Below are 144,179 nucleotides of genomic sequence, written 5' to 3'. Positions count from 1 at the left end.
AAAAAACAACAACTCATAGCCATAGTACACATCCCTCTTCCATGTGTGTAAGAGGGAAACATCAAACATCAAAGAACACAGAGGACATTAAAGACATTAGTGCAGCAGATACAACCAGACACTTCTACAGACAGCTATGAATAAAAAGTAAAAGAAACATATACACTGTGGTGGCCTCTGCGGTGTTCCACGCCATCGCCCGCTGGGGTGGAGGGAGCATGGCCAGAGACAGGAGCAGACCCAACAAAGCAACCAAGACAGCCGACTCCACTCTCGGCCAGTGTCCAGTCTGCATGGATGAGCGAGGATAAGAGGGTTAGTGCGTCTGCCTCATAATACGAAGGTCCTGAGTAGTCCTGGGTTCAATCCCGGGCTCGGGATCTTTCTGTTTGGAGTTTGCATGTCCCCCCTGTGACTGCGTGGGTTCCCTCCGGGTACTTCGGCTTCCTCCCACCTCCAAAGACATGCACCTGGGGATAGGTTGATTGCAACACTAAATTGGCCCTAGTGTGTGAATGTGAGTGTAAATGTTGTCTGTCTATCTGTGTTGGCCCTGCGATGAGGTGGCGACTTGTCCAGGGTGTACGCCGCCTACCGCCCAATTGTAGCTGAGATAGGCACCAACGCCCCCCGCGATCCCAAAGGGAATGAGCGGTAGAAAAATGGATGGATGGAATTCTGGCATGTTTGCTGTGATGCTTTTATTTTATGTTGATCAATATGCATTGTTCTAATCAAATAAGGCTATTCAATTCAATTAAATTAATCACCTTTCCTGCCATACGACGGCCCATAATGTGTGTGTTTAAAGACCTACTGAAACCCACTACTATCGACCACGCAGTCTGATAGTTTATATATCAATGATGAAATATTAACATTGCAACACATGCTAATACGGCCTTTTTAGTTTACTAAATTGCAATTTTAAATTTCCCGCGAGTTTGTTGTTGAAAACGTCGCGGAATGATGACGCGTGCGCGTCACGTCCCGGGTTGCAGGGGACATATTAGCGCAGCACCATTTGCGGCTAAAAGTCGTCTCTTTTCATCGCGCAATTAAGCAGTATTCTGGACATCTGTGTTGCTGAATCTTTTGCAATTTGTTCAACAAATAATGGAGAAGTCAAAGTAGAAAGATGGAGGTAGGAAGCTTTAGCCTTTAGCCACACAAACACATGGTGTTTTCTTGTTTAAAATTCCCGTAGGTGAAGCTTTACTATGGATCAGAGCGGTCAAGCGAACATGGTTCCCGACCACTTGTCAACCGGCAGTGTTCGGTGTGAATATTGTGGTAAAAAGTCGCCTTTTAACGGAGATCAGCTGAGCTTGCGCTGTCCATGCAGCTGCCGTCGACTTCCCTCAGAGACTGGCCTCAAGACACCCGTGGACACACCCCTCTGACTATCAGGTACTATTTAATCTCACAAAAAAACACTAGCAACACAATAGAAAGATAAGGGATTTCCCAGAATTATCCTAGTAAATGTGTCTAAAAACATCTGAATCCGTCTCAATGCAATCGCCTTGTTTTTTTTTTCAACTTTATTTTTATTCATTTATTTTTTTCTAGTCCTTTGCTATCAATATCATCATCCACAAATCTTTTATCCTCGCTCAAATTAATGGGGAAATTGTCGTTTTCTCGGTCCGAATAGCTCTTGCTGCTGGAGGCTCCCATTATAAACAATGTGAGGACGTGAGGAGCCCTCACCCTTGTGACATCATCGTCTGCAACTTCCGGTAAAGGTGTTGTAAGCACATTACCAATGGAGCGCAATTTGTAAAATGCGCAACCGCATTTTGCAAATTTAATGTCAAATCAAATCAAATCAAATCACATCAAATCAAATCAAATGTTTATTGGATTCATCACTATACAGTGTACATCCACGACATAACTACCGACTAAACTACTACCACAACTTGGTTTACTATTTATAAAATATAATAATGTAGGGGGCTTCACGGTGGCAGAGGGGTTAGTGCGTCTGCCTCACAATACGAAGGTCCTGCAGTCTTGGGTTCAAATCCAGGCTCGGGATCTTTCTGTGTGGAGTTTGCATGTTCTTCCCGTGAATGCGTGGGTTCCCTCCGGGTACTCCGGCTTCCTCCCACTTCCAAAGACATGCACCTGGGGATAGGTTGATTGGCAACACTAAATAATTGGCCCCAGTGTGTGAATGTGAGTGTGAATGTTGTCTGTCTATCTGTGTTGGCCCTGTGATGAGGTGGCGACTTGTCCGGGGTGTACCCCGCCTTCCGCCCGATTGTAGCTGAGATAGGCGCCAGCGCCCCCCGCAACCCCAAAAGGGAATAAGCGGTAGAAAATGGATGGATGGAATAATAATGTAGGGTTACCTGGAACTTGACATAGGCCACCCAGCCTGAATCCACACTTGGTAGTAGTTTAGTCAGTAGTTTAGTCGTGGATGTACACTGTATAGTAATGAATCCAATAAACATTTCATTTGATTTGACATTAAATTGCGCGCCATTGGTATTGTGCTTACAACAAAGGCAAGGCTTTTTTATTAGCGAACAAAAGTTGCGAACTTTATCGTGGATGTTCTCTACTAAATCCTTTCAGCAAAAATATGGCAATATCGCGAAATGATCAAGTACGACACATAGAATGGACCTGCTATCCCCGTTTAAATAAGAACATCTCATTTCAGTCGGCCTTTAAAGTGTTTGAAAAATACCTGTGTACTATTATTGTTAATACAAGTGTGAATATAAAAAATGATAATACTAATAATGATTTGCACTGTACCGTAGCTACATGTATGACATTTGCATTAAAACGCGTGGAAACAAGTTTAGTATCTAGAAAATGATGACACTTCACGGCGCCTGCCAATAGATGGCGATGTTGACCGGTTCAAGATGGTAGTATTTTGTAAACGTCCATGGTGGTGGAGCCTTCACCGGAAGTGACGTCACTATGGAGAACTTTCATGCCTCAGCTCCTTAAGAAGGTCTGTCGCACTCTAGACATGGCTGGAACGAAGACCATTTTTTTAACCCTATTATTATTTCACTTTTTCTCCACCAAACTTCTTCAAGCCCTGTCACAAAGCCAAGATCCGGTAAGCGACTTTTATTTGCCTTTTAATCTTTGAAAATGACCCACCCCAGCCGTGTTACTCGTAAGTTTGGTCGCCAATTAGCACCGAGGTAGAGTTACAAATGTGTGCTTTGTTAATAAGCAGATAAAACGTAAAATGTTATCTGGATTTAGGAAATTAAGAAAAAAATATTTGGTTACTGTTACTACATAACTGCCACATAAACAATCTGAAGACTGAACTAAATACGTTCAATATGTTGGTTTGTGGATGTTCGATACACAAATTTAATCAAATACAATTGCTTGGTTGCCATCACGTGACAAAAGGCACTTCCGGATTTCAGGAGACGGTCAAATGTCCAGTTAAACTGCCTGCATCAGTGCTCATGGGCGTATATTAAAGGCCTACTGAAATGAGATGTTCTTATTTAAACGGCGATAGCAGGTCCATTCTATGTGTCATTCTTGATCATTTGATATTGCCATATTTTTGCTGAAAGGATTTAGTAGAGAACATCGACGATAAAGTTCGCAACTTTTGGTGCTGATAAAAAAGCCTTTTTTTTTTTTTTATGTTTTTAAATTTCAACATTAACAAACCAATGAGTAAAAACAATCAAAATAGTTCAAGTATAGTATAAAACATGACAAAACATTATAAGAACAGTACAAAACAGCGCCAGGGGGTTGTGAAGTGAAGTGAAGTGAAGTGAATTATATTCATATAGCGCTTTTTCTCTAGTGACTCAAAGCGCTTTACATAGTGAAACCCAATATCTAAGTTACATTTAAACCAGTGTGGGTGGCACTGGGAGCAGGTGGGTAAAGTGTCTTGCCCAAGGACACAACGACAGTGACTAGGATGGCGGAAGCGGGAATCGAACCTGCAACCCTCAAGTTGCTGGCACGGCCACTCTACCAACCGAGCTGAACAAAACAAATATTATATATAATAACCAAAATGCAAAGCCATAGGCTCATTCAGATTCATTAAATAACTTAATTCAGTGGTTCTTAACCTTGTTGGAGGCACCGAACCCCACCAGTTTCATATGCGCATTCACCGAACCCTTCTTTAGTAAAAAAATTAAATGTTTTTTTTTTCAAATTCAAGACAAAGTTGTATGTTTTTGGTAACACTTTAGTATAGGGGAACATATTCTAAGTAACAAAGACTTAATATAGAGTTATTTGGACACTAGGGGAACATATTCTAAGTCAGTGGTTCTCAAATGGGGGTACGCGTACCCCTGGGGGTACTTGAAGGTATGCCAAGGGGTACGTGAGATTTTTTTTTTTAATATTCTAAAATAGCAACAATTCAAACATCATTTATAAATATATTTATTGAATAATACTCCAACAAAATATTAGTGTAAGTTCATAAACTGTGTAAAGAAATGCAACAATGGAATATTCAGTGTTGATAGCTAGATTTTCTGTGGACATGTTCCATAAATATTGATGTTAAAGATTTATTTTTTTGTGAATACATTTTTAGAATTAAGTTCATGAATCCAGATGGATCTCTATTACAATCTCTTTCTATGTGTAGAAATCTTTATTTATAATTGAATTACTTGTTTCTTTTTTAACAAGTTTTTAGTTGTTTTTATATCTTTTTTTCCAGATAGTTCTAGAAAGACCACTACAAATGAGCAATATTTTGCACTGGCATACACTTTAATAAATCAGAAACTGATGACATAGTTCTCTATTTTACTTATTTATCTCTTTTTTTTCAACCAAAAATGCTTTGCTCTGATTAGGGGGTACTTTAATTAAAAAAATGCTCACAGGGGGTACATCACTGAAAAAAGGTTGAGAACCACTGTTCTAAGTAATAGAATATGTTAGTTATTTGGTTAGGGTTAGGGTCAGGGTTAGAGGGTTAGGGTTATAATAAGGCTGCCGAATAAGGCATTAATTAGTACTTAATGACTAGTTAAGAACCAATATGTTACTAATTTGCATGTTAATAAGCAACTAATTAATGGTGAATATGTTCCCCATACTAAAGTGTTACCATAATTTTTTTACTGGTGCACAAAATCAACCCTGCATGAACATCACCTTGTTCAAACAACAAAACTAAGACAGTGCATAAACTCACAACAAATTACACACCTGCAAATCAGTCAGCTGTTGCCGTATCTGTAATATGCCAACAGGGAGAGGTTTGTATTTACACGAAGAGTCGGATGTGTTTTATCTCCGCCGAACCCCTGAGGTCGACTCACCGAACCCCTAGGGTTCGATCGAACCCTGGTTAAGAACCACTGACTTAAATTTAGAACACAGCATCAACATTTTCACTGCTTTTTGGTTGTTAGAGGTAGAGAGCATTTTAAAGTAAAGTTCAAAATCTTTTTTAAAGGCACAAAAGACAGGTCGGGGATTGAGAAACTTACATTTATGGATATAAAACTTAGCCAATAAAAGGTAGAAAAGGTAGAATTATTTTGCACATTTTTGTTCATACAGTGTAAAACCAAAAGTCACATCTTTAAATCAAAGCACAAATTTGTCATGAATATTGTCCAGGATGAAGCGACAGATGCCCTGCCATAATGTTTTCACAAGTCCAAAACAAGTGGTTAACAGTCTCTGGATGAATGTTACAAAAGGTGCAGGTATCAATATCCTTCTTGTATCTAACCATCACCGTCTTTACAGGGTAATAACGATGAATGATTTTAAAAGATATCTCTTTAACTTTGTTGGTAAGTAAATACCTGTTAGGAAGGGACCACGTTTTGACCCAACAGATGTCATTTACAACATTATTCCAGAGGGCAATTACATAATAAAGCCTTCCCTTTACCGGAAGTCGCAGATGATGACGTCACAAGGGTGAGGGCTCCTCACGTCCTCACATTGTTTTTAATGGGAGCCTCCAGCAGCAAGAGCTATTCGGACAGAGAAAACGACAATTTCCCCATTAATTTGAGCGAGGATAAAAGATTTGTGGATGATGATATTAATAGCGAAGGACTAGAAAAAAAATATATAAAAAAAAAAAGGCGATTGTATTGGGACGGATTCAGATGTTTTTAGACACATTTACTAGGATAATTCTGGTAAATCCCTAATCTTTTTATGGTGTTGCTAGTGTTTTAGTGAGATTAAATAGTACCTGATAGTCGGAGGGGTTTGTTCATGGGTGTCTTGATGCCAGTCTCTGATGGAGGTTGACGGCAGCTGCATGGACGGTGCAAGCTCAGCTGATATCCGGTAAGAGGCGACTTTTTACCACAATTTTCTCAACGAAACCTGCCGGTTGACAAGTGGTCGGGAACCATGTTTGCTTGATAGCTCTGATCCATAGTAAAGCTACACCTCCGGGAATTTTAAACAAGGAATCACCGTGTGTTTGTGTGGCTAAAGGCTAAAGCTTCCCAACTCTATCTTTCTACTTAGACTTCTCCATTATTAATTGAACAAATTACAAAAGATTCAGCAACACAAATGTCCAGAATACTGTTAAATTGCGCGATGAAAAGAGACTACTTTTAGCCGCAAATAGTGCTGAGCTAATATTTCCTGACAGTCCGTGACTTGACGCGCACGCGTCATCATTCCGCGACGTTTTCAACAAGGAAACTCGCGGGAAATTTAAAATTGCAATTTAGTAAACTAAACCGGCCGTATTGGCATGTGTTGCAATGTTAATATTTCATCATTGATATATAAACTATCAGACTACGTGGTCGGTAGTAGTGGGTTTCAGTAGGCCTTTAAAATGTGATGTAGATTTACACTCTCATAAAAAAAATATATTTGAAAGATTTAAACCCTTCATCATCACAAATATGTAACTGCTTGGCTCAACCTGGACACTCACAAAGATTTAAAGTAGAAACGATTGGATGGACGTAATATTTTTACATCTGAAGGTGCCCACAAATAAGCATTAATTCGTGAAAGACATTGTTGGACTTATTTGTGCATTGCTCAGTAAGATATTTGAATGACATAACAAGTGCTGTGCTCCTGTGATTGAGGAGAAAAAGGATATGTTTGTTTGTTGTTGATTTCCTGTGACAAATATTAGTCTCATCTAGAATTTTTGCCTGTAGTTTTTATATTCTGAAGATCAGTTCTGAAGTTTTGTCTCATTATTTAGCTATAGATGTCCCTGTAGTTCACCAATGTTTGCTAGCGATAATAAGATTCAGTATAGAGGGGTTCGGATTTTTCTACATGGATCACAATGTATTACTATTGGCCATATTAGAAGGCTTCGTTTGTGTCACGCCCCACTGTGCTTGATCATTCGACTATTGATTCTAATTATGCCGACGACGTGTGCAATTGTCAACTGCCGCAATCAAGATAGGAGAGATATTACTAGCTTTTATCGCAATCCTAAGCATATTTCTGGACAAATGAAAGTGTTAAGAGCGAAGGAGAGCATGAATTGCAAGAATTAACCAAGATGTGACATGCTGTAACGACATTGTGTGTGTTTTTGGATCATTTGATTTCAGGTAATTAAGAAAACTTTGTTAGTAAAAAGAAATCTGAAATAAACAACAGCCCCACTTTGCATTAACTGGATGTGCTTGATCGAAGAACTTTGATAGTAGAAAATAGTACTCACTTCTCTCATCCGGACTTTAGCCTTCACACATAAAAAAGGGAAGTGACATGAGAACATGATTCTCCCAATTCTGCTTTACAGTCACATTGTGCTGAGATTACAATATATTGGTTATCCGTTATTATCCAGGGTGTCAAACTTTGGTCGGCTTATTTCTGAGAGTGCATTACTGGCTTGACGACATGATGTCCACTGGGTTTGTAGAAATAAATACAAACGTCACAAACCCATCCAATAACAAAGCAGTAATAGCTTTCTAGACTTATAATTTTGAAAGTCCTTGAAGGTGTACAATGGGCTGGGTTGTAAAATTGAGTTTTTCACAAAGTCCGGGTATGAGACATTTGGGAAGATGACGTGCTCTTTGCTGCACTCAAATTTGCCGTTCTTTCACAGATTCTTGCATCCAATTACATCTTTTTGCTTCTTATAATGACTCAAAGTAATTCTCTCTTGTGTCACAGCCGGTGCAATGTTATTTTTCACTGTATAGTTTAGAAATATTACGCGTAGCGCTATCGTGAATGGTGACGCTCGTCTTTCAATATGGCTTCTGGCAGTAAATCGGAAGCCCTCTATATGCTGTTGAGCCTATGAGAGATGTATTCATCTTGTATGACGGATATTTTCTTGATGCTAACAAATACCACCATAGACGCTATAATGTGGTCATCAGTGTTGAATTAAGCACTTGGCTTTCCAGGACAACAACAGAAACTAAGCTTTCACTTTCTGTTGTGAAAATTGTGAAGGAAAATACAGTGGATTGGACTAACAATTACAATATTTATTACAAGGACTTAACATAATGTTAGTTTATTTGCACAACCAGGTCTTCGTACTTATATTTAGGCGTTATGTGGCAACCACAAAAGAACACAAACCGATGCGATCTCTTGTCCTTTCTTTACGTTCAGTTCTGCTCTCCAACACTACTAACATAATGGAGAATGAACTGGATTGCATCAAAGAAAGTTTCTCAAACAAATCAAATATTAAAACAAAACATTTTACAAAGCGATTGCTGCAGACACAGGCATGGTGCAACTGTATTACACAAGATGATGACCCCTGTGGGAAGTCAGCCCCCTGTCTTGTCCAAATCTCTCTAAACAAACAAGAAATGTATCCCAATGGTTTGTGCTACATCTGTGCTTGTCTTTTCTACAAACATTTTTGTTTGTGCCGTTAACATTTTTTAAGTCATTAATGTGTTGTTTAGGTTAATAATATGTAATTAATACGTTATTAACCAGGACTAGACCTTAACTATGTCAAAATCTTCCCTGACTTGTCACAATCATTAGTGCTACGTTTGTGCTGGAAACCTTTTTGTTTGTGCCACTATGGTTTTTAGGTCATTGTTTTATTTTTGTTGTATTATTAACATGTAATTAATATGTTATTAATTATGACCCGACCCTATATATGTCAAAATCCCCCAAAGTGTTCATTGGTTTGTGCAATGTTTGTTCTGGTATGTGCTGCAGAAATATTTGGTCTAACTGTTAATATTTTTTAAAGTTTTTAACGTTTTGTGATTCACCTGTGTCAACTTAAAAACTAACGGCACAAAGTAAAATTTCTGTAGCACAGACGATTGGGACAATTATGGTGAGAAGGCGACAAGGTGGGGCAGGGGACTACGTCACACCAATTTTTTATTCCCTCCGACGTCTTAATCAAGGCTCAAGTTGTTCGTTTTTCTCACACAAACATTTATTTCAGCCACACCTTCTTCTCGTTAATAACAATGCCAAAATAATGCTGTCAGATCTAATAAATAAGAAAAACAGAAATTACAATTAGTCTGACATGAAATAAAATGAAACACATTGATTTCATATACATTATCCGAAAGCATCATACCTCATTGACTTCACAAACTCAGAGAGAATACATTTTATTTTGAAGCCGGGACTATTAACCTATTTCATCAAATGTTTGCTGTCTCATGCTGCTGCCCTTATTCCGTCACATATTAATTGTCCCCCCAACAATGTGACCAAACCAAAACAAAAAATATGTTACCCTACAATTTACATGGGTTTGTAACAGAAATAAAGTTAACATACTTGCATGAAATCACCAAAGAAAATAAATTTTTAATCACATTATGTGTAAATATGAAAGTATATTTATACATTGTATTTATTTCCTCTAACCAACTATGAAATTATATAACATATACTGTATACAATGTGATTCTGTCAGCAGCTACATCAATGATGACTGTGATATTTTTAAGAGCCCTTTTCTTTCACTTTCGTTTTTTCCTTGACTTTATCATGAATGAATGAATGAATGAATGAAATAAGTTTATTTCGGTCATATAATCAATCAAATCAATCAACCATTTTGTGTGATCAGTTTTACAGTACAGGTTATACGTAAACAATCAGACACATTTACACACAAAAGAAAAGAAAAAGGAGGACCAAAAAAGAAATAGGCTGAAGCCAAAGCTTATATTTGCCTATCCTATACCTTCACTGAAAATAAGATTGCCTGGAACATCAACGTTAAAAAAAAAAATCAATGGAATGAAAGTAATTGTTACTATATTTGATCATTTTCAATTATTTCACCTTTCAAGGTTTTCTTAAACCTTACCAAAGAAGTGCATGTCTTCAGCTCATCACTGAGCTTGTTCCACCATTTAACTCCAAAAACTGTAATACATTTGTATTTTATATTCGTTCTCGCTTTACCTATTTCAAAAATCAATATCCCCCGTAAATAATAGTTTTCTCCTCTTGAAATAGCCTAAGAATACAAGCTGGAAGGCTGTTGTTCTTTACTCGAAACATAATTTCCATTGGTTTTGTAAACACAATGTCTGAAAATTTTAATACATTTGAACTTATAAATAATGGATTGGTATGTTCATAGTAGCACGCTTTGTGTATTGTTCTAATGACCCTTTTTTGAAGTTTTATTATTGGGTCTACGTTTTATAAACATTTCCCCAAATTTCAACACAATACGTTAAATATGGAAAAAAATAAAAGAATAATACAACATATGCAGGCATTTCTTATTCAGCATGTGTCTTACTTTATAAAGAATAGCAAAAGATTTGGATATTTTTCCCTTTATATATTCAATATGCGGTTTCCAACACAGTTTATGATCAATTATTATTCCCAAGAATTTTTTTTCATATACTCTATCAATTTCCACTTGATTTAATTTTAATTTTGCTACACAATTTGTCCTTGCACCACTAAACACCATAAATCTCGTTATATGCAAATATAATGACAATAAAGTTAATTCTATTCTATTCTATTATATTCTAAATTTAGTTTTGTTATCATTTAATGATAAATTATTATCATTATCTTTATGACCCACTTCTTTCGGGACTCTATAAAAGCTCTTTCCTATCTCTCTTTTTGAATGATTGGAACAGCAATACAGCATTTTTTGCTCAAAATCTGAACTCACTCTCACTTGTTTTAATGCTACGCTTAATCTGGTTGACCCATCATGTGAATTGAAGTGAAGTGAATTATATTTATATAGCGCTTTTCTCTAGTGACTCAAAGCGCTTTTACATAGTGAAACCCAATATCTAAGTTACATTTAAACCAGTGTGGGTGGCACTGGGAGCAGGTGGGTATAGTGTCTTGCCTAAGGACACAACGGCAGTGACTAGGGAATCGAACCTGCAACCCTTTAAGTTGCTGGCACGGCCACTCTACCAACCGAGCAAAGAAGTAAAACGGATGAGACGTCATGCAACCCAGCAAAAACAATTTTTGTCGACATATTACATAGTGCACAGTTAAACGCTTCAGTATTTGGGGATCCATCCATTTTATACGGCTTGTCCCTTTCGTGGTTGCGCAGGGTACTGGAGCCTCTCTCAGCTGCATTCCAGCGGAAGGCGGTGTACACCCTGGACAAGTCGCCACGTCATCGCAGGGCCAACACAGATAGACAACATGGATGTTAATCAAAATTGTACATACATTACTTGTATACTTCCCAAGCATCACAATTCTAGTTTTAGACATTCTTTTTACTTTTGTTTCATTCAATAAAAGAATGAAATTCACCAGTATCAATAAAAAGTCGCATACATTTCTATACAGTAATTAATACAGTGCCAATAGGGAATTACACGCAACAACTCCAAAAGCTTTAAAGACAAAAATAATCCAACAACAAACACCATTAAACATGAATGCAACTAATAAAAATCGCTTCAATTACAGAAGCTATCCATCCATCCATCCATCATCTTCCGCTTATCCGAGGTCGGGTCGCGGGGGCAACAGCCTAAGCAGGGAAACCCAGACTTCCCTCTCCCCAGCCACTTCGTCTAGCTCTTCCCGGGGGATCCCGAGGCGTTCCCAGGCCAGCCGGGAGACATAGTCTTCCCAACGTGTCCTGGGTCTTCCCCGTGGCCTCCTACCGGTTGGACGTGCCCTACACACCTCCCTAGGGAGGCGTTCGGGTGGCATCCTGACCAGATGCCCGAACCACCTCATCTGGCTCCTCTCGATGTGGAGGAGCAGCGGCTTTACTTTGAGTTCCTCCCGGATGGCAGAGCTTCTCACTCTATCTCTAAGGGAGAGCCCCGCCACACGGCGGAGGAAACTCATTTCGGCCGCTTGTACCCGTGATCTTATCCTTTCGGTCATGACCCAAAGCTCATGACCATAGGTGAGGATGGGAACGTAGATCGACCGGTATATTGAGAGCTTTGCCTTCCGGCTCAGCTCCTTCTTCACCACAACAGATCGGTACAACGTCCGCATTACTGAAGACGCCGCACCGATCCGCCTGTCGATCTCACGATCCACTCTTCCCTCACTCGTGAAAAAGACTCCTAGGTATTTGAACTCCTCCACTTGGGGCAGGGTCTCCTCCCCAACCCGGAGATGGCATTCCACCCTTTTCCGGGCGAGAACCATGGACTCGGACTTGGAGGTGCTGATTCTCATTCCAGAACAGAAGCTACATGAACAAGAACAATATTGAACAACAAAGTTGTGAGTGTGCTGCAGTTACTGCTATTAGCACTATGGCAACAAAACCTTGTCATCATTTACCAACTAGACATGCAGCACCGTTGATAATAATAATAATTATATACGCCGCCTTCCGCCTGGATGCAGCTGAGATCCAGCACCCCCGCTACCCCAAAAAGGAACAAGTGGTAGAAAATGGATTGATGGATGGATATGCGCATTCTATTACATTAAATACTACCACAATGTTAAGCTAGAACCACAGAAAAACAAATGCTTTTTGTGTCTCTTTTGTTATTCTACACTTAGAGATGGTGTTTAAAACCGGTTCTCCCGATTATTCGATAAGAAAAGAACCGATTCCATGGATTCAAATCCCTTTTTGAGAACCGGTTCCCGTTATCAAAGCCACTATACCGTATTTTCGCGACCATAAGTTGCACTGTATTAAAAGGCGCTGTATCATTTAGAAGTGCTATTTATGTATTTAACTTATAAGGTGCGGCGTATTTTTGGACGCAGGCATGGTTAAACATACGTTAGCTTAAAACGTACGCTAGCGTGCATGGACGCTAGGGGTGTAACGGTACATGTATTTGTATTGAACCGTTTCGGTACGGGGGTTTCGGTTTGGCACGCGGGCGTACCAAACGAGTTTGTAAGTCATCACAAGCTGCTATGCTTTCTGCCTCGGTCTCAGCATCAAGCATTTGTACCGCCCACACAACCATCTGATTGGTTACATACAAAGCCAATCAGCAGTGCGTATTCAGAGCGATGTAACAGCCATTTAGCAGTGCGTATTCAGAGTGCATGGAGTCACTGCTTCAGCGTCGAGCAGATAGGTGTTTAGCAGGGGAGCAGCGGACTCTCCCCTAATGATAATAAACACTTCCAAGTCAACTACTTTCTAAACATCACTTTGAGCCCATTGACTTTCTAGGATCTTAAACTGCAGCTCAGCTCGCTCGCAGTTCTGGCTTGAGGTGAAGGCTAGTTAGCTTTTAGTGTAACGTTAGCTCATTTTGCTATGTGCGTGCGTGTGTGTGTGTGTTAGGGGCAGCAAAGCCCTGTCTGTCTGTTATTTCATTGAACTCCATGGTGTACTGTGATGAATAGTCTCCTATTGTTGTTGTACTATTTTTTCAGCTATAGTTACGTTAATCATTAGTAATGTAGCAGCTTAGTTTTGAATGGCAGGGTCCCTGCTACCACATGTTATTACAAATATAACATTTACATAATAGAAGTCAACTACAGGCTTCCCAAATGCTGTAATAAATTAAGCATGATGAGTTGACTTGAAACTGTTTAATGTTGCACTTTTTATATGTAGAAGAAAGGTTTTGTCATTTTATTTAATTAAAGCAACAACTTGAGGCAGTATAATGTGGATTAACGTGGGCAGAATTATTATATTGTTCCCAATGTTAAAAGGATAAAGCCATTGTTTACAAATTTGGTAAATAAATAACCAAAAAATGTATATTTTGGTGTTTTCTTACTGTACCGAAAATGAACCGAACCGTGACCTCTAAACCGAGGTACGTACCGACCCGAAATTTTTGTTTACCGTTACACCACTAATGGACGCTGTTTTAAAAAGGCAGCAGGAGCAAAGCTGAATTGGGTTGTACTTTTATTGAAGTATTTATCAATATACTCACATTATTTTTTGATCAATCCTCATCCACAAATCCGTCAAAGTCCTCATCTTCTGTGTCCGAAATGAACAGCTGGGCAAATTCTCCATCAAACACGCTAGATTACCTCCCCTCAATTTCAAAGTCTGTCTCATTGACCATTAGCATAGCAAGCTAGCACATCAGTAAAAGCCGACTTTTCTTTCCCCCTACCGTGCTGGTCACCTTCTTCTCCAGTGTGCTTCACCGGTATGTTGAAAGTGAGCGGCACCTCGTCCATGTTGGTGTTTGTCGGCAATTTTTAAATTTATAACGCACATACTGCACTATATGCTCACGGGGGGCGTGTCTTTAGGGTCCCCTCTCACCTGAAACCTTCACCCTTTATTTAACGTCCGCATGCTGTTGTCAGTCACACCCGCCTTTCCTCCATATAAACAGCGTGCCGGCCCAGTCATACAACATCTATGGCTTTTGGAACTCAGTGCACCACAACAACTTATCTGGATTCAATAAGAGATTCGATAAGGAATCGGTTCGATAAGAGGCTTCAATAATGCACTCGAACTCGATCATTTCTTAACGAACATCATCCCTATCTATACTACAGTAGTGCGAAAACCAGTGTTTATACTGTTATATACTGCACTATGGTGTACTGCTGTTTTTTAATATTGTTACTTTTGTGAGTGAATTTTATGAAAAGTGTGGAAAGTGAACAAATATGTTGGCGATGTTGATGAATTGTGTGTCTTGATATTAAAGGTAATTATTATTATCCATTATCAATAGTGCTACATCTATTGGTATTTTTATTTGTCGATGTACAGTGCAATAATGTTCATTGTCATTTCTATGTTAGGGAATAAGCGGTAGAAAATGGATGTTAGTAGTATTCACTTCACTGACTGCTTATTTGCTATCGTTTTTCATATCATATTTGTGCATATCATATTGGCTGATGTTGTTTCATTGTTGTTGTCTCTCTGTCTTATCCCCCTCTTGTCACCGCAATTTCCCCCTCAAAATTCCTCCCTTTCTATCCCCTCCTGCTCCGGTCCAGCTGCGGAAAACATTATATACATAAAATGAAGTCAAATACAATTAAGTAAAGAACTATCTTGCACTTCTCCTTTGAAAAGTAAATCTGTACAGCAGATATGGGCATCTACATCAACAATATGATTTGCCTGAATGGCTGGAAAGGACAAAAAAAGATATATTAATTATTAATTTCTTTAAAAAGTAGTGAAAAAACTGGTAACAAATCATAAATATAATATTTTGTGAACAAATGGTAGATTTTATTCTTAGGGCTTATCGTCCGGGCCTAAGTTAACAACTATTTGAAATGATAAACTGCCTCTTACATTTTGATTACTACTCACCTACACTGGTGGTTTGGTAGCACCTTTAGCGGTAACGTTCACTGGTAATTCTGAATGTGTATAAGTACTGTACTATTATGATCAGTGATGTAATTGCATGTGATTTGATGTCAGTCATTTTATGTGGCTGTATGTGTAGCTTAGTACATGTGTACAGCATGGTGTGGTATGACTTGACCACAAAAACCTTTTGGACAAGGATGTTTAGTTGAGGGTTGCATCTGGCCTTATGACAGCACTGTGTTTGTATGTATAAGTGTACATGTGTATGTTGTTCGAGTGTTAATAATGAAATTGTGTTATTTAGGAAACTTCATATTGCTTCTAAATCAGTGCTTCTTAACCTTGAAGGAGGTACCGAAACCCACCTGTTTCATACGCGCACTCACCGAACCCTTCTTTAGGGAAAAATACAATTTAAATGTTTTTTTTCAAATTCAAGACAGAGTTACCGTATTTTTCGGACTATAAGTCGAGGTTTTTTTCATAGTTTGGCCGTGGGTGCGACTTATACTCCAGAGCGACTTATAGTCGGAAAAATACGGTATATGTTTTTGGTAACACTTTAGTATGGGGAACATATTCTAAATAACAAATAATTGATTTAGAGTTTTTTGGACACTAGGGGAACATATTCTAAGTAGGGCTGCACTAATTTGATAGTCGTTTAATCTGTCGATTATTACTTCGATTAATCGATTAATAATCGGATAAAAGAGACAAACTACATTTCTATCCTTTCCGGTATTTTGTTGAAAAACAGCATACTGGCACCATACTTATTTTGATTATTGTTTCTCAGCTGTTTGTAAATGTTGCAGTGTATTAAAAAAAAAATATATATATATTTTTTAGATAAATAAAAAAAAAGTAGTCTCCGCGCATGCGCATAGCATAGATCCAACGAATCGATGACTAAATTAATCACCAACTATTTTTATAATCGATTTTAATCAATTTAATCGATTAGTTTTTGCAGCCCTAATTCTAAGTAACAAAGACTTAATTTGGAGTTATTTGGTTAGGGTTAGGGTTAGAGGGTTAGGGCCAGGGTTAGAAAGTTAGGGTTATAATAAGGCCATGCCAAATAAGGCATTAATACGTACTTAATAATGACTAGTTAAGAGCCAATATGTTACTAATTTGCACGTTAATAAGCAAGTAACAAATGGTGAATATGTTCCCCATGCTAAAGTGTTACCATGTTTTTTTACTGGTGCACAAAATGAACCGTGCATGAACATCACCTTGTTCAAAGAACAAAACCAACACAGCGCATAAACTCACAACAAATTACTTCTGCTGTTGCCGTATCCGTAATACGCCGATAGGGAGAAGTTTTCATTTACACAATGAGTCGGTTGTGTTTTGACCTCCGCCGAACCCCTGAGCCCGACTCACCGAACCTCTAGGGTTCGATCGAACCCAGGTTAAGAACCACTGTTGTAAATATTTTCTCTACTACAATTTTTTTTTTTTTTCATTTAGGGGCACTTGTGTTCGTAGTGAAAAAGCTAAGTTTACGGCTCTGATAGGTAGGACCCTAGGCTTCACAACATCAGCAGGAGATTTGAAAGCAACAAAACTTGAAACCGATTTTTGAACTTTGTTCGATCTATTAAAGATTGCAATGTGATTTTCATTTTATTAGACAGGAAAACATGGATACCCGGCACAACTCAATTTCAAAGAGAAGTATTTCACGCAGAGTCTTGACCACTTCAACTTCAACGCTATGGGGAATGGGACATTTCTTCAACGATACCTAATCACTGGTAAATCTTGCGACGACTGACACTTTCGAATTTGAAACAAGAATGTGCTTATTGTTTTCACTCTTTCTTTCTTTCATTGCAGATTCATACTGGAAGACTGGATATGGTCCCATCTTTTTCTACACTGGCAATGAAGGAGATGTCTGGGATTTTGCCCTCAATACAGGCTTTCTCATTGAATTGGCTGCTCAACAGGAAGCCTTGGTCATATTTGCCGAACATGTAAGAAACGTGGTATAATTATGACACCAGCACTGAGAAATGAAGTCTTATCATATAGCTGAGAGCAACACAAAGGTTCCTTCATCGGCAAAGTAACGTTTGAGCAAAATACTGAACACCTGAGTCATCAGGAGCAATATGTTTACATCAACACAATAAATAGGTATTACATCCTTGCAGCCCTAAACAAGATTGGCTTAGGTGGTTTGAGTGGCCAACGTGAAGGTAGCTGGTGTGTTTCTCAGTCCCTTGTGCCCAGTGTTAGGCAAACTTTAGAGCTGTGAATCTTTGGGTACCACATGATTTGATTCTTAGGGTTAAAAATTAGATTCCAATTTTATTCTCTATTTATAATGATTCTCAATTTAAAATCGATACTTTTTAATAACATTGGGTGCCGGTTCAATGATAAACAACATTCCTCCATAAAATAAACAGCTGTGATAAAAATTTCTATATAACTTAAAAGTAATACAAATCTACCCAAACATTTAAGACAGTCAAATACAAATATGGCAACAAGAGATGTATCCCCCACTTCTCTTTTCTAAAGAAAGCAATTATTTACAGCAGATGTGGCCATCTACATCAACAATATCATTTACCTGAGTGGATGGACATGACAGATTTAAAAAAAAAAAAAAAAAAAATCGATTTAATTTTTTTTTTTTTATCGAATAAGAACCATTACAATAACAACCATGATTAATTCCAAAATGTATTATTTATGCCACCCCTGGCAAATTACCTTCAAAATTAATTTGCCAGTAATTTGATTATAATTTCTTGTTACTTCACCAAAAAAATAATCAAATTACTACCAAAATTACTTAAATAAATGTAACTAAATACAAGGTAAAATAATGAATATGTTACTTTAAAGGGGAACTTTATTTGTTTATAATTATGCATATCACAATCCTTATATAGGACAAAAATACATGTTTTTCTTTTTTAATGCATTCTAAATACCAAATATATGCGATCAAAAGTCAACTTAAAATTGAGCCTTTGGGAGCTGCTCTATTCTGCCTATAAATCCCTAAAAAGTACATCCAAACACCTCCATTATGTTTATGCTGTGAGTATATATACTTAACAAAAATATAAATGCAGCGCTTTTGTTTTTGCTCCCATTTTTCATGAGTTGAATTCAAAGATGTAGAACATATATATATATATATATATATATATATATATATATATATATATATATATATATATATATGGATACAGCCCAATTAACCTAATTCGACCCCTGAGTCAAAATGTTTGGAGACCCCTGCAATAAACCGTTATTACTCTCAAAGTCATTAAGTTCAAAATTACTGTAAAACTCATTAAGTTCAAATTTTCTCCATTTCACAGAGGTACTACGGCAAGTCTCTCCCTTTCGGCAATGATTCCTTCAACCTTGAAAAGATTGGCCTGTTGACAGTGGAACAGGCAATTGCTGATTACGCCATCATGATCAGTGTGTTGAAACATCAGCTGGGAGCCACAGATTGTCCTGTCATTGTGTTTGGTGGAAGGTAAGATACATGATACTTCATTGATATTAGGTAGAGTTGTGTTGCGCTGCTTGTCATGCCACCCAGATGCTTCCCATCACAGCTCATTACCTGCCCCTGTCATTCAGTCTTGTTTCGAGTTTGTTGCCATTCATGTCACGTCCTAGCGTTCAACCTATGTGTTCTTGTCTACCTTTTTCTGACCTTTGACTTAGCCTATTGCCTCACGCTTTGGTACCTCTGCCTTTGTTTGGGCTGCTTTCGCACGTATTTAACTTTTTTTGGAATAAACCTACCTGTATCTGATCTGTCAACTCTGCCTTTGAGTCCTTCCACCAACGAGCCTTAACACTGCGGAAATTAAACTTTAATAACAAAAGGTCTTTCTGTTTCTGTCTGCATGGCGGACATTTCCAAGAAGATTCAGTTATGTTTGTAAACATTTTGTGTCTTACCCCATTCCTTAAAAGTCTAATAGCACTGAAATGTATTTTGCAAGCGACGTGACAACTTTAACAATTTTCACAATACATAATCTTGCAAGCACAACAGTACACCAGCAAATACGTAGACTTGTGGATTTTATTTTTAGTAGATGAGCCTTCATAAGATGAGTCTCATGTAAAGCTGAATGAATATTGATAAATACAACATGCCCTGGGCTTCGCAGTGGAAGAGGGGTAAGTGCGTCTGCCTCACAATACGAAGGTCCTGAGTAGTCAGGGTTCAATCCCGGGCTCGGGATCTTTCTGTGTGGAGTTTGCATGTCCTCCCTGTGAATGCGTGGGTTCCCTCTGGGTACTCCGGCTTCCTCCCACCTCCAAAGACATGCACCTGGGGATAGGTTGATTGACAACACTAAATTGGCCCTAGTGTGTGAATGTGAGTGTGAATGTTGTCTGTCTATCTGTGTTGGCCCTGCGATGAGGTGGCGACTTGTCCAGGGTGTACGCCGCCTTCCGCCCGATTGTAGCTGAGATAGGCACCAGCGCCCCCCACGACCCCAAAGGGAATTAGCGGTAGAAAATGGATGGATGGATGGATGGACAACATGCCCTTCAAAAATGTACTATGTCAATAAAATCATCAACCATTGTCACCAATTGTAACTAAATCTACTGTAAAATTCCGCCAAATGTAATTGAACTTTCATTGCAAATTCCATGTGTTGCAAAGTTGATCGACTCTCCAAAGTCAAAACCAACATGCATCTGTTACATTCTATCCCAACAGTTATGGCGGAATGCTGTCCGTCTATATGAGAATAAAGTACCCAAACATTGTAGCGGGAGCTCTCGCTGCCAGTGCTCCCATACTGTCAGTTGCTGGGCTGAGTGATCCTGGGCAGTTCTTTCGAGATGTCACAAATGTAAGTTGGATGAATGTACACTGTGTTTTTTTTTTCTAATAATGTGCACGATTATGCATGTATTGATTTTTTTGTCATTATGTTCATTAATGGGTTAGCTGGAGTCCCACTTTTGGGAAGTGACGGATACACTGTACACTCTAGACTGGTACCCAGCCAACCCCGGGCTAGCTGTCACATGGTTTGCACTCAAAGAGGATGTGGTTTATTTGGTGATCATCTGAACCCGATCTGCAACTTGCGGCCCAATTTATATACATGTGGCTCTTCTGCCTTGTTGTTGTGGCTCCCTGAGATTTGTTTTAACCCTGGAGTGAGTAAAGTTAGCAGTTTTAAAAAGACTTCTATAATTTCAGATTGTCTGTTAGGCCATGAATGCGCACTGTCTAATTTCTGAAGCGCAAGAAAGGCAAGTAAAAGAGACTGAAAGCCTGTGTGGTCAGTTCAGCTTCTCGAGCTTGTAACCCTTTGGGTAAGCTAACCATGAATATTTGCCAAAAAAGAAAATTAAAAATATGTTAATTTCAGATTCGCTTTTCCTGTAAAATAAAATGTGAAAAATATAAAAATGTTATAATTTATAAGCTGTGTAGCGTTTTGCGGCTGGCTCTACACTATTTTTCTTTAGTGGGCAATGCGGAAAAATGTATCTTTTAATAGTAAAGGTTACAGGCCCCTGATCTAAACCATGCTGCGTCCAGGGTCGTAAGTAGCTTTTGACAAATACCAAGGTCAAAAATTGGTTGTCTAAGAGGAACTTTGAAAGACTGAAACCATGGGTATCTCTGCACCATATAAATTATACTACCTTGGGCAACATAATGAATTTCCAGAATAACACTAGTTGTAATTGAGCTATAACTATCCAACATCTTTGATAATCAGAATGATTTTGTAACAGTCCACCTTTGTATTAATATCCTGAAGTTTAGCATATTAAACAATTTTAACATAATCAAAACATAAATTTAAAAAACATACTAAATGTTCAACCACGACCAGGGTTCAAACGCAAGATCTTCTGATTTGTGCTGCAAGTACTAATGACGGCCGCCACGGAGCCAGCGGAAGTCCATCCATCCATTTTCTACCCATGTTCCTTTCGAGGTCGCGGGAAGTGCTGGAGCCTATCTCAGCTGCATTTGAGCGGTAGGTGGGGTACACCCTGGACAAGTCGCCACCTCATGATGGAGGACATTTTGCTTTTACATCAATTTAATTCAGGTGAAAGCAACATTAGTTACATTTGTATAACTTAATGTTAACATGTTGACAGCAATGTTTAAAGTAAAGGTGGACTTATTTGCGTTAAGTTGTTAACGTTTTAGTGGGCTTTGCACGACCAAAAATCATGTAGTGAGAGAGAATGTTCTACCGATGGTGATGTACAGCACACACAATGTCCTACAAAAAGTACATTTACAGTCAGTCATATCATCTTTTTTGTCATCTAAAAACATACAAAGGATATGACCTTGGTGTCTTCAATGGTAATTACAGCTAATGGCTGCATCCAAACAAGCTGAATAGGACTGCATGAAGAGGTGGTCTTAGACCTCTTATGCTGTCAATGCGCTTCCGCCCAAGTGTGAACGCAGCATGAATCAAAGACTCTAACAACTGTTATACATTTTTAATGCTAAATTTATTATTGCTGACGATTGGATTTTCAAATTTTTGCAGTTTTATTTTTGATTCTGTTTTTAAACTATTATAAATCAAGAGCTGTTTTTGAAAGTCTCTATTCGATGATAAACGGGACATTACCGTATATTCAGAATACCGTAGCTGTGTCATAGCCGCTTAGAGGTAGATAAGGCTTTTTTGACAAGAGAGTAAGTCTTAGTGATGAATTTCTGCAGAAAAAATAAATTTTATCTAGGGCTGTCAAAGTTATTGGGTTAATGTATGTGATTAATCACAGAAGATTATCCCGTTAATCATGTATAAATGCAGATTAATAATGCAATTTATTTTGACCGCACTGCGATGAGTTGGCGACTTGTCCAGGGTGTACCCCGCCTTCCGCCCGATTGTAGCTGAGATAGGCACCAGCGCCCCCTGCGACCCCAAAGGGAATAAGCGGTAGAACATGGATGGATGGATGGATTTTGACCGCGCATGCTCATCTACGTAACTTGAAAGGAGGCGCAGGCCGCTATATGCTCAGTGATCAGATTTTTTTGCGAGTTAATTTAAATGATCCAAATAAATAGTTTACTGTAACTAATCACAAATCGATTTATATGACTTGAGAAAATTAATTCTTTGACCTGTTATGGGACATTCTGCTGGTGAAGTGCGTGGACCTTTGCTTACAACTTGAGGGGAATTTTATTAACAAACGTATATGTTTAGGTGTGTACAAGCTTCATGTGCACACTGTAAAAAAGAGAATTCTATAACGTGTAGTATTTATTTGTTAAATATTTGTTTTTGTTTTCTCTTAAACAGGATTTTGAGAGCATTGCCCCAGAATGCAGAGATGCTGTTAAAGAAGCTTTTCATCAGCTTAAAACATTAGGTGAACTGCAAGGTAAAAGCTTGATTTGTTTCCTGGCTTTGAATTTAATAAATATGCAGTTTTGAAAGTGGGAAGTGGGCCTCGTCTTGAAATCTCCATAAGGCTTCTGCCACTGCATAAAAAAAAATTAAAAAAAGCAAACTTGAGTTGTGTGAAAGTCAAAATGCATTGATTCTTGCTTCATAAAGTGAGCAAATAAGTTAAAGAGTCTAAGGTAATCAGAAAACTGGTCATACATACTACCCCAGACATGGGCCATATACAGCCCGCCACTTATTCCCTTTGGAGTCACGGGGGGCGCTGGAGCCTATCTCAGCTACAAACGGGCGGAAGGCGGGGTACACCCTGGACAAGTCGCCACCTCATCACAGGGCCAACACAGATAGACAGACAACATTCACACTCACATTCACACACTAGGGCCAATTTAGTGTTGCCAATCAACCTATCCCAAGGTGCATGTCTTTGGAGGTGGGAGGAAGCCGGAGTACCCGGAGGGAACCCACGCAGTCACGGGGAGGACATGCAAACTCCACACAGAAAGATCCCGAGCGCAGAATCGAACCCAGGACTTTTGTATTTTGAGGCAGACGCACTAACCTCTCTGCCAATGTTTCCAAATTATTTTTAAACCTTTAACATCAAAGCTGTGGATGGCAATAGGATTTGCATTTCTATTTTTCAAATACTGCAAGAAATTGATTCCAATTGCTTCTGAAGCTCAAGAATATGCATTTTCTTGCGATATATGGGCCATTACGGTAATCGTAGGGACTGCGTCACAGCTCCAGTAAGATGAGGCTTTGATAGAAAGTTGAGTGGGTGAAGGTTTGTTTACCGAAGCGCAAGCCCGTAAGATGGTGAGAGACAGCAAAACAATCTTTATTTATTTAGTGTGTTTATTTGACGGATATTTTACTCAATATATATAATTGCACAGGCCAGAAATAACTACGGGGTAATGTTCATCAAAGGCGAAGTGACAGCATGTTAATAATACATTTAGTGATTTTGGGTAATATTTATCACCCAGAATCACTGGGTGTTAAATATCACCCAGTGATATTTATCATCAACTTCAGTGACATCATACAGAAAACACCATTTGTTTTTTTTATTATGTGTTCTGATGTTTTGCCATGTTTAATGCCATTGCTTGATGGCAAAAGATGTCGAGGAAGTTTTCTGGGAAGGAAACACGGAAGGACGTTCACATTCCAAAAGGGGAACTTCCCTTTTTCTTTTTCTTTTTTTTTTGGAATATCGTTCAAAATCATTATGATAGACATGACAAATGTATTTGTTTTGCATTGTAACTCGTAAATAAAAGATAACTTACAACTGAGCAAATGGGAGCTCCTTTATTCGAACCATATAAACCAATAAATAACTATCCACTAACTGCCAACAATACCCCATTTACATTTTGTGACTGAAATATTAACCAAGTGCTTGTTCTTATAAGCGATAACACAGACAAGCTATTTATAGCGGTGTCGTGATCACAAGTTTTTGTGCATATATAGACATCATCCAATGGTAAAGCTGCTTCCTTGCTAGTTGAAGTTTATTGTAAATAAAATCATGCCTCTCACCTGGATAGTAGAAGGATGAGGATGTAGTCCAACCAATTGCTACATTTTAATATCGACACAAAAAGACGCTTGTTTTTTATTTCCCTTTTCTTCGCAAGGATTATGAGTCATTCTTCAACTAAACGGGACTATAACAAGATTCTGTCAATTTGCATCGTAATGACAGCAGATATTGTACATAAGAAATATTTTTATTATATTTGTTGGCTCTTATACAGAGGATGTTGAAAAAAAAGCGAACATTGTGATGCGTTTTTTTGAAATTAATGCGCTGCATATGCTTAATTAACAATGAGAAAAATACGTAAATATTAAATGTTATTATAAATGTGCCCGTTACGACATTACATATACACGTGTATATGAAACCTTAATGGAGGTGTTTGGATGTTTTTTAAGGGATTTTATAGGCAGAATAAAGATACTCCCATAGGTTTCAATTTAAGCAGGCTTTTCATTGCATTTGTTTACTATTTAGAATGCATAAAAAAAACGTGTTTTTCTCTTACATAAGGATTGTGAATGATAGGCCAACAGTTTTTTAAAAGTGCAGTTCCCCTTTAATATTTTGTTGTTAATAGGTCAAACCCAATCCTTTATCTGTTTGTATTCTAAGTGTCTTATTAAGTAAAAACTGGATAATTAAAATCTGTTTTTTAAAGTGGTCAGCCATTGTATAACTTTTAGCATGTAAAATAACTTTCAGACATTTAAAGTACTGAAAAGGGAGCATACTGATTTACCTTCTTTACTGGTCAAATAGGTTGTATTCCATCCCATGACTTTCGAACGGAAGTAAACGATGTGCAGCAAACAAAGTGCGAACTATCCGAGTATGCAAGGGGCCTAAATCTTACCGCTAAGAGAAACTTTAATCCTTTTCACATTTTAAACAATTTCAACAGCCTCACAAAATGCAAGCATAGGGCATTTTTCTTCGGGAAAAGCAAAATGCTCCTCAGAACGCTATGACAAGAGATGTTCGTTGGCCCACCTCTTCGAGTCTCACATAGTTCATGTGCCGTCAGGTGAATACAACCTATAACATATGTCCTGGTTGATTCGTACAATTATAGAAGTAACATTTTGTATGTATATAAACTTGAAATCTATAATTCTAACAGACCACTGAGACTAAATTTAAAAGTTTGCTCATGCCAGCACTATCACACAAATATTCATTTTGTGTTTTCCTGGAAGCCGGTCACACTTAGTTTTGAAGCCCATGGACTAGGCAATTTAATTTAGTGTTTGTCCTAATATGAATTCACATTTATTGTTCTTTTTGTTAACTTTGTTAGATTACATGGAAATCCAGTCTGCATTCACCCTGTGTAAGCGTCCATCATCTGCAGGGGACATTTACCAGTTAAATGGCCTGCTTCGGAACGCATTCACGCTGATGGCCATGTTGGATTATCCTTACAGCACCCACTTCATGGGCAACATGCCTGCCAACCCTGTCAAGGTATGATGTTAATGTTTTATATTGCATTGCCTGGTCAGGATTGTTTTCTTTCAATGTTAAACGATTCGATGCACTGCTGACAAATTGAAGATGTGGCTAACATCACAAAACATACGAGTAGATGGAATTGAGTGGAGTAAAAGACAGCATGGCATCACAAATACAGGCACTATACACAAGATCATTAGAGGGTGTGAAATTCAGACAGTTATGGCATATTTCCTACTGAAATTAGATTTTCTTATTTAAACGGGGATAGAAGGTCCATTCTATGTGTCATACTTGATAATTTCGCGATATTGCCATCTTTTTGCTGAAAGGATTTAGTAGAGAACATCGACGATAAAGTTCGCAACTTTTGGTCGCTAATAAAAAAGCCTTGCCTTTACCGGAAGTAGAAGCTGATGTGCGCGTGACGTCATGGGTGTGAGGGCTCCTCACATCCGCACATTAATTACAATCGTAGCCACCAGCAGCGAGAGAGATTCTGACCGAGAAAGCGACAATTTCCCCATTAATTGTAGCGAGGATGAAAGATTCGTGGATGAACATAGTGAGACTGAAGGACTAGAAGAAAAAAAAAAAGACGTGGGCAGGAGGGATTCAGATGTTATTAGACACATTTACTTGGATAATTCTGGAAATCCCTTATCTGATTATTGTGTTACTAGTGTTTTAGTGAGATTATAAAGTCATGCCTGAAAGTCGGAGGGCTGTGGTGACCGCCAGTGTCTCTGAGTGAAGCCATGAAGGAGCCAAGAAAGTCCCAGCTGCCTTTTTGACAGTTGCTGCAGGAAGTACTACAAAAGCTCTGCTCATGTTTACGGTAACAGCCAACTTATTACCACAATTTTCTCACCGAAACCTGCCGGTTGACATGTGGTAGAGAAACATGTTCGCTTGACCGCTCTGTTCCATATTAAAGCTTCACAACAAACAAAGAAACACCGTCTGTGTTTGTGTTGCTACAGCCGGCCAAAATACACCGCTTTCCACCAAATGCATTCTTCTTTGTAGTACCCATTATTAATTGAACACATTGCAAAAGATTCAGCAACACAGGTGTCCAGAATACTGTGTAATTATGTTATTAAATCGGACGACTTTTAGCCGTGAGTGGTGCTGGGATAAAATGTCCGCTACAACCAATGACGTCACATGCACGCATCAACATAAGCGTCATCATTCCGCGACGTTTTCAACAGGACACTTTGCGGGAAATTTAAAATTGCAATTTAGTAAACTAAACCGGCCGCATTGGCATGTGTTGCAACGTTAAGATTTCATCATTGATATATAAACTATCAGACTTTGTGGTCGCTAGTAGTGGGTTTCAGTAGGCCTTTAGCAAATTAACCAAGTAGCAAGCATAGTGTACCAAATATGGATTAGAAGTCCCAGAGATAAGATGACGGACACCATCAAAGGTGGTGGCCAACCAACCTGACCTATTAAGCATCAAAAGGTAGGGTTGAGGATAGATGTAGCAATCCCAAGCCAAAATCTGGGAAAAACAAACATGAAAAGCTCAAGAAATATCAAAGGCTAAAGTAAAAGCCAGAGAAAATGTTGGGTGGAAGGCAACAACGGTGCCAGTAGCGATCGGGGTACTGGAGGCAAAAACCCCCAAGCCTGGTGGATGGTTTTAGGAACAACATTTGATATCACTATACACAGAAAGGGAATACTGGAAGCAGCCAAAATCTTACGCATAATCGTAGAGGACCCAAGCTTGAAGGAGCGGTCCGTCAGAACTCTTTGATAAAACTTAATTTTCCTCATAAAAGTGATTACACCCCTCATATTTATGAAATTATTTCTTATGTCCTTTTATGGGACAACACTAATTAAATGGCACTTGATACATGTAAAGTACAGTGTGTAGTTTGTATACTTTTGTCAATGTTCCGTCATTTTAAAATAACACACAGCCCTAGAGAAAGTATTTATCTAATAAAGAAACTGCTGGTGGTGAGAAGTTAAAATCAATATTTTGGGTGGCTACCCTCATTTTACAGCACTGCCTTAACTTTTTTGGGCATTGAATTCACTTGATCTCCACAGGTTGCCTTTTGAATTCACTCCTTTATTACATCATGACAGAGATATTACAGACCACTAGGGTATGTTACAGACCTTACGGTCCTTCCCCTTCCTTTTGACAAGGAGGTCTGGAGACATGCTTGACCAGCCAATCATCTTTAATAAGAGGTTACATGGGTGACATCACAAACCTCCTGCAATCAGTTGTCTGCAAAAGCAGGAGCAACACCGTTACAGAAAAGAAAGGGGAAAGTTGAGGCAATTATTTTTTCTATTTCAAGTTGATTGGGATGTAACAAAGAAATGTACTTGGATTTGTGCGTGCAAACAATTTAATACATTTTAATTTTTACTTATGCCGATTTCTTGATTTGATTGTTCGTCAATTTTTAGTAGGAAAGCCATGTGCCTCTCTTTACATGATGACCAAAATAGATAATGGATTTTCTGACCAACAGGCCATAGCATGTTAGGTCAGGACATCTTCTGACACATGCTCCTCCACCCTTATATCCGACACAGTGGACCAGTCATCTATTCCCTCTTTACTTACGACTGTTGACCTCTGCATGTATCTAACTCCATCATGGAATTTGCAGATGACACACGGTGATCGGCCTCATCGGTAACAACAATAAGACAGCAATAGGGAGGAGGTACAGTGTCTGAATGTTACGTGTGAGGATAATAAGTGGCTCTTCACTACCATCAACACTTTAGACCTCATCATTGACTCCCGGAAGAAAAGCGGCCCACTGCATTGTCCGTTGTACATCAATGAGTTGGTTGTGGAACAAGTCACCAGAATGGAATTCCTGGGTATCCACATATCTGAAGACTTTTTCTGGACCCTCATGTACAAACACTTGCATGGATTCTTAATCAAACATGGTGTATGTTCAAATGTAGAAAACATCATAAGCACAAAAATAACCATATGTATGCACACCGAGAATCCAAGCATATGACCTTTGTTCATCCCAATTAACGTAGAATTGAGTGTAGATGTTGGAGTGGCTGGCCTCTCCCTGTCCATGGCCCTATTTTTTAAACATGCAAACTTTATTTAAATCAGCCATTCTCCAGAGATTCCTTCCTCTGCGTAAGCCGAAAACCTAAAGAGTAAGTTGAGTTGTGTGGTCCTCTGTCCTCTCTTGTACTCTGTTTTTTATACATTTTGATTTCTATTTTACTGTTTTAATTGCTTTTACCCTTTAAAAAGATTTGTAATCATATTTATTTTATATTGTTTTTATATTGGTTTTATATTTATTTATTTTTTGTTTTTATTCAGTCATTGGTGGAGCATGATATTGTTTTTAATATTGTTTTTAACATGGCTGTGCAGCCAGCACCTTGGAAACGTTCTTGTTTGAATGTGCTATATAAATAAAGTGGATTGGATTGGATTGATAGGGGAAACAGGATTTACTGAAAGTGATCCCATTAACTTAAACCACTGACTCGTAATGATGCTGTGAAAAGAGGACATAGAACTGAATGTTCAATGTGCATCACGGAGATTGATATTAGGACGCAAACATGAATAAATGTTTTTACCAAGATTGGGTACAATGCCAGCTTGGAGTTTGTTCGCAACCATGTTGTTACTCGGAATGTATAAATCTTCTTGTACAAGGCCACATTGCTACAAAGTTGGTTCATTGCATTTGCGCATCATGTACAATCTGACATTGATTTATTGTTGACAGGTTGCTTGTGATACTATGCTTGGTGGAGCTGACCTTTTGGCTAATCTGAGGAATACTGCAGGTACATTAAATATTATTTTTTATGTTTTGATGTACGTTTAAAGTTATGTAATTGAGGTAGTAATACATGGTTATCAACAGTAAAAAATTGATTCAACTATCTTTATGTTTCATTTTACAGGGATTGTGTATAACGCAAGTGGCTTGCTGACATGTTTTGATCTTAATAGCCTGTTTGTTATGTGTGCTGATCCTACCGGCTGTGGACTTGGCTTCAACAGCATGGCCTGGGATTACCAGGTATTGTATGCCATCAATCTACACATGGTTATGATTGCAGAGACCAATATTCTATTTTTTCTCGAAATCTTTCTACATAAGCTACACAAAAAACAGACCTAGTGGACAATGGGGAAGTACAAGGAATTCACTTTGGAGAAGCCTTTTGGAACAATTTCTAAACTGCTGCAGATCCCAACATTCCATCAGTTCAAACAATTATACATCTGTAAGTGGAAGTTATTTGAATGTGTCGTAAGACCCATTTTGTCACCCTCGAATAAAGGATCTTTGTTACGATGGTTAACGACAGGTGGTTGAGTGGTTTGCATGTTGGCTTCACAGTCTGGTGATGGGGGGATTTGAAAAATCCATTTGGGCATCACTGTGTAGAGTTTACATAACCTCACGTGTGTGTAGGTTTCTCCAGGTTAAATGGCACTGAGGATGTCATTGTGACTTGTACAGCCCTTTGAGACATTTGGGATTAAGGGCTTAAATCAAACATTGATTGATTGATTGATTGATGTCTTCATGTGCAACTATAATTATCATATTACTGTCCCCCAAAAAGTTGCTACATCCTACTAACATTTCCGTATTTTGTTTGCAGGCATGCACAGAGATAAATCTCTGTTATGAGAGCAACAACATCACAGACATGTTCCCTGCAATGACCTTCACAGAAAAAGAACGCATGCAATACTGCTCCAAAAAGTGGGGTGTGATCCCGAGACCAGACTGGCTTAAAACACAGTTTTGGGGTGATGGTAAGAAGTTGAAAGCACCCTGCCAATGTTATGTGACATGTGTCCTTTACGAGTGCGAGGTGCGTTCAATTGTTTTAGACAACAAAGTGGTCTAAAACATGTAGCATAGCAGAAAACAATCCAGCAATTGTCAAACGCTGAGCTCTTTTAAAATATTGCTGATTACTAATTCCACACGTTTGCATCACCCGTGCAAAGTAAAGCTGCTGCCAGCGGTTAAAACAGGATATAGAAAATACAAATAAGAGTCTGGCAAGAAATAATATAACAATGGAAAACAAGACTATACATCTAAAACTTATATAATGGTGTGTGATATTGTTTGAGCTTGATTGGAATTAGAATTTCATTGTCATATATATATATATTACTGTATGTTATTGTGTCCTGTCATTTATCTTTAGTTAGGACCATACAGTGAAAACAAGCATATTACAAACATAGTTGCAAATGGTGATTAATCATGATTAATTAATTTGAAAACTGATTAATCTTATTTTTTAAAGTTACTAGACTGCCCAATGTGGAACATACCAAAAATACCCAGAACATACTTACTTTAATTGGCATGTGGTTGGAAATTGACAGATTTATATGTTAGACATCAAATGTAAGCATACTTTTAAAATACATAAATATATTTGGTCTGGTCCCTGCTTTTTTTCAGCTCTCTCCACAGCCAGCAAAATCATTTTCTCCAATGGAGATCTGGACCCATGGGCAAATGGAGGGGTAAGTGATTACAAAATCTTTAACTTAATTGGAATCTAAATAAGCAGCTTTTGATTACTGTCATTTTATTAAGGTGCGGAAGTCCCTGAGTTCATCACTGATAGCTATCAACATTTCTGAGGGAGCTCATCATCTAGATTTGAGGTACAGCAAGCTGTCATTGCTGTATTTTTGGGGAAATTTGGCTTATCGTTCACAATCATTGTGAGAGACAACAACACAGATATATATTGGTTTTTTTGCAAGTGTAAAGATACAAAATTGCTCGTAGGATGCGATATATACATATATGTATGTATGTATGTGTTTGTATGTATATATACATGTATGTATGTATGTATGTATGTATATATATAAATATAAATGTATGTGTCTATATACAATACAGGCCAAATGTTTGGACACACCTTCTCATTTCAATGCGTTTTCTTTATTTTCATGACTATTACATATAAATGTCATCATTGTAGAGTGTCACTGAAGGCATCAAAACTATGACACCTGTGAAGTAAAAACCCTTTCAGGTGACTACCTCTTGAAGCTCATCGACAGAATTCCAAGAATGTGCAAAACAGTAATCAGAGCAAAGGGTGGCTATGTTAAAGAAAGTAGGATATAAAACATGTTTTCAGGTATTTCACCTTGTTTTGTTAGGTGCATAAATCCACGTGTTCATTCATATTGTTAATGCCTTTAGTGAAAATCAACAATGTAAATAGTCATGAATATAAAGAAAACGCATTAAATGAGAATGTGTCCAAACTTTTGGCCTGTACTGTGTCCTAACAGACTTTCATGACATGTACAGTAGTTACCGTATTTTGGTCCTTTTAGGCATTAAAAGAAGGTGAAAGGTTGAAGGTTGAAATGGAGTGCCCATACTGCACTGAGTGGCACAAAATGTTGTTATGGGGGGAAATGCTTCATGTATCCGGCGACGGGGACACTGCTGAAAGAAACTGAATCACATTTACAGAGACATTGTTTACAACTGCTAACAAACCCTGCAATAGGACAAACTTTTCAACTTCCAAAAATCTACTGGAAACATGACCGGCCAGTACTGATCCTGATAACATGCAGCACATCATGCTTGTTATTGCATCTAATTTGTGTACAAACAAAACATAAAATATGGGCTAATTTGTTACAGATACTGCATGCAATATGATTGTTCATGTTTTTCAGTCAGTACAGATTGGTGTCCTTCGCATTGTGTTGTGCAGTACAAACTCAAACGCGATTCAGCTGCTGACACAGAATCTATAGCATCTTGCCGTAGCACTGTGAGTGTCTCTGTGAGTAAGGTGATCTGTTCTTACGCTAAAAAAACATTTTACAACAACAATGTTGATACAGCTTGTTTACTATACGGTTTACGGAACCTAAATGAAGTATTGCTGGTGTTTTTTTTAGAGTGATTTACAGACAGAATGGAACACTCCCATTAGCTGCGTTGTTAGCCACCTAAAGTGAGCTGATTATTACACATTAGAATTGAAAAAGAAAAAAAACTGTTTTCTTGTCTCTTATAAGGATTGTGACCAATTGGCAAAATTACAAAAAAGTGCAGTTTCCCTTTTAATAGATATGTATTTATTTCAAAATTATCCCCCAAAAAATCTAACATTGTTTTTAATAATCGTACAGAGGGACCAATGATGCTGATCCGGCCTCAGTAATCAAAGCCAGGAAGACTGAGGCAGAGATCATCAGACAGTGGGTGACGACAGAGAGGACAATGAAAAGCAAACATTCACCTTAATGTATTGAATTGCATCCGGACAGTGTTCACAGCGCTGCACTGTGTCCTCCATATTTTACACGCTATACCCTATAATGACAATGTGAAAGGTTTATTTATTTTTTATTTTTTTAAAGTTTCTTTAAAATGTATGAACAAAAAAAAAGTAAGAAATCACATGTGCATAAGTATTCACGGCATTTCCTCAATACTTTTTTGATGCACTTTCAGCAACAATTACAGCCTCAAGTCTTTTTGAGTATGAGCTTGGCACACCTATCACAGCCATTTTCAGATCCCACCATGTTCAATTGTATTCAAGTCTGGGTTCTGGGCGGGCCACTCAAGGACATTTACCCCGTGTTCCTGAAGCCATTCCTTTGAAGTCTTGTCCGTGTGCTTAGAGTCATCATCCCGCAGTAAGATGAACAGTCGCCCCAGTCTGAGTTCAAGAGTGCTCTTGAGCAGGTTTTCATCCAGGGTGTCTTTGTACGTTGTTGCATTCACCTTTCCCTCTATGCTGACCCGTCTCCTAGTTCCTGCTGCTGAAAAACATCCCCACTGCATGATGCTGCCACCACAATGCTTCAAGGGGAACATTATCACAATTTCAGAAAGGTTAAAACCCATAAAAATAAGTTCCCAGTGGCTTATTTTATTTTTCAAAGTTTTTTTCAAAATTTTACCCATCCCGGAATATCCGTAAAAAAAGCTTTAAAGTGCCTGATTTTCACTATCTGTGAAGCCACCGTCCATTTTTCTGTGACGTCATCCAGTGATGCCAATACGGATAGCACAGCAAGATATAGCGACATTAGCTCGGATTCAGACTCTGACTTCAGCGCCTTAAGCCATTCAACAGATTACGCATGTATTGAAACGGACGGTTGGAGTATGAAGGCAGATAGCGAAAATGAAATTGAAGAAGAAACTGAAACTATTGAGCGAATAGCTATTGACGCTATTCGGCCATGTCTGCCTTAGCATCACCGGTAAAATGTGCAGACCAACAATCGGAAGTTTTGCATCTTGTGACACTGGATCAACTTAAATCTGTTGATTGGTAAGTGTTTGTTTGGCATGAAATGTGGGTGGAGGGAAACGCTGGATGAAAATATATTTTCAAATGTACATACAGCTAGCCTAAATAGCATGTTAGCATCAATTAGCTGGCAGTCATGCCGCGACCAAATATGTCTGATTAGCACATACGTAAGTCAATAACATCAACAAAACTCACCTTTGTGATTTCGTTGACTTTATCATTGGAAATGCATCTGCAGGTTATCCATACATCTCTGTGTCATGTCTGCCTTAGCATCGCCGGTAAAATGTGCAGACACTCCGGCACATTCAATGGGGTCAGGCGGCAGATTTATTTGACTTTATCGTTGGAAATGCATCTGCTTTGAGTGTCGCAGGATATCCACACAATTTTGCCATCTCTGTAGTAGCATAACTTTCGTCGGTAAAGTGTGCGGAACAAACGACTGACCATTTCTTCGGCTTTACCCACACCCTCGTATTTTGAACAAATTTCGTCCAATTTCTTGCCACTTTCGCATCTTTGGGCCAGTGGTGCAACTTGAATCCCTCCCTGTTCGTGTTGTTACACCCTCCGACAACACACCGACGAGGCATGATGTCTCCAAGGTTCCAGAAAATAGTCGAAAAAACGGAAAATAACAGCGCTGAGAGCCGGTGTTTGTAATGTGTTTGAGAAAATGGTGACGTCACGTTCTGACGTCATCGCTCCGAGAGCAATAAATAGAAAGGCGTTTAATTCACCAAAATTCACCCAGAGTTCGGAAATGGGTTAAAAAAATATATGGTCTTTTTTCTGCAACATCAAGGTATATATTGACGCTTGCATAGGTCTGGTGATAATGTTCCCCTTTCACTGTATTGACCTGGTAATTACTGGTGCCTGGTTTCTTCCAATAATGACGTCTAGCACTCACGCCAAAGAGGTAAATGTTTGTCTCATCAGATCTTTGTTCTCATGGTCTTAAGTGTCAAACTTTTACGAAGGAACGGCTTCCGTCTGGCCACTCTACAGGCCTGATGGGTGGATTGCTGCAGAGATTGTCGTCTTTTTGTTAGGTTCTCCTCTCTCCACAGAGGAATGCTGTCGCTCTGACAGAGTGACCATCAAGTTCTTGGTCACCTCCCTTCTCCCTCGACCACTCAGTTTAGGCTGTACAGCTGTAGGGAGAGTCCTGGCAGCTTCAAACTTCCATTTACGGATGATGGAGGCCACTGTGCTAATTGGAACCTTCAAGGCAGCAGATAGTTTTCTGTACTCTTCCCAATATTTGTGCCTCATAAAAATCCTGTCTCGGAAGTCTACAGACAATTCCTTCGACTTCATGCTTGGTTGGTGCTCTGCTATGCACTGTCATGTGTGTGACCTCATATGTAGACAGGTATGTGCCTTTCCAAATCATGTCCAACCAACTGAATTTACCACAGGTGGACTCCAATTAAGCTGTAAGAACATCTCATGGATGATCAGTTGAACTCATTTTTGAGCTTCATGGCAGAGGCTTTGAATACTTACTGTATATGTCACACTGAGTTGATGACGAACCCCAAGATGCAGAGATGGCGGCAGGCAATGTGCGGGAAAACATAATTTAATGTCCAAAAGTAAAAATAAAGAAAAAAAAAACACGAACCAGGAACAACCAAACTGGAAGCAGGGAACAGGAACTAGGAACAAAAAGACAGCACGCTGCAAACAGCTACAGGTTCAATGACAAGTATTGATGACAATAATCCAGCACTGACTGGAGGAGAAAGCAGGTCTAAATAGTTTCTGGCTGATTGACACCAGGTGTGGCCAGGTGCCCATCAGCCGCAGCTGAGGGGACACAGCACTCAGAGAAACAAGCAGGAAATAAAAGCGCTGTCAGGAAACAGACAAAAAGCAGAAGAAAAACTAAAACAGAGCCAAACTGTCAGGGACAAGCCTGACAGTATGTACATGTGAATTCTTAGTTTTTTATTTTTATTAAATGTTTAAACTATTCTAAAAAAAAAAACATTCACATTGTCAATATGGGTTTACTGTGTGTAGAACTTTGAGGACTTAAATTAACTTATTCAATTTTGCAATAAAGCTGCACATAAGAAAATTAAAAATGAAGCGCTGTGCTTTCCAGATGCACCATATTTCCTTGTGCTCTGTGTAATTATGTCTTGAAATTTCAAAACAGTTGGGGCTGGGTAAGTTGAGGTCTGATTGTTTTGCTAGAGTTTGATTGATTGATTGATTGATATTTTTGTTTGTAGATTGGACAGTTCAATACGTATTCCGTACAATTGACCACTAAATGGTAACACCCGAATAAGTTTTTCAACTTGTTTAAATCGGGTCCACGTTAATCAATTCATGGTTCATTTCGCGATATTGCCAGCTACACATACATTTACAGCATAGAGGGAAACAAAGATATATTAATTCAACCAAAACAGTGTCAAAGGGCAGTACAAGCAGCTAATCAAAATGAGTCAAAGAGATCATTTAAATCCAAGTCAAAATGATGGTCTTCTTTCACCTGTTGGCTTCTGGTCTTCTTTCGCTTGTTGGCTTTAAGCCATCCATCCATCCATCCATTTACATGTTTACATGCATGTTTTCTGTAAATGCGGTTGTTTATTTTATTGTACATTTTAACATGATCCGAATAAATTGTATTTTAACAATCTGCTTGTGTTGCATTTTGTTTATCCTGATAATCTTCAGACTTTACTGTGGACACAAAACAAGCAAGACACACACATGTTCATCTAATGCCATTAACGCAAAGGCGTCGGTGTTTCCAAAGAACGGAGAAGTGCCTAACTAAGCTTTGAACAGGGTTGGTCAGAGTCAAATAATATCACATTCGCCTACGCAATTAAGTGCACATGAAATTATGGAAGAAATGATGTATGCCGCTTGGAGTTTATTTCTGCCACAAGTGGGCAGTATACGGATACAAAATAGTGTAAAATGTGCAGTTTTGACAGGTACTGAGCACATGGGAAACGTAAAGGCCTACTGAAATGAGATTTTCTTGTTTAAACGGGGATAGCAGGTCCATTCTATGTGTCATACTTGTTTATTTTGCGATATTGCCATATTTTTGCTGAAAGGATTTAGTAGAGAACATCGACGATAAAGTTCGCAACTTTTGGGCGCTAATAAAAAAGCCTTGCCTTTACCGGAAGTTGTTGCAGACGATGACGTCACAAGGGTGAGGGGTCCTCACATTGTTTTTAATGGGAGCCTCCAACAAAAAGAGCTATTGGGGCCAAGAAAACGACAATTTCCCCATTAATTTGAGCGAGGATGAAAGATTTGTGGCTGAGGATATTGATAGCGAAGGACTAGAAAAAAAATAAAGGGCGATTGCATTGGAAGCGATTCAGATGTTTTTAGACACATTTAGTGGGATAATTCTGGGAAATCCCTAATCTTTCTATTGTGTTGCTAGTGTTTTAGTGAGTTAAATAGTACCTGATAGTCGGAGGGGTGTGTCCACGGGTGTCTTAACGCCAGTGTCTGAGGGAATTAGTCACGGCAGCAGCAGCATGACAGAAGTTCCGCTGATATCCGGTAAGAGGCGACTTTTTACCACAATTTTCTCACCGTGGTCGGGATCCATGTTCGCTTGACCGCTCTGATCCATAGTAAAGCTTCACCTCCGGGATATTTAAACAAGTGTTTGTGTGGCAAAAGGCTAAAGCTTCCCACCTCCATCTTTCTACTTTGACTTCTCCATTATTAATTGAACAAATTGCAAAAGATTCAGCAACACAGATGTCCAAAATACTGTGTAATTGCGCGATGACAAGAGACTACTTTTAGCCGCTAGTGGTGCTGGGCTAATATGTCCCCTCCAACTCGAGACGTCACGCGCACGAGTCATCATACGCGTCATCATTCCGCAACATTTTTAACAAGAAACTCCGCGGGAAATTTAAAATTTTAATTTAGTAAACTATACCGGCGTATTGCCATTTGTTGCAATGTTAATATTTCATCATTGATATATAAACTATCAGACTGCGTGGTCGGTAGTAGTGGTTTTCAGTAGGCCTTTAAGAGCAAACATGTCTTGTGCAAATTGCATACATGTGACCTATCACATATCAAGAAGAGTAACTTATGGGGTTCTACAAGGCTCGGTATTGGGACCTAAGTTAATTATGGCAGAGCTTCTCACCCTATCTCTAAGGGAGAGCCCCGCCACACGGCGGAGGAAACTCATATCGGCCGCTTGTACCCGTGATCTTATCCTTTCGGTCATGACCATAGGTGAGGATGGGAACGTAGATCGAACGGTAAATTGAGATCTTTGCCTTCCGGCTCAGCTCCTTCTTCACCACAATGGATCGGTACAACGTCCGCATTACTGAAGACGCCGCACCGATCCGCCTGTCGATCTCCGATCCGCCTGATGAGTATGTTCTAAATAACCGACGTTGTGTATGAGCCGCACTGCTTTTTTCTGTAATATGATCAGAGGATGAATTGTTGTGTGGTAAGTATTCCCCCATACTTCAACACAGTATGTAAGGTATGGCAGTACCAAGGTGCAGTATAGAGTACGGAGTGCATTTTCATTGAGGTATAGTTTTGCTTTGTTTATAATTGAGAGGCTTTTGGAGATTTTTGTTGGAATGTGTCTGACATGAGGTTTCCATGATAGTTTACTATCAATTATTACTCCCAAAAATGTATTCTCATTTACGATTTCAATTTCGGTACAATCAATACTTATTTTCTGTTCAGACGTTATGTTGCGATTTCCAAACATCACTATCTTGGTTTGTTTTATATTCAAAGATAATTTATTTGTCTCCATCCATTTGTTTTTACTATATTTAACTCTGTTTACTGTATTTATGAGCTCATTATAGTCATCACTACTGTAGAATATATTTGTGTCGTCTGCAAATAGTATACATTTCAGTACTTTAGATGTAGTAAACATATCATTAATACATACATTAAACAATTTGGGCCCAACACGGACCCTTGGGGGACACCACAAGCAATGCCAAAATTATCAGATACAAATTGACCCATTTTTACAAACTGTACCCTTCCTGTTAAAGAACTTTTTAACCAGTCACCAGCCAGCCCCTTAATTCCATATCTTTCCATTTTATGTAGTACAGGGGTGTCAAACTCAAATACAGAGTGGGCCAAACTTTAAAACTGAACAAATACGCGGGCCAAGGTTGAAGAAATTAACCTTTTAATAGGGACCCAAACAAGTTTTCCATTAAATAATGAACAAGCAAGGCTTATATAACTTTATAGTGACATGCAACATCGAGTTTTAAATAATAATAATAATTTAAAAAAATCTATGGCATATCAAATAAAATTTAAATAAAAATTGAATGCCTCTTTTCTATTTGCAGCCTTCTGAGGTAAATATCAAAATAAACTTTTTCCACAGTGCAATAAATTTGAAAATAAAATAACAAACAATAAATCAACCAGTCAGTCATTTTTACTGCTCAGTTTGCGACACACTGATCTAATCTGATGTGCCCAAGCCAGATACCTGGCATCTTTTCTTGGATGTTAGTTCACGCTTTGAACTGAAGCAACCTGAGGTGGGCGGGGTTTGGTGGTAGCAGGGGGTGTATATTGTAGTGTCCCGGAAGAGTTAGTGCTGAAAGGGGTTCTGGTTATTTGTTCTGTTGTGTTTATGTTGTGTTACGGTGCGGATGTTCTCCCAAAATGTACTAGCCATTCTTGTTTGGTGTGGTTTCACAGTGTGGCGCATATTTGTAACAGTGTTAAAGTTGTTTATACGGCCACCCTCAGTGTGACCTGTATGGTTGTTGACCGAGTATGCCTTGCATTCCCTTGTCAGTGCATGTATAAGCCGCATATATTATGTGACTGAGCGGGAAAGCTGTTTCCATGTAGGAAAAGCGGACGTGACGAAGAGTTGTAGAGGATGTTTAAAGCAGAGCCTTTAAGGCACGCCCCCAATATCGTTGTCCGCGTGGAAATCGGGAGAATGGTTGCCCCCTGGAAATTTTCTGCAGGGACACTGAAATTTGTGAGTCTCCCGGGAAAATCGGGAGGGTTGGCAAGTATGAGTATTAGTGGTGAATGTAGTTTTATAGCAACACCGCCGCTGTATAATACTGACGGGCCAGCTCTAATGTTAATTTGATATTGCCTCAAGGGCCAAATGAAATTTCACGGGCCAGAGTTTGACACCCATGATCTAGTAGAATTGAATGATTAATGGTATCAAAGGCTTTCTTTGGATCATTAAAGATACAAACTGCATATCTTTCATGCTCCTGTGCATTAGTCATTTCTTCAATAGCTTTAGTTATCGCCATTGAGGTTGTACGTTTGGACCTAAAGCCATACTGACCGTCATTGAATGGATGATGCTTCTCAAGAAAAGATTCAAGTCGAGAGTTAAATCGTTTCTCTAAGATTTTTGAGAACTGAGGCAAAAGAGAGATTGGTCGGTAATTTGTGAAATCGTGTTTGCTGTCACTTTTGAAGAGTGGAGTTACCTTAAGTGATTTTCATTTGACTTGGAAATCGGCCAGTCTGGAATGATATGACTTATTTAAGTTAAGGGTTTTACAATATTCAGTATAACCTTTTGAACCAATATCATGTTGATATCATGGCAGTCAGTGGAGTACTTACTTTTACACTTCCTGCTCGTTTGTAGCTGAGAGGAAGAATGACGAGGAATTGTGTTCAATAGTTGATTTTGTAACTCCATTGTCTGGGATATCAATCTTCACCGGGCTTCACGGTGGAAGAGGGGTTAGTGCGTCTGCCTCACAATACGAAGGTCCTGCAGTCCTGGGTTCAAATCCAGGCTCGGGATCTTTCTGTGTGGAGTTTGCATGTTCTCCCCGTGAATGCGTGGGTTCCCTCCGGGTACTCCGGCTTCCTCCCACTTCCAAAGACATGCACCTGGGGATAGGTTGATTGGCAACACTAAATTGGCCCTAGTGTGTGAATGTGAGTGTGAATGTTGTCTGTCTATCTGTGTTGGCCCTGCGATGAGGTGGCGACTTGTCCAGGGTGTACCCCACCTTCCGCCCGATTGTAGCTGAGATAGGCGCCAGCGCCCCCCGCGACCCCGAAAGGGACTAAGCGGTAGAAAAATGGATGGATAGATGGATAATCTTCACCATTTTCATCAATAAAGTGATCAGGATAAGTCAACTTTGAATATCCTTGTTTGATTAGATCAGGAGTCACCAACATTTTTGAAAGCAAGAGCTACTTCTTGGGTACTGATTAATGCGAAGGACTACCAGTTTGATACACACTTAAATAAATTGCCAGAAATAGCCAATTTGCTCAATTTACCTTTAATAAATAAATATATATATATATATATATATATATATATATTTAAAAAAAATGGGTATTTCTGTCTGTCATTCTGTCGTACATTTTTTTTGTAGAGAATAAATGATGAAAAAAACACTTAATTGAACGGTATAAAATAGGAGAAAACACGAAAAAAAAGAAAATTAAATTTTGAAACAGTTTATCTTCAGTTTCAACTCTTTAAAATTCAAAATTCAACCCAAAAAAATGAAGAAAAAAAACTAGCTAATTCGAATCTTTTTGAAAAAATAAAAAAAAGAATTTATGGAACATCATTAGTAATTTTTCCTGATTAAGATTAATTTTAGAATTTTGACGACATGTTTTAAATTGGTTAAAATGCAATCTGCACGTTGTTAGAATATATAACAAATTGGACCAACCTATATTTCTAACAAAGACAAATTATTATTTTTTCTAAATTTTCCAGAACAAAGATTTTAAAAGAAATTCAAAAGACTTTGAAATAAGATTTTAATTTGATTCTACAGATTTTCTAGATTTGCCAGAATAATTTTGGGGAATTTTAATAATAATAACTTTGAAGAAATATTTCTCAAATATTCTTCATCAAAAAAACAGAAGCTAAAATGAAGAATTAAATTAAAATGTATTTATTGTTCTTTATAATAAAAAAAAAAATACTTGAACACTGATTTAAATTGTCAGGAAAGAAGAGGAAGGAATTTTAAAGGTAAAAAAGTATATGTGTTTAAAAATCCTAAAACATTTTTAAGGTTGTATTTTTTTCTCTTTCGGAAAGTTATAAGAAGCAAAGTAAAAAAATAAATTTATTTATTTAAACAAGTGAAGACCAAGTCTTTAAAATATTTTCTTGGATTTTCAAATTCTATTTGAGGGTTTTGTCTCTCTTAGAATTAAAAATGTCGAGCAAAGTGAGACCAGCTTGCTAGTAAATAAATACAATTTTAAAAATAGAGGCATCTCACTGGTAAGTGCTGCTATTTGAGCTATTTTTAGAACAGGCCAGCGGACAACTCATCTGGTCCTTACGGGCGACCTGGTGCCCGCGGGCACCGCATTGGTGACCCCTGGATTAGACTATTCAAAACATCCCAAGTTTCTTTTTACGTTGTTTTTTTTTCATATACTTTTCTTTGATGATATAACATTTTTTTTGTTCTAATAATATCAGTTAATTTATCGTTGTTTGACTTCTTTTGTTTTTATTTTGATGAAAAGTTTGTATAGACTGTTTTTCTTTTTACAGTCATTAATTATATCTTTTTTGATCCAAGGGCTATTTTTATTTTTTCCTTTTATCAAATATTCTTTCATAGGGCAGTATTTATTATGTAGGGAAGTAAAGATGTCTAAAAAAATGACGATAAGCACTCTCCACATTTAGTTCTCTGCAAACTGAAGTCCAATCCTGAACTGCTGAACTATTATTTAGGGCACAGATTGTTTCCTCAGTTTTTATTGGTTTAAAGATGTTTGCCATACTGTCTTTGGTTTTCTTGAGACGACAGTCATATAAAGTAAAAACAGGTAAATGGTCAGTGATATATTTCCCCTCATCTGCGGTCCCCTCTAAGGGTTCTCATTGTGTCCCATTGGGTTGAGTTTTTCCTTGCCCTGATGTGGGATCTGTGCCAAGGATGTCATTGTGGCTTGTGCAGCCCTTTGAGACACTTGTGGTTTAGGGCTGTATAAATAAACTTTGATTGATTGATTGAACTTTGGCAAAGATCCAAAACAAGACAGATGAAAGAGAACAATATTTTTGTTTTACATTTTATTGAATCAGTTCACATTCAAAATCACTGACTTTTATTAATGCACACATAAGCACTGACATTTTAATCAGACGAGCTACATGATTACTTATGCCAAGGATAAATGCATCACTGAGAAATAAAAGAGGACACTATAAGATAAAAACAAAGCCTACACAAAAAGAAAATGTGCACTCAAATGTGCCCAACAAAGAATTTGAATCACATAAGTTATTATTATTATAATTTTTGATTTGTCTTCAATCTGGAAGTATAAATGATATCAATGTGTTCTGTTATTTAGCTCTTAGTTCCTCTCAACTGCTAAAATATGTTCACTTGTCATGGACAGGCATGATGTTTCCACCCCCATGCTTCACAGTAGGTGTGGTGTTCTTGGGATGCAACTCAGTATTCTTCTTCCTCCAAACAAGACGAGTTGAGTTTATACCAAAAAGTTCTATTTTGGTTTCATCTGACCACATGACATTCTCCCAATTCTCTGCTGTATCGTCCATGTATCCATTTTGGTATAAACTCAACTCGTCTTGTTTGGAGGAAGAAGAATACTGAGTTGCATCCCAAGAACACCATACCTACTGTGAAGCATGGGGGTGGAAACATCATGCTTTGGGGCTGTTTTTCTGCTAAGGGGACAGGACGATTGATCCGTGTTAAGGAAAGAATGAATGGGGCCATGTATCGTGAGATTTTGAGCCAAAACATCCTTCCATCAGTGAGAGCTTTGAATGGTTGACCAAATACTTATTTTCCACCATAATTTACAAATAAATTATTTAAAATTCCTGGATGTTTTTTTTTTCACATTCTGTCTCTCCCAGTTGAAGTGTACCTATGATGTAAATTTCAGACCTCTGTCATCATTTTAAGTGGGAGAACTTGCACAATCGGTGGCTGACTAAATACTTTTTTGCCCCACTGTAAATTTGAGCAGCATATCTATCTGCTTCAAAAAGTTTCAAAGACAAACAGATACTTTTATAGAATATATAATGCACAACAAAAATGAAAAGAAGCCCATGGGAACAAAGGTTGAATTCTACACAAGCATTAACAATGTCATTTTACCCAAACACGATTTTAATTGATGTTTATTAAAATTAGATTTATGTGATTCAAGTTCACTTCTTATAACATAAAACATACAAAGTTGGATCGATAGTCATCAATGATACACATGCGTGATTCCTAAATCTAAATTAATGTCAGAAACAGTATTGAAATAAACACAGAGAACAAAAAAAGCTAACATTCCAAACAAAGTCAATGTTGCTCAATAACCTAATACTTACAGGTTAATTTACAGTAGGTGACACAGAAATAAGTTAGCAAGTGCTTCATGTATAGTATAGTAGATTATAGTATAGGGGGTTCACAACTTTAGTAGATTTTTTTAATGTTGACTCGTTACTGATGATGCCATACGGCGGGGGTCACCAACCTTTTTGAAACCAAGAGCTATTTCTTGGGTACTGATTAATGCGAAGGGCTACCAGTTTGATACACACTTAAATAAATTGCCATAAATAGCGATTTGCTCAATAAATATATATATATATATATACATATATAATGGTTATTTCTGTCTGTCATTCCGTCGTACATTTTTTTTCCTTTTACGGAAGGTTTTTTGTAGTGAATAAATGATGTAAAAAACACTTAATTGAATGGTTTAAAAGAGGAGAAAACACACAAAAAAATGAAAATTACATTTTGAAACATAGTTTATCTTCAGTTTTGACTCTTTAAAATTCAAAATTCAACCGAGAAAAACTAGCCAATTCGAATCTTTTTGAAAAAATTGAAAAAATTATTTACGGAACATCATTAGTAATTTTTCTTGATTAAGATTAATTTTAGATATTTGATGACATGTTTAAAATAGGATAAAATCCAATCTGCACTTTGTTAGAATATATAACAATATTTCTAACAAAGAAAAATCATTATTTCTTTTAGATTTTCCAGAACAAAAATTTTAAAAGAAATTCAAAAGACTTTGAAATAAGATTTAAATTTGATTTTACAGATTTTCTAGATTTGCCAGAATTATTTTTTTTAAATTTTAATTATAAGTTTGAAGAAATATTTCACAAAATTTTCTTTGTCGAAAAAACAGAAGCTAAAATGAAGAATTAAATTTAAATGTATTTATTATTCTTTACAATAAAAAAATACTTGAACATTGATTTAAATTGTCAAGGAAAGAAGAGGAAGGAACTTGAAAGGTATATGTGTTTAAAAATCCTAAAATCATTTTTAAGGTTGTATTTTTTCTCAGATTGCTAGCGAGAACAAAAGAGAAAAGGACAATTGCTGGAAAGCAACTGAGAGACTTATTGAAAAATAAAAAAATATTGTATCCCCGAAACAGGCTCTCATGTCAGGACTTGGGGGTCTGAAGAACCCCCAGGAGGGCAAACCCCTAAACTAACCAATAATAAATTAAAACACTTCTTACCCTTAATGCAACTTCTTGCACAAGTGCGGTAGAAAAAGGATGGATTCAAATGCATGAGCATGTTTTATATTTAAACGTTATTTTTAACACTTTGAGTACAAGTGGAATTATTCATTACTTATCGTGTTAAGCAGTGTCTGCTCAGATTTATCCGAGAGCCAGATGCAGTCATCAAAAGAGCCGCATCAGGCTCGCGAGCCATAGGTTCCCTACCCCTGTTCTAGAAGATAATACAGAGACTATAAACAACACTACAAAACCCTCCAAAAGGTTTTACAAGTAAGTCACACTGCAGCTGCAAGCAAAATGTATGTTTTTCTGTCTAGTATAATTTTATTGGCATTGTTTATTTATTCATTTATTACATTTATGTTATTGTGTTTTATTGCATGCCTGTATTTATTTTCGCTAGGGAACTTTACCACCCCCCCGCCCCCAAATATTGCTTAAAGGGGAACATCATCACCAGACCTATGTAAGCGTCAATATATACCTTGATGTTGCAGAAAAAAGACCATATGTTTTTTTAACCGATTTCCAAACTCTAAATGGGTGAATTTTGGCCAAGTAAACGCCTTTCTGTTTATCGCTCTCTTTGCGACGACATCAGAACGTGACGTCACATCGGTCGTCAACGCCATGTTTCCTTACCACATCGAGTCAAATCAGCTTTGTTATTTTCCGTTTTTTCGACTGTTTTCCGTACCTTGGAGACATCATGCCTCGTCGGTGTGTTGTCGGAGGGTGTAACAACACGATCATGGACGGATTCAAGTGGATTTACGTAGAATGTGCATCGATTAGCACGGCATGCTAATCGATGCTAACATGCTATTTAGGCTAGCTGTGTGCATTATGCCTCATTTGTAGCTATGTTTACATCCAGCCTTTCCCTCCATCCACATTTAATGCCAAACAAACACTTACCAATCGATGGATTTAAATTTCTCCAGTGTCAAGAGATGCGAAAATCCCTCGTTTGGTTTTTACCGGCAATACTACGACAGAGATGGCACAGAGAAGACAAAAATGTCTGGATATCCTGCGACACTTAAAGCAGATGCATTTCCAACGATAAAGTCAACGAAATCACATAGGTGAGTTTTGTTGTTATTGACTTATTGATCCAGTGTCAATGCGAAAGTCCTGATCGGTTGGTCTGCACATTTTACCGGCGATGCTAACGCAGAATAGCGTTAGCGTGGTCGAATAGCGTCAATAGCTTCAGTTTCTTCTTCAATTTCGGTTTCGCTATCTGCCTCCATACTCCAACCATCTGTTTCAATACATGCTTAATCTGTTGAATCGCTTAAACCGCTGAAATCCGAGTCTGAATCCGAGCTAATGTCGCTATATCTTGCTGTGCTATTCGCCATTGTTTGTATTGGAATCGCTATGTGACGTCACAGGGAAATGGACAATGGCATCGCAAATAGCGAAAATTTAGGGATATTCTGGGAGATGTAAAATTTTGAAAAAAACTTTGAAAAATAAATTACGCCACTATTAACTGATTTTTATTGGTTTCAACCCTTCTGAATTTGTGATAATGTTCCACTTTAATATTTCAAACTTTTTATTTCACGCTCAGATCCCCCCCCAAAAAAGTTCCAAATTACTATGTATCCGTACGCTTAATTCATGGTTCGGCATGTATCTCAGTTTAAACATAATTAGACAGGACAATACACACATGCAAGTAAACATTTACCCTTGGGTATTCTAGATTTCGTCTCCCTTCTTTAAAACATCACTCAGCTAACGGCTCCTCAGTGCCCTCCGGTGCTGCATTGGGATCAAGGAAATCTGGGTGCTGTAGTTCTTTCATGTACTTGGGAGGGGTTAGGATGTGGGTGGAACCTGCGGAGGAAAAATGTGACTTTGAATGTAATTTCCATGTGAAATTAATGAAAATGTGATGTATCGTATGGAAATTCTATACTTACTCGAAATAAATCTTCATCAAACCAAACATTCTTAGAAAAATCTTTGATGAATTTGCATCTTTGGAGGATAAAACCTTCTGAATGGACAAACTACATGTTGATTTAAATTCTAAAGTATTACCAATGAACTCTGGTATACAGTAGAAAAAAGTATACCTAATAAAAACATTTCCTATTGACAATATCGTAAACTTTCCATATAAATATCTTTTACAGTTCCTCAAACTTCTGACATGTGGGCGTGATTTCCGGTAACATTAGTAGGGACTTTAAAGAAGATCAAAGGAAGACCAGAACAGATTTAACATTTAAATAAAGTGGTGGACAGGTTTACAGTTGTAATCAAAATGATTCAACCCCCACACAATTTTGGTGTTTTAGCAAGTTGGACATTTATTCCGTATTTTGTTTATAGTCATATCAAATAAAGATGTGTCAAATAGACAAATGCAACTTGAATTGTAACACTGTATTTTACAAAATACCAAAAAAGGACATTTTTCTTAATATCTCATTGACAAAATGATTCAACCCCCTAGTTCCATGCATCTTTAGTACTTAGTAGAACACCCTTTGGCAGTAATGACATCCTTCAAATGTGATACATAACCGGACACAAGCTTCTTGCAACCATCTACAGGTATTTTAGCCCATTCCTCTTGGGCAAAGGCCTCCAGTTCATTCATATTCTTGGGCTTGCGTGCTGCAACTGCCTTCTTCAAGTCCCACCACAGCTTTTCTATAGGATTTAGGTCTGGCGACTGTGAAGGCCACTCCAGAGTCTTCCAGCGCTTCTTCTGCAACCACTCTGATGTTGATTTGGAGGTATGCTTGGGATCGTTGTCCTGTTGGAAGGTCCAACGTCTCCCAAGCCTCAGCTTCGTCACTGACTTCATGACATTTGCAGCTAATATATCCTGCTAGGAAATAGTGAGTGTGTGTGAATTAAGTGAATTATATTTATATAGCGCTTTTCTCGAGTGACTCAAAGCGCTTTACATAGTGAAACCCAATATCTAAGTTACATTTAAACCAGTGTGGGTGGCACTGGGAGCAGGTGGGTAAAGTGTCTTGCCCAAGGACACAACGGCAGTGACTAGGATGGCGGAAGCAGGAATCGAACCTGCAACCCTCAAGTTGCTGGCACGGCCACTCTACCAACTGAGCTATGCCGCCCATAGAACTCATAATGCCTTGAACGCGCTGGAGATTCCCGGTACCTGAGGCAGAGAAACATCCCCAGAGCATGATTGACCCCCCACCATGCTTAACAGTAGGTGAGGTGTTCTTCTCTTTGTAAGCTTCATTTTTCTTCTCCAGACTTAACGTTGATTCATAGGCCCAAATGGTTCCAGTTTTGTCTCATCACTCCATAGAACAGTTTCCCAAAACCTTTGGGGTTTGTCCAGATGATTTTTTGGCATACTGGAGTGTATTTTTTTTTTGTGCCTGGTAGTCAGAAGTGGGGTGCACCTGGGAGTTCTGGCATGGAGGCCTTCATCTCGTAGTCTGGGACGAAACCTGCGTTCCCCCCTCTGCAATGTCCTGTTATAGTTCCTCAGCTGTACGCTTCAAATACCGGACAGCAGTTGTGCACAACATCCTCTTTCTACCACGCCCAGGTAGTGTTTCCACTGTGCCTTTAGCTTTAAACTTGCGAATTATGCTCCCAACTGTGTCTCTTGGAATGTGTAATGTCTTTGCTATTTTCTCATATCAATATCCTTTTTTAAGAAGATAAATTACCTCCTCTCTTGACTTCTTTGACCACTCCCTGGACTTCACCATGTTGCAAATACACCATTGACCATCTACAAGAAGCTGAGCATCACAGTCTTTTTCAATCAGTTTAATTGTTGCTCGTTATGGTTCTAATCACATCTACAGGTGTTTTCAACACCTGATTGAAAAGACCTTATTCAAATTCTGTTCTTAAGAGTTATGATCTTCAAGGGGTTGAATAATTTTGTCAATGAGATATTAATAGAAATGACACTGTTTGGTATGTTACAAAATATAATGTTGTAATTCAAGTTGCATTTGTCTATTTAATGCATCTTTATTTGATATGACTATAAACTAAATACGGAATAAATGTCCAACTTGCTAAAACACCAAAATTGTGTGGGGGTTGAATGATTTTGATCACAACTGCATAGCTAAATACGTGTTTTCAGCCTGGATTTTAAACATTGATCGATATATCGATTTATATTCCTATATTCAAAGGCCTACTGAAATGAGATTTTCTTATTTAAACGGGGACAGCAGGTCCATTCAATGTGTCATACTTGATCATTTTGCGATATTGCCATATTTTTGCTGAAAGGATTTAGTAGAGAACATCGGCGATAAAGTTCGCAACTTTTGCTCGCTAACAAAAAAACCTTACCTTTACCGGAAGTTGCAGACGATGTGCGCGTGACGTCACGATTTGTAGGACTCCTCACATTGTTTATAATGGGAGCCTCCAGCAGCAAGAGCTATTCAGACCGAGAAAGCGACAATTTCCCCATTAATTTGAGTGAGGATGAAAGATTCGTGGATGAGGAAATTTAGAGTGAAGGACTAGAAGAAAAAAAAATTAATAAGTGTAGTGAATTATATTTATATAGCGCTTTTCTCAAGTGACTCAAAGCGCTTTTACATAGTGAAACCCAATATCTAAGTTACATTTAAACCAGTGTGCGTGGCACTGGGAGCAGGTGGGTAAAGTGTCCTGCCCAAGGACACAACGGCAGTGACTAGGATGGCGGAAGCGGGAATCGAACCTGCACGGCCACTCTACTAACCGAGCTATGCCGCCCCAATAAAAAAAAAAAAAAGGCGATTGCATTGGGAGCGATTCAGATGTCTTCAGACACATTTACTAGGATAATTCTGGGAAATCCCTTATCTTTCTATTGTGTTGCTAGTGTTTTAGTGAGTTATATAGTAACTGATAGTCGGAGGGGTGTGTCCACGGGTGTGTTGACGCCAGTCTCTGAGGGAAGTCACGAAGCTGCAGCAGGACAGACGCTCCGCTGATCTCCGGTATGAGGCGACTTATTTCCACAATTTTCTCACCGAAAACTGCCGGTCAACATGTAGTCGGGTACCATGTTCGCTTGACCGCTCTGATCCATAGTAAAGTTTCACTTCCGGGAATTTTAAACAAGGAAACACCGTGTGTTTGTGTGGCTAAAGGCTAAAAGCTTCCAACCTCCATCTTTCTACTTTGACTTCTCCATTATTAATTGAACAAATTGCAAAAGATTCAGCAACACAGATCTCCAGAATACTGTTTAATTGCGCGATGAAAAGAGACGACTTTTAGCTGTAAGTGGTACTGGGCTAATATGTCCCCTGCAACCAATGACGTCGCAAAGACGCGTCATTATTAAACTAAAAATCAAAACAAAAAAAATGTTTTGATTTGTTGAAATAGAGGTCCCTGACAAAGTCAAAAAGCCTCGATGCAAAAATATGAATTTATGTGGTTGTTTTATGAATATAAAAAATAAAACGGGTCGGTGCCGACCCTAACACAAGACGAAGGTTAAATGTAGATTTTTTTTACTGATCTGCATTTGGATTCTTATTTTTTTGAGACCACAAATCAGTATCAACTCCCTGAATCTTTTTGGATTGTATCGTTGTAAAAAAAATTATCTATCCGGCAATTTTCTACCACATGTCCCTCTCGGGGTGACAGGGGTGGCTGGAGCCTATCACAGCTGCATCTGGGCGGTAGGCGGGGTACACCCCTGGACAAGTCGCCACCTCATCGAAGGGACAACACAGACAGACAACATTCACACACTAGGGTCAATTCAGTAATATTGTCCCTAAATCCATCCATCCATCCATTTTCTACCGCTTATTCCCTTTCGGGGTCGCGGGGGGCGCTGGCGCCTATATAAATCAGGGGTGTCAAACCCATTTTAGACGGGGGGCCACTTGGAGAAAAACCTTCTCCCAAGTGGGCCGGACTGGTAAAATTATGGCAAGATAACTTAAAAATAAAGACAAATACAGATTGTTTTCTTTTTTTAAAAATAGAACGAGCACATTCTGAAAATGTATAAATCCTAATGTTGCTAGGTTTATTTTACACTTACATGTTGCGGCTAATAGTATTCTATCTTTATTTGTTGTGTGTGGAAACTTGCACTTCCGGGTTTTTCGGATCACCAATCACCGACATGCCAGGCTCTTCCAGTTTTACGAGAATGTTCTATTTTGCAATAAATTGTCTTTGTGCATTTCAGCAATTGTCTTTTTGTCAGTCTCGCTCTCGCTCGTGCTCATGCTCCACCATCAACCACCCCTCTCTCCTTCCCGGCTGCTGCCTTTAACAGAGCAACAGGTGATTAGATAAGCACGCCCAGGTGGGCCATCTACGCACCTGTCGCTGATCTCGAATTCGTTCCTGGCACACTCTGCTTTGTTGCAGGACTGCAGGCCACGCCCCCTCTCCACATCGTTATTTATACTTTCTGAATAAATTATGTGATAATATTCATCAGTCAACTAATTTTCAATCAATCAGGATAAAATTAACAAAATCAAATTACAGGAGGATATTTATGTAGTTTGCTCATCTTTAAATCCATCGTCCATTTTCCTGTGACGTCATTTAGTGATGCAAACATGGCGGATAGCACAGCAAGATATAGCGACATTAGCTCGGATTCAGACTCGGATTTCAGCGGCTTAAGCGATTCAACAGATTACACACACATGTATTGAAACGGATGGTTGGAGTATGGAGACAGATAGCGAAAACGAAATTGAAGAAGAAACTGAAGCTATTGACCGAATAGCTATTGACGCTATTTGGCGGTCCCCTTCGATTGACTGTCGCAGGATATCCATACATCTCTGTGCCATGTCTGCCTTAGCATCGCCGGTAAAATGTGCAGACCAAACGATCGGGACATTCGCATCTTGTGACACTGGAGCAACTTAAATCCGTAGATTGGTATGTGTTTGTTTGGCATTAAATGTGGGTGGAGAGAAAGGCTGGATGCGAATATAGCTACAAATGTACATACAGCTGGCCTAAATAGCATGTTAGCATCGATTAGCTGGCAGTCATGCCGCGACCAAATATGTCTGATTAGCACATAAGTCAATAACATCAACAAAACTCAACTTTGTGATCTCGTTGACTTTATCGTTGGAAATGCATCTGCAGGATATCCATACATCTCTGTGCCATGTCTGCCTTAGCATCGCCGGTAAAATGTGCAGACCGGCTGGATGCATTTATTTGCTCAAAACTGTAAAGGCCTACTGAAACCCACTACTACTGACCACGCAGTCTGATAGTTTATATATCAATGATGAAATATTAACATTGTAACACATGCCAATACGGCCTTTTTAGTTTACTTAATCACAATTTAAAATTTTCCGGTAGTTTTTTCTTGAAAACGTCACGTAATGACGACGTGTACGCGTGACGTCACGGGCTGTTATGAATATGAGCGCTGCGCACACACACACAGCTAAAAGTCGTCTGCATTAACCGCATAATTACACAGTATTTTGGACATCTGTGTTGCTGAATCTTTTGCAACTTGTTCCATTAATATTGGAGAAGTCAAAGTAGAAAGATGGAGTTGGGAAGCTTTAGCCTTTAGCCACACAAACACACGGTGATTCCTTGTTTAAAATTCATGGAGGTGAAACTTTACTATGGATCCCAACCGAATGTCAACCAGCAGGTTTTGGTGAGAAAATTGTGGTTAAAAAGTCGCTTCTTACCGGATGTCAGCTGAGCTTGTGCCTCCCGTACAGCTGCCGTCGACTTACCCGAGACACTGCGCGTCAACACCCGGCCGTGGACGTACACTTCCGACTATCAGGTACTGTTAAACTCACTAAAACACTAGCAACACAATAGAAAGATAAGGGATTTCCCAGATTTATCCTAGTAAATGTCTCTAAAAACATATGAATCCGTCTCAATGCAACGCGATTGCAATCGCGTTTTTTATTTTTTAACTTTTTTTTTTTTTTTTCTAATACGTCGCTATCAATATATTCAAACACGAAACTTTCATCCTCGCTCAAATTAATGGGGAAATTGTTGTTTTCTCGGTCCGAATAGCACCTTTTGTTGGAGGCTCCCATTAAAATCAATGTGAATATATGAGGAGCCATCAACATGTGACGTCATCGTCTGCGACTTCTGGTAGAGCCAGGGCTTTTCTCCAGTTGCGAACTTTATCGTGGATGTTCTCTACTAAATCCTTTCAGCAAAAATATGGCAAAATCGCGAAATGATCAAGTATGACACATAGAATGGACGTGCTAACCCCGTTTAGATAAGAAAATCGCATTTCAGTAGGCCTTTAAATAAGGCTATCACAGCGTAATTTTATTTCTTTATTATACCATAGCACTTTTATCACAAAGGTTTTATTGGTTTATTAATTAATGAATTACATTGTTCTACCTGTATTACCTTTTTGGTTTTTAATACTTTCATGTTTTAAATGAATTTGTGTTTGCTTTTTTCAATCTGCCTTGACGCTGAATTACAAATGTCTGCACAAATATTTTACCTCCGTTTAACCTTTTTTATTTTTAGCACGTGTCAGAACGACGTGCAAAATTACAGTTCCACTAACAGCTCCAGGATTGGGGCTCGCTCTGCACAGACAGACAATGGACAGACGAGAATCCTTCGTACTACGTGTGTGTCAACATTTTGTTAGACGGTTAGAAATAAAAATATTAGACATATTGTCAAATCAGCAATCCATCCATCCATCCATCTTCTTCCGCTTATCCGAGGTTGGGTCGCGGGGGTAACAGCCTAAGCAGGGAAGCCCAGACTTCCCTCTCCCCAGCCACTTCGCCTAGCTCTTCCCGGGGGAAGCGTTCCCAGGCCAGCCGGGAGACATAGTCTTCCCAACGTGTCCTGGGTCTTCCCTGTGGCCTCCTACCGGTTGGACGTGCCCTAAACACCTCCCGAGGGAGGCATTCGGGTGGCATCCTGACCAGATGCCCGAACCACCTAATCTGGCTCCTCTCGATGTGGAGGAGCAGCGGCTTTACTTTGAGTTCCTCCCGGATGGCAGAGCTTCTCACCCTATCTCTAAGGGAGAGCCCCGCCACACGGCGGAGGAAACTCATTTCGGCCGCTTGTACCCGTGATCTTATCCTTTCTGTCATGACCCAAAGCTCATGACCATAGGTGAGGATGGGAACGCAAATCGACCGGTAAATTGAGAGCTTTGCCTTCCGGCTCAGCGTGACCATAGGTGAGGATGGGAATGCAGATCGACCGGTGAATTGAGAGCTTTGCCTTCCGGCTCATATCGACCGGTAAATTGAGAGCTTTGCCTTCCGGCTCAGCGCCAGCCGAAGGCAAATTAGCAATTTCATCTGATAATTAAAAAAAAAAATTATAAACACATTTTATACATGTGAGACAAATAACCCAAGCATATAAAACCTGTTTTGCAGTACGGAAAATAAGAGAACTCACCAATCAGGGCCTCCCATTTGCCATTTGCTTGGGTGACTTCATAAACACAGCGCATCTCACTGTAGGTCATGCCTCCAATAATGAAGACAATGATCCTTGGCCCAGTCTTCACCTCTGTGGGTCCTCGGTTTTTGTGCCAGTTACCATAGCGAGCACTGCTTTAATAGGAAAAAGAAATATGATGTGTGAATTAATATACTCTGGAGAATGAAAGTGGAGAACACTTTCTTACATTTCATGATCAGAAGTGTAGTTGTATTTAAAATCATTCAGACATGAGTAAAAGCATAGTAGTTTAAACATATTTCACAAGTCACGTATATTCTGAAGTGCAATGTAAAAATCAAAATTCGATACTTGGTCGAAACTGGAGAATACTTTCGGATACCTGATCAGTGGTTCTTAACCTTGTTGAAGGTACCAAACCCCATTAGTTTCATATGCACATTCACCAAACCATTCTTAGTGGAAAAAAATATATATATATATAGATATATATATATATTTTTTTAAATTCAAGACAAAGTTATGTGTTTTTGGTAACACTTTAGTATGGAGAACATATTCAAAGTAACAAAGACTTAATTTAGAGTTATTTGTTTAGGGTAAGGGTTAGGGTTAGCGCCAGGGTTAGAGGGTTAGGGTTATAATGAGGCCATTGTTATGATCCGCTGCCCGGATCATTCCATGTTCTAGTTGTGTTCCGTTTTTGTATCACATCCTGTTGTTTGACTTCCTTAGTTCCTGTTTTAGTATGTTTCCATAGTAACGTATTATTTTCACCTGCCGTGGTTTCCAGACGCACACCTGTTTTGTTACTCACCCCCCTTATTTAAACCTGCCTTTGCTGTTCATTCAATCTCGGATACTAGTAAGTGTTTCACGCAGTTTGTTTTCACTTCAGTAACGACTCTAATTCCATGTGTTTACTTGGTACTCCAACTTCCTCCCACTTCCAAAGACATGTACCTGGGGACAGGTTGATTGGCAACACTAAATTGGCCCTAGTGTGTGAATGTGAGTGTGAATGTTGTCTATCTGTGTTGGCCCTGCGATGAGGTGGCGACTTGTCAAGGGTGTACACCGCCTTCCGCCCGATTGTAGCTGAGGTAGGCGCCAGCGCCCCCCGCGACCCCAAAAGGGAATACGCGGTAGAAAATGAAAATTGCTAGCTTTCACGTGAAGCCTTTTGTTCCTCTAGCTCTCATGCTAGTAGTTTTTGTTTTCCCTTTTGTGCCTTCGTGCAAGTATGTTTGTTATTTCCCTAGCTCCCATGCTAGCGCTTTTAGTTCTTTTGTAGCTCCCATGCTAGTTCTGTTTGTTTTGACTAAGTTTGTTTTATTTATTAAAAAAATCTTCATTTCTTATCGTACACTGTGTTCGTTGCCCGACTGCATCCTTGGAAGAACAATTCCGCATTAAAATGCCCAGCAAGCGTTACAGCCATGCCAAATAAGGCATTAATAAGTACTTAATAATGACCAGTTAAGAGCCAATATGTTACTAATTTGCATGTTAATAAGCAACAATAATTAATGGTGAATATGTTCCCCATACTAAAGTGTTACCATGTTTTTTCCTAATGGTGCACAAAATGAACCGTGCATGAACATCACCTTGTTCAAAGAACAAAACCAACACAGTGCATAAACTCACAACAAATTACACACCCGCAAATCAGTGTTACTTCTGCTGTTGCCGTAGCCGTAATACGCCGACAGGTAGAAGTTTTTATTGAGACGATGAGTCGGGTGTGTTTTGACCTCCGCCGAACCCCTGAGGCCGACTCACCGAACCCCTAGGGTTCGATCGAACCCAGGTTAAGAACCACTGCCTCAGATACACAATACAGATACAAAATGCTAAGCCTTCTAAAGTGACTGAAACCTACCAGCAGCACGTTGTCCAGATATAAATAAATAAATAAATAAATAAATGATAAATGGGTTGTACTTGTATAGCGCTTTTCTACCTTCAAGGTACTCAAAGCGCTTTGACACTACTTCCACATCTACCCATTCACACACACATTCACACACTGATGGAGGGAGCTGCCATGCAAGGCGCCAACCAGCACCATCAGGAGCAAGGGTGAAGTGTCTTGCTCAGGACACAACGGACGTGACGAGGTTGGTTCTAGGTGGGATTTGAACCAGTGACCCTGGGGTTGCGCACGGCCACTCTGCCACTGCGCCACGCCGTCAATCGTCCTGTCCCGATGGCATGACCTTCACAGTCAAAGCAAGATAAATTGCCTGTTTTATATCTGTGATTTTTAGAATGTTGCATGATTGCATCTTATCAATGTCGTAAACTAATTTAAATCCCCCACTACCCTCCTCTACCTGTGATAGATTCAGCATTCAGTGTTATTCACCAAGTTAGACTTTCGCAAAGCAGACCATTTAGTACGCATCCGGGAGGGAAACAAATTAAGACAGCTTTAGACAGCTTAAAATGAAGCCAAAATTGACATTTTTAATAGTTTCCTTTATTTGGAAAAGTATCGATATACATTTTGGTACCGGTACTAAATTATTGGTATTGAACCATGCCAACCTTCTTCCTGCCAAGTATTGAGCAAGTACGGTATATTCTCTTTGCTGTTTAATTTGTTACTCTGTTTTTGTGCTCAGCCTTTTTGCCCGCCTTCCTACAGCCAGTTTATTTTAGACTTTGTTCTTTTTGTTGTTTCATGGCACTGGTTCTTCCACCCAGTACCATTGTTTTTTGTTACTTGCTTGGATCATTAAATGTGTTTTCCTGTCTGTCTGGGATCCACACTTGATATACAGTGGGGCAAAAAAGTGTTTAGTCAGCCACCGATTGTGCAAGTTCTCCCACTTAAAATGATGACAGAGGTCTGTAATTTTCATCATAGGTACACTTCAACTGTGAGAGACAGAATGGGAAAAAAAATCCAGGAATTCACATTGTAGGAATTTTAAATAATTTATTTGTAAATTATGTTGGAAAATAAGTATTTGGTCAACCATTCAAAGCTCTCACTGATGGAAGGAGGTTTTGGCTCAAAATCTCACGATACATTCATTCTTTCCTTAACACGGATCAATCGTCCTGTCCCCTTAGCAGAAAAACAGCCCCAAAGCATGATGTTTTCACCCCCATTCTTCACAGTAGGTGTGGTGTTCTTGGGATGCAACTCAGTATCCTTCTTCCTCCAAACATGACGAGTTGAGTTTATACCAAAAAGTTCTATTTTGGTTTCATCTGACCACATGACATTCTCCCAATCCTCTGCTGTATCATCCATGTATCCATTTTGGTATAAACTCAACTCGTCGTGTTTGGAGGAAGAAGATTACTGAGTTGCATCCCAAGAACACCACACCTACTGTGAAGCGTGGAGGTGGAAACATCATGCTTTGGGGCTGTTTTTCTGCTAAGGGGACAGGACGATTGATCCGTGTTAAGGAAAGAATGAATGGGGCCATGTATTGTGAGATTTTGAACCAAAACCTCCTTCCATCAATGAGAGCTTTGAATGGTTGACCAAATACTTATTTTCCACCATCATTTACAAATAAATTCTTAAAAATTCCTACAATTTGAATTCCTTGATTTTTTTTCCCATTCTGTCTCTCACAGTTGAAGTGTACCTATGATGAAAATTACAGACCTCTGTCATCATTTTAAGTGGGAGAACTTGCACAATCGGTGGCTGACTAAACACTTTTTTGCCCCACTGTACATACATTAAGACAGGGATGAGCATCCAAGTCTATTTCTGAGGGACTTGATGCCAACTAAAAAGTTCCTAAGCTCGTCTACAATTATAGCTGTGTTGGCCCTTGTGATGAGGTGGTGACTTGTCCAGGGTGTACCCCGCCTACCGCCCAAATGCAGCTGAGATGGGCTAGAGCACCCCCCGCAACCCCGACATGGATAAGCGGTAGAAAAAATGGATGGATGGAGGTTATTGAGTATTATAAGACAATGAAATAGAGATACATGTAACACAAAATAACAAGAATGTGAGTTGAATGGGATAGGATATAATAGGACAAGATAGTATTTTATCCCAGTGGGAACCTACCAATTGTTTATAATACTGTATAAAAACGAATGCACCATTATATAACTAATTTCCTCTGACGGACGCTGACTGGAGAATGGTCAACTATAACACCTAATGACACGTTATTCCTGCCCGTACAAAGATATTAATGCTAAATTTAGAATGGCATTGTCAGAGAGGTATTAATACTATCTGTATTAATATGGTTGTAGTTGGCAATAGTATACAATTTTTTACATTTTTTGCTCATCTCCACGTGGAAACCAAAATATATCCTTTCCACGTGCATATTTTGATGTATCAGTGCTAATTTTATTGCAATTTATTAATAACCAAATAATCACTGTATTGTGGTATCTTCTATTTTTCAGCATCAAAGAGACTGTATGTACTGTCCCAGCATTTTTCTTAATTTCTCAGTGACTTTATTCACTTTATTCACAAAATTCTAGCAGGGCAAATGAGGATTAACCATTTTGGAAGTGTGCGATCATTTAAGGGCCCTAATTGACACCTGCTGATGTTGTTTGGTATCTGCATAAATCCCATTAGTCCACCAATGTAATCCATTTTTTCGCGCTATTCTCTTATTGTGCCGCAGACTTTGCTTTTGCCATTCCTAATATAAAGTAGTGTATAGTTCGAATTTATAGGAGTCAGTAGTCTCGTTATGGAAGTGCTGAAAACTGCAACAAAGTGCAGAAGATGCAGTCAAAGTAGAGAGACATGAAAAGACCCATCAACAAAACAGCGATTTCTTATGGGACGGTTGGAAAGCCACTTGAAAAAGGTCCGTAAAACAGTGGTCCGGTGGTTGGGGACCCGATTGGTACCGGGCCGCAGAAGAATTTTTAAATTCATTTTTATTAAAGAAATAAATAAATAAAAATTATTAAATCAACATAAACAACACAATTTACACTTACAATTAGTGCACCAACCACAAAAACCTCGCTTTTAGATGACAAAAACGTCCCTTTTTCATGCCAAAAAAAAAAAAAAAAAAATGGTTCCCCCCCGCCCGGACCGCGGGACAAATTATTAAGCGTTGACCGGTCCGCGGATACAAAAAGGTTGGGGACCACTGCTGTAAAACATAGTGTATGCACAATTTTGATATCAGAACCACCATTAAACATGTTGTGTCGACCACAAAGAAGTATTTTAAATGTAGAACAGAATCATAATATTACCTTGTAAAAGTTTTTAAACAATGCAGTTGTAAAGCATCTGAAAATAATAATTATAAAATATGTAAATTTGTTCAATCCTTGTCATGCAATTACTGGAATATTGCAATATACTCACCTTGATGGAGCACTGGCTTTGGCTGCTGCTTGTCTCTGGGAAATATATGGGTATTGCTTGATGTCAAGTTTATCTTCAATGGCATCCTAGAGGAACACAAGTTGTTTCAGAAACGCGTAATTATCAATGCATTTTCAAAATATGTGGCAGATTGTAATTTTGATGGTAAACTTTCATTTATTTGCTCAAAACTGTAAAGGCCTACTGAAACCCACTACTACCGACCACGCAGTCTGATAGTTTATATATCAATGATGAAATATTAACATTGCAACACATGCTAATACGGCCTGTTTAGTTTACTAAATTAAAATTTTTAATTTCCCGCGGAGTTTCTTGTTGAAAACTTTGCGGAATGATGTGTGACGTCCCAGGTTGCAAGGGACATATTAGCGCAGCACCATTTGCGGCTAAAAGTCGTCTCTATTCATCGCGTAATTAAACAGTATTCTGGACATCTGTGTTGCTGAATCTTTTGCAATTTGTTCAATTAATAATGGAGAAGTCAAAGTAGAAAGATGGAGTTGGGAAGCTTTAGCCTTTAGCCACACAAACACACGGTGATTCCTTGTTTAAAATTCCCGGAGGTGAAGCTTTACTATGGATCAGAGCGGTCAAGCGAACATGGATCCCGACCACTTTTCAACCGGCAGGTTTTGGCCAGAAAATTGTGGTAAAAAGTCGCCTCTTACCGGAAATCAGCAGAGCTTGCGCTGTCCATGCAGCTGCCGTCGACTTCCCTCAGAGATTGGCGTCAAGACACCCGTGGACACACACCTCAGACTATCAGGTATTATTTAATCTTACTACAACACTAGCAACACAATAGAAAGACAAGGGATTTCCCAGAGTTATCTTAGTAAATGTGTCTAAAAACATCTTAATCGGTCCCGATGCAATCGCCTTTTTTTATTTTTTTTACTTTATGTATTTTTTTTTTTTTTTTTCTAATCCATCGTTATCAATATCATCATCCACGAATCTTTCATCCTCGCTCAAATGGGGAAATTGTTGTTTTCTCGGTCCGAATAGCTCTTGCTGCTGGAGGCTCCCATTATAAACAATGTGAGGACGCGAGGAGCCCTCACCCTTGTGACGTCATCGTCTGCGACTTCCGGTAAAGGCAAGGCTTTTTTATTAGCGACCAAAAGTTGCGAACTCTATCGTGGATGTTCTCTACTAAATCCTTTCAGCAAAAATATGGCAATATCGCGAAATGATCAAGTATGACACATAGAATGGACCTGCTATCCCCGTTTAAATAAGAAAATCTCATTTCAGTAGGCCTTTACGGTAACAATTGTATGTAAAGTGGCATCAGGAATTATTCTGAAGTGAAAGTGAGAACACCAGCCGTCTTTTTACAAATTTTTGCACTTCTGTATGCATTGACATTATCACTGACCAGCTAACCATCCCTGCTAAGGTAAGGTAGCATGTGCGGATAAAATACATTATGTGTTTACATACAAACCCCGTTTCCATATGAGTTGGGAAATTGTGTTAGATGTAAATATAAACAGAATACAATGATTTGCAAATCCTTTTCAACCCATATTCAGTTGAATGCACTACAAAGACAAGATATTTGATGTTCAAACTCATAAACTTTATTTTTTTTTTGCAAATAATAATTAACTTAGAATTTCATGGCTGCAACACGTGCCAAAGTAGTTGGGAAAGGGCATGTTCACCACTGTGTTACATCACCTTTTCTTTTAACAACACTCAATAAACGTTTGGAAACTGAGGAAACTAAATTGTTGATGCTTTGAAAGTGGAATTCTTTCTCATTCTTGTTTTATGTAGAGCTTCAGTCGTTCAACAGTCCGGGGGTCTCTGCTGTCGTATTTTACGTTTCGTGTTGTGCCACACATTTTCGATGGGAGACAGGTCTGGACTGCAGGCGGGCCAGGAAAGTACCCGCACTCTTTTACTACGAAACCACGCTGTTGTAACACTTGGCTTGGCATTGTCATGCTGAAATAAGCAGGGGCGTCCATGATAACGTTGCTTGGATGACAACATATGTTGCTCCAAAACCTGTATGGACCATTCAGCATTAATGGTGCCTTCACAGATGTGTAAGTTACCCACGCATGGGCACTAATAAACCCCCATACCATCACAGATGCTGGCTTTTCAAGGTTTGCGCCTATAACAATCCGGATGGTTATTTCCCTCTTTGTTCCGGAGGACACAACGTCCATAGTTTCCAAATATAACTTGAAATGTGGACTTGTCAGACCACAGAACACTTTTCCACTTTGCATCAGTCCATCTTAGATGAGTTTGGGCCCAGCGAAGCCAGTGGTGTTCCCTGGTGTTGTTGATAAATGGGTTTTGCTTTGCATAGCAAAGTTTTAACTTGCACTTACAGCCAACTGTAGTTACTGACAGTAGTTTTATGAAGTGTTCCTGAGCCCATGTGGTGATATCCTTTACACACTGATATCGGTTTTTGATGCAGTACCGCCTGAGGGATCAAAGGTCCGTAATATCATCGCAATATCATCTCTGAAACTTTTGATGATTTTACAGACCGTAGATGGTAAAATCCCTAAATTCCTTGCAATAGCTCGTTGAGAAATGTTGTTCTAAAACAAAGTGGTGACCCTCGCCCCATCCTTGTTTGTGAATTACTTAGCATTTCATGGAAGCTGCTCTTATACCCAATCATGGCACCCACCTGTTCCCAATTAGCCTACACACGTGTGGGACGTTCCAAATAAGTGTTTGATGAGCATGTCTCAACTTTATCAGTATTTATTGCCACCTTTCCCAACTACTTTGTCATGTGTTGCTGGCATCAAATTCTAAAGTTAATGATTATTTGAAAAAAAAAAAAAAACGTTTATCAGTTTGAACATCAAATATGTTGTCTTTGTAGCATATTCAACTGAATATGCCCATATATGTGGTCCTCTCCAAGGTTCTCATAGTCATCATTGTCACTGACGTCCCACTGGGTGTGAGTTTTCCTTGCCCTTATGTGGGTTCTTCCGAGGATGTCGTAGTCGTAGTGGTTTGTACAGTCCTTTGAGACATTTGTGATTTAGGTCTATATGAACAAACATTGATTGATTGATTGATCGATTGATTGATGTGTGAAATTATTAACACGTTACCGTAAAATATCAAACAATATTATTTAGCTCATTTACGTAAGAGACTACGTATAAGATTTCATGGGATTTAGCTATTAGGAGTGACAGATTGTTTGGTAAACGTATAGCATGTTCTATATGTTATAGTTATTTGAATGACTCTTACCATAATATGTTACGTTAACATACCAGGCACCTTCTCAGTTGGTTATTCATGCCTCATATAACGTACACTTATTCAGCCTGTTGTTCAATATTCTTTATTTATTTTAATTTGCCTTTCAAATGCCTATTATTGGTGTTGGGTTTTATCAAATAAATGTCCCCCAAAAATGCGACTTATATATGTTTTTTTCCTTCTTTATTATGCATTTTCGGCAGGTGCGACTTATACTCCGGTGCGACTTATACTCCGAAAAATACGGTACTCTATTCCTGGAGAGAGAGAAAATCCATACAGACCATCTCCCTTTTGTGTTGTACTGCATTCTGTCAGTTCACCATGTACCTCAATGAGATCCTTGACAAGCGGAGTCCATCTTGAGAGTTGGTAGGTCTGCTCACTGACACGTTCTTTACGGTCAGGCTTTTTGGTTTTCTTGGCCGTGCCCTGCAATTGATTATAACTGTTTCTTTAATTGAAGACTTCAATGACACCGAAAATACAAATCCCAACTCAATGTTCCTTACGAACGACACAAAAGGAAATAAATAAAATCGTGAAAAAATGCAAATGTAAGACTTTAATCGATGGTAATGGAATTGATATAGGAACAATAAACATTTTATTGAAGTGATCTCAGGACCTCTAAAGTATATCAGTAACCTATCAGTTCAAACAAGCAAATTCCCAAACAAAAAGTAAATAGCTATGGTTGTACCAATATAACAGACTGGAGATGTACACCAATTTACAAATTATAGACTTGTTTCTTTACTTCCACAATTTTCGAAAATCATTGAAAAACTGTTCAATAACAGATTGGAGTTTTATAAATAAACATAGAATACTCGCTGAGAACCAATATGGATACAAAGCTAATATTTCAACATTGATGGTGATGGCTTTTATCAAAATAACAGAGGGAATTACCAATGCAAGAGATGGTAAACAGTGTTCAGTTTAGTTCATTTTCAGTTTATTTCGAACATGCATACGATAGAGTGTAATGGATCACATATTTCCAGTTGTTTCATTACAGCACGTCTGAAAAGGAGTAGGAAGAAGCAGTGCTTATTGCTTATTTAATCCTACCCATTTTCATATAATAGCGATTGTATCCCATTTCTTTGTTCTCTGTAACAGAACAATAAATAAATAATAAATAATTAATATAACATAGTAAGTAAACAAATATTAAATACATAAAAAGGTTCAAGATGTTCATCATAATTGTTATTTTTTGTACTTTGTGAACACTGGTAGTTTGAACTTTTAAAATGGATTATATTGGTGTTTTGTTTGATTTCTTTGGTTAATCAATTCCATAATGTCATTCCACGTACGGCTGTGCTAAAAAGGTTTTAAGTGACGTACAGTGGGGCAAAAAAGTATTTAGTCAGCCACCGATCGTGCAAGTTCTCCCACTTAAAATGATGACAGAGGTCCATAATTTTCATCATAGGTACACTAACACGGATCAATCGTCCTGTCCCCTTAGCAGAAAAACAGCCCCAAAGCATGATGTTTCCACCCCCATGCTTCACAGTAGGTCTGGTGTTCTTGGGATGCAACTCAGTATTCTTCTTCCTCCAAACACGACGAGTTGAGTTTATACCAAAATGGATACATGGACGATACAGCAGAGGATTGGGAGAATGTCATGTGGTCAGATGAAACCAAAATAGAACTTTTTGGTATAAACTCAACTCGTCGTGTTTGGAGGAAGAAGAATACTGAGTTGCATCCCAAGAACACCATAACTACTGTAAAGCATGGGGGTGGAAACATCATGTTTTGGGGCTGTTTTTCTGCTAAGGGGACAGGACGATTGATCCGTGTTAAGGAAAGAATGAATGGGGCCATGTATCGTGAGATTTTGAGCCAAAACCTCCTTCCATCAGTGAGAGCTTTAAATGGTTGACCACATACTTATTTTCCACCATAATTTACAAATACATTCTTTAAAATTCCTACAATGTGAATTCCTGGATTTTTTTTCACATTCTGTCTCTCACAGTTGAAGTGTACCTATGATGAAAATTACAGACCTCTGTCATCATTTTAAGTGGGAGAACTTGCACAATCGGTGGCTGACTAAATACTTTTTTGCCCCACTGTATATACTTAAGGTTTAGTTGTAGATGTTAAGGATGTGTAAATATACTTGTATAATGGACAAGCACAGGTTACCTCAGAGATAATAGGCACACCCATGTGGGCCATGTTGGAAATGATGTCACTGTCCTCAGGTGGGATGTTGGCATGTTGGAGCAACTTGCACAAGTTTTCTTCAGTCACACCTGAAAAACACAGACAAGAGTACATAAAAAAAACCCAACAACAAAACAACTTAGATGAAAGTTAGAATTGCTCTGCTCTAATCCCAGCTGGGGCATCATCCCAGCAAGGTGGAATAGAATAGAATAGAAAATTTTATTGTCATCAAATATGAGAGGATGACTAATTTACAGGTGGTTACTCTGTAAGGCAGGGGTCACCAACCTTTTTGAAACCAAGAGCTACTTCTTGGGTACTGATTAATGCGAAGGGCTACCAGTTTGATACACACTTAAATAAATTGCCAAAAATGTCCAATTTGCTCAATTTACCTTTAATAAATAAATCTATATATATATAAAAAAATGGGTATTTCTGTCTGTCATTCCGTCGTACATTTTTTTTCCTTTTACGGAAGTTTTTTGTAGAGAATAAATGATTAAAAAAACACTTAATTGAAAAGTTTAAAAGAGGAGAAAACATGAAATAAATTCAAATTAAATTTTGAAACATAGTTTATCTTCAATTTCGACTCTTTAAAATTCAAAATTCAACCTAAAAAAATGAATAGAAATACTAGCTAATTCGAATCTTTTTGAAAAAATTAAAAAAAGAATTTATGGACCATCATTAATAATTTTTCCTGATTGAGATTTATTTTAGAATTTTGATGACATGTTTTAAATCGGTTAAAATCCAATCTGCACTTTTTTATAATATATAACAAATTGGACCAAGCTATATTTCTAACAAAGACAAATCATTTTTTGTTCTAGATTTTCCAGAATGGATACATGGATGATACAGCAGAGGATTGGGAGAATGTCATGTGGTCAGATGAAATCGAAATATAACTTTTTGGTATAAATTCAACTCGTCGTGTTTGGAGGAAGAAGAATACTGAGTTGCATCCCAAGAACACCACACCTACTGTGAAGCATGGGGGTGGAAACATCATGCTTTGGGGCTGTTTTTCTGCTGAGGGGACAGGACGATTGATCCGTGTTAAGGAAAGAATGAATGGGGCCATGTATCGTGAGATTTTGAGCCAAAACCTCCTTCCATCAGTGAGAGCTTTGAATGGTTGACCAAATACTTATTTTCCACCATAATTTACAAATAAATTATTTAAAATTCCTACAATGTGAATTCCTGGATGTTTTTTTCACATTCTGTCTCTCACAGTTGAAGTGTACCTATGATGAAAATGACAGACCTCTGTCATCATTTTAAGTGGGAGAACTTGCACATTCGGTAACTGACTAAATACTTTTTTGCCCCACTGTATAGTACCGATAAGAGTACCGATAAACACTGGTATTGATAAAGAACATCGATAAGGGTAATGTGTAGATAAAATCTTAACAAAGTATATCCCGCACTGTGGGTATAAATATTTGTACAGTTGGTACTCCAGTCATCCAGTGTGTGGATGCACAGTGCTCTCTCCTTCCCTTTGCTTTTACCAGAGTCTTTGATGAGATCAAAGTGGTGCAGGTTGTGTCGCTTGTTAGCTGAACAGCTATGATGGAGATGAGTGATTACAGCCATGATTCCGTGATAATAATCACACAGCTGTCCCAAAACTTGTCCCTTTAGACCAGTGGTTCTCAACATTTTTTCAGTGATGTACTGTACCCCCTGTGAATTTTTTTTTTAATTCAAGTACCCCCTAATCAGAGCAAAGCATTTTTGGTTGAAAAAAAGAGATAAAGAAGTAAAATACAGCACTATGTCATTAGTTTCTGATTTATTAAATTGTATAACAGTGCAAAATATTGCTCATTTGTAGTGGTCTTTCTTGAACTATTTGGAAAAAAATATATAAAAATAACTAAAAAGTTGTTGAAAAATGAACAAGTGATTCAATTATAAATAAAGATTTCTAAACATAGAAGTAATCATCAACTTAAAGTGCCCTCTTTGCGGATTGTAATAGAGATCCATCTGGATTCATCAACTTAATTCTAAACATTTCTTCACAAAAAAATAAATCTTTAACATCAATATTTATGGAACATGTCCACAAAAAATCTAGCTGTCAACACTGACTATTGCATTGTTGCATTTATTTTCACAGTTTATGAACTTACATTCATATTTTGTTGAAGTAGTATTGAATAAATGTATTTATAAATGATTTTTGAATTGTTGCTATTTTTAGAATATTTTTAAAAAATCTCACATACCCCTTAGCATACCTTCAAGTACCCCTAGGGGTACACGTACCCCCATTTGAGAAACACTGCTTTAGACTACCCACAAGCTCATTTGTTGGTTCTTTGACGTAGAGACAAATTGGCCTACAAACGGCAATATGAATTACCTGCAATTAAAATATAGCAAAAAATAAAACAAGAGCAGCTGGTACTCTACTCAAAGTCAGCTTTGCTGTTGACATACAACTTTGTGGCTGTCACCGCTAAGAGAACAAGACAACAGAATACACAACGGCAACGGCTTAAATGTCTGTCTTTTGCCCCAGAGGAATCTATTACCAGTCAGGATACACTGTACAAGGCAAACATTAAACTAAATCATCTTGCAACCTTAAAAAACAAAGTACAGCCATTTATCTTATTCTGTTAATTTGTACAAAAAAAATGTTTGAACAATTTGTTTACAATGTGTTTACTAATACTCCAAAACCTTCATCTAATCCCTTCCAATCACACCACTTAAACCGTGCTTCTGAATTCAAGTCAGCTGTGTCCCCTCCACTTCTGAAATCCTTACATGTTTGATTCTCATCTCGACCTCGCCTACTGTCTCACGTTTTTGGATACCTCTGCTTTGTTTAGACAACTGCACCAACTCCTGTTAAATTTTTACACGTACCTGCCTTGTCGAAGCATCAAGACTCCATGGCGAGAGTTTGCATTCTGAGCTCAAGCTACAAATGACGTCACTCTAGCAAGACACAGCTACAGTACTTTGCATCCGGAATATATTCACAACGCTTCATTATTTCCTAATTTTCGTTACATTAGAGCCTTATAGAGCGGGGGGCGCTGGGGCCTATCTCAGCTACAATCGGGCGGAAGGCGGGGTACACCCTGGACAAGTCGCCACCTCATTGCAGTCACCCCATATTGACAATGTGAATTTTTTTTGGTTTAATTTAGAAAGATTATCAAAAATAAAAAGAATAAAAACAATTTGCATGTACATAAGTATTCACAATCTTTGAACCAATATTTTGTTTATGCACCCTTGGCAGCAATTACATTCTCAAATTTTTTTTAATGTGATCCCACTATTTTGGCACACCTATCTGGGTATTTGGGGTTGTGTGTGTGTGTATATATATATATATATATATATATATATATATATATATATATATATATACACACAATATATATATATATATATATATATATATATATATATATATATATATATATATATATATACATACATATGTGTGTGGGAAAAATCACAAGACTACTTCATCTCTACAGAATTGTTTCATGAGAGGTTCCCTCAATCGTCAGGAGATTTTATATATATATATATATATATATATATATATATATATAATATATTCACTGGAGAAGTCTGGTCTACAAAATTTGCAGGCAGCATACCCCTTCCCCTTTGAGCTGTCCTGGATAAGCTGAAAAGAGTTTTTCCAATCATTTTGGAACTTCCAAGCATACTTCTTCTTACACGTCATCGCCATGTCTGTTCTTCGTTCTTCTGCTTAGTTTCTGTTGTGTGTTTCGACATTACTACTTGCCGTAATTTTCAAGCAATGTATGATGGGAATCCAGATGTTGTGTGTCTGTGTATTAACGTGCCGGCTGGAATAAACACACGCTGAGAAATAGGTCTGTGCCTGCCTACTTTATGGGTTATAAACCTATGGATAACGGAGACATATGTAACAGTCTCCTTATCAGGTGAGAGAGGACGCTAAAAGCAGTGCCTTTAAGGCACACCCCCAATATTGTTGTCCGGGTAGAAATCGGGAGAAATTCTGGAGAATGGTTGCTGCCCCGGGAGATTTTCGTAAGGGGCAATTAAATTCGGGAGTCTCCTAGGAAAATCGGGAGGGTTGGCAAGTATGGGTCAGATAAAAGCCATTTTTCAATAAAAAGTTTGCAAAAAAATGCACCTGAAAGACAGACCATGAGAAACATAATCCTTTGGTTTGATGAGACAATGTTCAAACTCTTTAGCATGAATGCCAGGCATCAGGTTTGGAAAAAACCAGGCACCGTTCATCACCAAGCCAATAAATACCAAGCATGGCAGCATCAAGGTGTGGGGATGTTTTTCAGTGACAGTAAATGGGAGACTAGTCAGGATAGAGGTAAATATAAATGCAATAATTGTTCAGAGACATCCTGGATGAAAACCAACGCTACTTATACAACTTGATAGAGCTTGAGAGCTGCTGCAAAGAGGAATAGGCAAAACTGTTCAAAGATAGGTGTGCCATAGAGATGCGCGGTTTGCGGTCTCATCCGCGGATAAACCGCGGGTCGGGCGGGTGACATGACGAAAAAATAGATTTTAATTAGATTCCGGCGGGTGGCGGTTGAACCATCCGGAAATATTTGATATACATGGTTCTGGGATCGGTATCCTTTGCCTTTCAAAGAGTCAATTAAGACCCGTGTCACAAAGCGAAGAAGACAATAGGAGACGCTAATATTCTCTAGAATGACTACCGGCAGTCACCCAGATAATAAGTATTAGGGTGTGCTATGAAGCCATTGACTTTGTCGCCTTCTACAGCATGGACGATCTGCTTGTCAGTCCAGTAACATGTTGTGTGTGTGGCTTCCGCAGCAACACGCACACGACAGCAAGGCACACTGGGTGACACAGAGTACACTAATGGTTGTGATATAAACAATTTTAACACTCTTAGTAATATGTGCCACGCTGTAAAGCCACACCAAACAAGATTGACAAACACATTTCGGGAGAACATCCTCCCAGTAACACAACATAAACGCAACACAACAAATACCCAGAATCCTTTGTATCCATGACACCTCCTGACTATTTTATACACCACGGGTTTGCACGGATACAAAAGATTCTGGGTATTTGTTGTGTTGCGTTTATGTTGTGTTACTGTGAGGATGTTCTCCCGAAATGTGTATGTCAATCTTGTTTGGTATGACTTCACAGCGTGGCGCATATTAGCAAGTGTTAAAGTTGTTTATATCACAACCATCAGTGTACTCTCTATCACCCAGTATGCCTTTTAATCTTGTACGTGTAATTGCGGAAGCTGCACACAACATGTTGCCGGACTAACAATCGGTTTGTACATGTTGAAGGTGTCAAAGGCAATGGCTTCACAGCACGCCCATATTCTTGTCATAAGGATGAACGGCAATTGGATATTCGCGAGAACGTTAGCGGCTCCAATTGTCTTCATTACTCTGTGAAATGGTTTTAAATAGCTCTGTGAGTGGTAAAGGTGGCCGACCTCTGATGTATTTCAGCGGGCGGGCGGTTGCGGTTCTGATAAAATGTTGGTTCGGGTGGACGGCGGGTGGATGACGACTTTGGTGATGTGGTTGCGGATGATATAATTGCCTATCCGCGCATCTGTAGTGTGCCAAGCTTGTGGCGTCGTAGTCAAAAAGACTTGAGGCCTAAGATGCATTACCAAGGTATTGGACAAAGGCTCTGAATACTTAAGTACATTTGATTTTTTATTATTATAATTCATAAATTAGGAAAATAGAAATAAGAAAAACTTTTTACAATAGCATAATAGAGTATTCTGTAGAATTTTGAGGAAAAGGAGCTTTCGATACAGTGGAGAATATAAGTTTGTATTATTTATTTATTTTATATATGTTTTTTTTGGGGTGTGTGGTCCCAACTTCCTTGAGATAATTAACTATTCCCCCATTTGTAATTTTGGATTTGTCCATTGTTTTTAGAATTGTTCACCAATTAGCTGAAATCGTGCATAGAGCTCCTGGGTGACAGTGATTATAAAATGACAATAATACTAATATGAAAAGCAAACGCTTACAAAAACAAATAGGGATAACATACCATTCTTGAGGAAGATGTAGAGCAGTATTATGCGTATCTTATCAGAGATACTGACGTTGGCATCCAGTAAGATAGGGACAATAAGCCTCATAGGATCCTTAATCTTCTCTCCCTCTGCGTCTGTGGCCATTGCCAGGTCCTTTCAGAAAGGAAGAAAATAAAATGTCAGGCTGTCCATACATATCTAATTCCAACCTGTTCAGGGAGACGGAGCCTATACCAGCTGTCTTTGGATGAATAGACTCCACCCAGGACCGGTTAAGAGTCAATGAAAGGGAACATATAGAGTAAGACAGCTATTCACCCTCACAATCACACCGCCTTTGAGTGTGGGCTGAACCCCATGCTACCTGCACTAAAGTCAGGCAAAAAATACTATCCGCAAAGCTTCAAGTCAAATGCAAGAAATATATGCTAATGCTCTGCTGAATGAATGAATAAATTAATGGTGGACAAATGGTTCTCATTCTAATAAAAGTAAAGAAATAGAGCTAAGAAGTATTTGATAACAGCAATTTTAGAATAGTGAATTATTTAGTTATCCTCGCAAGGAGTAACCTGTAATAAAACGTATTAGACCATGTGAATACAAAATAAAAAAATCCAAAGATATCATCCAATTTGGTGACAATCTTTGCCATCTAAATATCAGAATCAGATTTATTGATCAAGTATGTTTAATACACAAGGACTTATAATTTGTAGACTGTGCTCTCTTGGTTCAATGCAAGAAACATGAAAAACACAATAACTACAAAAGAGCAAAGTATGCTTGCGTATAGTCACAACAGGGCGAAAAAGTTGCATATGGTGTTTTCCACACAAAGATAGATAGATAGATAGATAGATAGATAGATAGATAGATAGATAGATAGATAGATAGATAGATAGATAGATAGATAGATGGATAGTACTTTATTGATTCCTTCAGGAGAGTTCCTTCAGGAAAATTAAAATTCCAGCAGCATTGTACAGAGTTGAAATCAATTTTAAAAAATTAAAAAAAATATGGAGGTTTAAATGGAAACAAAATAGAAATATATTACAATAAGAATAAAAAATTAAAAGCAACAATGGGAATAAAAATATAACCGTAAAATAAGAATATAACAAGACAAAGTAGGCAGTAGTGACCATGTTATGAAAACGTATTGCACTGTTATTGTTTTGCATCCCCTGTCATCCTAGTACCCCCCGCCCCGACCCCAGAGAGGAGTTGTACAGTCTAATGGCATGTGGGACAAAAGGAGTTTTTGAGTCTATTAGTCCTGCACTTGGGATGAAGCAGTCTAGCACTGAACAGGCTCCTCTGGCTACTGATAACGCTATGCAGAGGGTGACTGGCATCATCCAGGATGCTCACTAGTTTGTCAACAGTCCTCTTCTCTGCCACCGTCACCAGTGAGTCCAGTTTCATTCCGATTGTAGAACCGGCCCGCCTGATCAGTTTCTCAAGTCTGGAGCTGTCCTTCTTAGATGTACTGCCCCCCCAGCACACTACCATGTAGAACAGAACACTGGCAACCACAGACTGGTAGTACATCCACAGGAGTTTTGTACAAATGTTGAAGGACTGCAGTCTCCTGAGGAAGTACAGCCTGCTCTGTCCTTTCTTGTACTGGTGGGCCGTGTTAACAGTCCAGTCCAGCTTATTGTCCACCCAAACCCAGAGGTACTTGAATGAGTCCACGGTCAGTACCTCGACTCCCTCGATCACAATAGGTTGTGACCGTGGACTCGACCTCCCTAAGTCAATGACCAGCTCCTTGGTCTTTGACGGATTGAGCAAGTATACACTATAAAAACTCAATCTGATGTAAAAATGTGCTCACCGCAAGCTTTGTACTTATGTACTCTTTGGAGACATCGCAGGCAACACATGGTGAAGTAAGTTTATATGTTAGAAATGAATTTTGGTCCTACATGCCATGGACACGAATAAAGCTGTATCTATAAAGAAAAGCATGTGATTTTTTAAAATTATTGCATTAAGCGCTACGTCATTATTTACTTTAAAAAATGTGGTTAGCGTTGCTATTTGACATTAGACGGACGGATTTAACATTAGCAATACGGATTAAGTTAATCCTGTTAGTTTTGTTTGTTTTAATGTAATTTATAACTATAACATTAACTTTGTTCCTCATAATAATATTAATATTCCTAATATTTCCATGGTGTTTATGTCAGCAAAATGTAAATATTTCGTAAAATAACTATGGAATTACAGCAATTAATGTGTGGTATAATTTCATCCATGTTTTGACTCTAAGGACAGATGAGTCTTTGCAGCCACCTTTGATGCATTTGATGACCATTTTTGAACACAATAAATGGAGCAAAACCTAGGTGTCACTCCATTTATTTTCATCTAAAATTGTCATCCATTGTATCAATTAAATAAACATCTTCAAACATGCAAGCTAAAAATGAAATTGTGTACTTTGATATTTGTTCACATTTTGACCACAAGTTTTGTGCAGAGCATAACATTCTTTGATGTTTGATGTTTCCCTCTTACACACATGTGAGAGGGATGTGTTCTACGGCTATGAGTTGGTTTTTTCCCTTGGCCTCAGTCTGCACCCCCCCTCCAGGCTAAGACCGATTTTTTTTAAATTTTATTTTAATCTTCTTTTTTTTATCTGTATCTCATCTTTTTTGTAAGGAGCGCTGGAAGCCGGCAGACCCGTCAGCGATCCTGTTCTGTCTCCCTGTAATGTTTGTCTGATCTTGAATGGGATTGTGCTGAAAATTTAAATTTTCCTGAAGGAACTCTCCTGACTGTATAAATAAAGTACTATCTAATCTAAAAGCAGTGCAACATGACTCCAACTCTTCAAACTTTGTCTCTGCAAAATGCTGATTCTCAAGTCACTTTGCATTGACCTTTTTAGGTCAAATCCCGCATGGAGGGGGTATGGTATGAGGTGGGGTTATACACTTTACTTCTACTAATTGCGTAATGGTGCGACCGGTTTTACTTGCTAAAATATTTTAGTGTGTTTGTAAAATTGAGGGTTTCTGGCATACAGAGACTTTGAGTTAGAATTCCATGCAGAGCATTTTTAGATCTGCCAGTTTTGTTCTGCCGCAGAATAAGACGAAGCAGGACAAATAAGCAACTTAGCAATTTTATTCACAACAAACCAAAGAGGGCGCCAGACATCTGAGCCACACATTTTTATGTCCAATATAATAATGATGATAATCCTCTGCTGTTAATTCTGAGTTAAGATGGTCATAGCACAGTGCAGCTCTGCAGTTAGTAACAATATATGATTTCATAATGTAGAGAGGGGAAGCCTTATTTACCTGTTCTACACGACAGAGCTTGTCAACAGTCCCCTGGTAGCGGTTCATACAATCCTCAGCCAGGTGCAGATGGGTGGAATACTAAAAAGATTAAATAGATTATTTTAGTGAAGGCATTCACAAACATGCATGGATTTACAAATCCTTGAGAATTGCTCAAAGCTGTACTTTAACAACTGGATATTTTTGTCTTGTGCATGCTCAGGTTGAGTAGCTACAGTATCTGAACAAATGTACTCAAGAGCCCCTGGATAGGTTATGTTTTCTAGTCCATCCATCCATTTTCTACCGCTTGTCCCTCTGGGATTCGCAGAGTCTGCTGGAGCCTATCCCAGTATCATGAAGAAATCAGCCTATACAGTATCTTCCCCCAAAGACAGTGATTTAACACTCTTCAGGTCCTCCGGGATTCATAGAATTATAGTTTCATTCAATTTAATCCTTCCTGACCAGTTTTACGGGACTATTTCCAGCACGGGATGACCTATACCAGGGGTCTCAAACTCAATTTACCTTGGGGCCACTGGATGCAGAAACTGGGTGAGGCTGGGTCGCAAGAAAAGATTCCTTAAAAAAATCCAACATGCACTTTTTAAGGAATTCACCTTCTTTGAATGGCTTTCCCGTCCTAGCAAAATACTTGCCGACTCTCACGATTTTTCTGGGAAACACCCGAATATCAGTGCCTCTCCCGTCAATATCCCGGGGCAATCATTCTCCCGGTTTTCACCCTGACAACAATAGTAAGGACGTGTGTCGTGATGCCACGGTCTTTAGCGTCCCGTATTAACTAGCGTCTCGTCCACTTTTCCACCATACAAACAGTGTGCAGACCCAGTCACATATTGTATGAGGCTTCTGAAAACCCACGGAAGTGACTGCAAGACATAATTATTCAACAGCCACACAGGTCACACTGAGGGTGGCCGTACAAACAACTTTATCACTGTTACAAATATTTGCCACACTGTGAACCCACACCAAACAAGATTGACAAACACATTTTGGGAGAACATCCAAAACACAACATAACAAATACCCAGAATCCCATGCAGCCCTAATTCTTCCGGGCTACATTAGGGTTGTTGTGGGTTGATAGTTGGGGGGACGACGTGGGGTGTATATTGTAGCCCGGAATAGTAAGGGCTGCATGGGATTCTGGGTATTTGTTCTGTTGTGTTTAAGTTGTGTTACGATGCGGATGTTCTCCTAAAATGTGTTTGTCATTCTTGTTTAGTGTGGGTTCACAGTGTGGCACATATTTGTAACAGTGTTAAAGTTGTTTATACAGCCACCCTCAGTGTGACCTGTGTGGCTGTTGATCAATAATGTCTTGCAGTCGCTCAAAAACTGACTACAACATGTGGCTGGGCTGGCACGCTGTTTGTACAAGTTGAAGAGGACTTTTAAGGCAGTGCCTTCACGGTGCTCTCTTACTACTGCTGTTAAGGTGAAATTCCGGAGGGTGATTATCCCAGGAGGGCCACTGATATTGGGAGACTCCCGGAAAAATCGAGGGTATAAAAGTATGATGCTGTAAAGCGCCATTCGTGTAAAACTCGCGGGCCGCAACAAACATTAAATTTCTACATCAAGGCGCGGGCCGCAAAATAACGTCTCGCGGGCCGCGATTGGCCTCCGTGTTTGAGACCCCTGACCTATACTAACAAAGTCACAAGAAAAGCGTATGTCTCTCAGAATGAGTTTCTGGAGTACAACAAGCACTACTACACGGTTTAGTTCCATCCTATCTTGCCGATTGTATTGTACCATATGTCCTGGCAAGAAATCTGCATTCAAAAGACTCCGGCTTATTAGTGATTCCTAAAGCCCCAAAAAAGTCTGCGGGCTATAGAGCGTTTTCCGTTCGGGCTCCAGTACTCTGGAATGCCCTCCCGGTAACAGTTCGAGATGCTACCTCAGTAGAAGCATTTAAGTCTTACCTTAAAACTCATTTGTATACTCTAGCCTTTAAATAGACCTCCTTTTTAGACCAGTTGATCTGCCGCTTCTTTTCTTTTTCTCCTCTGTCCACCCCTCCCTTGTGGAGGGGGTCCGGTCCGATGACCATGGATGAAGTACTGGCTGTCCAGAGTCGAGACCCAGGATGGACCGCTCGTCGGGACCCAGGATGGACCGCTCGCCTGTGTATCGGTTGGGGACATCTCTACGCTGCTGATCCGCCTCCGCTTGGGATGGTTTGCTGTGGACGGGACTCTCGCTGCTGTCTTGGATCCGCTTTGAACTGAACTCTCGCGGCTGTGTTGGAGCCACTATGGATTGAACTTTCACACTATCATGTTGGACCCGCTCGACATCCATTGCTTTCGGTCCCCTAGAGGTCCTCTCCAAGGTTTTCTCATAGTCATCATTGTCACTGGCGTCCCACTGGGTGTGAGTTTTCCTTGCCCTTATGTGGGTTCTTCCGAGGATGTCGTAGTCGTAGTGGTTTGTACAGTCCTTTGAGACATTTGTGATTTAGGGATATATAAATAAACATTGATTGATTGATTGATTGATTGATTGATTGATACTCCTAGTGGACAAGAAGTTTAAATTCACCCCTGTAGAATCTGCCGATTTTCTTCAGTGGAATGTAATGCCACACTGAAAACGCTGGTCAACAGATTTCTAATGCGGTGGATGGTGTCATGTGACTGTGACCCTTGCAGTTCTGCCACACGGCAGCCTTTTCAGAGAGTTAAGAGGATTTTGTAATTGTTTATCAAACTACAAAAACAGCTGACACAGACCATTGGTAACGACAAGCGTTATTGAAATTAGCTAGCAATACCAAAGCCTAAATAAATTCAGAGTATCAAGATTTAATTGGTGCATGCACAAAATATCCAGTGCTTGTGGGCGGGGGACGACAACAACTTTACAACAATACTGTACACAATATTTTTACTACTTGAGAATATCCATCCATCCATTTTCTACCGCTTATTCCCATTCTGGAGTCGCGGGGGGCGCTGGCGCCTATCTCAGCTACAATCGGGCGGAAGGCGGGGTACACCCTGGACAAGTCGCCACCTCATCGCAGGGCCAACACAGATAGACAGACATCATTCACACTCACATTCACACACTACGGCCAATTTAGTGTTGCCAATCAACCTATCCCCAGGTGCATGTCTTTGGAAGTGGGAGGAAGCCGGAGTACCCGGAGGGAACCCACGCATTCACGGGGAGAACATGCAAACTCCACACAGAAAGCTCCCGAGCCTGGATTTGAACCCAGGACTGCAGGGACTTTGTAATGTGAGGCAGACGCACTAACCCCTCTACCACCGTGAAGCCCTACTTGAGAATATCTGTGTGAAAAATGATAGTATGTATGTATAATTTTTTACCTAAAGTATAGTATATTTCTACTTACCTTGCTTAGTTCTTTTTGATACTGAGGCATTTTTTTCAGCATCTGCGACAATTCCTTCATTGTGGTCTAGAAAAAACAGTGATGAGAGAATGAATAATTTAAAAAAAATGCTCTAACTCCACTTCAAGTGGCTCTTTGATATTTGTCCTGGAGGAGGGCATAGTGGTTCACCAAATTGGTTCTAGTTCATCGCAAAGTAGTTTGTTTCCACACCAAACTCATCCAATAGCGTTTATGAACTTTATGCATTACACACTATTCCAGCAAAAAAAAAAAAAAAAAAAAAATCAATAATAATTTGTGTCAATATATTTTTGTGTAAACTGTGTGTCATAAATTAATTGGATTAATAACACACCGTATATAGTACTCATGACCTTTTATGCAAATAGGAACACAATTGTGGATATGTCACGCCTGTAAGATTATGTTTTGGTTTTTGCCATGTTTGGTCAGGTCATGTTAAGTTTTTCGGACATTTAGTTCTGTCTTGGCACTTCTTGGTTTGTTTTCGTCTCCATGAGAACTCATTAGTTTTTCACCTGTCATGTCACGCCCCTGTCCTCAGTTTTCACATCTGCTTGTAATTATCATTCGTATTAATTAAACCGGTAGTTGCCAAGTGTTCACACACACCTGCCCAAGCTGCACCTCTTTCATGTCCTCCAACACCTTGCTATCCATGCCCCTTGTTTCGGTCCAAGTAAACTTTGTATTTATGCCACAGTGCAAGTTTTGTTTTCTTGTCTTTAATCATGCCATTGTGCTAGTTTTGTTTTGATTAGTCTATTATCCACCATCGAGCGCGTCCTTGCTTTGCCTTTTTGTAGTTTGTTTGTTTATTAAATAAATTAAACATGTACTCAAGTCCACGCCTGACTCGTTCCAAGCATTCTCTGCATCGAAGAAACAACCTTAATCCAAATCCAAGTTTGACAGGATATACAAAGTGTCTTTCGTTTGTTGTATATTGATTGAAAAAGTAAAAAAAAACAGTAATATTAATTTAAGTTATTATAGTCAGAATTATATTTTAAAACAGACCACTATCTTTATTATTCATCAGTCTAGTACTGTTTACTGCTAGTAGTTATACAGCATACTTTTCTCATTCCCCCCATAAGGCATCCTTCTCTTGCTATTTTCCCTCTATCGTTGTACTCTATCCGGACCAGTGGTTCTTAACCTGGGTTCGAATCGAACCCTAGGGGTTCGGCGGAGCTTCAGCCGTGAAGGTCAAGACAGTTCTGACTCATTGTGTAAATAAAAACTTCTCCCTATTGCCGTATTGTGAATACCCCCAAACAATGTTCCCTCTAATTTTCCATCTGATTCGCAGGTGTGTAATTTGTAGTGCGTTCATGCACTGTGTTGGTTTTGTTCTTTGAACAAGATGATGTTCATGCTCGGTTCATTTTGTGCAACAGTAAAAAAAACATATGACTTTGTCTTGAATTTGAGAAGAAAAAACGTTTTATTTTTCACCAAAGAAGGGTTCGGCTAATGCGCATGTGAAACCGGTGGGGTTCGGTACCTCCTACAAGGTTAAGAACCACTGATCTGGACCCACCAAGTCGAGGCAAAAAACCACCCCACATTGAGTCTGAGTTCTGTTTAAAGTTTTTTTTTTTCAGAAGGAGTTCTTCCGAGCCTCCGTCGTCAAACGGTTGCTCCTGTGGGGGTTCAGCCGGAGTGTGTTTATAGGTCTGGCCCATGTGTACAGTACTTTGTGACGTACCGGGGAAATTGGGTTTGGAGTTGGCACTATGTGAATTAAATACACTTTACCTAACATCGCTTGAACCAATCAAATATTGGAATAGAGGGGGCATGAGCTGAAATCTCAATATCCAGTTCATATAAAATAAAGTATGACGTATGCTACAAATAGAACCTTAATCCATCCCAAGTGACTCAAATTTAAAAAACTGAAATCAGAAAATATTTGGCAAAAGATCATCAACACCTTTCGAATTCAGACTGTGCCAGATCCGCTTTCAAATCCGTATAGAAGTCACGGGCGTTCAGCAAATGTGGACCAGTTGTGGTTGGGGCTCTCAGATTGACAGTCCAAATGATTGTTTAGGGCCTGTTTAGGGGCGGCCTTCGCAGACCAGCCGCGTCATGATTCTAAGTCTACCAGTCAGTGTGTGACGTCACTGCAGAGGACGGGAAGCCAGTCAACATCATGGACGGCAGTACCGGTTTTTGCATGTTTACTTCCTCACTTTATAGACCAGGGGTCACCAACCTTTTTGGAACCTAGAGCTACTTCTTGGGTACTGATTAATGCGAAGGGCTACCAGTTTGATACACACTTTAATAAATTGCCAGAAATAGCCAATTTGCTCAATTTACCTTTAATACATAAATCTATATGCTGTATATAAATAAAAAATGGGTATTTCTGTCTGTCAGTCCGTCGTACATTTTTTTTTCCTTTTACGGAAGGTTTTTTGTAGAGAATAAATGATGAAAAAAAACACTTAATTGAACGGTATGAAAGTGGAGAAAACAGGAAAAAAATTAAAATTAAATTTTTAAACATAGTTTATCTTCAATTTCGACTCCTAAAATTCAAAATTCAACTGAAAAAAATAAGAAAAAAACTAGCTAATTCGAATATTTTTGAAAAAAAAAAAAAAATAATTTATGGAACATCATTAATAATTTTTCCTGATTAAGATTAATTTTAGGAATTTGATGACATGTTTTAAATAGGTTAAAATCCAATCTGCACTTTGTTAGAATATATAACAAATAGGACCAAGCCATATTTCTAACAAAGACAAATCATTATTTCTTCTAGATTTTCCAGAACAAAAATTTTAAAAGAAATTCAAAAGACTTTGAAATAAGATTTAAATTTTATTCTACGGATTTTCTAGATTTGCCAGAATATTTTTTTTGAAGTTTAATCATAATAAGTTTGAAGAAATATTTCACAAATAATATTCGTCGAAAAAACAGAAGCTAAAATGAAGAATTAAATCAAAATGTATTTATTATTCTTTACAATTAAAAAAAATATACTTTAACATTGATTTAAATTGTCAGAAAAGAAGAGGAGGGAATTTAAAAGGTAAAAAGGTGTATGTGTTTAAAAATCCTAATATCATTTTTAAGGTTGTATTTTTTCTCTAAAATTGTCTTTCTGAAAGTTATAAGAAGCAAAGTAAAAAAAAAATGAATTTATTTAAACAAGTGAAGACCAAGTCTTTCAAATATTTTCTTGGATTTTCAAATTCTATTTGAGTTTTGTCTCTCTTAGAATTAAAAATGTCGAGCAAAGCAAGACCAGCTTGCTAGTAAATAAATGCAATTTAAAGAATAGAGGCGGCTCACTGGTAAGTGCTGCTATTTGAGCTATTTTTAGAACAGGCCAGCGGGCGACTCATCTGGTCCTTACGGGCTACCTGCTGCCCGCGTGCACCGCGTTGGTGACCCCTGCTCTAGATCAATGCTAAGGTGCAAAAAGACACGGGCCCATATGGGTAAAACGAATCCACAACCAGATTTTTTTGTTCATCCGGCCCATATCCGGTCCAGTTATATTTTGCTATCTGGGCTGCTATCCTAAATCATTTGATTCCAGCTTGTCTTGCAATTAAGACATTGCTTAGTTTGCCAACTATTTTCTGAGTTGTTTTTTTTAATACTGACCACTTTTTATAGTTCCCCAGTATGGGACATTGCATACATTTTTTAAAAGGACATTGAACTGTTTTCCCATGTAAACATTAGAGTTATACATCAAATTATTCAATCCAAAACATGTACCAAGGTAAAATGTTTTGAAACAAATAAAATGCATTACAGTAGTAGTTAGCTACCTTTTCTCCAGTGTTCATTTTTTTGCTGGCAGAAAATTCTTTTAGAGAACGAGTTACAGCCCTGGGGAAACAACACAAAACACAACACAAAAAAACATAAATCAAGTGACAAAGTTACTTGAAATATTTAAAGAGTATATTTTGTGCAATCAAACTCGGTGTTTTCCAACCTTCATTGAGCTGAGGCACATATTATGCATTAAAAAAAAAGCTCACAGTCAAACAAGCATGTCCTGACTTAGCATGTTGGAATAGATAGAACAGGGCACACTATTTGAAGTCAACAAATAATTTTCAAACCAATTACCGTATTTTTCGGACTATGAGTCGCAGTTTTTTTCATAGGTGCGACTTATAGTCAGGAGCGACTTATGTGCGAAATTATTAACACATTACCGTAAAATATCAAATAATATAATTTAGCTCATTCACGTAAGAGACAAGACGTATAAGATTTCATCGGATTTGGCAATTAGGAGTGACAGATTGTTTGGTAAACATTTAAATTTCCAAGATGGCGGCGCCCGTACGGGCTGCAACATTGCGGAGCTGCTGCTAAAGATGGAACATTTGGCAGAAATACCGGACAATTCCACAAACTTTATGGCTGGCTCGCATCGTGGTCACTCCGTGATCACGTACGACCGCCAGACACTTCTGGATGTGGACATATCGGGCCGTTTTGGACTGATAGACGCTTGCGTGCTAGACTTGCTAACTAGCATGGGAATACATCGGCGGCTACATCCACAGTATACCACTTCCCTCCATCCTGAAGACGGATTTAGATGAAAGATGCGAGACTACTGGTCTGGGTAAGGAGTCTGTTAAATTAGAACACGTTTTTTCTGCTTTGAGTGTTTCAGAGTTGGACATGTGTTCTACTGAGGTGGCTAACCATGATGCGTGCAGTTTATCAAAGCAACAAACAGACAATCGGAAAATCCCCGTTACTGAGGTGGCTAACCATGATGCGTGCAGTTTATCAAAGCAACAATCAAACAATCGGAAAATTCCTGTCGTATCAATTCGTAGATATGGTCGTAACTATACTAAATGCACTGGGCATAATAAACACAACATTATTAATATTGCTACTACGGTTAATTTGATCAAAAACTCCATAAAACAGCCCACAACCTATAATATAGGTTTTTTAAACATAAGATCATTGTCTCCCAAAACGTTATTAGTTAATGATATTATCAGAGACAACAATCTTAACGTCATCGGTCTCAGCGAAACCTGGCTTAAACCAAACGACTTTTTTGCGCTAAATGAGGCATGTCCTCCTAACTTTACACATGCGCATATTGCCCGTCCGCTTAAAAGGGGTGGGGGGGTCGCACTAATATACAACGAAAACTTTAACCTTAGTCCTAACATGAATAATAAATATAAATCGTTTGAGGTGCTTACTATGAGGTCTGTCACACCGCTGCCTCTACACCTGGCTGTTATCTACCGCCCCCCAGGGCCCTATTCGGACTTTATCAATGAATTCTCAGAGTTCGTTGCTGATCTAGTGACACACGCCGATAATATAATCATAATGGGGGACTTTAATATCCATATGAATACCCCATCGGACCCACCGTGCGTAGCGCTCCAGACTGTAATTGATAGCTGTGGTCTCACACAAATAATATATGAACCCACGCATCGCAACGGTAATACGATAGACCTAGTGCTTGTCAGGGGTATCACCGCTTCCAAAGTTACGATACTCCCGTATACTAAAGTATTGTCCGATCATTACCTTATAAAATTCGAGGTTCAGACGCATGTTCGTCAAACTAATAATAATAATAACTGCTATAGCAGCCGCAACATTAATACGGCCACAACGACAACTCTTGCTGACCTACTGCCCTCGGTAATGGCACCATTCCCAAAGTATGTGGGCTCTATTGATAACCTCACTAACAACTTTAACGACGCCCTGCGCGAAACCATTGATAACATAGCACCGCTAAAGTTAAAAAAGGCTCCAAAAAAGCGCACCCCGTGGTTTACAGAAGAAACTAGAGCTCAGAAATTATTATGTAGGAAGCTGGAACGCAAATGGCGCACGACTAAACTTGAGGTGCACCATCAAGCATTTATCCATCCATTTTCTACCGCTTATTCCCTTTTTGGGGTCGCGGGGGGCGCTGGCGCCTATCTCAGCTACAATCGGGCGGAAGGCGGGGTACACCCTGGACAAGTCGCCACCTCATCGCAGGGCCAACACAGATAGACAGACAACATTCACACTCACATTCACACACTAGGGCCAATTTAGTGATGGTTTAATAACTTATAAACGCATGCTTACCTTAGCTAAAGCTAATTATTACTCAAATCTCATCCACCGTAATAAAAACGATCCTAAATTTTTGTTTAGTACGGTAGCATCGCTAACCCAACAAGGGACTCCTTCCAGTAGCTCCACCCACTCAGCTGATGACTTTATGCAATTCTTTAGTAAGAAAATTGAAGTCATTAGAAAGGAGATTAAAGACAATGCGTCCCAGCTACAACGGGGTTCTATTAACACTGACACGATGGTATATACGGCGGATACTGCCCTCCAAAATAGTTTCTCTCGTTTTGAGGAAATAACATTTGAGGAATTGTTACAACGTGTAAATGGAATAAAACAAACAACATGTTTACTTGACCCTCTTCCTGGGAAACTGATCAAGGAGCTCTTTGTATTATTAGGTCCATCAGTGCTAAATATTATAAACTTATCACTTTCCTCGGGCACTGTTCCCCTAGCATTCAAAAAAGCGGTTATTCATCCTCTTCTTAAAAGACCTAACCTCGATCCTGACCTCATGGTAAACTACCGACCGGTGTCTCACCTTCCCTTTATTTCAAAAATCCTCGAAAAAATTGTTGCGGAGCAGTTAAATGAACACTTAGCGTCTAACAATCTATGTGAAACCTTTCAATCCGGTTTCAGGGCAAATCACTCCACGGAGACAGCCCTCGCAAAAATGGCTAATGATCTATTGCTAACGATGGATTCTGATGCGTCATCTATGTTGCTGCTCCTCGATCTTAGCGCTGCTTTCGATACTGTCGATCATAATATTTTATTAGAACGTATCAAAACACGAATTGGTATGTCAGATTTAGCCCTGTCTTGGTTTAACTCTTATCTTACTGACAGGATGCAGTGTGTCTCCCATAACAATGTGACCTCGGACTACGTTAAGGTAACGTGTGGAGTTCCCCAGGGTTCGGTCCTTGGCCCTGCACTCTTCAGCATCTACATGCTGCCGCTAGGTGACATCATACGCAAATACGGTGTTAGCTTTCACTGTTATGCTGATGACACCCAACTCTACATGCCCCTAAAGCTGACCAACACGCCGGATTGTAGTCAGCTGGAGGCGTGTCTTAATGAAATTAAACAATGGATGTCCGCTAACTTTTTGCAACTCAACGCCAAAAAAACGGAAATGCTGATTATCGGTCCTGCTAGACACCGAACTCTATTTAATAATACAACTCTAACATTTGACAACCAAACAATTAAACAAGGCGACCCGGTAAAGAATCTGGGTATTATCTTCGACCCAACTCTCTCCTTTGAGGCACACATTAAAAGCGTTACTAAAACGGCCTTCTTTCATCTCCGCAATATCGCTAAAATTCGCTCCATTCTGTCCACTAAAGACGCCGAGATCATTATCCATGCGTTTGTTACGTCTCGCCTCGATTACTGTAACGTATTATTTTCGGGTCTCCCCATGTCTAGCATTAAAAGATTACAGTTGGTACAAAATGCGGCTGCTAGACTTTTGACAAGAACAAGAAAGTTTGATCACATTACGCCTGTACTGGCTCACCTGCACTGGCTTCCTGTGCACTTAAGATGTGACTTTAAAGTTTTACTACTTACGTATAAAATACTACACGGTCTAGCTCCATCCTATCTTGCCGATTGTATTGTACCATATGTCCCGGCAAGAAATCTGCGTTCAAAGGACTCCGGCTTATTAGTGATCCCCAAAGCCCAAAAAAAGTCTGCGGGCTGTAGAGCTTTTTCATTTCGGGCTCCAGTACTCTGGAATGCCCTCCCGGTAACAGTTCGAGATGCTACCTCAGTAGAAGCATTTAAGTCTCACCTTAAAACTCATTTGTATGCTCTAGCCTTTAAATAGACTCCCTTTTTAGACCAGTTGATCTGCCGTTTCTTTTCTTTTTCTTCTATGTCCCACTCTCCTTGGTGGAGGGAGTCCGGTCCGATCCGGTGGCCATGTACTGCTCGCCTGTGTATCGGCTGGGGACATCTCTGCGCTGCTGATCAGCCTCCTCTTGGAATGGTTTCCTGCTGGCTCCGCTGTGAACGGGACTCTCGCTGCTGTGTTGGATCCGCTCTGGACTGGACTCTCGCGACTGTGTTGGATCCATTATGGATTGATCTTTCACAGTATCATGTTCTCATAGTCATCATTGTCACCGACGTCCCACTGGGTCATTATTGTCACCGATGTCCCACTGGGTGTGAGTTTTCCTTGCCCTTATGTGGGCCTACCGAGGATGTCGTAGTGGTTTGTGCAGCCCTTTGAGACACTAGTGATTTAGGGCTATATAAGTAAATATTGATTGATTGATTGATTGATATAATGCGCCTTATACTCCAGTGCGACTTATATATGTTTTTTCCCTTCTTTATTATGCATTTTCGGCATGTGCGACTTATACTCCGGAGCGACTTATACTCCGAACAATACGGTAAGTGAAATTGGATCATTTTGTGCAGCACACGTGTAAGTCTCTCACGGCACACTACAGTGCTGCAGCACCGTGGTTGGAAATCACTGATTTACATAGTCTGCAAATTATTCCGGTACTAAATTTAAAGGAGTAGCTGCTATTGTTTTTGTTTTGTACTACAACTAGAATAACACAGACACACGTGAAACTCACGTTGAAACTTCAGCAATGTGTTTGTGTCTCAGTGTCAACCATAGATCATCATCCTCATCCAGCAATACCTCTTTTGTCCTAGTCTCCCCCATTCCACTGGTCTCAAACCTGTCACAGAGACATATACAGTAAATAGTGAGTGTAGCATTGTGTGAAAATATACAAACACATACATACACATGCAATATACTAATAGAATAAAAAACAGGAATTTACCCCCCCAAAAAACCCTGTAAATGCACATATTATACTCCCTTTCTCCTTACATATGTCAGGATGATCTTAAAAGTGTTGACTCAAGCTTAGCTGTAAAATATTTTTGACCGGGCATGATTTAGATCATGGGTGTCAAACTCTGGCCCGCCGTTTAATTTCATTTGGCCCTTGAGGCAATATCAAATTAACATTAGAGCTGGCCCGCCGGTAACACCACATTCACTGCTAATACTCATACTTGCCAACCCTCCCGATTTTCCCAGGAGACTCACAAAGTTTAGTGCCCTTCCCGAAAGTCTGCCTGGGCAACCATTCTCCCAATTTTCACCCGAACAACAATATCGGGAGCGTGCCTTAAAGGCACAGCCTTTAGCGTCCTCTACAACATGTCGTCACGTCCTCTTTTCCTCCTTATAAACAGCGTGCTTGCCAAGTCACATAATATATACGGCGTTCACACACACATACTTGGTCAACAGCCATACAGGTCACACTGATGGTGGCTGTATAAAAAACTTTACCATTGTTACAAATATGCGCCACACTGTGAACCCACACCAAACAAGAATGACAAAACACATTTCGGGAGAACACCTGCACCGTAACACAACAGAACAAATACCCAGAAGCCCTTGCAGCACTAACTCTTCTGGAACGCTACAATATACACCCCCGTTACTACCAAACCACGCCCACCTCATTTTTATTTTATTATTTTATTTATTAGCCTGTAGAAAAAGTTAATGTTGATATTTACCTCAGAAGGCTGCAAATAGAAAAGAAGCATTCATTTTTTAAATTAAATTTTATTTAATATACCACTGATGTTTTTTGAAAGTTGATTTTGCACTATTACGTTATATAAGCTCTGCCTGTTCCATGGGAGGAAGCCCAAATACCCGGAGGGAACCCACGCAGTCCCGGGGAGAACATGCAAACTCCACACAGAAAGATCCCGAGCCCTGGATTGAACCCAGGATTACTCAGGACCTTCGTATTGTGAGGCAGATGCACCAGATAGATAGATAGATAGATAGATAGATAGATAGATAGTACTTTATTCATTCCGTCAGGAGAGTTCCTTCAGGAAAATTAACATTTTCAGCACAATCCCATTCAAGATCAGACAAACATTACAGGGAGACAGAACAGGCCAACCCCCGTTTTCCACCGTGCTGCCCTTTTTAAGCCTTGCTTGTTCAATATACATTGCAAAACTTGTTTGAGTCCCTATTAAAAGGTTAATTTGTTCAACCTTGGCCCGCCGCTTTGTTCAGTTTTAAATTTTGGCCCACTCTGTATTTGAGTTTGACACCCCTGATTTAGATGATGTTGCATCAGAATGAGTTAAGATATCATGAAGTGGCTTCAGGAGGGAATGTGCACGTCAGTCTACAACCCCGTTTCCATATGAGTTGGGAAATTGTGTTAGATGTAAATATAAACGGAATACAATGATTTGCAAATCAATTTCAACCCATATTCAATTGAATAAGCTACAAAGACAACATATGTGATGTTCAAACTGATATTTTTTTTTTTTTGCAAATAATCATTAACTTTAGAATTTGATGCCAGCAACACGTGACAAAAAAGTTGGCAAAGGTGGCAATAAGTACTGATAAAGTTGGGGAATGCTCATCAAACACTTATTTGGAACATCCCAAGGGTATGATTGGGTATTAAAGCAGCTTCCATGAAATTATAAGTAATTCACAAACAAGGATGGGGTGAGGGTCACCAATTTGTAAGCAAATTGTCAAACAGTTTTAGAACAACGTTTCTCAATGAGCTATTGCAAGGAATTTAGGGATTTTACCATCTACGGTCCATAAAATCATCAAAAGGTTCAGAGAATATGGAGAAATCACTGCTTGTAAGCGATGATATTACGGACTTTTGATCCCTCAGGCGGTACTGCATCAAAGACCGACATCAGTGTGTAAAGGATATCACCAGATGGGCTCAGTAACACTTCATAAAACCACTGTCAGTAACTACAGTTGGTCGCTACATCTGTAAGTGCAAGTTAAAACTCTTATCTGCAAAGCAAAAGCCATTTATCAACAACACAAAGGAACGCCGCCGGTTTCGCTGGGCCCAAGCTCATCTAAGATGGACTGATGCAAAGTGAAAAAGTGTTCTGAGGTCTGATGAGTCCACATTTCAAATTATATTTGGAAACTGTGGAACAAAGAGGAAAATAACCATCTGGATTGTTATAGGCGCAAAGTTCAAAAGCCAACAACTGTGATGGTATGGGGGTGTATTAGTGCCCAAGGCATGGGTAACTTACACATCTGTGAAGGCACCATTAATGCTGAATGGTCATCCAAGCAACGTTATCATGGACGCCTCTGCTAATTTCGGCAAAACAATGCCAAGCCACGTGTTACAACAGCCTGGCTTCGTAGTAAAAGAGTGCGGGTACTTTCCTGGCCCGCCTGCAGTCCAGACCTGTCTCCCATGGAAAATGTGTGGCACATTATGAAAATGCTACAACAACAAGACCCCAGACTGTTGAACAACTTAAGCTGTACATTAAGCAAGAATGGTAAAGAAGTCCACTTTCAAAGCTTCAACAAATAGTTTTCTCAGTTCCCAAACATTTATCGAGTGTTGTTAAAAGAAAATATGATGTAACACAGTGGTGAACATGCCCTTTCCCAACTACTTTGGCACATGTTGCAGCAATGAAATTATAAGTTAATTATTATTTGCAAAAAAACAAACAACGTTTATGAGTTTGAACATCAAATATCTTGTCTTTGTAGTGCACTCAACTAAATATGGGTTGAAAAGGATTTGCATATCATTGTATTCCGTTTATATTTACATCTAACACAATTTCCCATCTCATAAGGAAACGGGGTTTGTAGTTTAACTGTGTTACAGCAGCTCAAAAAATCCTGGCAACACAAAAGAGAAACAAACAAAATATTACAGTAACATCTTACAAAACTAACATAGGTACTAACAGGGAATAAGATAGATGGGACATGTTAAATGAATGAGTAAGAGTCCATTAGTCGAGGATCCAATACAAGATTGGGATTTGGTCCCTGAGCACTGCACAATTGCTGCAAATGCAAGCACATTATGCAGATAAGACATTTACCTGTACATTGTGCAAAGGGAAAATAAAGTACCGTAGTTTTCGGACTATAATACGCACTTAAAATCCTTTAATTTTTTCAAAAATCGCCTATGTACGGAATATTTCTGATTGTACTTACCGACCTGGAAGCTATTTTATCTGGTCCATGCTGTAATGATAATTTTGACCAGTAGATGGCAGTCACACATAAGAGACACGTGTGGACTGCAAGATGACGGCAGCAAACACCAAAACTTTAAATGTTCCATTGAGAATATAGAAAATTCCACTTGCCGCTCAAAAATCTGTCAAAATGTTTTAGTACGACTTAGGTAAACTATGAAGCCGCACCACTTGATGAATTGTCGGGGCATTACGGCTACCGTATTTTTTGCTTCATCATTATTATGGTGTGTAAATGGCACCTGTTAGCAGACATTATCTGCCGTTTTATTTTGCAATATTATGAAAAAAAAACTTTGGTGTATTTGGGATCTGCATAATCGTGTTTGAATATTGCACATTGGAGTATGGGAGAAACGCAATTTCAGTCTCTATCAATAAATCACTCAATTATTTTGTTGTCATTGTCATAATTACACTTAAGTCATACATGTCAACGAGATTTTGTTGGAGCTTTCTCTAGCGGCATGTAACTGCATTGATTTGCAGGTTGACCATAGTTCCATCCATCCATCCATCTTATTCAGCTTATTCGAGGTCGGGTCGCGGGGTCAGCAGCCTAAGCAAGGAAACCCAGACTTCCCTCTCCCCAGCCACTTTGTCCAGCTCTTCCCGGGCGATCCCAAGACGTTCCCAGGCCAGCCGGGAGACATAATCTTCCCAACGTGTCCTGGGTCTTCCCCGTGGCCTCCTACCGGTTGGACGTGCCCTAAACACCTCCCTAGGGAGGCGTTCGGGTGGCATCCTGACCAGAGGTGCGGAACATGGTCCACTTGGACTCAATGTCCAGCACCTCCCTCATGACATGTTCAAAGTTCTTCCGATGGTGAGAATTGTAACTCTCTCTGACAGGAGACTCTGCCAGACGTTCCCAGCAGACCCTCACAATGCGCTTCGGCCTGCCAGGTCCGTCCAGCATCCTCCCCCACCATCGCAGCCAACTCACCACCAGGTGGTGATCGGTGGAAAGCTCCAACCCTCTCTTCACCCGAGTGTCCAAAACATAAGGCCGCAAATCCGATGACACAACTACAAAGTCGATCATGGAACTGCGGTCTAGGGTGTCCTGGTGCCAAGTGCACATATGGACACCCTTATGTTTGAACATGGGGTTTGTTATGGACAATCTGTGACGAGCACAAAAGTCCAATAACAAAACACCACGCGGGTTTAGATCCGGGCGACCATTCTTCCCAATCACGCCTCTCCAGGTTTCACTGTCGTTGCCAACATGAGCGTTGAAGTCCCCCAGTAGGACAAGGGAATCACCCGGGGGAGCACTCTCCAGTACTCCCTGGAGTGTATCCAAAAAGGGTGGGTACTCTGAACTGCTGTTTGGTGCATAAGCACAAACTACAGTTATTGATTTAAGTTGTTAAGATTTGGCGAGAATGAGGATTCAGGTGCAGAAGGGGGACGAGTGACACAGGCTTTATTTCAGCAGTTTTCTTATAACTCTCTTTAGATAGAGTGATTTAACAAAATGACTACAAACTCTACACATGACAGTAGCGTAACAAAAGATACATAGCATGGGGCATAAAACAAACGGAAAATCACTCCAAAGGGAGGAAAAAGGTACTAGCAAATTTCTAAACTGATCTATTAACAAAAAACAACAATCTATGACAGGGGTCACTAGGTAGCCCGTAAGGACCAGATGAGTCGCCTGCTGGCCTGTTCTAAAAAATAGCTCAAATAGCAGCACTTACCAGTGAGCTGCCTCTATTTTTTTAAATTTTATTTATTTACTAGCAAGCTGGTCTCACTTTGCTCGACATTTTTAATTCTAAGAGAGACAAAACTCAAATAGAATTTGAAAATCCAAGAAAATATTTGAAAGACTTGGTCTTCACTTGTTTAAATAAATTAATTAATTTTTTTACTTTGCTTCTTATAAATTTCAGAAAGACAATTTTAGAGAAAAAATACAACCTTAAAAATGATTTTAGGATTTTTAAACACATATACCTTTTTACCTTTTAAATTCCTTCCTCTTCTTTCCTGACACTTCAAATCAATGTTAATTTTTTTTTAATTGTAAAGAATAATAAATACATTTTAATTTAATTATTCATTTTAGCTTCTGTTTTTTCGACGAAGAATATCTGTGAAATATTTCTTCAAAGTGATTATGATTAAAATTCCAAAAAATTATTCTGACAAATCTAGAAAATCTGTAGAATCAAATTTAAATCTTATTTTAAGTCTTTTGAATTTCTTTTAAAATTTTTGTTCTGGAAAATCTAGAAGAAATATAGCTTAGTCCAATTTGTTATATATTCTAACAAAGTGCAGATTGGATTTGAACCTATTTAAAACATGTCATCAAAATTCTAAAATGAATCTTAATCAGGAAAAATTACTAATTATGTTCCATAAATTATTTTTTTTAATTTTTTCAAAAGGATTCGAATTAGCTAGCTTTTCTCTTCATTTTTTTTGGTTGAATTTTGAATTTTAAACAGTCGAAATTGAAGATAAACTTTTTCAAAATTTAATTTTCTTTTTTTTTCGTGTTTTCTCCTCTTTTAAACTGTTCAATTAAGTGTTTTTTCATCATTTATTCTCTACAAAAAAACTTCCATAAAAGGAAAAAAAAACGTACGATGGAATGACGGACAGAAATACCCATTTTTTTTATATATATAGATTTATTTATTAAAGGTAAATTGAGCTAATTGACTATTCATGGTAATTTATTTAAGTGTGTATCAAACTGGTATCCCTTAACATTAATCAGTACCCAAGAAGTAGCTCTTGGTTTTAAAAAGGTTGGTGACTCCTGATCTATGATAAACTACACAAAAAGAAGCTATAAACAGAAAGTACGCTATAAAAGCTAAGAGCGCTCCAAGGGAAGGAAAAAAGGAAGGCAAAGCACTATGAAATTCGCACAAAAAACTGACCCAAAAACTTTGGCAAAATAAAATCACTATTTCTCAGAGGGAAAGGAATAAGGCGGGGCAATACTTAACAAAGCCTGTGGAAGACGGCTTGGGGTACGAGACGATATACTCTGGCATCAAGACAGGGGAAGACGAGGACTTTATACACATGAGGGAGGGTGACACAGGTGGGAACGATCAGGCAATCAGGAGAGACATCAGACCAGTGACACAGGAGGAAGGGCAAGTGGCCTTAAACGAGAGGAGGATTAGAATTTTCAAAATAAGACAGGAAGTTTGCCAGACAACCCCAAAACAGGACTTCCCTCACCACGGTGTGACATTAGTAAAGTCTAAATGCCATTAAAACAGTTAATACCATCTTTTGACACTTCCCCGACTCACGTCCTTGCATGCTACACCGATACAACAAAGATGACGGGGACAGGACGCCGTCAAAGAGGAGTCATGTAAATAAGAACGACCATGAAACGGCACATCCTGAAGCAAAAGTCAGAAAACGACTTGAAGATGGTGTGTAAAACGTAATCTATGCAGAATTTTGAACCACCGTTACATGTTATGTAGACCAGTGGTCCCCAACCTTTTTGTATCTGCGGACCGGTCAACGCTTTATAATTTGTCCCGCGGCCCGGGTGAGGGTTGGGGGGGAATCCTTTTTATTTATTTTTTATTTTTTTCCTTTGTCATGAAAAAGGGACGTTTTTGTCATGAAAAAGGGAGGTTTTTGTGGTTGGTGCACTAATTGTAAGTGTATATTGTGTTTTTTATGTTGATTTAATAAAAAATAATATATATATATATATATATATATATATATATATATATATATATATATATATATATATTATTTTTTATAAAGATGAATAAAAAATTTGTCTGCGGCCCGGTACCAATCGGGCCACGGCCCGGTGGTTGGGGACCACTGATGTAGACCACAATAAAATCTTTAAAATTTAGAAAAAAATCATAATATTACCCCTTTAGTGCGCCGTATAATACGGTGCGCCTTTTGCATGAAAACAGACCTGAATAGACCCGCTCATTGGCACTGCGCGGAAAAATTCCTAAAAAATAGATGAACCTTCGCCCAGCTTCAATTGTGTTAGTTACATATTAAAACAAATTCTGTTTAATGGGTCATCACACACAATGACACATTGTGAATAGAAATTGATGTGAAAACATTTTTAAAAGTTTATGGGATCTTTTGAAGTACCAATATAATGGAAAAATAAATGGTGTTTAAATGATGTATTGTTTTTCATTTTATCCGTTAAATCTTATCCAAGTATATTTCTAATTCACAAGGAATGTGAAAACTTTGTTGAAACATCCACAAAACGCCGCAATTTCAAAATCCATCCATCCATCCATCCATCATCCTCCGATTATCCGAGGTCGGGTCGCGGGGGCAGCAGCCTAAGCAGGGAAGCCCAGACTTCCCTCTCCCCAGCCACTTCGTCTAGCTCTTCCCGGGGGATCTCGAGGCGTTCCCAGGCCAGCCGGGAGACATAATATTCCCAACGTGTCTTGGGTCTTCCCCGTGGCCTCCTACCGTTTGGACGTGCCCTAAAAACCTCCCTAGGGAGGCGTTCAGGTGCCACCTCATCTGGCTCCTCTCGATGTGGAGGAGCAGCGGCTTTACTTTGAGTTCCTCCCGGATGACAGAGCTTCTCACCCTATCTCTAAGGGAGAGCCCCGCCACCCGGTGGAGGAAACTCATTTCGTCCGCTTATACCCATGATCTTATCCTTTCGGTCATGACCCAAAGCTCATGACCATAGGTGAAGATGAGAAAGTAGATCGAACGGTAAATTGAAAGCTTTGCCTTCCGGCTCAGCTCCTTCTTCACCACAACGGATCGATACAACGTCCGCATTACTGAAGACGCCGCACCGATCCGCCTGTCGATCTCACGATTCACTCTTCCCCCTCTGGTGAACAAGACTCCTAGGTACTTGAACTCCTCCACTTGGGGCAGGGTCTCCTCCCCAACCCGGAGATGGCACTCCACCCTTTTCCAGGCGAGAACCATGGACTCGGACTTGGAGGTGCTGATTCTCATTCCGGTGGCTTCACACTCGGCTGCGAACCGATCCAGTGAGAGCTGAAGATCCCGGCCAGATGAAGCCATCAGGACCACATCATCTGCAAAAAGCAGAGACCTAATCCTGCGGCCACCAAACCGGAACCCCTCAACGCCTTGACTGCGTCTAGAAATTCTGTCCATAAAAGTTAGGAACAGAATCGGTGACCAAGGACAGCCTTGGCGGAGTCCAACCCTCACTGGAAACGTGTCCGACATACTGCCGGCAATGCGGACCAAGCTCTGACACTGATCATACAGGGAGCGGACCGCCACAATAATACAGTCCGGTACCCCATACTCTCTGAGCACTCGCCACAGGACTTCCCGAGGGACACGGTCGAATGCCTTCTCCAAGTCAAAATGCCATTTTGAAAACTTCGGCAATTTCTGTAGATTCAGGATCTGATGACATCACAACAAGAACTATTCTTTTTCTCACCTTTTACAGAGCGCTGTAAGTGACGGCCCATCAGCGTTCCTGTTCTGTCCCCATGTACGATGTACAGTATGTCTGCTCTTGAACGGTTTTGTGCTGAAAATTACATTTCGTTGTACTTGTGCAATGAAAATAAAGTTGTGATGAGCCAATGTTTTGTTTAAGATTAGGATTCCCTTAGTTCTGCTTCAGCACCCCTGTGTTTGTGTTCCTGGTTGCCATGGGTGCTGATTATGTTGGGGTTAGTGATCGAGACACTGACCTGCTCCCGGTCACTAATTAGAGCGCTATTGATTCCTACCTCTCACCACACTCTGTCTGGCACTTTTGTTTGCGACACGCACTTCTTGTTTCTCCTTCTTGTTTTGGCTAGCCTTTTTGCTAAGCGTTACCCTAGCTTCCTGTGCCGTATCCACCTTTATGTGTTTTGGCTGATTTATTGCAAATAAATCATTCTTCCTACCTGCATTACGCCTGCCATCGCTGCATCTTGGGGTTCAAGACCAACAGCAATTCCGGACAAAAGTCCTTCCTTCCGTCTTTTCATCCTTAGACAGCAGACCAGTCAAATTGGAAAAACACTAACATGGAAACGAGATGTGCCGTTTATCATTCACGTTCTCTATGTAAGAAAATAACACATATGTTTTGCTTTTTTTATGCATTCTGAATCGTACATAAACGTTTGCAAAAATGAGCTAACAAAGGAGTCAACGGAGGCTCCTCTATTCTGGCCAAAAAAAAACCATCCAAAAACGGCCAACATTACACCATTTTCATCCTGTGACCTGAATATTAACCAAGTATTGGCAATATTGTTGTTATGAGTGTTAAAGGCCTACTGAAACCCACTACTACCCACCACGCAGTCTGATAGTTTATATATCAATGATGAAATATTAACATTGCAACACATGCCAATACGGCCTTTTTAGTTTACTAAATTGCAATATTAAATTTCGCGTGGAAGTATCCTGATGCGTGCGTGTGATGTCACGCATTGTAGAGGACATTTTGTTCCAGCACTGTTCACACCTATAAGTCGTCTGTTTCCATCACATAATTACACAGTATTCTGGACATCTGTGTTGCTGAATCTTTTGCAATTTGTTCAATGAATAATGGAGACGTCAAAGAAGAAAGCTGTTGGTGGGAAGCGGTGGATTGCGGCCGCCTTTAGCAACACAAACAGAGCCAGTGTTTCATTGTTTACATTTCCGAAAGATGACGGTGAAGCTTTACTATGGAACAGAGCGGTCAAGCGAACACGGTTGGATTGGACCACACACACAAAGTACAGTGTATTATGAAGCGATCATTTCCAAAGATCGTGTTTGGAAGAAGGTTCCTTTGCGAAGGGCAGAGATGGGCATCGCCAGCACCTGTCGACTGGTTGCTGAAGAAAGGTGCGGGGCCGACCTTCAGGTTGTACAGGTACGACCATATAATCTCACTAAAACACTAGTAACACAATAAACGGATAAGGGATTTTCCAGAATTATCCTAGTAAATTTGTCCAATAACATCTGAATCGCTCCCGCTGTAGTCTTTTTTTTTTCCTTTCAAGTCCTTCACTCTCAATTTCCTCATCCACAAATCTTTCATCCTCGCTCAAATTAATCGGGAAATTGTCGCTTTCTCGGTCCGAACCGCTCTCGCTGCTGGTGGCCATAATTGTAAACAATGTGAGGATGTGAGGAGCTCTACAACCAGTGACGTCACGCGCACATCGTCTGCGACTTCCGGTACAGGCAAGGCTTTTTTTATTAGCGACCAAAAGTTGCGAACTTTATCGCCGATGTTCTCTACTAAATCCTTTCAGCAAAAATATGGCAATATCGCGAAATGACACATAGAATGGACCTTCTATCCCTGTTTAAATAAGAAAATCTCATTTCAGTAGGCCTTTAATGCAGACAACCCATTTTAGCGGTGGTGTCCTGTGGCTGCTTCTGCTTCGTCTGTAATCTAAATTGGTAAAAACTCATTCTAGATTATACATCATGTCTCTCACCAGCTCCTCTCTGAGCTGCAACCTTATCGTGGTAGAGGAGTTTGCGTGTCCCAATGATCCTAGGAGCTATGTTGTCCGGGGGCATAAAGCCCCCTGGTAGGGTCTCCCAAGGCAAACAGGTTCTAGGTGAGGGATCAGACAAAGAGCAGCTCGAAGACCTTTATGAAGAAGAAACATCATGGACCCAGATTTCCCTCGCCCGGACGCGGGTCACCGGGGCCCCCCTCTGGAGCCAGGCCCGGAGGTGGGGCACGATGGCGAGCGCCTGGTGGCCGGGCCTGTTCCCATGGGGCCCGGCCGGGCACAGCCCGAAGAGGCAACGTGGGTCACCCCTCCAATGGGCTCACCACCCATAGCAAGGGCCATAGAGGTCGGGTGCATTGTGAGCTGGGCGACAGCCGAAGGCAGGGCACTTGGCGGTCCGATCCTCGGCTACAGAAGCTAGCTCTTGGGACGTGGAACGTCACGTCACTGGGGGGGAAAGAGCCTGAGCTAGTGCGCGAAGTCGAGAAATTCCGGCTGGATATAGTCGGACTCACTTCGACGCACAGCAAGGGCTCTGGAACCACTTCTCTCGAGAGGGATTGGACCCTCTTCCACTCTGGCGTTGCCGGCAGTGAGAGGCGACGGGCTGGGGTGGCAATTCTTGTTTCCCCCCGGCTCAAAGCCTGTACGTTGGAGTTCAACCCGGTGGACGAAAGGGTAGCCTCCCTCCGCCTTCGGGTGGGGGGACGGGTCCTGACTGTTGTTTGTGCTTATGCACCAAACAGCAGTTCAGAGTACCCACCCTTTTTGGGAACGCTCGAGGGAGTACTGGAAAGTGCTCCCCCGGGTGATTCCCTTGTCCTACTGGGAGACTTCAACGCTCACGTTGGCAACGACAGTGAAACCTGGAGAGGCGGGATTGGGAAGAATGGCCTCCCGGATCTGAACCCGAGTGGTGTTTTGTTATTGGACTTTTGTGCTCGTCACAGTTTGTCCATAACAAACACCATGTTCAAACATAAGGGTGTCCATATGTGCACTTGGCACCAGGACACCCTAGGCCGCAGTTCCATGATCGACTTTGTAGTTGTGTCATCGGATTTGCGGCCTCATGTTATGGACACTCGGGTGAAGAGAGGGGCGGAGCTTTCTACCGATCACCACCTGGTGGTGAGTTGGCTGCGATGGTGGGGGAGGATGCCGGACAGACCTGGGAGGCCCAAACGCATTGTGAGGGTCTGCTGGGAACGTCTGGCAGAGTCTCCTGTCAGACAAAGTTTCAATTCCCACCTCCGGAAGAACTTTGAACAGGTCACGAGGGAGGTGCTGGACATTGAGTCCGAGTGGACCATGTTCCGCACCTCTATTGTCGAGGCGGCAGATCGGAGCTGTGGCCGCAAGGTAGTTGGTGCCTGTCGGGGCGGCAATCCTAAAACCCCTTGGTGGACACCAGCGGTGAGGGATGCCGTCAAGCTGAAGAAGGAGTCCTATCGGGTCCTTTTGGCTCATAGGACTCCGGAGGCAGTGGACAGGTACCGACAGGCCAAGCGGTGTGCACCTTCAGCGGTCGCGGAGGCAAAAACTCGGACATGGGAAGAGTTCGGGGAAGCTATGGAAAACGACTTCCGGACGGCTTCGAAGCGATTCTGGACCACCGTCCGCCGCCTCAGGAAGGGGAAGCAGTGCACTATCAACACCGTGTATGGGGCGGATGGTGTTCTGCTGACCTCGACTGCGGATGTTGTGGACAGGTGGAAGGAATACTTCGAAGACCTCCTCAATCCCACCAACACGTCTTCCTATGAGGAAGCAGTGCCTGGAGAATCTGTGGTGGACTCTCCTATTTCTGGGGCTGAGGTCGCTGAGGTAGTTAAAAAGCTCCTCGGTGGCAAGGCCCCAGGGGTGGACGAGATCCGCCCGGAGTTCCTTAAGGCTCTGGATGCTGTGGGGCTGTCTTGGTTGACAAGACTTTGCAGCATTGCGTGGACATCGGGGGCGGTACCTCTGGATTGGCAGACCGGGGTGGTGGTTCCTCTCTTTAAGAAGGGGGACCGGAGGGTGTGTTCCAACTATCGTGGGATCACACTCCTCAGCCTTCCCGGTAAGGTTTATTCAGGTGTACTGGAGAGGACGCTACGTCGGATAGTCGAACCTCGGATTCAGGAGGAACAGTGTGGTTTTCGTCCTGGTCCAGCTCTATACTCTCGGCAGGGTTCTTGAGGGTGCATGGGAGTTTGCCCAACCAGTCTACATGTGCTTTGTGGACTTGGAGAAGGCATTCGACCGTGTCCCTCGGGAAGTCCTGTGGGGAGTGCTCAGAGAGTATGGGGTATCGGACTGTCTTATTGTGGCGGTCCGTTCCCTGTACGATCAGTGCCAGAGCTTGGTCCGCATTGCCGGCAGTAAGTCGAACACATTTCCAGTCAGGGTTGGACTCCGCCAAGGCTGTCCTTTGTCACCGATTCTGTTCATAACTTTTATGGACAGAATTTCTAGGCGCAGTCAAGGCGTTGAGGGGTTCCGGTTTGGTAACCGCAGGATTAGGTCTCTGCTTTTTGCAGATGATGTGGTCCTGATGGCTTCATCTGACCGGGATCTTCAGCTCTCGCTGGATCGGTTCGCAGCCGAGTGTGAAGCGACCGGAATGAGAATCAGCACCTCCAAGTCCGAGTCCATGGTTCTCGCCCGGAAAAGGGTGGAGTGCCATCTCCGGGTTGGGGAGGAGACCCTGCCCCAAGTGGAGGAGTTCAAGTACCTAGGAGTCTTGTTCACGAGTGAGGGAAGAGTGGATCGTGAGATCAACAGGCGGATCGGTGCGGCGTCTTCAGTAATGCGGACGTTGCACCGGTCCGTTGTGGTGAAGAAGGAGCTGAGCCGGAAGGCAAAGCTCTCAATTTACCGGTCGATCTACGTTCCCATCCTCACCTATGGTCATGAGCTTTGGGTCATGACCGAAAGGATAAGATCACGGGTACAAGCGGCCGAAATGAGTTTCCTCCGCCGTGTGGCGGGTCTCTCCCTTAGAGATAGGGTGAGAAGCTCTGCCATCCGGGAGGAGCTCAAAGTAAAGCCGCTGCTCCTTCACATCGAGAGGAGCCAGATGAGGTGGTTCGGGCATCTGGTCAGGATGCCACCCGAACGCCTCCCTAGGGAGGTGTTTAGGGCACGTCCAACCGGTAGGAGGCCACGGGGAAGACCCAGGACACGTTGGGAAGACTATGTCTTCCGGCTGGCCTGGGAACGCCTCGGGATCCCCCGGGAAGAGCTAGACGAAGTGGCTGGGGAGAGGGAAGTCTGGGTTTCCCTGCTTAGGCTGTTGCCCCCGCGACCCGACCTCGGATAAGCGGAAGATGATGGATGATGGATGGATGGATGTCTCTCACCAGGATAGTAAAGGAAAGACCGTGAGACTGGTCAACTTTGACGTCCAACTCAGACCCCGAATTGGCAAAAAAAGACGCTCGTCTGCGTTTTTTTATCTTGTAACCTTTCGTATTGTGATTGAGTCTTCATCTAAACTGGATTATGTGAGCATGCTGTCAGTCCACTTCCCAGCAAAATCGAACTATGTACAGTAATTGTTTAATTTATTATGGTTTATTATGGTTACTTGCTATGTCTTCTTGTCTCGCGCTGAGCAATACTGCAGCATAATTATGTTTCATTAAAGGTGCATCTGTTTAGCACTCAACTTCTGGGACTTGTTGCTGTCGATTTGGGGTCTGAAAAATAAGGTTATAAATCATAATTGGTCTCCAAAAAGTTGTTGTTTTCCCCACAAAGTCTGCTATGATTAGGAATTGTTGTTGTTGAAGGGAACTGTGGTTGCTTATTATCTCACAAAATGTCTCGGGAATCTCTGTGATATTTATATTATTTTGATCATATTTATTTTTGGTATTCACAAGTCTTTCGGTGATATAAATCAGAAATATATGATCGTTGCTTCAATTTGAAGTCAACTTGTTTTTCCATTATATTGGTACTTTAAAATCTCCTCATTCCCCAGTCCTTGAAACTTTGGTCATCATCTCTATTGTCATAAAAATGGATAGCGCCAGAATGGATATATTGTTTGTTAAATTAGATAACTGTTAATTCACATAAAACACAGAGCACTCAGGGTACTCATAATTTGCAGTAGTTGTAAAAATATATCAATCAAACCAAAGTACTCATATCTCTAATCAATATTTTCTATTGAAATGAATATAAATAAAATATATTTTGTGCTGAGACCCCAAATAACAGCACATTTTTAACAGTTTTGTTCAACAATGCTTTTTAAGAAGAAAAACAAACTGATAATGAAAATTGTAACAAAATCAATTCATTAGAATGCACTAAAACAACTATAGTAGTTTTATTAAATAATGTTGTAGTAGTATTCTTCTTCCTCCAAACACGAAGAGTTGAGTTTATACCAAAAAGTTCTATTTTGGTTTCATCTGACCACATGACATTCTCCCAATCCTCTGCTGTATCATCCATGTATCCATTTTGGTATAAACTCAACTCGTCGTGTTTGGAGGAAGAAGAATACTGAGTTGCATCCCAAGAACACCGTACCTACTGTGAAGCATTGGGGTGGAAACATCATGCTTTGGGGCTGTTTTTCTGCTAAGGGGACAGGACGATTGATCCGTGTTAAGGAAAGAATGAATGGGGCCATGTATCGTGAGATTTTGAGCCAAAACCTCCTTCCATCAGTGAGAGCTTTGAATGGTTGACCAAATATTTGTTTTCCACCATAATTTACAAATAAATTCTGTAAAATTCCTACATTGTGAATTCCTGGATTTTTTTTTCACATTCTGTCTCTCACAGTTGAAGTGTACCTATGATGAAAATTACAGACCTCTGTCATCATTTTAAGTGGGAGAACTTGCACAATCGGTGGCTGACTAAATACTTATTTGCCCAACTGTATAAGGGGAAGCACTTAGGGTAAAATGGTTGGTTGTTGTAGAAAGATGTCTGATAATAAACTCACCGACTCAGAACTACTACTCCCTCGACTCCCACAATGTAATCATAATGTACAGCATTTACTGCACCTTGGAGACCAGACTTCAATGGTGTCTCCTGCGTTCTTTTCATTAAATATTAATGGTCGTATGCATGTTTGCCTTTGTGGCGATAGTTTAACAGCTTTGGCTGTCATTATCATAGCTTTTATTGACAAGTCTTGATTCAGTATAGCCCATATTATAAAATGGTTATGTTTGTTGATTATTTCTTTCTTTCATTCAATGATTACCGTATTTCCTTGAATAGCCGCTGGGCAATTAATATGCGCCTGCCTTGAATTACTGCTGGGTCGAACTCGCTCTCCAAATATATTAGCGCATGCTTACTCTTACCGCCGGGTCAAAGTCGTGACGTCACGAGTGACGCTTCCCCTGTCGACATTTCCAAAATGTCCGAAGAGGTTTTTTTTGCTTTAAATATGTGTAAACCAGGGGTCTTGTTCCACAGCCATACAGATCACACTGATGGTTGTGTTATAAAACAACTTGTCTTTAACACTCTTACTAATATGCGCCACACTCTGTGAACCCACATCAAACACATTTCTGCAGAACATCGGCTCTGTAACACATTATAAGCGCAACATAAGAATTACCCAGAATTCCAATGCATCCATGACTCTTGGCTATATTATACACCCAGCTAGCACCAAACCCTTCTCTATGTAAGCTTCATTTTTTCTCCTCCAGACATAACGTTGATTCATAGGCCCAAAGAGTTCCTCTTTTGTCTCATCCCTCCATAGAACAGTTTCCCAAAACTTTTGGGGTTTGTCCAGATGATTTTTGGCATACTGGAGCTAATTTTCTTGTGCCTGGTAGTCAGAAGTGGGGTGCGCCCGGGAGTTCTGGCATAGAGGCCTTCATCTCGTAGTGTGTGCCTTATTGTCTGGGACGAAACCTGCGTTCCACCCTCTGCAATGTCCTGTTGTAGTTCCTCAGCTGTTACCCGGGGGTTTTTCACCACTGTACGCTTCAAATACCGGACAACAGTTGCACACAGCATCCTCTTTCTACCACGCCCTGGTAGTGTTTCCACTGTGCCTTTGGCTTTAAACTTGCGAGTTATGCTCCCAACTGTGTCTCTTGGAATGTGTAAAGTCTCTGCTATTTTCTTATATCCATATCCTTTCTTATGAAGAGAAATTACCTCCTCTCTTGACTTCTTTGACCACTCCCTGGACTTCACCATGTTGCAAATACACCATTGACCATCTACAAGAAGCTGAGCGTCACAGTCTTTTTCAATCAGTTTAATTGTTTTTCGTTATGGTTCTAATCACATCTACAGGTGTTTTCAACACCTGATTGAAAAGACCTTATTCAAATTCTGTTCTTAAGAGTTATGATCTTCAAGGGGTTGAATAATTTTGTCAATGAGATATTAAGAGAAATGACACTGTTTGGTATGTTACAAAATATAATGTTGTAATTCAAGTTGCATTTGTCTATTTAATGCATCTTTGTTTGATATGACTATAAACAAAATACGGAATAAATGTCCAACTTGCAAAAACACCAAAATTGTGTGGGGGTTGAATAATTTTGATCACAGCTGTATTATACACCCCGCTAGCACCAAAACCCGTGCGCCTCTTCGTGCGCCGGTTGAGGTGGGCGGGGTTGAGGGCGCGTGTATAATATAGCCAAGAGTCATGGATGCATTGGAATTCTGGGTAATTCTTATGTTGCGTTTATAATGTGTTACAGAGCCAATGTTCTCCAGAAATGTGTTTGGTGTGGGTTCACAGAGTGTGGCGCATATTAGTAAGAGTGTTAAAGTTGTTTATATCACAACCATCAGTGTAAAAGGTATGGCTGGCTGTTGACCAAGTATGCATTGCAATATCGTATGAGAAGCAGCGACATGCATGCGTCTGACCGGCACGTAGATAGTATCGTATAAAAGTGCGCGCGATGATATGTTGTAGAGCAGTGGTCCCCAACCACTTGGCCGCAGCCGCAGAAGAATATTTTATTTATTTATTATTTTTTTTTTAAATCAAACTCAATTTTTACTGCACACCATTGGTATGCGCAGGGGTGAGAAGAGGTTTTATAATTATTAGTGCCTGCTTACTTTTACCGCATGCCTTGAATAAGCGCAGGAGTGAGAAGAGGTTATAAATTAATTATCGCCCCGGCGGCTATTCAAGGAAATGCGGTATGTTCCGCTTTTTCTCCTCAGCATTGTCCCTCACATTTACTTTCTTCAGACCCAAGGTTGAAAAAAACGTTTTGCTGATCTCGAGCTATCAATCTGCTATCAGATTTAGGGAAGATCTTCGAGTTTTCACTGTAACATTTGCTACACCAACAAGCAGTCGAGAGATATCTGGAGGCGACTCCTAACCAAAAGTTTTGCTCGCCACTCCAAAAAAATTAAAAATAAGAGCAGAGACTGCTCGTATCTCAAAATATTTGTAAGCGGGTAACACTGCATGTGCATCTGCACCAGATGTCACATCAGAATCAGAATCACCTTTATTGTCATTACGCAGGGTAACGAGATTATAAAATGAAAACACCAAAGAAAGGACATCTGATTTATCTGAGTATATCTGTGTCTCCTCACTCCGAGATGGGGTTTATGTTGGGAGAAGGTAAGGTAAAAAGAAGTTTGAATTACCGAGTGCATTAAAATATTTTTTCTTCAAGATCCCCTGCACCTCGTTTTTATTGATTGATTGAAAATTGTATTAGTAGATTTCACAGCTCAGTACATATTCCGTACAATTGACCACTAAATGGTAACACCCGAATAAGTTTTTCAACTTGTTTGAGTCGGGGTCCACGTAAATCAATGCATGGTAATTCATCAATTCATCATCTCCTGTATCTTGTCTAATACCTTGTGTGTATTTGTGTGTGTGTTTGTGTGTGTGTCTTAGTACTTGTAGACATCATTCTCAATGTCAAGCAGGTCATAGGCCATTGCCTGCAGCGTGAGCTCATGCAGAAGAGGTGACACTGGATCAAATCCTCGGTCCAGGATGATTAGTTGACTCCGGCACTTATCCGGGCCCTGGAGGAATCAAACAAAAAAGTATAAATTATAGAGTGACTACAAAAACGGCAAATATGCTGTTGAGCAATTGCAAGAACTATTTCCATGAATAATTGTTGAAAAACGCTAAAAGCTAAAACCACATCTAAGGCCTGGTTGGTATTCTTGCATCGCATGCACACCGTCCTGCCCATTGAAGTTAGCTTGTAGCTCTTGCCCAGAACGAGCATCAGTAAAATAAACCTTTTTCACACATTATGCGTGCCATGCACCAAGTTGCTTTGTCTATTACGCCAGATTACTGAGTCTGACTGGAATCTTACTTCCACTATTGTAATGGGGCAAACAGCTTTCCCCTGTCGGAAATTTTCTCAGTATATCTTCTAGGGCAGTGGTTCTCAACCTTTTTTCAGTGATGTACCCCCTGTGAACATTTTTTTAATTCAAGTACCCCCTAGTCAGAGCAAAGTATTTTTGGTTGAAAAAAAGAGATAAAGAAGTAAAATACAGCACTATGTCATCAGATTCTGATTTATTAAATTGTATAACAGTGCAAATTATTGCTCATTTGTAGTGGTCTTTCTTGAACTATTTGAAAAAAAAAGATATAAAAATAACTAAAAAGTTGTTGAAAAATAAACAAGTGATTCAATTATGAGTAAAGATTTCTAAACATAGAAGTAATCATCAACTTAAAGCGCCCTCTTTGGGGATTGCAGTAGAGATCCATCTGGATTCATGAACTTCATTCTAAACATTTCTTCAAAAAAAAAAAAAATCTTTAACATCAATATTTATGGAACATGTCCACAAAAAATCTAGCTGTTAACACTGAATATTGCATTGTTGCATTTCTTTTCACAGATTATGAACTTACATTCGTATTTTGTTGGAAGTATTATTCAATAAATATATTTATAAAGGATTTTTGAATTGTTGTTATTTTTAAAACATTAAAAAAAAATCTCAAGTACCCCTTGGCATACCTTCAAGTACCCCCAGGGGTACGCGTACCCCCATTTGAGAACCACTCTTCTAGGGTTGTACTAGCGGTACTAATGAATCAAAAACGGAACTATACTCTGTTTTAAAAGTACCGGTTCCCCAATTGTTTTAATTTATTTTATTTTTTATGTTAAAACACAAAATAACCAGATATTATCAGTAAATGAACAAGTGGATTAATAATCAATTTTTTACAGCTTGTCCCTCATAATTTTGAAAAAATAATAGAATGAGAAAATACACAATATGTTACTGCAAATCAAATAAAGAAGCAAGAGAACGATCTTGGGGGAGAGCATGGTGCAGGAACGGTACGGATAGTACCGGGCCGTGTCTCTCCTCAATATTGAGTCCAAATTTAACTCTGTCTCTGTTTGATTCCTTGTCTTTTGTCTTGTTTAATAGATGTCATTAGTGTTTGAACCTGACAGTACCGGTACCAAAATGTTGGTATCGGAACATCCCTGAGGATTGTTTTTTTTTTCTATAATTTGTCCTCCCTATGCTACTAATGCATATCCCTTTTTTGTTTTCACTATGGAAACGCTACATGAAGTTGTCAGGTGAGACTTGGTTCAGTGGTCACACGATTTCTCTTTTCCTTTTATTTTGTTGATCTTATGTATACAACAATACCACTAGGGATGTCACGGTATGAACATTTCTTATCATGAAAGCGATGTCATCATGTAATTTGTAATGTCTAACAAAAGGCTGTGGATATACGATACGCATATATTTACAGACACATATTGTGTTTGTGTTCAATACTCTTATTAATGTGTAAGCGTTTTTTCTTTACATGATGCCTTTATTACGATTTTTTACAGTTTTTTTTTTAAGTTACTTACATTTACATGTACATGATGTATCGGGATATATCTGTTAAGAGTTTCATCTGAAATTGATTGTATAGCAATTAACTATACATCATAAAACATTAACAAAATGCTATGTCACACAAATGTTTTTTGAAGTAATTAAAAAAATTCACAAGTAATGTAAAAAAACATGGTGTTTACTTTTTGGTATCAATATAAAACGCAAAGCAGTTTGGCTATTGAAGATAAAGTCTAATAAACAAGCTTTGTTCTTTATTAACACACTATGTAGTTCAGTGCAACAGTTTGGCAAATAAAAATAAACAGGAGTGATACCTCTCACATGTAATACACAATCTTTGTTGCTCACTGACAACACAGCCTGCGTTTATTTTAATGAGATGACAACACATTTTAGCTAGTATTGATGTTATTGGAACACAGACAAAGTTAGCAGTTAAATAAAGGATGAGTGAACATCCCAGTAAAAAATACAGCTGACAAGACACAATATTGCACTTTCAAAATTAAACTGTAACATCAAATATTTTTGTCCTCCAAGTTATACTTTTAATGTGGGATGAATAAGTCTGGCTCCAATATTGGGTTGCAACTGAGTATTCTTCTTCCTCCAAACACAACGAGTTGAGTTTATACCAAAATGGATACATGGATGATACAGCAGAGGATTGGGAGAATGTCATGTGGTCAGATGAAACCAAAATAGAACTTTTTGGTATCAACTTAACTTGTCGTGTTTGGAGGAAGACGAATACTGAGTTGCATCCCAAGAACACCATACCTACTGTGAAGCATGGGGGTGGAAACATCATACTTTGGGGCTGTTTTTCTGCTAAGGGGACAGGACGATTGATCCATGTTAAGGAAAGAATGAATGGGGCCATGTATCGTGAGATTTTGAGCCAAAACATCCTTCCATCAGTGAGAGCTTTGAATGGTTGACCAAATACTTATTTTCCACCATAATTTACAAATAAATTCTTTAAAATTCCTACAATCTGAATTCCTGGATTTTTTTTTAACATTCTGTCTCTCACGGTTGAAGTGTACCTATGATGAAAATTACAGACCTCTGTCATCATTTTAAGTGGGAGAACTTGCACAATCGGTGGCTGACTAAATACTTTTTTGCCCCACTCTATAGGAAATAAATCTCCAGAGCAAAGTTCTCGAGCAAAGTCTGTGTAGTTGCCGCATCAAGTCCAGTGGCGCTCCTGTTTTTAGGACGTAAGTAGTGTTGCCTAAAATTCATTAACAAATGACTGTTTTTCAGTAATTAAAAATGTAAATGGTATCACCAACTGTCTGGAATTTTATCGCGGTTTATCATTATACCATTAAACGTTACATCCCTATATACCACACATATTTTAAAGTTGTATTATAAAATGATTAAGATAAGCATTTTGTTGTGCATTTGTTTTTTCATCCACATCGCCCACCTCTCCCATACTGGGGTCATCAGCCTTGTAGCTATCCAGCTTGTCTTGAAGCATCTGGGCCAGAACAACACAGTCTTTGTACTCCCTGGATAACACAAAAATATAATATACTTTATATTAGATTTATTATAATAAGTTACTAGCATTGGTAAAAATAATTGCTTTTTCAGGATACAGCAAATATTTGAGATGTTTGTCAAATGTTTAAGAAGAGATGTACATTTTTTGGCAAATTAAATTTGTAAGGGGGCAGCACGGTGTAACAGGGTTTAGTGCATGTGCCTCACAATACCAAAGTCCTGACTTCAATCCCGTAACTTTCTGTGTAGAGTTTGCATGTTCTCCCCGTGACTGCGTGGGTTCCCTCCGGGTACTCCGGCTTCCTCCCACCTCCAGAAACATGCACCTGGGGATAGGTAGATTGGCAACACTAAATGGTCCCTAGTGTGTGAATGTGAGTGTGAATGATGTCCGTCTATCTGTGTTGGCCCTGCGATGAGGTGGCGACTTGTCCAGGGTGTACCCGCCTTCCACCCGAATGCAGCTGAGATAGGCTTCAGCACCCCCCGCAACGCCAAAAGGGACAAGCGGTAGTAAATGGATGGATGAATTTGTAAGGCATTAGAAACAAGTGAGAATGTGTTGTTTGCATGAATAAACTTGCAAAAATGTTTCTAGGCCGGTGGTTCTTAACCTTGTTGGAGGTACCGAACCCCACCGGTTTTATATTCGCATTCACCGAACCCTTCTTTACTGAAAAATACAATGTTTTGTTTTTTTTCAGATTCAAGAAAAAGTCATGTTTTTTTTACTGATGCACAAAATGAACCGTGCATGAACATCACCTTGTTCAAAGTAAAAAATTAACGCAGTGCATGAACTCACAACAAATTACACACCTTACACACATTACCATTTAGTGGTCAATTGTACGGAATATGTACTGTACTGTGTAAACTGTACTGTACTGTTCATAAAATGTATTGTCTTCCTTTGCAATCTGCTTGTAAAACTTTCAATCGATCAATCAAACAACCGCCAAATCAGATGGAAAATTAGAGGGAACATTGTTTGGGGGTATCCATATTACGCCGATAGGGAGAAGTCTTTCGCTGGGTGACATCATACGCAAATACGGTGTTAGCTTTCACTGTTATGCTGATGACAGCCAACTCTACATGCCCCTAAAGCTGACCAACACGCCGGATTGTAGTCAGCTGGAGGCGTGTCTTAATGAAATTAAACAATGGATGTCCGCAAATTTTTTTGCAACTCAACACTAAAAAAACGGAAATGCTGATTATCGGTCCTGCTAGACACCGACCTCTATTTAATAATACAACTGTAACATTTGACAACCAAATAATTAAACAAGGTGACTCGGTAAAGAATCTGGGTATTATCTTCGACCCAACTCTCTCCTTTGAGTCACACATTAAAAGCGTTACCAAAACGGCCTTCTTTCATCTCCGTAATATCGCAAAAATTCGCTCCATTTTGTCCACTAATGACGCTGAGATCATTATCCATGCGTTTGTTACGTCTCGTCTCGATTACTGTAACGTATTATTTTCGGGTCTCCCCATGTCTAGCATTAAAAGATTACAGTTGGTACAAAATGCAGCTGCTAGACTTTTGACAAGAACAAGAAAGTTTGATCATATTACGCCTGTACTGGCTCACCTGCACTGGCTTCCTGTGCACTTAAGATGTGACTTTGAGGTTTTACTACTTACGTATAAAATACTACACGGTCTAGCTCCATCCTATCTTGCCGATTGTAATGTACCATATGTCCCGGCAAGAAATCTGCGTTCAAAGGACTCCGGCTTATTAGTGATTCCCAAAGCCCCAAAAAAGTCTGCGGGCTATAGAGCGTTTTCATTTCGGGCTCCAGTACTCTGGAATGCCCTCCCGGTAAAAGTTCGAGATGCTACCTCAGTAGAAGCATTTAAGTCTCACCTTAAAACTCATTTGTATACTCTAGCCTTTAAATAGACCCCCTTTTTAGACCAGTTGATCTGCCGCTTCTTTTCTTTTTCTCCTCTGTCCCCCCCTCCCTTGTGGAGGGGGTCCGGTCCGATGACTATGGATGAAGTACTGGCTATCCAGAGTCGGGACCCAAGATGGACCGCTAGTCGGGACCCAGGATGGACCGCTCGCCTGTGTATCGGTTGGGGACATCTCTACAATGCTGATCCGACTCCGCTTGGGATGGTTTCCTGTGGACGGGACTCTCGCTGCTGTCTTGGATCCGCTTTGAACTGAACTCTCGCGGCTGTGTTGGAGCCACTATGGATTGAACTTTCACAGTATCATGTTAGACCCGCTCGACATCCATTGCTTTCGGTCCCCTAGAGGTGGGGAGTGGGGGGGTGGGGGGGGGGGGGTTGCCCACATATGAGGTCCTCTCCAAAGTCATCATTGTCACTGGCGTCCCACTGGGTGTGAGTTGTCCTTGCCCACTGGGTGTGAGTTTTCCTTGCCCTTATGTGGGTTCTTCCGAGGATGTCGTAGTCTTAGTGGTTTTTACAGTCCTTTGAGACGTTTGAGATTTGGGGCTATATAAATAAACATTGATTGATTGATTTACACGATAAGTCGGATGTGTCTTTACTTTTGTGGGGGAGGCTCCGCCGAACCCCTGAGGCCGACTCACCCATCCCCTAGGGTTCGATCAAATCCAGGTTAACAACCATTTTGCACATAATAGTCATGTACCAAATATGAGTGTATTATAAACTAATTTTGGCTGGTAAGGTTGGTGATAAATATGTATTCTCATCTGAATCGAAATTCATACATAGTAAGATTTTGAATCGATTCAAAATTGCAGAGAATTTGTCATTGAAAATATATGTAATATAACAATGGTCTCCGTAGAACAGTAGTTCTTCCGGCAACATTGGGGGATCAGTCATAGCTATAGGCAGTGCTGCCCGGTGCATAACGCTAGCTATAGCTAGTTTAGATACTGTTAATATTGCTATATGAAGAAGAAACAATACAGTCAGCCAGGTCTTCAATGAAGCATGTGTTTGGTTGCACTTCCGATTCTACAATTTCCCGAGTGAGAAGCTTACTTAACATGACATATTCAATGTAGTAATGTTACGGTTGTTGCACTGACAATGCTAACATGCTCCTGTGCATGTGTGTGTGTGTGTGTGTGTGTGTGTGTGTGTGTGTGTGTGTGTGTGTGTCTTATTGAGATCCAGGGGAAACATCTTTTGTGAAGTGAAGTGTGAATTATATTTATATCTCGCTTTTCTCTAGTGACTCAAAGCGCTTTTACATAGTGTAACCCAATATCCAAGTTACATTTAAACTGGCACTGGGAGCGAGGATAGAACCTGGTATGAGGGGCCGTTAGGGACATTATTCAGAATTACCTCTTACATACACTACTGAAATGCTCTCACATAAACAACTGAAATGTTTTTCTCTCACACACACTACTGAAACACTCTTATATGCACTACTGAAACACTCTTATACACACTACTGAAACACTCTCACATAAACAACTGAAATGTTTTTCTCTCACACACACACTACTGAAACACTTATACACACTACTGAAATGCTCTCGAATACACTACTGAAATGCTCTCACATACACTACTGAAATGTTTTTCTCTCACACACTACTGAAACACTCTTATATGTACTACTGAAACACTCTTATACACACTACTGAAATGCTCTCACATAAACAACTGAAATGTTTTTCTCTCACACACTACTGAAACACTCTTATACACACTACTGAAATGCTCTCACATACACTACTGAAATGCTCTCACATACACTACTGAAATGCTCTCACATACACTACTGAAATGCTCTCACATAAACAACTAAAATGCTCTCACATACAGTAGTGAATTGTGAAGTGAATTATATTTATATAGCGCTTTTTCTCTGGTGACTCAAAGCGCTTTACATAGTGAAACCCAATATCTAAGTTACATTCGAACCAGTGTGGGTGGCACTGGGAGCAGGTGGGTAAAGTGTCTTGCCCAAGGACACAACGGCAGTGACTAGGATGGCGGAAGCGGGAATCGAACCTGCAACCCACAAGTTGCTGGCACGGCCACTCTACCAACCGAGCTGATTGATTGATTGATTGATTGATACTTTTATTAGTACATTGCACAGTAGAGTACATATTCCGTACAATTGACCACTAAATGGTAACACCCGAATAAGTTTTTCAACTTGTTTAAGTCGGGGTCCACGTTAATCAATTCATGGTAAACCGCCCCACTGAAATGCTCTCACATAAACAACTAAGATGCTCTCACATAAACAACTAAAATGTTTTACTCTCACGCACACACACACACACACACACACACACACACACACACACACACACACACACACACACACACATCACTTGTGTGTGAGAGACAACAAATTTAGTAGTATGTGTGCAAGGATTTCAGTTATATGTATGAGAGCATCTTACTAATGTGTATAAGCGACATTGCATTCCGGTTCCGGTCACCAATAATGCCTGCCGCGGGCCGTAGTTTGGGGATCCCTTATGTAGTCCATAGAAAAGCAATAAATAAATGTAATCTTTTATTAGTACTCTTCGATCAGCTACCGACGTTCCACGTAGTGACTCACATTTCGACATGTTACCATAGCAACAACTCTGAAAACATTATTAGCTGATTTGACAGTGTACTTTTTCCGTTTCCTCCGAGACAAACGGCAAGTTTGCAATAGATGTCAGACTCTTAGGAGCCACAGAAACACTAGTTGCTAACTTGCTTGTAGTGGAGGCACACAAGGCTAACTGCTTAATGGCTACAATGCCATGTTGCCTTACATTCAGTGGGATTCAACAATCATTTAGAACTAAATAATGTCTGATTACCTTTTCCTCCTCTTGCGCTTGATAATGCTGCCGTGCACTATCGCAACGGAACGAGTGCTCCAGGCTGCTTAACTGTCGGGAGGAGAAAGTGGCCGCTCAGGTGTCGCGTCCTGCAGGTGCAACCCACCGCGGCAGCCCGACCTTTGTTGCATTCAAAGTTTTCTTATATTCTCCGCTGAAGCCTTCACATTATGACGTCGAGCTCCTGCCTCGGTTAAGCTACTTGTCTGTAGTTAGGCAGATATTTTGTTCACAAACAACTTGGCTTTAAAAAAAAATAAAATAAAAATGAAAAAGGGCGGGCATTATTGGTGACCGGAACCGGAATTCAATGTCGCTTATACACACTAGTAAGATGCTCTCATATACACTCACACACACTGGTAAGATGCTCTCATACATATAACTGAAATCCTTGCACACATACTACTAAAATTGTCTCTCACACACAAGTGGTGTGTGTGTGTGTGTGTGTGTGTGTGTGTGTGTGTGTGTGTGTGTGTGTGTGTGTGTGTGTGTGTGTGTGTGTGTGTGTGTGTGTGTGTGTGAGTGCGTGCATGAGAGTAAAACATTTTATTTGTTTATGTGAGAGCATTTTAGTTGTTTATGTAAGAGCATTTCAGTAGTGTATGTGAGAGCATTTCAGTAGTGTATGTGAGAGCATTTCAGTAGTGTATGTGAGAGCATTTCAGTAGTGTATGTAAGAGCAGTGTATGTAAGAGCATTTCAGTAGTGTATGTGAGAACATTTCAGTAGTGTATGTAAGAGAATTTCAGTAGTGTATGTAAGAGCATTTCAGTAGTGTATGTGAGAGCATTTCAGTAGTGTATGTAAGAGCATTTCACTAGTGTATGTTAGAGCATTTCAGTAGTGTGTGTAAGAGCTTTTCAGTAGTGTATGTAAGAGCATTTCAGTAGTGTATGTGAGAACATTTCAGTAGTGTGTTTCAGTAGTGTGTGTGAGAGAAAAACTTTTCAGTTGTTTATGTGAGAGCATTTCAGTAGTGTGTATAAGAATGTTTCAGTAGTGTGTATCAGAGTATTTCAGTAGTGTGTGTGAGAGAAAAACATTTCAGTTGTTTGTGTGAGAGTATTTCAGTAGTGTATGTAAGAGGTAATTCTGAATAATGTCCCTAACGGCCCCTCATAACCTGGAACCCTCATCAAGTTGCCGGCACAGCCACTCAACCAACCGAGCTATACCGCCTTTAGGGACAAAGTTTCTAATTCGCAGCGGACTGGGTGCCTAACATTGTGTAAACATTTAATGTAATGCAAATAATTGTATAATCGCTTAATGTGACAAAAGTTGTACTACTTTTCGGGAGTAAGTGCAGATGTATGGATATGCAACAGTGTTTGAAAGGTCTCCGTAAATTAAACTGTATATATTGTATATATATATTGTATATGTCTAGGGGTGGGACCAAATAAGTTTACTTCTTCCCACTCCCTTTTGACCCAATCTTGACATCTACATAAGATTAGTCACATGTAATGTTCACAATGTAGGTGTAAATATAATGTATATATATATTATTTTTGTATTTTATTTGTATTATTTTGTTTTGTTAGCATGGCTCAAAATAAACCATTCATTCAATTGAATGTATGAATGATCATGTCAATAAATTGTAGTCATTGCGCCTCTCTGCTGCGGAGGCGTGCCCGTGGGCTACAGTCATTATTGGTTGTTATTTTATTTTTGATACAGCACCAGATCAGGATTCCTGGCATTTAGAACATCTGTGTATTTATTTTCATAAAGTACAGGTTATCAAATTGTATATAACTGATGTGACTACTCTATGGGCGTGTTTGTGTCGGACTCTACACAGAAATTAAAATAGTGTTATATCAGCATGAATACAAATAATTGGCTGATTATGTTAAGTATTCAGTGGTGCAGATTAATTAGGTGCTCAGATCAATACTGTATCAAAACTTAAACTTTTAATAAAATTCTAATATATTAAGATAACATTCGTCAAATGCATGATGTTTTATGGTGTGTGCATTATTGCTGGTCTTACCCTCTGTATCGAATTCCAGGATATTCTTTAAGAGTAGCACATAGAGTGGCAATCTGTTCAGCACAACCCTCAAGCATGTTGTTCTTTACATCAGCTTTGAAGGGGCTGTAAAAGTCCTGAAAGGCATCCACTTTATCCAGGGAAAAGACCTAGACCAAAAAAAGAGCAAGCATGATAGTAAACCATTTGTCCACATCAGCGGTGTATATATATATATATATATATATATATATATATATATTTATATATATATATATATATATATATATATACATATGTGTATATATATATGCGTATATATATATGTGTATGTACATATGTGTGTATATATATATATACACACACACACACATATATATATATATATATACAGTATATATATTAAAAAATATGTATATATGTATACATTATATATATACATATGCATATATATATATGTGTGTATATATATATGTATATGTATATTTGTGTATATATATATATACACACACACACATATATATACAGTATATATATATATATATATATATATATATATATATATTTATATGTATACATTATATATATATATACATATGCATATATATATATATATATGTGTGTATATATACATATATGTATATGTATATTTGTGTATATATATGTATATATACACACACACACACATATATATATACAGTATATATATATATATATATATATATATATATATATATGTATATATATATATATATATATATAAATATATGTTCAAAAATACATATATATGTATATATATATATATATATATATATATATAAATATATGTTCAAAAATACATATATATGTATATATATATATACATTCATCTTTGTGTGTTTTTAATCTTTTGTCGACGAGGAGGGGTTTTTTAAAGAAGCGGTGCAGCAACAGTTGTGTATTAATTTTCAGAGTGTTAGGAACTATTTAGAGAGTGCGACGACTTCATTTTCTCTGTTGTGAGTTCATGAATTCAGCTTTTTGGTGAGTAACGTTAACGTTATCCCTTTGTTGCAGCGCGGGGCTGATAATGGCACATTTATAAATGATATGATAAATGGGTTGTACTTGTATAGCGCTTTTCTACCTTCAAGGTACTCAAAGCGCTTTTGACACTACTTCCACATTTACCCATTCACACACACATGCATACACTGATGGAGGGAGCTGCCATGCAAGGCGCTACCCAGCACCCATCAGGAGCAAGGGTGAAGTGTCTTGCTCAGGACACAACGGGCTCAGAGAAGTCAACAGGTGCCGGTAATTATTATCACTCACATGAAGTTAAGAGGCCATGCCATGAAGCTAATCTGATTTGATTGAAACTTTTCTACATCACCAAAATCGATAATGTATGTCTCTGTATGTATAATTTTGACACAGCAGATTTGTTTACATTTTCAGTAGACCCATAACAAATTCATAAAAGAACCAAACTTCCTGACATTTTTTGTGATACACAAGTATGTGCTCCAACTCTATCACAAAAAATAAGAGTTGTAGAAAGTATTGTAAACTCAAAACAGCCTTGAAATGATGTCCTTCACAAATGTATGTAAACTTTTGACCACAACTGCATATATACAGGGTGTGCATTAGGGTTCTATGGTATACCGCTACAGATTAAGTACCGCTGTACTAATTAAATAAAAAACGGTACTATACTGTTTTTGAAAAATACCAATACTTTGATTTTTTTATGGACATGATATGCGCCACGGTGCCAATGCTGGCATGCCACCCGCAGCGCATGTTAGTTAACGCACGCTAACCTAGCACTTGCAAGCAAAAACAATGTAAAGACAGAAGATGGACAATGGATTTGTTTTGGCTTCAACCCTAACGATAAAGGTGGCGCTATAAACACTGAAACGCTGCTATGCAACTGCTGCTCTAAACCAAAACTAACGTCCCTCTGCATGTCCTCAATCTCTTCTGATTTCTGTTGATCATCCAGTGTTGCCAACTCCTCAGTAAGAAACGTAGCTTTTGGCTGGCATAAAAGTTGCTATAAATTGATAGATGACATCATTATCTCATTTGCATAATAAATTACAATGGACACTCTAGGAGAGGAATAACGAGGGGGAGGAGACATAAAAGTGAGTTTAAAAAATTTAAAATGATGACCAGAATTGTAACTTATTTTATTTCTGTTGAGTCTCAGTTTAGTTGTGTTTTTATTTGTTCTGCATTGTCAAATGTTAACAGTATCAACATTTATTATTCTAACTGATCTGATATGTAACACGGTTAATGAATGAAGTGTACTTTTGGAGTTATTTCTGGACTGTAACTCAGATATGGTAACACTAGCGAGCAGTAGAGAATATGGAGCGATTTTTTTGGTCCAGAACATATTTTGCTTTATTCATAATTGGCGTGTTTCTTGCCACTTTATGTTGTATTTTTTTTATATGGTATATCTAGTTAATTTTATCATCAATCATTATACGTAGAAATGTGGTTTAATTTACTCTTTCCATGTCTATTCCGTCTATTTGTATTTGTGTTTGATTTTCCCTTCTACTGTTACCATATGGCATTATTTTAGTTTCATTGAGGTTTAAAGGATAGTCTGTTTTTGTCAGAATCAGAATAAAAAATAAATAAATAAAACTCATAGCCATAGCACACATCATCTTAATTTGTTAATTTCTTCTGTTATTATCAATCAATCAATCATCCATCCATCCATCCATTTCCCTACCGCTTATTCCCTTTTTGGGGTCGCGGGGGGCGCTGGCGCCTATCTCAGCTACAATCGGGCGGAAGGCGGGGTACACCCTGGACAAGTCGCCACCTCATCGCAGGGCCAACACAGATAGACAGACAACATTCACACTCACATTCACACACTAGGGCCAATTTAGTGTTGCCAATCAACCTATCCCCAGGTGCATGTCTTTGGAGGTGGGAGGAAGCCGGAGTACCCGAGGAAACCCACGCATTCACGGGGAGGACATGCAAACTCCACACAGAAAGATCCTGAGCCTGGATTTGAACCCAGGACTGCAGGACCTTCGTATTGTGAGGCAGACGCACTAACCCCTTCTGCCACCGTGAAGCCCATCAATCAATCAATCAATGTTTATTTATATAGCCCCAAATCACAAATGTCTCAAAGGACTGCACAAATCATTACGACGACAACATCCTCGGAAGAACCCACAAAAGGGCAAGGAAAACTCACACCCAGTGGGCAGGGAGAATTCACATCCAGTGGGACGCCAGTGACAATGCTGACTATGAGAAACCTTGGAGAGGACCTCAGATGTGGGCAACCCCCCCCTCTAGGGGACCGAAAGCAATGGATGTCGAGCGGGTCTAACATGATACTGTGAAAGTTCAATCCATAGTGGCTCCAACACAGCGGCGAGAGTTCAGTTCAAAGCGGATCCAAGACAGCAGCGAGAGTCCCGTCCACAGGAGACCATCTCAAGCGGAGGCGGATCAGCAGTGTAGAGATGTCCCCAATCGATACAGGCGAGCGGTCCATCCTGGGTCTCGACGAGCTATTTCTATAGGCTTCTGTGTGTTCTCTTCTGAACAAAACGCTGTTGTACCATCTGCGTATAATACTAACTTTAAATCTTTTATAACTTTACAAATGTCATTATATAAAGATTGAACAATTTTGGTCCTAGTATTGATCCCTGGGGTACACCACATTATTAAATATTCAAGGTAAAAATACCATTGGTACATGCCACAATATTAAATATAAGTAACCAAACCTAAATTTAAAACACTGCTGCAATTACGCTTTGCACATAGCGGAATTAATAATAACATGTGTAGATGATTGCCCAAAGTCTAAGTATGGTCTTACTTGAGATTCGTAGGGCAGAAAGGCGACGTGGATCTCTGTCAAGGCCTTCATGGCTTTTGAAGCTCGAGATTTGGTCAAGAGGCCAAACAAGGACTCTGGAATTGCTGTAATGAATGAACATTTTGTTATTAAAATTCAATAAATATTCAGCAATAGCCAGCATATGAAGCATTTCTTACATTCGTTATTTAATGGGTATGGACAGACTAATATTACTATACATAGCTAGTAGACAGGGATCATTGTACAAACCCGGTTTCCATATGAGTTGGGAAATCATTTTCAACCCATATTCAGTTGAATATGCTACAAAGACAACATATTTCATGTTCAAACTGATAAACATGTTTTTTTTTTTTTGCAAATAATCATTAACTTTCGAATTTGATGCCAGCAACACGTGAGAAAGAAGTTGGGAAAGGTGGCAATAAATACTGATAAAGTTGAGGAATGCTCATCAAACACTTATATGGAACATCCCAAAGGTGTGCAGGCTAATTGGGAACAGGTGGGTGCCATGATTGGGTATAAAAGCAGCTTCCATTAAATGCTAAGTAATTCACAAACAAGGATGGGGTGAGGGTCACCAATTTATAAGCAAATTGTCAAACCGTTTTGGAACAACATTTTTCAACGAGCTATTGCAAGGAATTTAGGGATTTTACCATTTATGGTCCGTAAAATCATCAAAAAGTTCAGAGAATCTGGAGAAATCACTGCACGTAAGCGATGATATTACGGACTTTTGATCCCTCAGGCGGTACTGCATCAAAAACCGACATCAATATGTAAAGGATATCACCACATGAGCTCAGGAACACTTCATAAAACACTGTCAATAACTACAGTTGGTTGCTACATCTGTAATTGCAAGTTAAAACTCTACTATGCACAGCCAATCACATTTATCAACAATATCCTGAAACGCCGCCGGCTTTGCTGGGCCCGAGCTCACCCTAAGATGGACTGATGCAAAGTGGAAAGGTGTTCTGTGGTTTGACGAGTCCACATTTCAAATTATATTTGGAAACAGAGGACGTGGTGTCCTCCAGAACTAAGAGGAAGATAACCATTCGGATTTATAGGCGCAAAGTTCAAAAGCCAGCATCTGTGATGGTTTGGGGGTGTATTAGTGCCAACGCATGGGTAACTTACACATCTGTGAAGGCACCATTAATGCTGAAAGGTCCATACAGGTTTTGGAGCAACATATGTTGTCATCCAAGCAACGTTATCATGGACGCCCCTGCTTATTTCAGCAAGACAAGTGTTACAACAGCGTGGCTTCGTAAAAAAAGAGTGTGGGTACTTTCCTGGCCTGCCTGTAGTCCAGATCTGTCTCCCATTGAAAATGTGTGACGCATTATGAACCGTAAAATACGACAGCGGAGACCCCGGACTGTTGAACGACTGAAGCTCTACATAAAACCAGAATGGGAAAGAATTCCACTTTCAAAGCTTCAACAATTAGTTTCCTCAGGTCCCAAACGTTTATTGAGTGTTGTTAAAAAAAAATGTGATGTAACACAGTGGTGAACATGCCCTTTCGCAACTACTTTGGCACGTGTTGCAGGCATGAAATTCTAAGTTAATTGTTATTTGCAGAAATAAAATAAAGTTTATGAGTTTGAACATCAAATATCTTGTCTTTGTAGTGCATTCAATTGAATATGGGTTGAAAAGGATTTGCAAATCATTGTATTCCGTTTATATTTACATCTAACACAATTTCCCAACTCATATGGAAACGGGGTTTGTATTTTTTCATATATATACTTATTGTTTTTAATCATTTTAATTAGATTACATGTACATGTTTTAATCAGTGTCACCGTGCTACCCTGTGGGTCTGAGAAAAAGGGCATTTTAATCATCACATACGTGCATAGTAGTAAATATGACACAGTTGACAATCAAGCAGACTTTGACCTGTGCAGTATATTTAACCGATAATGGTTATTTAATCTGAGAACAGTAGTTTGCATCTAACAAATCAGTTGTTGTGGATTTCTTCAGCCCAGCTCTCACGAGTTTGCAACCATTCTTATCCAATGGTATTAACAGTTTTCGTCCTGGTCGTGGAACTGTGGACCAGCTCTATACTCTCGGCAGGGTTCTTGAGGGTGCATGGGAGTTTGCCCAACCAGTCTACATGTGCTTTGTGGACTTGGAGAAGGCATTCGACCGTGTCCCTCGGGAAGTCCTGTGGGGAGTGCTCAGAGAGTATGGGGTATCGGACTGTCTTATTGTGGCGGTCCGCTCCCTGTACGATCAGTGCCAGAGCTTGGTCCGCATTGCTGGCAGTAAGTCGGACACGTTTCCAGTGAGGGTTGGACTCCGCCAAGGCTGTCCTTTGTCACCGATTCTGTTCATAACTTTTATGGACAGAATTTGTAGGCGCAGTCAAGGCGTGGAGGGGTTCCGGTTTGGTGACCGCAGGATTAGGTCTCTGCTTTTTGCAGATAATGTGGTCCTGATGGCTTCATCTGACCGGGATCTTCAGCTCTCACTGGATCGGTCTGCAGCCGAGTGTGAAGCGACCGGAATGAGAATCAGCACCTCCAAGTCCGAGTCCATGGTTCTCGCCCGGAAAAGGGTGGAATGCCATCTCCGGGTTGGGGAGGAGACCCTGCCCCAAGTGGAGGAGTTCAAGTACCTAGGAGTCTTGTTCACGAGTGGGGGAAGAGTGGATCGTGAGATCGACAGGCGGATCGGTGCGGCGTCTTCAGTAATGCGGACGTTGTACGATCCGTTGTGGTGAAGAAGGAGATGAGCCGGAAGGCAAAGCTCTCAATTTACCGGTCGATCTACGTTCCCATCCTCACCTATGGTCATGAGCTTTGGGTCATGACGGAAAGGATAAGATCACGGGTACAAGCGGCCGAAATGAGTTTCCTCCGCCGTGTGGCGGGGCTCTCCCTTAGAGATAGGGTGAGAAGCTCTGCCATCCGGGAGGAACTCAAAGTAAAGCCGCTGCTCCTTCACATCGAGAGGAGCCAGATGAGGTGGTTCGGGCATCTGGTCAGGATGCCACCCGAACGCCTCCCTAGGGAGGTGTTTAGGGCACGTCCAACCGGTAGGAGGCCACGGGGAAGACCCAGGACACGTTGGGAAGACTATGTCCCCCGGCTGGCCTGGGAACGCCTCGGGATCCCCCGGGAAGAGCTAGACGAAGTGGCTGGGGAGAGGGAAATCTGGGCTTCCTTGCTTAGGCTGTTGCCCCCGCGACCCGACCTCGGATAAGCGGAGGAAGATGGATGGATGGATGGATGGATGGATGGTCACACTTTCTTTAATACTGTGACAATTATTTGAAGATTAATTGAACAATGTTTTACTTACTGTCAGTGAAGAAGACGTGTGCTGCTCTATACCTCGGATTCCGGGGATCTCTGAAGTCATCAATCAGACCCTCAACAGTCTGTCAATAGAAACATATGTATTCCCATGAATACGTGGGAAAATAAGTCACTTAAAAAAAATGCCTGTGCACAAAAATCTTTAATTTACAATTATCTGAATACATAGTATATGCTTTCTTACAGTGCCATTTTGAATATAAACAAACCTGTGCTCAAACACAACATATTAGTGAACACAAAAAACAGACCAAGTGAGCACAGTAGGCGTTTTCCAGCACAAGGAGAGAAAGAAGCTTTTCACTATTCGGGAGGAATTAAACCCGTGAAATTGTGTTCACAGTCTGCATTTTTAAACGCTCTCTTTTCTAAAGATGTTTTGTTTTTGTTTTTTAAAATAAATTCCCACCGACCATCAACCTACAGTCAGTCTATAAAGTAAGGGTGTCCCGATTGATACTGATCTCAGAGTTCGGTCCAATATCAACATAATACGTGATCGGGTTATATTGTGGAGCATCAAAAATGTCCCATATAAGCCTCCGATACTAGCAGTCTAGTCCAGAGTGCATGCCAGCAACATCCAGCAGCGCCAGGATCCAGCGTGCAGAGTCCATGTCAGGGGTCACCAGGTCGCCCGTAAGGACCAGATGAGTCGCCCGCTGGCCTGTTCTAAAAATAGCTCAAATAGCAACACTTACCAGTGAGCTGCCTCTATTTTTTTAAATTTTATTTATTTAATAGCAAGCTGGTCTCGCTTTGCTCGACATTTTTAATTCTAAGAGAGACAAAACTCAAATAGAAATTGAAAAGCCCAAAAAATATTTTAAAGACTTGGTCTTCACTTGTTTAAATAAATTCATTTATTTTTTTACTTTGCTTCTTATTACTTTCGGAAAGACAATTTTAGAGAAAAAATACAACCTTAAAAAATGATTTTAGGATTTTTAAACACATATACCTTTTTTAACTTTTAAATTCCTTCCTCTTCTTTCCTGAAAATTTAAATCAATGTTCAAGTAAATGTATTTTTTTTATTGTAAAGAATAATAAATACATTTTAATTTAATTCTTAATTTTAGCTTCTGTTTTTTCCAGGAAGAATATTTGTGAAGTATTTATTCAAACTCATTATGATTAAAATTCAAAAAAATTATTCTGGCAAATCTCGAAAATCTGTAGAATCAAATTTAAATTTTATTTCATAGTCTTCTGAATTTCTTTCAACATTTTTGTTCTGGAAAATCTAGATGAAATAATGATTTGTCTTTGTTAGAAATATAGCTTGGTCCATTTTGTTATATATTCTAACAAAGTGCAGATTGGATTTTAACCTATTTAAAACATGTCATCAAAATTCTAAAATAATCTTAATCCAGAAAAATTACTAATGATGTTCCATAACTTCTTTTTTTAATTTTTTCAAAAACATTTGAATTAGCTAGTTTTTCTCTTCATATTTTTCGGTTGAATTTTGAATTTCAAAGAGTAGAAACTGAAGATAAACTATGTTACAAATTTTTTATTTTAATTTTTTTTCTTGTTTTCTCTCTCTTTTAACCCGTTCAATCAAGTGTTTTTTTCATCATTTATTCTCTAAAAAAAAACCTTCCTCAAAAGGAAAAAAAAATGTACGACGGAATGACATACAGAAATACCCATTTTTTTACTTATTATAGGTAAATTGAGCAAATTGGCTATTTCTGGCAATTTATTTAAGTGTGTATCAAACTGGTAGCCCTTTGCATTAATCAGTACCCAAGAAGTAGCTCTTGGTTTCAAAAAGGTTAGTGACCCCTGGTGCACTTGATCACATCAACAGCGCCAGGGTTTCCCCTACTTTTTGCAATTGATCGTAGCGCGGCACCACACCAAAATAAATAAAACATATAAGTAGAAAATAGAGCAAAATGATTAAAGAACAAATATGTTAGTAGTACTTACTAATAACACAGATATGTTTTTAAATTAATGTATGTTTTTTAGCCTTTTTTTACAGAAAATCACCTGCATTTACGCAAATTATAAGATGATGTCATATTGACCACGCGCCACCACTGCAGGTGTATTGCCAAGGTGGGGAAAACCCTGCACAATTTTGCTACTAGGTTGCAGTAGGAGTGTCAGGTTCGTCCCTGACAGTTTGGTTATATTTTATTTTTTTCCTCTGCATTTGTCTTTGTTTCCTCTGTGTGTGTAGTATTTCCTGTCAGCGCTCTTATTTTGTCTGTTTCCTGTGTTTCATCCCTGAGTGCTCTGTCCCCTCAGCTGTGGCTGATCGGCACCTGGCCTCACCTGGTGTCAATCAGCCAGCTGCCAGTCCGTGCTGGATTATTGTCATTGCTACGTGTCGTGTGGATGCAGCGTTGCGGTAAGCTATCTTCGGTAGCTGTTTGTAGTTTACTGTCTTTTGTTCCCCGCTTCCAGTATTGTTTGTTCATAGCCAAGTTTGTTATCCGCCTCGTGCGTGCTTTTTGTTTGTTCCCTTTTGGTTTTGTTCTTGTTGTACTATTTGTAGCTTACTGTCTTTTGCTCCCTGCTTCCAGTTTTGTTTGTTCATAACTTATGCAAATTCTCTCACTTAAAATGATGACAGAGGTCTTTAAATTTGATAGGTACACTTCAACTGTGAGGGATAGAATGTGAAAAAAAAACCTAGGAATTCACATTGTAGGAATTTTAAATAATTTATTTGTAAATTATGGGGGAAAATAAGTATTTGGTCAACCATTCAAAGCTCTCACTGATGGAAGGAGGTTTTGGCTCAAAATCATTCTTTCCTTAACACGGATCAATCGTCCTGTCCCCTTAGCAGAAAAACAGCCCGAAAGCATGATGTTTCCACCCCCATGCTTCACAGTAGGTGTGGTGTTCTTGGGATGCAACTCAGTATTCGTCTTCCTCCAAACACGACGAGTTGAGTTTATACCAAAAAGTTATATTTTGGTTTCATCTGACCACAGGACTTTCTCCCAATCTTCTGCTGTATCATCCATGCATCCATTTTGGTATAAACTCAACTCGTCGTGTTTGGAGGAAGAAGAATATTGAGTTGCATCCCAAGAACACCACACCTACTGTGAAGCATGGGGGTGGAAACATCATGCTTTGGGGCTGTGTTTCTGCTAAGGGGACAGGACGATTGATCCGTGTTAAGGAAAGAATGAACGGGGCCATGTATCGTGAGATTTTGAGCCAAAACCTCCTTCCATCAGTGAGAGCTTTGAATGGTTGACCAAATACTTATTTTCCACCATAATTTACAAAAAAAAGTATTTGAAATTCCTACAATGTGAATTCCTGAATTTTTTTTTTCACATTCTGTCTCTCACAGTTGAAGTGTACCTATGATGAAAATTACAGACCTCTGTCATCATTTTAAGTGGGAGAACTTGCACAATCGGTGGCTGTCCGAGGGACACTGGAGACTGCCAGCCAGGTCCAGACAATGTCTGGCATACTTGATCTATGGCATCTGGTAAACGGCATAATTGTTCAGGTTCATAAAGAGGTCCTTGGAAAATTCCTGTTCAGTAAAAGGAAAAAGTTTGACAGCAACTTACTTCAAGATACAAAATATTTATTTGAATATGAGCAAAACTAATGAGTTGTTATGATCCCACATAACAGTTTCGGACGATATCATTAGTTTCCTGTGTGTTGATGTTTGCCCGGCGCTCTTCTTTCTTGTAACATCTAGGACAAGCATGTCTTAACAGTCACGGGATGAATCCAGGAGTGTAAGAGTTGCATTGCAAACATTATAGAACTAAATAAATATAAATATGTACTGAGACCATGATAAAACATTAAAGAATTGTCTTTACTTTTTATCACCTGATAATGCAATTTATACTGTACTTTAGATGTTTTTCCACAACTAATGCAACAGTCTTTGCTTTCTGTTTATTTCATTTGACTAAATTATAATCTATATCAGGGGTCACTAACCTTTTTGAAACCAAGAGCTACTTCTTTGGTACTGATTAATGCGAAGGGCTACCAGTTTGATACACACTTAAATAAATTGCCAGAAATAGCCAATTTGCTCAATTTACCTTTAATAAATAAATCTATGTTTATAAAAAAAATGGGTATTTCTGTCAGTCATTCCGTCGTACATTTTTTTTCCTTTTATGGAAGGTTTTTTGTAGAGAACAAATGATGAAAAAAAAACTTAATTGAACGGTTTAAAAGAGGAGAAAACATGAAAAAAAATAAAATAAAATTTTGAAACAGTTTATCTTCGATTTCGACTTTTTAAAATTCAAAATTCAACCGGAAAAAAGAAGAGAAAAACTAGCTAATTCGAATCTTTTTGAAAAAAATTATAAAATAATTTATGGAACATCATTAGTTATTTTTCCAGATTAAGGTTAATTTTAGAATGTTTTAAATAGGTTGAAATCCAATCTGCACTAGAATATATGACAAATTGGACCAAGCTATATTTCTAACAAAGACAAATCATTATTTCTTCTAGATTTTTCCAGAAATTTTTTTTTTAAAGAAATTCAAAAGACTTTGAAATAACATTTTAATTTGATTTTACAGATTTTTTAGATTTGCCAGAATAACTTTTTTGAATTTTAATCATAAGTTTGAAGAAATTTTTCACATGTATTCTTCATCGAAAAAACAGAAGCTAAAATTAATAATTAAATCAAAATGTATTTATTATTCTTTACAATAAAAAAAAAAAAATCATTTTAACATTGATTTAAATTGTCAGGAAAGAAGAGGAAGGAATTTAAAAGGTAAAAAGGTACATATATGTGTTTAAAAATCCTAAAATCATTTTTGAGGTTGTATTTTTTTCTCTAAATTTGTCTTTCTGAAAGTTATAAGAAGCAAAGTAAAAAAAAATAAATGAATTTATTCAAACAAGTGAAGACCGAGTCTTTAAAATATTTTCTTGGATTTTAAATTCTATTTGAGTTTTGTCTCTCTTAGAATTAAAAATGTCAAGCAAAGCGAGACCAGCTTGCTAGTAAATAAATACAATTTAAAAAATAGAGGCAGCTCACTGGTAAGTGCTGCTATTTGAGCTATTTTTAGAACAGGCCAGCGGGCGACTCATCTGGTCCTTACGGGCGACCTGGTGCCCGCGGACACCATGTTGGTGACCCCTGCTGTATATTGTCTGTTTTATGATCATTGAAAGTTATATGCATTGATAGCATTATGCAAGTCATATTACCTCATTTGAGGGTCCTATCAGATAGATGGCCTCCATTGTTGGAAGAGGTTCCCGGCACTTGCTTATGTCTTCGACAACTGAGAAAAGAACACATTTTTTGGAGCAGTCAATAATCATAGGAGCACTTACAGTGGGGCAAAAACGTATTTAGTCAGCTACCGATTGTGCAAGTTCTCCCACTTAAAATGATGACAGAGGTCTGTAATTTTCATCATAGGTACACTTCAACTGTGAGAGACAGAATGTGAAAAAAAAAATCCAGGAATTCACATTGTAGGAATTCTAAATAATTTATTGTAAAGTATGGTGGAAAATAAGTATTTGGTCAACCATTGAAAGCTCTCACTGATGGAAGGAGGTTTTGGCTCAAAATCTCACGATACATGGCCCCATTCATTCTTTCCTTAACACAGATCAATCGTCCTGTCCCCTTAGCAGAAAAACAGCCCCAAAGCATGATGTTTCCACCCCCATGCTTCACAGTAGGTATGATGTTCCTGGGATGCAACTCAGTATTCTTCTTCCTCCAAACACGACGAGTTGAATTTATACCAAAATGGATACATGGATGATACAGCAGAGGATTGGGAGACTGTCATGTGGTCAGATGAAACCAAAATAGAACTTTTTGGTATAAACTCAACTCGTCGTGTTTGGAGGAAGAAGAATACTGAGTTGCATCCCAAGAACACCATGTATGAGCTTTGGGTCATGACCGAAAGGATAAGATCACGGGTACAAGCGTGTGGCGGGGATCTCCCTTAGAGATAGGGTGAGAAGCTCTGTCATCCGGGAGGAACTCAAAGTAAAGCCGGTGCTCCTCCAAATTGAGAGGAGCCAGTTGAGGTGGCTCGGGCATCTGGTCAGGATGCCACCCGAATGCCTCCCTAGGGAGGTGTTTAGGGCACGTCCAACTGGTAGAAGGCCACGGGGACTATGTCTCCCGGCTGGCCTGGGAACGAAATCGGGAGCCCCCGGGAAGAGCTGGACGAAGTGGCTGGGGAGAGGGAAGTCTGGGCTTCCCTACTTAGGCTGCTGCCCCCGCGACCCGACCTCGGATAAGTGGAAGAAGATTGATAGATGGATATATATATATATATATATATATATATATATATATATATATATACACAAACTCCGTTTCCATATGAGTTGGGAAATTGTGTTACATGTAAATATAAACGGAATACAATGATTTGCAAATCATTTTCAACCCATATTTAGTTGAATATGCTACAAAGACAACATATTTCATGTTAAAACTGATTAAAAAACATTTTTTTTGCAAATAAACATTAACTTTAGAATTTGATGCCAGCAACACGTGACAAAAAAGTTGGGAAAGGTGGCAATAAGTACTGATAAAGTTGAGGAATACTCATCAAACACTTATTTGGAACATCCCACAGGTGTGCAGGGTAATTGGGAACAGGTGGGTGCCATGATTGGGTATAAAAGCAGCTTCCATGAAATGCTAAGTCATTCACAAACAAGGATGGGGTGAGGGTCACAAATTTGTAAGCATATTGTCAAACAGTTTTAGAACAACATTTTTCAACGATCTATTGCAAGGAATTTAGGGATTTTACCATCTATGGTCGGTAAATCCATCAAAAGGTTCAGAGAATCTGGAAAAATCACTGCACGTAAGCAAAGATATTACGGACCTTCGATCCCTCAGGCGGTACAGCATCAAAGACCAACATCAGTGTGTAAAGGATATCACCACATGGGCTCAGGAACACTTTGGAAAACCACTGTCAGTAACTACAGTTGGTTGCTACATCTGTAAGTGCAAGTTAAAACTCTATTCTGCAAAGCGAAAGCCATTTATCAACAACACAAAGGAACGCCGCCGGCTTGGCTGGGCCCGACATCATTTAAGATGGACTGATGCTAAGTGAAAAAGTGTTCTGTGGTCTGATGAGTCCACATTTCAAATTATATTTGGAAACTATGGACGTGGTGTCCTCGGGAACGAAGAGGAAAATAACCATCCGGATTGTTATGCGCAAAGTTCAAAAGCCAACATCTGTGATGGTATGGGGGTGTATTATTACCCAATACATGGGTAACTTACACATCTGTGAAGGCACCATTAATGCTGAATGGTCCATACAGGTTTTGGAGCAACATATGTTGTCATCCAAGCAACGTTATCATGGACGCCCCTGCTTATATCAGCAAGACAATGCCAAGACACGTGTAACAACAGCGTGGTTTCATAGTAAAAGTGTGCGGGTACTTTCCTGGCCCGCCTGCAGTCCAGACCCGTCTCCCATCGAAAATGTGTGGCGCATTATGAAGCGTAAAATACGACAACAAGACCCCGGACTGTTAAACAACTTAAACTGTACATTAAGCAAGAATGGTAAAGAATTTCACTTTCAAAGCTTCAACAAATAGTTTACTCAGTTCCCGAACATTTATTGAGTGTTGTTAAAAGAAAATGTGATGTAACAAAGTGGTGAACATGCCCAATCATCAGGAAAATCTCCTGATGATTGAGGGAACCCCTCATGAAACAGTTCTGTAGAGAGGAAGTAGTCTTGTGATTTTTCCCAAACATACATATTGCGCTCTACCACGGTATCGAGCATTATTCTCTGGATAATTCACAATGCAACTCCGGGGGGTTATGTCTGGTCCCGTCTTAAAAACCTAGTGACGAAAACATATCAAAAAGGTCGCTAAAGTGTCACCTTTTTGATATGTTTCCAACAAACTTGCATTGAACCGACGAGGTACTCACTGGTGATTCCCTCAGACATGATGTCAGTCATTTTACAACATGAGGAAATCATCCTCATGCTCAGCTTGTCCACAACCAGCACCTAAAACACAATTAGACACGCCTCTTTATATCAAGGGATTAAAATGTTCAAATAATCTGCAAATCTAAAAAAACAAACATGCACTTACTTTCCATTTTCCTTTTTCTCTTGCCTTCTTGATGACACCATTCATTATCTCTGTAAAGTAAGTAAAATTAATAAACACACATTTAATATTATTGGAAAAAAATGCTGTACCACACCTACTGAAACCCACTACTACCGACCACGCAGTCTGATAGTTTATATATCAATGATGAAATATTAACATTGCAACACATGCCAATACGGCTTTTTTAGTTTCCTAAATTGCAATTTTAAATTTCCCGGGAGTTTTTTCTTGAAAACGCCGCGTAATGATGACGTCTACGCGTGACGTCACGGGCTGTTAGGAAATATGAGCGCTGCACACACACACAGCTAAAAGTCGTCTGCTTTAACGGCATAATTACACAGTATTTTGGACATCTGTGTTGCTGAATCTTTTGCAATTTGTTCGATTAATATTGGAGAAGTCAAAGTAGAAAGATGGAGGTGGGAAGCTTTAGCCTTTAGCCACACAAACGCATGGTGATTCCTTGTTTAAAATTCCCGGAGCTGAAATTTTACTATGGATCAGAGCGCAGTCAAGTGAACATGGTTCCCGACCAAATGTCAAACAACAGGTTTCGGTGAGAAAATTATGGTAAAAAGTCGCTTCTTACCGGAGATCAGCTGAGCTTGCCCCGTCCATAAAGCTGCCGTCGACTTCCCTGAGACACTGGCGTCAAGACACCCGTGGACAAACCCCTCCGACTATCAGGTACTATTAAACTCACTAAAACACTAGCAACACAATAGAAAGATAAGGGATTTCCCAGAATTATCCTAGTAAATGTGTCTAAAAACATCTGAAACCGTCCCAATGCAATCGCAGTTTTTTTTTAACCCGTTTTTTTTTTTTCTAGTCCGTCGCTATCAATATCCTCAAACACAAATCTTTCATCCTCACTCAAATTAATGGGGAAATTGTCGTTTTCTTGGTCCGAATAGCTGTTTTTGTTGGAGGCTCCCATTAAAAACAATGTGAATATGTGAGGAGCCATCAACATGTGACGTCATCGTCTGTGACTTCCGGTACAGGCAGGGCTTTTCTGTTAGCACCGAAAGTTGCAAACTTTATCATCGATGTTCTCTACTAAATCCTTTCAGCAAAAATATGGCAATATCGCGAAATGATCAAGTACGACACATAGAATAGACCTGCTATCCCCATTTGAATAAAAAAAATCTCATTTCAGTAGGCCTTTAAAGTACAATAACAACAATACGGGTGTCAACTTTTCCATACGTCTTTAAATGGAAATTGCACTGTTTTTGGAATGTTGCTCATCATCCACAATTCCTGTGTGATACAACAACACACGTCTTTCTCTTTTATGTACCTTCTACATAATGAAAAATTGCTAGTAAAGCTAACAATGCAGGGAATGGGATGAATCTACTTTGCCTACAAAGCACTCTAAAAAAAAAATCCAAAAACTGCCAACAACGCCCCATTTACATGATTTGACCCGCATATCAAGCCTCACGCTTTGAGCATGACAGTCACCCAACATAACCCATTCTTAAGCCACACTTGACATTTACCGTGCTTCCATTTCCCTGTTCAATATTGTATATTATTTTCTTCACAATAATGAACTTTGGTCCTCGCAGCTTTCTGTAGGTCTGGAGCAGTGGTTCTCAACCTCAGTTCGATCGAACCCTAGGGGTTCGGTGAGTTGGCCTCAGGGGTTCGGTGGAGTCAAGCCACACCCGACTCATCGGGTACATAAAAACTTCTTCCTATCGGCATATAATGGATACGGCAACAGTAGAAGTCAAACTGATTTGCAGGTGTGTAATTTGTTGTGAATTCATGCACTGTGTTGGTTTTGTTCTTTGAACAAGGTGATGTTCATACACGGTTCATTTAGTGCAGCAGTAAAAAAAATCATATAACTTTGTCTATTTTGGTTTCATCTGACCACATGACATTCTCCCAATCCTCTGCTGTATCATCCATGTATCCATTTTGGTATAAACTCAACTTGTCGTGTTTGGAGGAAGAAGAATACTGAGTTGCATCCCAAGAACACCACACCTACTGTGAAGCATGGGGGTGGAAACATCATGCTTTGGGGCTGTTTTTCTGCTAAGGGGACAGGACGATTGATCCGTATTAAGGAAAGAATGAATGGGGCCAAGTATCGTGAGATTTTGAGCCAAAACCTCCTTCCATCAGTGAGAGCTTTGAATGGTTGACCAAATACTTATTTTCCACCATAATTTACAAATAAATACTTTAAAATTCCTACAACAGGGATGTTGTAACTGTCTGCAAACTGCAAATCTGATTGATTGATTGATTGATACTTTTATTAGTAGATTGCTCAGTACATATTCTGTACAATTGACCACTAAATGGTAACACCCGAATAAGTTTTTCAACTTGTTTAAGTCGGGGTTCACGTTAATCAATTCATGGTACAAATCTATACTATCAGCATAATACAGTCACCACACAAGTTAATCATCATAGTATGTACATTGAATTATTTACATTATTTACAATCCGGGGGGTGGGATGAGGAGCTTTGTTTGATATCAGTACTTCAGTCATCAACAATTGCATCAACAGAGAAATGGACATTGAAACAGTGTAGGTCTTATTTAGTAGGATATGTACAGCCAGCAGAGAACATAGTGAGTACAGATAGCATAAGAACAAGTATATACATCAGAAGTAGGTTTGATTATTTCCATTAGGTTATTTATAATCCGGGGAGATGGGATGTGAATGGAGGAGGGTATTAGTAAAGTGTTGAAGTTGCATGGAGGTGTTGTTTTAGAGCGGTTTTGAAGGAATATAGAGATGCACTTACTTTTACACCTGTTGGGAGTGCATTCCACATTGATGTGGCATAGAAAGAGAATGAGTTAAGACCTTTGTTAGATCGGAATCTGGGTTTAACGTGGTTTGTGGAGCTCCCCCTCGTGTTGTGGTTATGGCGGTCATTTACGTTAAGGAAGTAGTTGGGGCGGTATAGCTCGGTTGGTAGAGCGGCCGTGTCAGCAACTTGAGGGTTGCAGGTTCTATTCCCGCTTCCGCCATCCTAGTAACTGCCGTTGTGTCCTTGGGCAAGACACTTTACCCACCTGCTCCCAATGCCACCCACACTGGTTTAAAAATGTAACTTAGATATTGGGTTTCACTATGTAAAGCGCTTTGAGTCGCTAGAGAAAAGCGCTATATAAATATAATTCACTTCACTTCACTTTGACATGTACTTCGGTATCAGAGAGGTGTAGCGGATTTTATAGACTAGGCTCAGTGCAAGTTGTTTTACTCTGTCCTCCACCCTGAGCCAGCCCACTTTGGAGAAGTGGGTTGGAGTGAGGTGTGATCTGGGGTGGAGGTCTAAAAGTAACCGGACTATCTTTTTCTGGGATGTTTGGAGTCTAGATTTGAGGGTTTTTGAGGTGCTGGGGTACCAGGAGGTGCAAGCGTAATCGAAAAAGGGTTGAATGAGAGTTCCCGCTAGAATCTTCAAGGTGCTTTTGTTGACCAGAGAGGGAAATAGCAGACACAGCTAATGCTGTTCGGTCTGGGCTCTGATGTCACACATCATGTTTTAAAGGCGCAAACACACACTGGTCTGATGAACGTCCCAAGTGTATAAGCCAAAAAGTTTTTTTTTACAGTAAGACAATAATTACTTCCCCAAGTAAATATCTATATTTATTAAAGAGTAAATATGTCCGCGATTCAACTACTTTTTTGGCAAAGTAAAGAGTAACTATATTTAATTATTTACCTTAAGTAATTTTCCAGACACTGGTCATTAATATTTTACCTGAAGTCAGCATAGACAACTCATTGGTGTGGAAAAGTGGACAAGGCAGGTGTGCTGCCTGAAGACAGCATGGAAATATGCAAATGCGAGCAAGCTGTTCTTATGGTTCAAAGGACTCGACTTGTTCGCAAAAGCCACATCTCTCATTTATATCAGTCTCATTAAACACAGCAACATGGTATACAGTAGTAGCGTCTTAAAGGGGGAACCAGACTTTTTTTAAATTGTGGCTATTGTTCACCGTCATTATGAGAGACAAGAAGACAAAAGTTTTTTTTTCGCTTTCTAACGTAAAGATCAACTTGTTTCTAGGTGGCTAGCAATGCAGCAAATGGGAGCAATCAATTATACAGTGGGGCAAAAAAAGATTTAGTCAGCCACCGATTGTGCAAGTTCTCCCACTTAAAATGATGACAGAGGTCTGTAATTTTCATCATAGGTACACTTCAACTGTGAGAGACAGAATGTGAAAAAAAAAATCCAGGAATTCACATTGTAGGAATTTTAAAGAATTTATTTGTAAATTAAGGTGGAAAATAAGTATTTGGTCAACCATTCAAAGCTCTCACTGATGGAAGGAGGTTTTGGGTCAAAATCTCACGATACATGGCCCCATTCATTCTTTCCTTAATACGGATCAATCGTCCTGTCCCCTTAGCAGAAAAACAGCCCCAAAGCATGATGTTTCCACCCCCATGCTTCACAGTAGGTGTGGTGTTCTTGGGAGGCAACTCAGTATTCTTCTTCCTCCAAACACGACGAGTTGAGTTTATACCAAAATGGATACATGGATGATACAGCAGAGGATTGTGAGAATGTCATGTGGTCAGATGAAACCAAAATAGAACTTTTTGGTATACAGCTTGCAAGTAAATAAATGCAATTTAAAAAAATAGAGGCAGCTAACTGGTAAGTGCTGATATTTGAAATATTTTTAGAACAGGCCAGCGGGCGACTCATCTGGTCCTTACGGGCTACATGGTGCCCGCGGGCGCCGTGTTGGTGACCCCTGTTTTAAATAATACCATATATTAACAATAGCACCAAATCTTTACAAACAGTGTACCAGTTTCCATCTCTGGGATTTAACAATCCAGTCTGTCCTCTTGGAGGATAAAGCCAAATGCAATCCCTGCCTCTAATCTGCTTCAAATCCTCTTAGGCACTACAACACTCACCATTGCTATTTCAGGGCAGTTCTGTGCCGTCGTGTCATCACAGGGAAGCAAACCCCTCATCCACATAGACATATACTAAACTACTAAAATAATTGCTGACATACAGTTTGGACTGTTAGTGACAATTGGAGTGGAGTGTTGACATGATTTTTTGTTTATGTTGTTATGATTTTTTGATTTTGTTCCAAATATATATAAATGTACTACCTTCAGTACAATAAATAATCTCTCAGGTTGGTTATTGGTCCATTGAAGATAAATTAAATTCACACGTTATCCCAAATAATCCTAACTCTGTGTTGTCTCAAATAAAGCGGTCCTTCCGGATGCAAAATTTTGCAACAACAACTTCATCCATCCTAGGCATACTATCGTTTTCTACTATAATACTATCAATATGTTGTTGTTTTTTAACAAATGAACTCCTTAGCCACTCCGACGATTTTAAACAGTTAACAATTAAATCGGTCACTATAAGTGCAGTGTCCTCGGTGAAAAAACAAAACAGAAGAAAATGTGAAGAAAAACAATAAAAAAAAAAAAAGAAGAAAGTCTTACTCTCTCCTACGACGGCTTTTAGTCCGATAGGTGCCATCCTGGTTCTTTATGCCCGTCCACTTCTCAGGAGCAGGACAAGTGAATAAATAATCCACATTCTGTCACTAGTGATAATCCACACAACGCGGTGCGTCCCCTTTGGATACAATTCAAAATAAAAGCATAAACATCCGCCATTTAAAATTGCTCTCTGATATATATTTTAAGACTTTGGAATTTATTTACTGTAGTTCAGGACTGGGCAAAATACGGCCCGCAGGCCACGTGCTGCCCATTAGGGTTTTCAATCCGGCCCGCCAGACAATTTTTTTTTTTTAGACCATGTAACACATTACTGCCAACCTTGGGACCTCCGAATTCGGGAGATGGGGGCGGTGGGGGGGTGTAGACCAGGGGGCAGGAGTGTGTGCATATATATATATATATATATATATATATATATATATTTATATATATATATCCATCCATCCATCCATCCATCATCTTCCGCTTATCCGAGGTCGGGTCGCGGGGGCAGCAGCCTTAGCAGGGAAGCCCAGACTTCCCTATCTCCAGCCACTTCGTCTAGCTCTTCCCGGGGGATCCCGAGGCGTTCCCAGGCCAGCCGGGAGACATAGTCTTTCCAACGGTTCCTGGGTCTTCCCCGTGGCCTCCTACCAGCTGGACGTGCCCTAAACACATCCCTAGGGAGGCGTTCGGGTGGCATCCTGACCAGATGCCCGAACCACCTCATCTGGCTCCTCTCGATGTGGAGGAGCAGCGGCTTTACGTTGAGCTCCTCCCGGATGGCAGAGCTTCTCACCCTATCTCTAAGGGAGAGCCCCGCCACCCGGCGGAGGAAACTCATTTCGGCCGCTTGTACCCGTGATCTTATCCTTTCGGTCATGACCCAAAGCTCATGACCATAGGTGAGGATGGGAACGTAGATCGACCGGTAAATTGAGAGCTTTGCCTTCCGGCTCAGCTCCTTCTTCACCACAACGGATCGATACAACGTCCGCATTACTGAAGACGCCGCACCGATCCGCCTGTCGATCTCACGATCCACTCTTCCCCCACTCGTGAACAAGACTCCTAGGTACTTGAACTCCTCCACTTGGGGCAGGGTCTCCTCCCCAACCCGGAGATGGCACTCCACCCTTTTCCGGGCGAGAACCATGGACTCGGACTTGGAGGTGCTGATTCTCATTCCAGTCGCTTCACACTCGGCTGCGAACCGATCCAGTGAGAGCTGAAGATCCCGGCCAGATGAAGCCATCAGGACTACATCATCTGCAAAAAGCAGAGACCTAATCCCGTGGCCACCAAACCGGAACCCCTCAACGCCTTGACTGCGCCTAGAAATTCTGTCCATAAAAGTTATGAACAGAATCGGTGACAAAGGACAGCCTTGGCGGAGTCCAACCTTCACTGGAAACGTGTCCGACTTACTGCCAGCAATGCGGACCAAGCTCTGACACTGATCATACAGGGAGCGGACTGCCACAATAAGACATTCCGATACCCCATACTCTCTGAGCACTCCCCACAGGACTTCCCGAGGGACACGGTCGAATGCCTTCTCCAAGTCCACAAAGCACATGTAGACTGGTTGGGCAAACTCCCATGCACCCTCAAGAACCCTGCCGAGAGTATAGAGCTGGTCCACAGTTCCACGACCAGGACGAAAACCACACTGTTCCTCCTGAATCCGAGGTTCGACTATCCGGCGAAGCCTCCTCTCCAGTACACCTGAATAAACCTTACCGGGAAGGCTGAGGAGTGTGATCCCACGATAGTTGGAACACACCCTCCGGTCCCCCTTCTTAAAGAGAGGGACCACCACCCCGGTCTGCCAATCCAGAGGTACCGCCCCCGATGTCCACGCGATGCTGCAGAGTCTTGTCAACCAAGACAGCCCCACAGCATCCCGAGCCTTAAGGAACTCCGGGCGGATCTCATCCACCCGCGGGGCCTTGCCGCCGAGGAGCTTTTTAACTACCTCAGCGACCTCAGCCCCAGAAATAGGAGAGTCCACTACAGATTCCCCAGGCACCGCTTCCTCAAAGAAAGACGTGTTGGTGGGATTGAGGAGGTCTTCGAAGTATTCCCTCCACCGATCCACAACATCCGCAGTCGAAGTCAGCAGAACACCATCCGCACCATACACGGTGTTGATAGTGCACTGCTTCCCCTTCCTGAGGCGCCGTATGGTGGTCCAGAATCGCTTCGAAGCCGTCCGGAAGTCGTTTTCCATGGCTTCCCCGAACTCTTCCCATGTCCGAGTTTTTGCCTCCGCGACCGCTAAAGCTGCACACCGCTTGGCCCGTCGGTACCCGTCCACTGCCTCCGGAGTCCTATGAGCCAAAAGAACCCGATAGGACTCCTTCTTCAGCTTGACGGCATCCCTCACTGCTGGTGTCCACCAACGGGTTCTGGGATTACCGCCACGACAGGCACCAACAACCTTGCGGCCACAGCTCCAATCAGCCGCCTCGACAATAGAGGTTCGGAACATGGTCCACTCGGACTCAATGTCCCGCACCTCCCTCGTGACATGTTCAAAGTTCTCCCGGAGGTGTGAATTGAAACTCTCTCTGACAGGAGACTCTGCCAGACGTTCCCAGCAGACCCTCACAATGCGCTTGGGCCTGCCAGGTCTGTCCGGCATCCTCCCCCACCATCGCAGCCAACTCACCACCAGGTGGTGATCGGTAGAAAGCTCCGCCCCTCTCTTCACCCGAGTGTCCAAAACATAAGGCCGCAAATCCGATGACACAACTACAAAGTCGATCATGGAGCTGCGGCCTAGGGTGTCCTGGTGCCAAGTGCACATATGGACACCCTTATGTTTGAACATGGTGTTTGTTATCGACAAACTGTGACGAGCACAAAAGTCCAATAACAAAACACCACTCGGGTTTAGATCCGGGCGACCATTCTTCCCAATCACGCCTCTCCAGGTTTCACTGTCGTTGCCAACATGAGCGTTGAAGTCTCCCAGTAGGACAAGGGAATCACCCGGAGGAGCACTTTCCAGTACTCCCTCGAGTGTACCCAAAAAGGGTGGGTATTCTGAACTGCTGTTTGGTGCGTAAGCACAAACAACAGTCAGGATCCGTCCCCCCACCCGAAGGCGAAGGGAAGCTACCCTCTCGTCCACTGGGTTGAACTCAAACGTACAGGCTTTGAGCCGGGGGGCAACCAGAATTGCCACCCCAGCCCGTCGCCTCTCACTGCCGGCAACGCCAGAGTGGAAGAGGGTCCAGTCCCTCTCGAGAGAACTGGTTCCAGAGCCCTTGCTGTGCGTCGAGGTGAGTCCGACTATATCCAGCCGGAACTTCTCTACCTCGCGCACTAGCTCAGGCTCCTTCCCCCCCAGTGAGGTGACGTTCCACGTCCCAAGAGCTAGCTTCTGTAGCCGAGGATCGGACCGCCAAGTGCCCTGCCTTCGGCTGCCGCCCAGCTCACAATGCACCCGACCTCTATGGCCCCTCCTATGAGTGGTGAGCCCATTGGAGGGATGACCCACGTTGCCTCTTCGGGCTGTGCCCGGCCGGGCCCCATGGGAACAGGCCCGACCACCAGGCGCTCGCCATCGTGCCCCAACTCCGGGCCTGGCTCCAGAGCGGGGCCCCGGTGACCCACGTCCGGGCGAGGGAAATCTGGGTTCATTTCGTTGTAATTCCATTGAAGTCTTTGAGCTGCTCTTTGTCTGATCACTCACCTAGGACCTGTTTGTCTTGGGAGACCCTACCAGGGGGCATGAAAACCCCCAGACAACATAGCTCCTAGGATCATTGGGACACGCAAACTCCTCTACCACGGTAAGGTAGCAGCTCAGAGAGGAATATATATATATATATATATATATATATATATATATATATATATATATATATATATATATATATATATATATATATATATATATATATATATATATATATATATATCTTGATTGGATCATTCAGAGAATAGTGCTCGATACCGTGGTAGAGCGCAATATGTATGTGTGGGAAAAATCACAAGACTACTTCATCTCTACAGAATTCCGAAACCAGACCTTGCGGAATTCTACAGAACTCAGCAAACACATTTGGAACCTCAAGGACAATAATGTTGAATATTCAATAACATGGCAAATTCTTGCATCCAGCACACCTTACAACAGTGGTAATAAAAGATGCAACCTATGCTTGAAAGAGAAACTGTTTATTATACATCATCCAGACCTGTCATCCCTCAACAAGCGCAGTGAAATCATTTCAACATGCCGCCACGGACGGAAACACCTCCTAGGTAACACATAAACCAATCACCACGCCCCTACGCCTGCCTGTACCCACCCACTCTGTGCCCTATATAAACCATTGTATGTGAATGCTTCCATTAAAATCTCCTGACGATTGAGGGAACCCTCATGAAACAGTTCTGTAGAGATGAAGTGGTCTTGTGATTTTTCCTGCACATACATATTGCGCTCTACCGCGGTATCGAGCACTATTCTCTGGATAATCCAATTAAGATATGTATATATATATATATATATATATATATATATACATATATATATGTATATATACATATATATATATATACATATATATATATATATATATATATACATATATCAGTGACGTTCGGTGAACTAAACACATAGATACTTTTTTCCTTTTTTTTAACTTAAATTCATGTGTGCAGCTCTAGTCATTGTTGATTTAGGTTGCACATTAGAGTTACAGGGAAAAAAAGGGAGTTATTTGCTTTCATAAAAACTTTATCATAATGATATTATGATATGATAAAGGGGTCCAAAAACTATTTGATGAAGTTGTCATTAAATACTTTTTGGTCCCAATTGCTTTTAACAGAATAAATCCAGTATTGTGAGTGTGTATTACCTTTCTGTATTTGTATCTGAAGCAGCAATAAATAGCCTCCATGAAAACATTCTTTGTATGATCACATTCATTTTGTCTTAAAGTCCAGTTTAGAGACGTATTTAATCTTGGATACAGTATATAATCCTCTATATTGGCAGAAACATTCATTTAATTCAATTTATTCCAAGAAATTAAACAATATTTTTGCATCCGACAAAAAACACCCACAAACGCTGGCTTACTCTAACAAAATGCCTTGTTGGTTATAAATATAGTTAAAAAAAGATAGAGAAAAAAAGACTGGCTTCTGCTGGAGAGACCTGTGTCTGCTAGCTTGAGCGCCCCCACTTCTCCCAGTGTGGCGAGTCAGAGTACTGCTGAGGCATTGAACTGCAAATTGACAATGTATCGCCCCCTACCTTGAGGCAGAGGTACTTGCTGCCTCAAGACCTGCCTTTTCCCCGTTGCAACCAACATGAGCGACCTCGCACGCCCGATACACACTGTGTGTATCCTCACTTCTCCTCTGCTGCATTGTTTTGATCAGGAAACATGGAATTTCTGCGATTTTGACCATGAAAATGGTCAAAATATACAGGAACCACACCAAAATCACATACAAAGCGTAAACCAAAAGAGAAATATTAAAACTTATTTTATTACTTCGTTTTGGAACATCTCATGGTAAAGCCACCTGGTGGCAGGTGAGAATCTGCCTCACTTGCCTCCCCTGAAGCAGGTTTTTACAACAAAGTTCTGCATAAAAGAGATAATATATCATATTGTAGGTGTTTATTACACTTTGCATTCATATTTGCTGTTTTTGCTTGATTGTACTGTAAAAGATGTCTATCGAGGAGCTGGTCTGAGAAGTAAAAGGGGAGCGATGTTCATATTGTAGCATCAAGGAAGAGTTGGAGCTGCAGGGAATTCAGGGAATAAGTTATTTTGTGTTTATGGAGTGTTGCGGTGCAAATATTCACCCGAACTGTGTTTGTCATTAATTAGTATACCGTATTTCCTTGAATAGCGCCTTGAATTACTGTCGGGTCGGACTCGCTCTCTAAATTTATTACCGCATGCTTACTTTTACCACCAGGTCAAAGTCGTGACGTCTGAAATAACACTTCCCCTGTCGTCATTTCCAAAATGTCCAAGGAGTTTTTTTTTTGCTTTTACTATGTGTAAACCAGGGCTCTTGTTCCACAGCCATACAGATCACACTGATGGTTGTGATATAAAACAACTTGTCTTTAAACTCTCTTACTAATATGCGCCACACTCTGTGAACCCACACCAAACACATTTCTGGAGAACATTGGCTCTGTAACACATTATAAACGCATCATAAGAATTACCCTGAATTCCTATGCATCCATGACTTTTGCTATATTATACACCCCGCTAGCACCAACCAACCCC

The 144,179-nt window shown here is 39.8% G+C and overlaps 2 protein-coding genes across 3 annotated transcripts; one reads left to right on the top strand and one right to left on the bottom strand.

Annotated features, from left to right (window-relative positions):
* The first annotated feature begins 2,935 nt into the window (after positions 1 to 2,935).
* On the top strand, positions 2,936 to 37,142 carry dpp7 (dipeptidyl-peptidase 7). Its single transcript, XM_061898043.1, has 13 exons — positions 2,936 to 3,091; positions 17,340 to 17,463; positions 17,546 to 17,685; positions 19,054 to 19,217; positions 20,430 to 20,565; positions 23,020 to 23,101; positions 25,986 to 26,152; positions 29,908 to 29,968; positions 30,089 to 30,207; positions 30,800 to 30,956; positions 31,624 to 31,688; positions 31,762 to 31,832; positions 33,339 to 37,142. Exons 1-13 carry the CDS (start codon positions 2,960 to 2,962, stop codon positions 33,451 to 33,453), a joined length of 1,533 nt encoding a protein of 510 aa, XP_061754027.1. The 5' UTR covers positions 2,936 to 2,959; the 3' UTR covers positions 33,454 to 37,142.
* A 10,377-nt stretch (positions 37,143 to 47,519) lies between these two features.
* LOC133551372 (syntaxin-binding protein 1-like) lies at positions 47,520 to 137,992 on the bottom strand. 2 transcript variants are annotated; one of them, XM_061898020.1, is made up of 19 exons: positions 137,893 to 137,992; positions 132,367 to 132,416; positions 132,197 to 132,278; positions 129,445 to 129,521; positions 124,228 to 124,306; positions 120,886 to 120,989; positions 117,036 to 117,184; positions 110,113 to 110,197; positions 106,711 to 106,841; positions 87,855 to 87,962; positions 82,929 to 82,989; positions 79,096 to 79,161; positions 75,714 to 75,794; positions 72,399 to 72,537; positions 66,279 to 66,388; positions 64,434 to 64,535; positions 60,819 to 60,904; positions 55,472 to 55,629; positions 47,520 to 47,902 (listed from the first exon to the last, which is right to left on the bottom strand). In XM_061898020.1, the coding sequence occupies exons 1-19, from the start codon at positions 137,927 to 137,929 to the stop codon at positions 47,793 to 47,795; spliced, it is 1,815 nt and encodes a 604-aa protein (XP_061754004.1). In that variant the 5' UTR covers positions 137,930 to 137,992; the 3' UTR covers positions 47,520 to 47,792. The 2 variants fall into 2 exon arrangements, with proteins under 2 accessions (XP_061754004.1, XP_061754013.1); XM_061898029.1 differs by having other exon boundaries at positions 55,472 to 55,626.
* Positions 137,993 to 144,179: the final 6,187 nt, after the last annotated feature.

The sequence above is a fragment of the Nerophis ophidion genome, linkage group LG01 (assembly GCF_033978795.1).
Source record: "Nerophis ophidion isolate RoL-2023_Sa linkage group LG01, RoL_Noph_v1.0, whole genome shotgun sequence".
NCBI lineage: Eukaryota > Metazoa > Chordata > Actinopteri > Syngnathiformes > Syngnathidae > Nerophis > Nerophis ophidion.
This window is presented reverse-complemented; position numbering and strand designations above follow the sequence as displayed.

Coding starts and splice junctions, on each gene's coding strand:
- dpp7 (XM_061898043.1), top strand. CDS start 2,960: ATGCCTCAGCTCCTTAAGAAGGTCTGTCGCACTCTAGACATGGCTGGA. Junction 3,092..17,339: donor TGTCACAAAGCCAAGATCCG/GTAAGCGACTTT, acceptor TCATTTTATTAG/ACAGGAAAACATGGATACCC. Junction 31,689..31,761: donor ACCCATGGGCAAATGGAGGG/GTAAGTGATTAC, acceptor CATTTTATTAAG/GTGCGGAAGTCCCTGAGTTC.
- LOC133551372 (XM_061898020.1), bottom strand. CDS start 137,929: ATGGCACCTATCGGACTAAAAGCCGTCGTAGGAGAGA. Junction 124,307..129,444: donor TGATAGGACCCTCAAATGAG/GTAATATGACTT, acceptor TTCTATTGACAG/ACTGTTGAGGGTCTGATTGA. Junction 55,630..60,818: donor AAAGCCAGTGCTCCATCAAG/GTGAGTATATTG, acceptor TTCCTATTAAAG/CAGTGCTCGCTATGGTAACT.